The 114,651-nt window shown below is 50.4% G+C and overlaps 2 protein-coding genes across 7 annotated transcripts; one reads left to right on the plus strand and one right to left on the minus strand.

The window, feature by feature from the left end:
* Positions 1-5,522: 5,522 nt before the first annotated feature.
* TPCN1 (two pore segment channel 1) lies at positions 5,523-69,513 on the plus strand. 6 transcript variants are annotated; one of them, XM_082667416.1, is made up of 28 exons: positions 5,523-5,686; positions 8,151-8,384; positions 36,208-36,335; positions 41,857-42,033; positions 42,379-42,492; positions 43,319-43,449; positions 44,306-44,394; positions 46,132-46,166; positions 46,716-46,774; positions 47,021-47,120; positions 49,101-49,217; positions 49,441-49,565; positions 50,796-50,844; positions 51,371-51,434; positions 52,488-52,532; positions 54,917-54,973; positions 55,052-55,105; positions 56,243-56,315; positions 58,624-58,731; positions 59,722-59,793; positions 60,339-60,428; positions 61,814-61,929; positions 62,671-62,717; positions 63,277-63,345; positions 63,545-63,629; positions 64,778-64,917; positions 65,112-65,192; positions 66,829-69,513. In XM_082667416.1, the coding sequence occupies exons 2-28, from the start codon at positions 8,273-8,275 to the stop codon at positions 66,946-66,948; spliced, it is 2,457 nt and encodes an 818-aa protein (XP_082523542.1). In that variant the 5' UTR covers positions 5,523-5,686; positions 8,151-8,272; the 3' UTR covers positions 66,949-69,513. The 6 variants fall into 6 exon arrangements, with proteins under 6 accessions (XP_082523542.1, XP_082523543.1, XP_082523545.1 ...); XM_082667417.1 differs by having other exon boundaries at positions 5,542-5,686; positions 8,148-8,384; XM_082667419.1 differs by having other exon boundaries at positions 5,542-5,686; positions 8,148-8,384; positions 56,243-56,291.
* A 285-nt stretch (positions 69,514-69,798) lies between these two features.
* SLC8B1 (solute carrier family 8 member B1) lies at positions 69,799-101,111 on the minus strand. Its single transcript, XM_082668404.1, has 17 exons — positions 100,946-101,111; positions 100,398-100,552; positions 99,532-99,769; positions 89,988-90,140; positions 89,846-89,898; positions 89,639-89,696; positions 89,417-89,522; positions 89,168-89,335; positions 88,143-88,250; positions 85,427-85,486; positions 85,072-85,202; positions 83,436-83,577; positions 77,672-77,793; positions 75,976-76,129; positions 75,114-75,194; positions 73,889-73,953; positions 69,799-70,944 (listed from the first exon to the last, which is right to left on the minus strand). The coding sequence occupies exons 3-17, from the start codon at positions 99,733-99,735 to the stop codon at positions 70,747-70,749; spliced, it is 1,803 nt and encodes a 600-aa protein (XP_082524530.1). The 5' UTR covers positions 99,736-99,769; positions 100,398-100,552; positions 100,946-101,111; the 3' UTR covers positions 69,799-70,746.
* Positions 101,112-114,651: the final 13,540 nt, after the last annotated feature.

Raw genomic sequence — 114,651 nt, forward strand, 5'->3', positions numbered from 1 at the left:
CAATCCTTGATTCCTCTTTTGGCAGTGTGGTTTTCGATGTGTTTATTTCTGGTCATATCCAACTGTGGATAGTATCACTTAGGTTGTTTCAGACATAAGGAAGAATTTCTTAGCAGTGAATTTAGATTCTTCTAAAATAAACTTCCCCCACTTAAATATACATATGTATTTAAATCGTAATCTTAGCAAATGTAAAACACTGGCTTTTCCTGACTGACAGATTATGTTGTAGGAGAGTCTTTTTTAAACCATGACCCTTTAGTGAGTGGTGGAATCAATTTGCCTGTTGAGACTAGCATTAAAAATAAATGAAATAGAATAGAAAATATCATAGTGCACTGCATGTAGTAAGTATTCTTTTGTATTTAAACAGGCGTCTGCTGGATCAAGGAGGAAAATGTATTTCTTTGTCTGGCTTGTGGTTAAAAAAAAAAAGGGACTTCCCTGGTGGCGCAGTGGTTAGGAATCCACCTGCCAGTGCAGGAGACACGGGTTTGATCCCTGGTGCAGGAAGACCCCACATGCCGCGGAGCAACTAATCCCGTGTGCCACAACTACTGAGCCTGTGCTCTAGAGCCTGCAAGCCACAACTACTGAAGCCCACGCGGCTAGAGCCCATGCTCCGCAACAAGAGAAGCCACGCAATGAGAAGGCCGTGCACTGCAACAAACAGCAGCCCCCGCTCACCGCAACTAGAGAAAGCCCGTGCGCAGAAACAAATACCCAACGCAGCCAAAAAGGCGAAAACAAAAACAAAAACAACTTGTGTTCAAAAGCCCCCATATTAAAGGCATTTGATTGGTCATAGGATATAACCTGCTGTGATTATTTGAGAGCTAAGGTCAAAGAGATACTTTTCCCTGATGCTCTGTATTTCAAATGGTCTTGATTTTCAATCCCTTTTACTTTCAGTTCCACTAACTAGGGCCTGAAGGGAAAAGGTGTGTGTGTGTGTGTGTGTGTGTGTGTGTGTGTGTGTGTGTGTGTGTGTGTGTGTGTGTGTGTGTGTGTGTGTATAGCACTTGTCTTGTGTGAAAATACCAGTGTAGAACGGGGTTTTTCAATCTCCACACTACTGACATTTTGGGTCAGATAATTCTCTCCTGTGGAGGCTGTCCTGTGTGTTTGTAGAATGTTTAGCATCATTCCTGGCCTCCACCCACTTGATGCCAGTAGCACCCTTCTCCCACCATTAGCTCTGATCAGTTGGAGTTGAAATATCTCTAGACGTTGCCAAATGTCCCTGTGGAGTGTGGGTGGGGTGCTCCTGGTTGAGAACCACTGGTCTAGACCATAGCAGCTTGGCTTCCCTGTAAAACTCCTGGCCTCCCCCATGCTAAGTCCAGTGCTCTATCCAGATTCAAAGGAAGGCATGCCCAAGCCTAGCCCAGCTCTGTCTGACGAGCCGACCTCGGCACCATCTAAAGCCACCATCAGTTACAGAATCAAGATCAGATTCACAAGTTGGGTCTTAGGAGCCCTGGGTGCATGACTCTCTCCTGTCAGGGGCTCTTGGAATAAGTCTAGGCAAGTCCCTTATCTCCTTGGCACCTGGTGACACAACACCTGTCTTAGCCACATCAAAAGGGAGCTGAGTGGAGAAGGGATGGTTTCATAGACAGGAAAGCCCTTTGGAGTGTTAAAAGCTTTCTTCAACGGGGAGTGATGATGATGATTATATGTTGAGGGATAAATCACGTAGTGCATCAGCCTCATTGCCCAGAGCTCTTTTCTCCTAGGGAAATAGAGAAGTACATGTGGGGAACTTAGCAACTGAGTAGGCAGGAAAGACTCAGCCCTTTAATTCAATTTTTTTTTTTTTTTTTTTTGGCCAAGCCATGCAGCTTGCAGGATCTTAGTTCTCCGACCAGGGACTGAACCCGTGTTGCCTGCAGTGAAAGTGTGGAGGTGTGGAGTTCTAACCACTGAACTGCCAGGGAATTCCCTATTTTTTTTTTTTTTTTTTTTTTTTAACTGTAAATCAAGTGAAAATCCCAAGCTAAAGCTCTGGCATTTATATCTAACCATGCCTGGAGTGTGTTCCCAAGGGATGCCTCTCCCTGAGCCAGGGCAGAGGTCTGGCTGGGATGCCCAGGGCAGCCTATCCAGCCTGGAGGCAAGGATATTGATACTGACTCTGCAGCCTCTGTTACTGTTTCTTTCAATCAAAAGGCTTGGTAGAGGGTGAAGTCTGGGAAAGGGAACTGTGGGATAGGTTTTTGCTTTCTACTAAAAACTTTATAATATTCAGAAAAGGCATGAACAGTGACCTCAGAACTTACCCCTTCTCACTCTTGACTTTCCCACTATTTTCTTATTTAACTATTTGGAATTCGCCAGTGAAGACACCTAGCACTGGGCTTTACTTTGAGGGAAGATTTGTTTTTTTTTTGGCCACGCCACACAGCTTGTGGGATCTTAGTTCCCAGACCAGGAATCGAACCCAGGCCCATGGCAGTGAAAGTGCTGAGTGTTAACCACTGGACCGCCAGGGAACTCCTGAAGACTATTTATTTCTAATTCAATCTGTTTACTTGTTATAGGTCTATTCAAATTTTCTCTTTATTCTTGGGTCAATTTTAATTATTTGTATTTCTAGGAATTCATTCATTTTATCTAAGTTGTCTTTTTTTGGCATGAAGTTGTTCATAATATTCTTTATAATTCTTTAAGTTTCTGCAGTTCTGATTTTGGTAATTTGTGTCTTTTACTTTCTTGGTCAGTCTAGCTATATCTTCCTGATGTACTGACCTTCCTATCAATATAAAATGTCCCTCTTTGTTCTAGTAATATTTTTTGTCTTAAAATCAATATTTTCTGATAGCAATATAGCCTCTCCAGCTCTCTCATGCTTACTCCTTGCATGAATTCCAATTTTTTACTTTCAACTCCTTTGTGTCTTTGAATCTAAGGTGAGTCTCTTGTAGGCGGCATATAGTTCAGTCTCACTTTTTAAATCTAGTCTGGCAAGCTCTGCCTTTTGATTGAAGTGTTTTTTCCATTTACATTTAATAATTTACATTAAATTATTCAGATAGTTGGATTTCCATCTGCCATTTTCCTATGTTTTTTTATTCATCTCATCTCATGTTTTGTTCCTGTGTTATTTCGTTAATGCCTTTTATTGTGTTAAATAAATATTTTTAGTCTACTCTTTTGATTCTTCTTTTGATTTAAAAAAATTTTTTTGAGTTGTTTTCTTAGTGGCTGACTTAGGGATTATAATGTGCATCTTAATTTATCACAGTCTATTCTGAAATACTAAATATTTTCTAGTTGATGGGTCATTGTTATCCGACATTTTTAAAATTATTTAAACATGGCTTCCTTTAGTTCTTTGAACATATTTATAATAGCTTCTTTGAAGCCTTTGTCTGCTAAAGCCAACATCTAGGGACACATAGAGACACTTTCTGTTGACTGCTTTTTTTTCCTGAGTACGTTTACACACGTCTCACAATTTTTATTGAACACTGGAAATTTTAGAGGGAAGATTTTTTTTTTTGTAGCAACTCGGTATTTTTTTCCTTCCTAATGATTGTTGTTCTTGTTTTGCTTGGGTGTTTGGTAATTTACTTCCTGGACTAAATCTGTCAAGTCGGTCTCCTCCACAATGTGCAGCTACTGATGTCTCTGCTTAATTGTTTTTTCATATTTTTATTTTTAAACCTGGCTTCCTAGGGGTCCCCTCTGTATCCACATAGTTTAATATTCAGCCAAAAGTCAGTCCGAGGTTGTGCTCAAACTTTGAGCCAGTAAGGCTTCTGTTCTCCCATGGAAAGTGCAGCACGCACTCAGCACATCTACACAGGCTCCAACGGCCAGGGATTAAGTGGCTTGGGCCTGCTCTGGTCTCTGCTACACATGCGCATAACCTCTAGTCAACCAAGATATACACAGAGCTCATCAGGTCCCCTATGGCTGCCTCACTCCCCAGGAACTCCAAGCTTTCACTCCATTGTTTGTGCCAAATAGGATTACAACCTTGGACTGCTACAGCTGCCGCCTCCCCTATTCTCTTCCCACCAAGATTGCCACTTTAGCCAGTACTCCTTCAAACCAAGTGAGCCCCATCAGACAGTAACAGTGAAGCTGTTGGTATTCAGGGGGCTACCCACCCTGGTTGAACTATTATGCCCATAGAACTGGGGGTGGGGAAATCAGAGAAGTCTCAGGTAAGTATAGCACAAACTTGAAGTTCGGTGGTTTTATGAATAAAAATTCTCAGTTCGTTGTATGACTTTGGTTGATTTTCAGTGTGCTAACATAGCACTAGATGGTTTTGTCCAGCTTTATAGTTGCTTTTAAAAATTATTATTGTGGTAAAATATACATAACAAAGTTTACCATTGTAACCATTTTAAATTCAGTGGCATTAAATTGTTACATTCACATCTATGTGCAACCATCACCACCATCCACCTCTTCCAGAACTTTTTCATCATCTCAAATTGAAACTCTGTACCTATTAAATAACTCCCCGTTTTCCCCTCCCCCCAGCCCCTGGCAACCACTATTCTACTTTCTGCCTTAGTTAACCCTCACAACAAACCCTTTGTCTTAAGTATGTAAATGAAATCATATTTCAAGGACGGGGACGGGAGTTAAGTTCTAAAGTTAGCACAAAAGGCCAAAATTGGTATAATCAAAATTACCTGATTTAAACACTCACTTTCATTGGATGCTTACCCTGGGATGTATATATAGGCCGTTGGGTGGAATGGTAGCGGACTTATAAACTACACTCTCACTCCCAGCACCTGTGTTTGACTTGAAAGTAGTTAACTTTGATGCGACTCCACTTGACTAGTATCATCCACGTTTTACGGATGAGGAAGTGGACAAGTGGAGGGGCAGAGTAGAGGATGCCCAGTAGTCCTTGCAGGGGGTTGAGAGGGAGGTCCAAACTGAGGCAGGGGCTGGAGAGCAGGATCCTGAGTCGGGGACGGGCTCACGGTGGGGGGCTACTGATTCCTCAGAGAGCCAAAGGATTGAGGGCTAGACCCCATTCAACATCTCCTCATCATTCCCAGCCCTTCCCCACAAAGTCATTCACCTGCTCCGAGGGCTTCAGGTTTTTCTCTCCGTGGTAACCACCGAGGTGACTGCGTTGCTAGGTTACCGGCCAATCTCAGAAGGCGGGACTCAGCGTCTGATTGACTTTCTTTTTCACCATTAAATTCCTTATTCCGCTCAGTTCGTTCCACCTCCTGAGGATTTACCAATCAGAAGCACCGTCTCTATAACCCTCCACCAATTGGAAGACTCGGGCCTCCCTCTGGGTTGGGCTGACCGAGTAAGGCGGGGAGAAACGGAAGGGAAAGGGGCGGAGCTTATTCGTCCCGCCCCTTCTCAAGGAGGGAGGCAGGGAGTCCTGCATTAGCAGCAGGCAAGAACTGGGGAAGGACGTAAGACTTGACCAATCAGAGCTCATCATAACAGCTGAGGTAGCCAATAGGCAGCGGCGAAGCGAAAATGGGGCGGGGCCGGTGGGGTGGAAGGGACAGTAGGCGGTGGATGGGAGAGCTGGCGCAGCTGCTGTGGTGGCAGCGGCTGAAGTGGCGGTGGCTGCGGCGGCTGCTGCAGCTGCAACAGTTCCGGGCTCGTGGCTTTGGCGGCGGCGCCGGAGGGCTGGGCTGCGCGGTGCGGACCCCGGCGCGCGGTCCGGGTTGCTGGGGCGGCGCATGTAAGAATTCAGGGGGTGTGAGGGTTGGCCTGATGGAGAGGGCAGGGGTCAGGGGTCAGGGGGCTCGGCGTGAGGGCATTGGAACGTGGGAGGCGGGCAGGTAGGGCCAAGAGGCCTGCGGGGAAGTCATCGCCGCTTTTCTCTCCCTCCAGCCCTGGTTGCGGGGACCGCAGGTAGGGATCCCCCGGGGAAGCCCGGGGCGGGGAGAAGGGGCGCAAGGACGAGCACGTGGAGCAGGCGCCCGCACTCCTCTTCGTTACCCTCCTCCCTCGTCTGCTTGTCTCCCTGGCGCCCTCAGGCGACCCACCCCACAAGAGCCTGCCTGCCCTCTTTCCTTAGGACCTGTCTCTAGGGGTGACCCTTCCCTTCTGGCTCCTCAGCAGAGGGAGAAGCACTGTGACCCTGGGCAAGTGCTTCCCTTCTCTCCTCTGGGCCTCACTTTTCCCTCTCTGTAAAATAATGGGTTTGAATTCAGATGAGGGGACCGTCTGGGAAGAGATGAAGGGTAATGGTTAAGTGGGGAGGGTCCCTGAATTCAGACTGCCTGGGTTGAAATTTGGACTCTGTCACTTCCTTGCTGTTTATTTACAAGAAGCAGGTTAAGTTAACCCTGCTAAGACTCAGTTTCCTCATCTGTGAAGTGGGGACATTAGCTAAGTAAGATTTCCTAACAGCAGTACTATTCACATTTTGAGCCACATATTTCTATGTTGTGGTGGGTCTCACCTGTGTATGGTAGGATGTTTCCAGGCATCCCTGGCCTCTACCTACTATTACCCCCTACTTGTGACAATCAGAAATGTTTCCATACATTGCTAATGTGTGTGTGTCGCAGGGGAATCACCCCGGCTGAGGTCCACAGAACTAATGCATGCATTGCAAGCAACCAGTCATATATTGTACAGTTAAAATAAAAAACAGTAGCTATTTTGATAACAATGATACAATTAAAAAAGCTCTCCTTGATGAGTTGAGAAAGTTAATAGACTCTCCAGCCTTCAAAATAAATATGGGAGAGAATGACAAGATGTTAATAATTGTCAAAGCTGAGTGATCGACACAGGGAAGTTCATTTATATATTCTCTCTACGTTTGAGTGTGTTTGAAAATAGCTGTGATAAAAAGTTAAGCCAAAAAGAAAAAAAATAAAACATATAATGCTTAAGACAGCCAAATGGTAACATCTCATTTGGAATTTCCTTTTCTGTCTTCCCACTACTGAGATTTAAAAGTGAAATTAATCCCCAGATCTGGAGGAAACTTAAAAAAAAAAATCTCGCAGGAAGTTTACTGGGCAGACCGCTACAGGCTTAGCAGCAAAGAATGGTGCTCACTTTTACTGCCTAATTTTAAGAAGGTACTGACGCACAGGGGCCTGCCCTGGATTGTCCTGGTGATTCGTGAAGGAAGTAAATTGATGGGTTGCCATTCAGTGGGTTAGTTTGGAGGCAAACTTGATCGAGACCAGAATACAGCAGTTTGAGGAAGGAACCTGCTGTTGTTTTCAAGTTCAAAGGTCTGCTGTTAGATCTGCTGAGCGTTTGCTTTTCTTTCGGTCCTCCTCAGCGGAAATGGGAATGTTTATAAATAGGAACTGTAACAGGCTAGTTCTGACCGTTTTGAATTGGGAGTTCAGAATGAGCGTTTTTGCTGTGTGACTCCGGACATCACTTAAAAAAATATTCTAGTCTCTTTCCCTTCCTCCCCAAATACCTAAATCTAGGAGAGTAATAAGAATGATATGGGCAAATCTAGATGACCTGGCACACTAACTCTTTATAGGTCATTGGAGCTAAGTGCTGCCTAAATACCAGGGCTGGGACATGGAGGAATTGTAGTATGCTGGCGGGGAGCACAGGTCTGGAGTCAGATTGTGTAGTTCAAAGCTTGGCTTTCCAACTGTGGGTTCTTGGACAAGTAAATTACTTAACTTCTCTAAGTTAAGCCTTAAGTCCCCCCCTCTGTAATGGGGGATAATAATCCTACTTATCTATTACGAAGTTTCAATCAGCTTTACTTAAAAATTGCTAGAAGAGCCCCAGCATATAGTAAGCGCTCACTGAGTATTAACTACTATTGTTTGAATGGTTGAATATGTATATATATTTTTAAGTCTTTGAAACCTCTGAAAATTCACACACAAACAAGGGTTAAGAAGGGTAGAGGGGGAACATATTAGCCATAATCCCAATCTCCAAACATAATTACCCTTAACTTTTCAGTATTTAATCTTGCACAGAATTTTAGTGCTATTATACTGCAATACTCTTTTTTATTGAAATATAATTCACGTTACTATAAGATCCATCATCTTACATCTTAAAGGGTACCATTCTGTGGTTTTTCGTATATTTGTAAGGTTATGTACCCATCACCACTATCTAATTCCAGAACATTTTCATCAGTAGTGGTTGTATTTTGATAATTGTCCTTTTTTTTTTTTTAATCCCCCAAACCCTAGAAGATGCCACTGATGGAGGAGTTTCTAAGAAGCACCTCTGGGCCAGTGGCTTTGAACTGGAGCTCGAAGCAGAGACTACTTAAAGCTCTGGACATCACATCCTGAGGGCTATAGGAGAGGAGAACATGGCCGTGAGTTTAGATGACGACGTTCCCCTCATCCTGACCTTGGATGAGGGTGGCAGCACCCTACTAGCTCCCTCCAACGGCCTGGGCCAAGAGGATCTGCCCAGCAGAAGTAAGATGGTAGGGTGGGCTGGGGGAGGGGGTGCAGCTTTTCTGTTTCAGGGGGCGAGTTGTGGGCTTGGTGCTCTGTTGGTAGATGCATGTACCTGAATGCCTGACCCCACGTTTGACTCCCAAGTTCTGACACAGAAACTACTGGGAGACTAATCCTGTGGGGTCCTAATCCCGCACCCTCAATTTTGGGGTGCTTTCCGGGACTAGCCTGCCCTGCTTCCCTCAGCGCCTCCCCTCTCTTGCACCTGTGGTACCCTGGTTTTGTTCATGGATGCTTGGTGGGGACCTCAGGCAAACCTGCTCCTTGGCTAGCTTCCCTGCCCCATTCCTAGTTAAAAAAAGAAACAGATTTCAACATTGGTCTCTGTCTGCCTGATCTTTGGCAGGAAAGTGGAGTTGACTGCTTCTCCCCACTGGCACTCAGTCCTTGTACTGCCCGGGACAGGGTGGAAGGCGGCAAGCATTTGTCGTGAACCATTGATTTGAGGGTTTGGGGTTTTGCTTTGTCTTCCTCTAAACCAAAGCCCAGCAGCACAAAGTGAACCCGCGAGAGGTTGCGAGTTTTAAATTTTTTAGATTTTAAGTGTGTTTCTGGCAGAACGAGAGGCCTTAAAAACCTTTCTTGTCCCGAAGCCATTTGCTTCGTTTGCTCAGACCTTGGGTCCAAGAGAGGCTTAAAATAACTTGCCTTTTATGGAGGGTCCTAAGATGTCAGGGACTAGTGCTTTAGGGTCTCCTTAGCAGATGGAAATTCTACCCACAAGCCATACTGTTGAGCCAGGGGTATTGCTTGGGTCCAGGGAAAGATGAGCCTGGCTCTCCCATCTCCTTTGTCCAGAGAGAACACAGTTGGCTTGCAGGAAGCTTAACAGCCTCCCCTTGGAAGTGGTGAAGGACAGCATTGTTCCCGTGGATGGGGGTGCAATGGGAGGCCTGGCTCCCTCTAAACTGGCCTCTCTTTGCTTTAGCGTGTTCACCCATCCAGAGTGGCAGAGCTGGGCGATCGAGGAAGATTAGAAAGTAGACCAGATTTTTCCCTAAGTGCCATTCAGGACCAAGAAATCAGTGGCTGTGATTTCAGGCCCACTCCTTAAATACCCTAGAGTTGGCAAGCTAAGTGTCAGGCTCTTTTTTTTTCTTAACATCTTTATTGGAGTATAACTGCTTTACACTGGTGTGTTAGTTTCTGCTTTATAACAAAGTGAATCAGTTATACATATACATATGTTCCCATATCTCTTCCCTCTTGCGTCTCCCTCCCTCCCACCCTCCCTATCCCACCCCTCTAGGTGGTCACAAAGTACCGAGCTGATCTCCCTGTGCTATGTGACTGCTTCCCACTAGCTAACTATTTTACATTTGGTAGTGTATATATGTCCATGCCACTCTCTCGCTTTGTCACAGCTTACCCTTCCCCCTCCCCTCAGGCTCTTTCTCACCTGTTATCCTAACTAAGATCCTTTTTGCAAGGTAGACAGTATTATCCCTATTTTACGGAGGAGAAAACGGTGAGTCAGAGAGGTTAAGGAACTTGCCTGATGTCACACAGCCAAGCAAGCGGTTGAGCAGAGATTTGAACCGAGGACTGACCCCAGAGTTCCTTCCCCTCCTCTTCCTCCCTTTTTCCTCCTCCTCCCCTCCTCCCTCTCCTTTTCCTCCTTCACAAGCGTTTAATGAGTGTGAGTGCTGGTTCTTAGCATTTACATATATTATCTCATCATATAACCTTAAGGTGGAGTTATTGTTATTATCCATATTTACTGGGGAAGCAAAGCCTCAGAGAGGTTAAGTAACTTGTCCAAGGTCACACAGCTAGCAAGCAGCAGTGTCTCTCTGATCTTCCCTCTAACACCACCATGTAAGGTGCTTTGGGGAAAGGGATGTAAATGAATGTGACATTGTCTCAGCTTCAGAGTAGGATACCCCCTAGTGAGGGGAGCGGTTAAGTCCATCACCAATGAGGGAATGGACTGGAGGGAGGGTGGTTGATATGCACAGGGTATGGATCATTCTGGAAATAGCCAGGCTCAAGGTTCTAAATTGGACTCCTAATCATTGTTGTGGGTGCCACTTTTAAGTCCTCCCACAGTATCGGTGTTGATGACAGGCTGTCCAGGTCTCCTGAAGGATCAAAGTGGGAAGAGCAGCCTAGTTCTGCGTCAAGATCAGGTTTTGAAATGATGAAGGCGCTTGATGATTGGGAAATAGGCCAAGTAGACAATAAAACTAACCTTGGATAGCCCGCTAGTAAGGCCATTCATTTCTTGGCGAAGTCGGTGGCTCATTTATAGTTCGTTTAAGAAAAACAAAATAAACAACTGATGGGGTCCAGGGAAACTGTGCTTTCTGCGAAGTGCACTAGTGCCTCAGTTTCCTGTCTCATCCTCTTCCTGCGATATTTGCTAAAATCTCTAAGAACTAATGGCTATAACCCTCCAAGCCTGGCTAGGAAAAACAGTAGTGCCTCTTAGAGGAAAGGAGAGATTTCAGAGGCGGCCTGCCTGCTCCATCTCCTCCGTATGGGCCTTTCTTATTTCATGCTTGGATTTTGGCATTGACTTTCTTCTCAAGGTCCCCTATGCCCGCTTTTCGGAGCAGTCCGTCTAAAACACAAATCTGACCTGGTATGGGCGTACCTTGTTTTACTGCACTTCACAGATACTGCGTTTTTTACAAATCGAAGGTTTGTGGCAACCCTGCATCAAACAAGTCTCTCAGCACCAGTTTTCCCAACAGCATTTGCTCACTTCCTGTCTCGGTGTCACATTTTGGTAATTCTTGCAATATTTCAAACCATCTACTAGCAAAAAGATTACGATTCACTGAAGGCTCAGACGATGGTTAGCATTTTTTTTTAATATAAATTTATTTATTTTATTTATTTACTTTTGGCTGCGTTGGGTCTTCGTTGCTGCACGTGGGCTTTCTCTAGTTGCAGCGAGCGGGGGCTACTCTTCATTGCGGTGCGTGGGCTTCTCATTGCAGTGGCTTCTCTTGTTGCGGAGCACGGGCTCTAGGCGTGCGTGGGCTTCAGTAGTTGTGGCACGTGGGCTTCAGTAGTTGTGGCTCGCGGGCTCTAGAGCACAGGCTCAGTAGTTGTGGCGCACGGGCTTAGTTGCTCTGTGGCATGTGGGATCCTGCCAGACGAGGGCCTGAACCTGTGTCCCCTGCATTGGCAGGCAGATTCTTAACCACTACGCCACCAGGGAAGTCCCATGGTTAGCATTTTTTAGCAACAAAGTATTTTTTCATTAAGGTGTGTGCATTGTTTTTTAGCATAATGCTATTGAACAATTAATAGACTACAGTATAGTGTAGACATAACTTTTATATGCACTGGGAAACCAAAAACTTCATGTGACTCACTTTATGGCGATATTCATTTGATCGCAGTGGTCTGGAACTGAACCCACAGCATCTCTGAGGCCTGCCTGTAACTTCCCCAGCTTGCCGCCCCCAGGACCTTCCTGTCCCTTACAGGATGACGGCCAAACTCCTTAGCCAGCATGTGTGTTCTACTGCCTTCTTGCCTGACCAGTCCCATTTCCTGCTTCAACCCACAATTCTAGTTCTCGGAATCCCCGGTATATTCTTAAACCTCTCCGCCTTGCTGGTAACTGTCTGGCATGCTTTCCCCAGGCTCTTGTTTACTCATGAGCTTCAGTTCTGTCTTGACAATCCTGCTGATAATCCCATCTCTTTGAAGCCTTCACTGGACCTCCTATTCCCGATGGGGCTAATTACTCACCCTTTTCTGCTTTGGTATCTGGTCTAGGCTTCCATTATTATGGCTACTTACTGTGCGGAAATGACTTGTTTAACCATCTGATCACCTCCAAGGCCCCAAGTGTTCATTCATCTGTGCATCACCTAGCTTGATGCCTACCGTATGCAGGCACTCAACAAGTCATGGTCCAAATAAACCTAGTTGGGTCTCTGAGGCCTTTTAGCTCATGGGAGGGGCTGTCTGAGGGCCCAGTCAGAGGTGGGCAGCAGCCCCTCCTGCCTCTGTTCACCAGTGGTTGGAGTCTCATCACTCCCAGCACAGCTGATTGTCCTGGGGGCTGCCATCATTGCCCCCCGGTCTGTGGCTGATAGAAACCCTTGAGGTGTTAAGGCGTTGGCAGTATGCAGGCAGAAGGGAAGAGAAAAAAAGTTTTATAAAAACAAAATCCTTGAAAAATAGCATTTCTCTAAAGGAAACTAAATGCAGTGTACTTAATAATAGTCTTTAAAAAGTAAGAAGGTTTCTGTTATCATTTTTATAAATAAAACTTACAAGTTCCAATTTAAAAAAACGAAAATAGAATGTAGACAGAGGCCTTCAGCAGAATTGGCAGCTGTGTGGGCACAACTGCCACTGAGAACTAAGCCAGCTCTCTGAGGGTGTGTGCCTTGATTGACCCTGGGCCTCCACCCTGACCCAGCAGCTGTCACTGGTGCCTTCCTCTGGCTATGTACCACACGCTCCCTGTCTTAGTGTGCTCGGGCTGCCGTGACAAAATCCACAGAAGGGGGCGGGGGGGGTACTTCAGCAGTGGAAATGTATTGTCTCACAGTTCTGGAGGCTGGAAGTCCAAGATCAGGGTGTCGGCAGGGTTGGTTTGTCTGAGGCCTCTCTCCTTGCCTCTTGGACAGTTGCCTTTTCACTGTGTCCTCAGCTTGTGAGTCTGTGTCCTAATCTCTTCTTATAAGGATACCAGTCCTATTGGATTAAGGCTACCCATATGACCTCATTTTACCTTAATTACCTCTTTAAAGGCTCTGTCTCTGAATACAGTCACATTCTGAGGCCCTGGGGGTTGGGACTTCAACATAGAAATTTTAGGGGGGGACACAATTCAGCCCATAACACTCCTGCCCTTTCCTTAGGTGCGGTCCCCAGGAATCTGGCTGTGCCGCCTGTGCCCTTTGACCCTATGCTAGGGGTGATCAATGCTGGGGAATTATCCCTAAAGGAAACTGGAGGGTTTGGATTTTTTTTTCCTTATATGGGAAAGGATGGATTTTATCCCGGACTCAGACATCTCTGGGCTATAAGAGTAGCTGCTGAAATGCTAATGAATGACTCACAGGCAGGGGGTGTCAGGTTGATAAAGGAGGCAGGTATGAGCAAAGGTATTTAAAGCATGGAATTAGGAATAGCCTTGAAAATAGTCAGCGGGGTTGGCGTTTGACAGCGCAGTTTGAGATAGCCCATTGTCTGCATTGCGCATCAGTCAGCGGTCTGGACCATCTCTAGACCATAGAGCCTGAATATTGTGGGCAATACGAGGGATTTTCCAGGGGACTTCTGGTCACACTCAGCTTTTGCCTTCTCACTGCCTTCAAACCCAACAGCTGCCTAAGATGGGCCTGTACTGTCGGCCTTTTCTGGGTGGTAAAAGGATTGTGGGCCAGGCGGTGGCTGAGGCTTGAGCAGGGCACTTTGTCTCATGCACTACTTTGGTGCTGGTGGTTCATGGCTTTCTGGTGACAGGCCATGCAGGGATAAGGCCTAAGGTGATAGAGCAGAGGACCCCCTCTCCCTCCTTTGCCCCTATGCCTAATGTACCATCAGGAGTTAACCTGAGACCCAGTACAAGGTGGAGGGCCACTGCCCATTTGCAGGGGCCAACACACGGCAGGCACCCTGGCTCCTTTTCCAGAGTTTTCCTGCAGCCACAGCCAGCTGGCACCTGTCTTAGTCAAGGTGGGCCAGAGCTGTTGGCCTCAGGGCAGGTGTAGCCAACACGAGCTGGGATAGAGCAGTGGGGCTGTATTCCCAGGGGTGACCAACCCCAGGGTAGGTGCTCCGTCACAGAAATCTGTGTCTGTTGTTCTTTCTCTGACCAAGCTTCCCCAGCATACTTGCCAAACGATAAATAAAGGCCGAGGACTTGGGTAGCTTTTGTCACTTGTGATAACCCTGGGTGGTGGAATGGTTAAGCATTCGGGGTCTGGAGTCGAGCTGCAGGCTTCCAATCCTAGCTGAGTTTGGAACTTAGCATCTCTAAGCCTCAACGTCGTCATCTGTACGGTGGGATCATGATAGTATCTTCCAGTAGAGCTATCGTGGGGATTTAGTGAGATCACGTGTGTGATGCCCATGGTAAGGGCTCAGCCAGTCCTAGGCATTATTGTCATGACCAGAGACTAGGCTTCTTCTTTGGAAGATCATAGTGCATGAGCGGGGGTGCTGAACCCAGGCCGAGGTCTGAATCCTTTTCTGGCCCACTCCTGGCACAGCAGGTGGTCCCCGCCAAGCTGGGAAGCAAAAGCAGCATGGCAACTGGAGCCGGAACAGCAGTTAGATTTTCACGGCTTCCCAGGGAGCTTGGGCATTTGGCTCCGCGGGAGTTGGTCCCCTGGCTTTCCTAGGGCCCCGCCAAGGCAGAATGCCTGTGTCACCAGGCCGGCGGAGGCACCAATTCAAATGAGCAAGCATCCGGCCTGCTGGCTTCCAGCCTCGTAACCCACACTTGAAGCCTTTCGCTTCCTCCATCCTCCGAGTCTTCATGGGGGATCCTGTCTGTTGCCTCAGGCCCCCCGCCATGAAATGCCATCTCTCCCCTCCGCACGCCGAAAGCTACCGTGACAAAATGGCAGTTGTGGCAGCTGGGCGCAGGCTGGAGCGGCTGCTGAACTGCTCTTTACCCATCGCCTTATGGGGGCTAAGTTCGCATTTGCTCCAGGAGCGCTTCATGAGGCAGAACACTCAACTTCTCAGCCTCCAAGTCAGGGAGGGAACGTGGGAGGGCTCTGACGGCCCCTGGCTGCGGTGCCCGCCCCCAGGGTTGCCTTGCGAATCACAGCACGGTGGCCCTGCAAGGAAACCCAGAGGAGGCACAAAGCGATCAAGCCCTCAGGAGGGACATCGGTCCCAGGACCATCCCCATCCCACCTTCATGCTCAGGGAGTCCATAGGACTCCCTTTGCTGGGTGACTTCCCTGATTTGGACATTTCCTGACTCTCTCCCTTTTCTCCTCATCAGTCCAAGCTGAGTAAGGTCATTCACAATAAAAATAATGGCTCGGGACTTCCCTGGTGGTGCAGTGGTTAAGAATCCGCCTGCCAATGCAGGGAACACGGGTTTGATCCCTGGTCCGGGAAGATTCCCACATGCCGTGGAGCAACTAAGCCCGTGCACCACAACTACTGAGCCTGCGCTCTAGAGCCTGGGGGCCACAACTGCTGAAGCCTGGGCGCCTAGAGCCCGTGCTCTACAATAAGAGAGCCCCCGCAATGAGAAGCCCACGCACCGCAACCAAGAGTAGCCCCCGCTCGCCGCAACTAGAGAAAGTCTGCGCGCAGCAGCGAAGGCCCAATGCAGCCAAAACAAATAAATAAATAAAATAATAATAATGGCTCATGGGTATTGAGCCCCTATCATGTGCCAGGCAGCGTCTGAAAGCACTTTACATGTGCCATCTCAGTCATTGGGTCCTCCCAGCAGATCTGTGCGGTCGGTTCAGCATCTGCATCTGACGGAAGAGGAAACTGACACTCTGAGAGGTTGAAACTTACCCAGGGTCACACAGCCAGGAAGTGTCGGCTGCAGCATTGGAACCCAGGTCTTCTGATTCGGGAACTCCGATTCTGAGCTGATGTGCTGCACGCCGGGAAGCAAAGCTTTGTGAAAGAGGTAGAACTTTAGGCCAGAGTTTCTTTTCCAAAAGGAAGTTGGTTTCTATGATATCTATACCTTCATCTCTTTTTTTTTTCAGTTAAACTTTTATTTCCTGCAAGGCATGTTACTCTCAATTGGGGCTCCATACCTGGAACTCCCTTTCGTGTTATAAAAACAGCAAAACTTACGGGGATTTCATTGTACACGTGGTATCGGGTCATCACTGAGAAACTAGAAAAGATGGGCAAGTGAAAAAACAACAGACCGCAAAGGACAGCCATGACTTCATGCAGCTTTCCCCTCAGCGTACGCCCTTTTCCAACGCACAGGCATTTGGCTAAACTTCACATCATTGTGGCTGGAACAAGACAGTTTGGGCTGAAAATGGGAACTCATAGGAGTCAAGATTTGGGAAAGGAAGGGCAAAGGAGGGCCGGCCTTGGAGCAGGGCACGAGACTCAAAAGGCCAGCTGGGGTGGCCGAGGAGGGCCATCCCCCAAGGTCACTGGTTCCCAGGGGCAGGTGACCCCCTATCATCACTTGCCTCGAGGGTGTCCCTGGACAGGAGAACTGATTCAGGCCATCAGTGCTTGGGTTGCCTTTTGCACTGGTGACCCCCTCTGCTGTGTTTGCTTTTTGTTGGAGGTACTTATCTACTCATAAAAACATATGGCTCTCTCTCTGCTCAAAGCACTTGAGAGGCTGTGGTTCAGCTGAAGTGACCTTGTAGGAAGTGCCTGAGCACATGGCTGCCCTGGGCCCGGGTGGGCCGGGGACACGCTGGGGAGCGCACGTGCTGTCTGGTGGGCTGGCTGCTACTTCCCTCTGGCCATTCGTTACCATGTGGGCTCATGGGCTGCTTGTGACTACATTTTCCAGTGTTTCCAGAGAAATCAAAACCTACGCTTTTCGTCGGAAGCCTTCTGACTTTTACATGTCAGCAACCGTTTCACATTTCCCAATCAGCCCGCTGAGTAAGATCTAGTCAGCGGCTGCTACTTTGCGACATAGAACCTACCTGTTCAGCCTTTGTTTTCTGTTCGGAACGAACTCCTTCAAAATAAGGAAACAATACAGAACCAACGGATGTGCTCTCCGTGGCCTCGGAGAGGTTCTTCACCATTGGACGCCGTTCCGTGAGATTCGGAGCTGGCTGGGGGAAAACTTTTCTCTGCCACTGTGTGCTTCACCTAAAGAAAGACCGGATTTCGGGACTTCCCTGGTGGTCCAGTGGGTTAAGACTCCGCGCTTCCACCGCAGGGGGCGCGGGTTCGATCCCTGGTAGAGCCAGGCCAGGCAGGTGAGGTGGGAGGACAGAGCAGATGGGTGCATCTCCCGGGATCCCCTTCATCTTTCTTTTCTGTTTATTCCTTGCTTCCTCTGGGTTGCAGTTCACGTGATACTCTCCGTGTGGGAGTGCCCTTTGCTCCTTCTTTCTTGTCTGCATCCAACTTTACAACTGTCTTCTCTCTTTTTTTAAAGATTTATTTTATTATTTATTTATTTATTGCTGTGTTGGGTCTTAGTTGCGGCATGTGGGCTCTTCGTTGCAACACGCAGGCTCTCTCATTGAGGCGTGCAAGCTCCGTAGTTGTGGCGCGCGCGGGCGTAGTTGCCCTGTGGCATGTGGGATCCCAGTTCCCTGACCAGGGATCGAACCTGCGTCCCCTGCATTGGCAGGCGGATTCTTTACCACTGGACCACCAGGGAAGTCCCTCTTCTCTTTTCTTAGCTATTTGATCATGGGACTCTTTTATTTTTTTTTTGTGGCTTTGACTTTGAGATGTGTGATAAAGATTCAAGTGGGCATTAGAAGTTTAAAAATAATTAATAGTTTAATAGCTAGTCGTCTTCTAATTCTTTTTTTTCTTGAATCGTTGTCATCTTGTCAACTGAAAAGCTAAGAGTTTTTCAACTGGCAGGCATGGATTTCTTCAGAGCTTAGAACCGCTGTTGCGGAGGTCACAGAAACGTAGCAGATCTAGTTATGGCTCGTGAAGGATTTATGGTCTGGTTGGCAATAAGACAGACGAGTATATGACATGCTACTTTTGTGGCTTTTATTGTAACCGTGGGCGGATTTAGAGGAGGAGAGAGTAAGGATGGGCAGGGGAGGTGGAAGCGCTTTCCCAAGGAGGTGAAATATTGGGGCAGGAGATGGAGTCAGTCTGCTTGATTTGGGGAGGGAGCACATCAATAAAGGCTTTAGAGAGATAGATTAAGCTTTATTGTGCTCAGTTTTTAAAGAGCAGATGAACAGGAAGCAGGAAGTGGAAGCTGGACGTGAAAGACCATCTCAAGGAAAGGAGCAGGGGAGCAGAGGTGTAGAGGAGTTGGAGTGGACGGGTGGGTGTGGTTGGCGCTTTGACTGGTGGGCGGGGAGGAGAGATTGGATCCAGATCTTGGGGGGTCTCTCCGCCTCCAGGGCCGTGCTGAGGAGTGGAACTTCACCTTGGGGGTGATGCAGGAGTCCCAGAGTGCTTTAAGCAGGGGAGTGACATGGTCACATTTCAGGGGAGCGTCTGCAAATTCACTCGGGCTGCCCTGCAAAGAGTGGTTGGAAATGGGTGGCAAGACCAGGTGGCAGGGGGTGGCCTAGGCACATGATGGGACTTGTTTTGTTTGGCCTGAATGGTATTTAAGCAGGTATTATGCTTGTTCACAGCGTGAGGGCTCAGCACCTGCCGTCTCACACACCCCAGCTTCCCACGTTTGCTACCTGCCTGGTGCCTGCAGGCATTTGAGTTTGTAGCCCTGGCAGTAAATTCTGATAGGATGGCACAGTGGCAGGAGTTGAGAGCACAAAGGACAATGAAGGCTCAACTGAGAGAGTAGATCAGCCTATGGGCAGGTGGAGTGTTTTTTTTTTTTTTTTTGGCTACATGGGGTCTTCGTTGCTGCGCACGGGCTTTCTCTAGTTGCTGTGCGCGGACTTCTTATCGTGGTGGCTTCTCTTGTTGTGGAGCACGGGCTCTAGGCACGCAGGCTTCAGTAGCTGCGGCATACAGGCTCAGTAGTTGTGGCTCGCGGGCTCTAGAGCACAGGCTCAGTACTTGAGGCGCATGGGCTTAGTTGCTCCGCGGCACGTGGGATCTTCCTGGACCAGGGATCGAACCCATGTCCCCTGCATTGGCAGGCGGATTCTCAACCACTGCGCCACCAGGGAAGTCCCAGACTGGGCATCTTTCTCTCTTTCTTTCTGTCTCTTGAAGTTCAGTGCAGTTCTTGCCTCACTGTAGGCACTCAGGAAACATCTGGACAATATGGGACCCGTGAGTCCTTTCATGAGTTCGCCTGGCTTGGGATACATGTGTAGGAGGGCGTGTCTCAGATTAGTAACGTCAGGAGCTGTATCTGGCAAGGAGAAAGTAATTAGTGAAAGAAAAGCAGAGATTGGAATGAATATGCTCTGCTGCCAAGCTCTTAGGATCAGAAAGGACCTATTCTCCTGAGTTAAAAAGGCATGGCTTCTAACTGTATCCAGCAGGTAAGTTTCTGCTTTGTTCCAGTGCCCTGACACAGCCCTCTAAACAGTCCATCCTGCTAGAGAGTTGATCCGGAAGTTCTCAGTCTGCTCAGCCAGGAAGCGTAGATCTAACTCTCTCTATCCTCTTTCATGATAATTCCTGGATAGCTGGTATTTCCATTCAGTGGAGAAAAGGAGGGTTGAATTCTGTTCTCATAACCACCCTCCGTGGACTGAGGAATTGTCATTTTGGATTACAACTGGGGTGTTTGGATGACAAATTTAAAAAAATATATATATATATATATATTTTTTGGGGGGGTACACGGGCCTCTCACTGTTGTGGCCTCTCCCATTGTGGAGCACAGGCTCCGGAAGCGCAGGCTCAGCGGCCATGGCTCACGGGCCCAGCTGCTCTACGGCATGTGGGATCTTCCTGGACCGGGGCACGAACCCGTGTCCCCTGCATCGTCAGGCGGACTCTCAACCACTGCGCCACCAGGGAAGCCCTAAAAATATTTTTTTAAGATCTCTTTCCCTGTGTATTTTAGCTATAGCACAAGCAAGCGCATGATACGGTAGCAGCATCTTTTTTTTTTTTTTAAAGGCGTGATTTAGGGGCTTTGTTTTTCCCTGGAAGACTCAGTTATGTTTGGGGAGTCTCCCAGGTGAACATTTGGTGACTTCAGCCTGCCTTTGGAACAACACTAGCAAATATCTCCCATGAGTGCTCTGTGGGCTCCACCCCTGCACCCTGGCCCAACAGTGAATCCAGGAGCTACAAATCAGAGCATCCTTTCTGCTACCTTAAAGTAGAAGTCTTCCCCAGAACCATTCTTGCTGTTCTCTCACTGGAGGCAGCAAGCACTATTACAACTGATTGCAGCTGGAAACACTGTGTACAGTAATGTTAACATAAGCGGTCGCTCCTACGAGCCCTTGTGAAGTAACAGTATTTATGCCCATTTTTCAGATGTGCAATTCGGTGGGTGGGGAGGGAAGTGACCTGCACAGGCAGACAGTGGAGCCGTGGGCCTCGTTTGTCATCAGTGTTGGTGGGCTGCTGTGTGCCTAGCACACCCCTGGGGAAGGCAGGTTTGTGGGTCCCTCTTGCTCTCGGATCACAGACCTGCCACCTCTGTTTTCAGGCCTTGCCCAGAGGGAACATTTCTCCATCCAAGCTCTAGTGGCTTTGAAACTTTCATTAACTTCAGAGTATAGATAAGGAAGTATAGATAAGGAAACCATAAACTCAGACCCATTCACTTGGTGAGGGTTAGGCCAAGTTCTTGGATCAAATGAAAATGAAGACCTTGAATGCTAAGTCCTCTGATCCACCTTCCCAACCTGGCCCCCATCCACGTGGCAGTGGCCCCAGCACTTTCCAGGCCATGAGAAATTCCACCTCAGTTATACCCCTGGCTGACGGGCCTTCATTCTTGCACTACCCCTCCCAGAAATTAGAACCAATAAGCAAAAGTCTTAAACGTAGGGCTGTTCATACCATCTCATTTATTTATTTATTTTTTGGCTGTGCCACGCGGCGTGCGAGATCTTAGTTCCCCGACCAGGGATCGAACCCGTGCCCCCTGCATTGGGAGCATGGAGCCTTAACTGCTGGACTGCCAGGGGAGGTCCCCTATCATCTCGTTTATTTAACAGTCACATAATCTCACATTTTTTTCATTTGAACCACTTTCACTACCAAACCTTCCCCTGGCTGCTGTCTCTTGCTTCTGATCTATCCCCACTCCATATTTCTTCAGCCGAAGATCTTGTACTGTTTCCATGGAGGCTTCCCTAACCGCCCCTAACCGGTTGGGGTAGTGGCTGCACTTCTACACCTTCGCATCCTCTGAATACACTGCGCGGGAGGCCCACTTGCTCCCTAGCACCTGCATGTGACAGGTTTGATTCATGTCTCACGTACTGAATCAGGGTTTGCTTTGTGCCTGAGTAGGTGCTATTGTTTTGGGTCCTGATGTGCCTGTTTCTGGGAGCACAAGTTTTTGCAAAGTCATGGACCACGTCTTCTCTGCACACACCCAGGGCACTTAATAACAGACTCCCATGAAGTAACATATCTGGGAGTGAGTCACTAGGTTCCCAAAACACCCAGGATCCCAAGTGACTCTGTTTGTCACAGCTTACCCAGCCCCTGGAACCATCTGGCGTGACCAGGAGACTCATTCATGTGTGATCAGGTCAGAACTAGGCCGGGCGGGGCCTGGCCCCTGCTTGCCCTAGGAGCAGCCTACTTTGGGGATGTCTTTGGTCTCTGCTTTCGGAGTTCTCCGGGGTGCACACGTCTCATAATTGCCATGTCAGCCCCGGGGTGGTGTGGTCCCACCTTCCCTCACCTCTGAGCTCGCCCCTCCACCACCCCACCCCTCGTAGGCCACCTCTCCCTCTTGTTAATCTCTCTTTTTGTTAGACTGGGATTTTATTTATTTGCTTTTTCTTATTCTCTGAGCTCTTGCTGGAAATCAGCTCGGGCAGAGTGACTGTGCTCAGCGCTGGCTCATGGCTTGGAGCCACTCCAGGCTGCCGGCTGCGTCGGCTTTCCCTTGTGGGTGAGCGTCGACGAGCATGATGCCTTTCCTCTGCGACACCCCAGGGTCCCCTCTTCTTGCCGGCTCGGCTGCTCGCACTTGGCTGGCCTGCCTTTTCGTTGTGAATGGCAGTTTTTCCTGTGCACCCTGGACCCTGTCTGGCCACCTCGATGGGGCTCAGACTTTCTCAGTTGCAGAGCCTGCTCAGCCTTCAGACCAGTTGAGCTGTTTGCTTTTGCTGCGTGTTTTGTGCTGTTCCCTTTTGGAGCTCGGACACTGTCCCGGGGTGGGCAGGGGCTCCCAAGTCTGGAGACGGGGATAGCTTGGGAGAATCCTCAGGTTGTTAGACATGTGTGTGTGTCGGGAGAGTGATCGTACGTGCTGCTGATGTAGTGTGTTCTGACATTTCTTCAGAGTCTCTTGGTCTGTAGCAAAGGATGGGGTTGAATTTCTAGTGTCATCTCTCAGCAGCTGTGCAAACTTAAAGGAGGAGCTAAGCTTCGGTTTCTCCCTGAGTTTCACTTTCTTCAGCTGTAAAACGGGGAGAAGAACATCTCCATTCAGGGTTGACATAAAGATTAAATGGGAAATTCCATATAACATCTCCCGGTACCACCTCAGTAGGTGGAAACTCTAACTAATAGTAAAGTATCAGGGTTTCATTTTCAACAAAGTAGCGATGATGCCCTTTCTAGAGCCTCTGAGTAGGTAATCTAAGGACTCCGCGTTGAGGACTTGAGCTTGCCCTTCCTTTTATTAAATCCTTCCTCTTAAGGAATGTTAATTGGGTTTTGGATTTTCTTAGGGATCCCGTGGTGTCGAATGGGGGAACCATATGTTAATTTCCTTGACCGTCCAGGTGCACTGCAGAGACAATTCAACTGAAGTAGCCCCACCTCCTGCCCACTCTTTAGGATGGCTTTTTGGTTTCCATTGCATTTTTCTTTATTCACGATGCGCTCTCTTCCCCACTCGACAGAAAGGGAACCGAGGAGGAGGAAGAGGAGGCCGAGCCCAGTGCCCGGCCACCGACTGCACAGGCTCTCAGGCCCTGCCGGCTCCCCTGGGAGCAGCACCCACCAGGCCAGCCTGGGTCCTGGAGAAGTGGCGTGCCCAGGCCATCAAACTCTCTGCGGGTTGTAGACTTCCTCCTGACATGTCACTCCCCCAAGGCGCCTGTGCCTCCCGGCCGTCTTACCCCTTGTTGCCGCTCTTCTGAGTATAGCCACCAGCTCACAGGAGATCCAGATGCTGGGCTGTGGCCAGTGTTCATGGGAGCCGGGTCCAGTCAGCCCCCCAGGCGCTCCCAGGTAGGGGCTAGAGCAGACCTCTGATCAGTAGCCACGTGGAGAACGAGTCTCATGGCCAGACTTGTTCCCCTGAGCACCACTTATCCGCTGACCCGCTGCAGAGGCCCAGGGAGCGCCAGCGTGCAGTGAAAAATGCCTTTGTCTCCATTTGCTGTTGTGCTGCTTCCATCCCCATCCCTGTGCGTTTCACAATTAGCATCTCCAGTGCTTCCAAGTGAATACAGGACAGATGTTCGCACAGGTGCTGCCCTCTTTACTGGGTAAACAGAGTGGAGTTGGCATGTTTTTCTGTGTGTGTGTGTGTGTGTGCGCGCGCGCGCGCAAAGTAGGCCTTGGAGATGGTTGTAGTGTTTACAAATGTTTTCTCAAAGCATCCGATGCACTTTTGCACGTGGTAGGTGCTCAATAAATACTTTGTGATGAGTTATTAGTGGGAATAAAAGCCTTTTGTTTCATAAAAAACCCAGGGGCCCGGGAGCAGGAACTACAATTCCAAGTCAAGCCTTGAAATTCACAGACTAAAGAAGATGGAAATCATTTCCAGCCTCACCAAGAAATTATCTGCCAGCATCTGGCAAACCCCTTCTGCTCTCTTTGCCTTGGCGGAGGGTGGTGGTGGGTTGTGTAGCAGTGGCAAGACATGGTTCTTCACGTGCAGGGTGGTCAGGACAATCAGTGCAGGTGACCCCAGCGGCTCCTGGCAAGTTAACTGCTCTGTAAACACGAGCTCACCATGGCTCCTCCGGGGAAAGGACCTTGCCCTTTTGCCTGTGCAGAATGTAGATGGGATTACAGTATAACTGAGAATGCCCTCCCGGCCTGTGTTTTTCCGATTGGCACACCTGGTCCAACTGCTCTGCTGGTAAAACCCAGCAGCTCAAGTCCAGTCTCCTTAACATGGCTTACAGCCCACCCGCTGCTCCTGCCTCACAAAAGAGTCAGGCTGCTGGGCTCAAACCCCAGCCTGGCCCCTTTCTTGCTCTGTGACCTTGGGCAAATCACTTAGCCTCTCTGGGCCTTAATTTCCCCTTCTGGAAACTGAAGATATTAATAGTCTCTAGTTCATGGGGCTTTTTATACTTAAAAGAATTAACAAACGTAAAGCACTGAGTGTGAGCTGTTATTCTTGTTCTCATTCCCACACATCAGCCTTATCTCTGGCTTCAGAATTACCGAACCCTCTGCAGTTTCCCAGACATCCCTTGCTATTTGCTTCTCTGTGCTTTATGCATGACCTTCCTGTTTCTGGAATGTACCCCTCACCCCATCCCCATCCCCCTTTTGAACACCTTTTCATCCCTCCTCCTTTCAAAGCCAGCACGGATATCGCCCCTGAATCCCTCTCTGCCTCTTTTCTCCAGCCCCCGTGGACGGTCATTGTCATCACATCCTTTTCTCGGCTGTTGTAACCAACAAGTGCCTTTAACGCACCAGAATCACATCCCTTCTCCTGCCTCCTGATCGTGAACTCCGTGAGGGCAAAGTTCATGGTTTTACGTTTTCAAATCCAACACCTAACTCAATGCCTGGTATACAGTAGGTGCTGAGGAAATGTCTCCTCAAATGAAACCATATTTGTTTGCATCTAGAAGGTCAGCCTTTTAAAAACTTGCCCCTCCCCTTTTCTCCCCCAAATAACCGCATGATTTATTAAGACTAGAGACTTGCTCTCAAGGTCACATTTGCAACCTCAGGGTGTGAGTTCCCTGCGTGGCCAGTTTGAGGGTGGGCCCCTGGGACAGCAGTTGCTACTCTAAATTACCAAGAGATGCTTATTTTCCGGGCCCCTCCCAAGAGTCTGTTGTTTCTGATCTTCACCCCTCCCGACTTTCTGTACATCTCTGTTTATAGCTGCTGCTCTCAACTTGCTACCCAGTTCAAGTCCCTTCCATGGCTGGCCTTGTGTATCTGCAGGGAATCCCTCTGGATTTGGCCACGTAGGTCCCTGTCAGCTGGCCAGAAACAGAGTTGGAGGTGGCGCAGGGCGTTATCCAGGCTAGTTCCAAACCAGGGCTCCTTCTAGAACAGTGCTTGACCCAGTACCGGCCTGGGTGAGCCTTTCATCTTTCCTTTCCTCCTCTGGCTTAAGCCTTTGGAAGGACAGGTTTTGGGCTTGAGGCCAGCGATTCAACTGGGAGGGCTGCACGCCAGCTCTCGCCTTTGTGGAGGTTAGTCTATTTGCCCGGAGTTCTGCCTGGGTTTACAGCCTCTCCTAACGTGCGTTGATGACGCGGGTCTACCTCCCAGGCCATCGTGCAGTCAGTCGTCAGCAGAGAAGTCTCGAGCAGAAGGAAACGTGCGCTCTGCTTTCTTTCGGGGTAGTGGCTTTTGCCTGATTTTTATCTGGGGGCCTTTAAAGAGCCACAGCCGGCACAGAAGCAGGGCGGCGACGCCGTGCCTGGAAAACTCATCAGCGTCCCTCTGGTTTGTGTTCCTCCCCTTCAAGCCTTTTCCCATGGAGTGGGGCTCTCAGCGACAACTGGCGAACGGTTGATTGCTCGTTGTCATTCTGGTGGGCACTGGTGTCCGGAGGGCTCCAAGTGCTTTGTGGGTACTCGCATTTGTTTCTCAGATGCCCAGGTGCACAGTTGGCACCAGTCCCGGTTAATGGATGAAGAAACTGAGGCTCTGGGGATCAAGGTCGTGAACCAAGGGCTGGGAGGGGCACAGCTGGGAGCGAACTTGGGTGTTCAGGGCTACGTTTTGTCTTGAAGAGAATGTGCGGGATGTGTGTGTGTGTGAACGCATAAGGTTGTGTATGTGTAAGAGAATGAGAATGAAAAGGAGGGAGGATTGAATGGGGTGGGGTCCTCAGTATAAACCTGCCCAGGAACAGTCACTGCCTTGCAGTCTTTCCGATCAGAACTACCTCCCACGAGGAGCTCATATGCCTTCTATCCAAAGCAACCTCTTGCCCAGGCCCCAAAGGAAGGCCGCAGTGATTTACCCAGCCCTGGTGGACCCTGCGCTCGCTGGACGGGGGGGCTGGGTCACAGAAGCCCTCCTCACCTGCCCGTTCTTCCCCTCTCCTCCCTGGCTCCACTCTATAGCCGGCATATGGAAACCGTTTCTGTTTACCCAGTGCCACCAGGATGCTGCTGCACGTGGAAATCTTGGATTCCCCACAGGGTCGTTTCAGAGGCTGCATGCAAAGCAGCCAGCTGTTTTGCAGGGAGCCTCTGGGCCCTGTTACATCAGCTTGGAGGAAAACGTTACCATCTGTGCAAACAGGTCATCCTGGTTTGTCTGCCTGTCCTCTGTGTGGGGAACTTCTCTCCTACTTGGAGGGAGTTCTTTTGTTGTTGTTATTGTTGTTTTGTATTCCAGTGCCTGTCAGTTCAGCAGTTTCTTTCTGTTCCTTCTCCTCTATGTTCACCTCCCTGGGCTGACTGCCAGGATGCAGGGAGGGCAGTTAAGGGGTTGGTGATGCATAAATCTTTAGTGGCAAAAGTCGTTGGGCCTGAAAAGGCTGCAGGCTGGTTTCACAGGAGAGTTCTCTGCCCAGGGCACCCGAAGTGCAGAACAAAGTGTTTCTCTTTGGGGGTTGGGGTTGGGGGGACTTGCCCTAGAGGCTCCGAATGGGATCTTCCTGGTTGCCAAGAATGTTCCTAGTCAGCTTCCTCTGGCCCTTCTCCTGCGAGCGGAGAAGCTGGTTTGCTGTGGGAGCCAGAAGACTGCCACTCCCACCCTCCTGCGCTGCTGTGTATCGTTTTTTTCCTCCTTCTTCCCGCCCGTTTCTGGGCCAGCTGCCTCCCAGGAAAGACGGAAATGCAGAGGCGAGGGCCGGCCATCATGTTCCTGGACGAGGCGGCGGATGGCCAGCTCCCCGACAGCCCCGTCGTGAGGTCATCCCACCTCCTCCAGCTGGGCCCTTGCGGTATGCCTTGACCTTGCCTTTCCAGCTCGTCTGGAGACACCCACCCTGCCCTGGGCGAGCACGGTGCCAAAGTCAGAGGTCGAACGTGTTGATTCTTATGTGGTCTCTGACATCCACTGGTGTGAGGGCTGGTCCCTGATCACAGGAGGGGGCTGGGCCTGGGGTGCTGTGTGAGAGCCCTCCAGACCGCCTTGTTGTCCAGACTTTCCCTGTGCAGGGGTTGCCCCGAAAGTTGCATCATCAACTTTCACCTGGAGACCTGGGGGCCGCTGTTTCTCCCAGCAAGTGCAAATTTGGCCCAGGTGGGTAGGATTAGGCCAGTGGCTTATTCTTTGATTTGTCTCACAGCTGTGCACCAGCAATTACACAGTGGCAGACAGTGGGCGTCAGACCACTGTCCACATTACTCTAGTGAGGGATGAGTGACCAGTGTTTGTGGTGGGGAAGCTCTAGGAGGGGAGCCAGGAGGCGCAGGTGCTAGAGCTGGCTCTCTGACGGGTCAGCCCTGTTACGCAGGCACACCTGCCCTCCCTGGCCTCAGTTTCCCATCTCTAAGAGACAGGCATTCAATTAAGTGGTCTCTGTGATCCATTTCAGACCTGACCATCATCCTTTCTAAGACCCCAGACCTGACACTCATCGTTTCTAAGATGAGCCTCAGAAAGTACTCAGGTCCACGCAGGGAAGCCCCGTAGCCCGTAGAGCACGCTAAACTCTGCTCTGTGGTTTAGCATGGGGATTCTCAGCACGGAACCTGCTGACCTTCTAACTGTGTGAGACCCGGGCAAGTTCACAGATCTCTCTGGGCTTCCATTGCCTCATCTGTAAAATGGGCACAATAATGGTCGCCACCTCATAGGGTTATTGTGAGTATGAAATTTATAGAAATATATACATTTATATAAATACATAAATAAATATATGGTGCTGAGAATAGCCTGGCACACAGAGTATGCCCTGTAAGTGTGTTTGTTATTTCAGCAGAAGCTGAGTTGATGAGATTGTGGGGCTGAGGTTAGTTAGGGTAGGGGAGAGACCTGTGTGCTAAAGAAGATCCTGTCACCCTCTCGGTGCAGCGAGGCAGTGTTGGTGGAAGGCTTCTGGTAGCCAGCAGGATCCAAGCGGCTGGGCTCTGCACCAGGTGTGTCATGGCCGGCCCCATGGGTGGTTCATGAGTTGGGAGTCATTTTTAAAGCCATCTGCACCCCCTTGCCTGTCCCCCTCACCGTCTTTATGTATCTGTAAATTCATAGATGCTGTGAATTGCAAAGGCAGCTGGTCCAACTTGCTGCTTGCTGGGGGAACCTCCCTCTGTTGAAGCCTCCTCTTGAGGCCCCGTGTTGATGGCGTATGTGCTGCCTTGGCAGACAGGCGCCCCCAGAGTGCAGGGACTATCCAGGTACCTCCAGCAGCTGGGGCCCCCAGCACCTAGGAGCTGTACTCCGCCCCTGGGGATGCCCATCAAAACAACGAGTAGAACAATGCCATTCATTGTTGGTTTTAAAATATTTTTATTAAGAATTCTTTCTTTTTTTTAAAAAAAAAATTTATTTATTTATTTATGGCTGTGTTGGGTCTTCGTTTCTGTGCTAGGGCTTTCTCTAGTTGCGGCGAGCGGGGGCCACTCTTCATCGCGGTGCACGGGCCTCTCACTATTGCGGCCTCTCTTGTTGCGGAGCACAGGCTCCAGACGTGCAGGCTTAGTAATTGTGGCTCGCGGGCCCAGTTGCTCCGCGGCACGTGGGATCTTCCCAGACCAGGGCTCGAACCCGTGTCCCCTGCATTGGCAGGCAGATTCTCAACCACTGCGCCACCAGGGAAGCCCAAGAATTATTTCTAACTTACAGATCACGTTAGGAATAAAATGACAAACACATATGTACCCAGCGCCACCAGAGCTTAGTGCTTACTTAATTTTAATAAATCAAACATGACAGAGTTAAAGCCCCCTTTGCCCAGTGCATTTGGGGGCAGCTCTTTTTTTTTTTTAAGATTCTTTTTTCGATGTGGACCATTTTTAAAGTTTTTATTGCCTTTGTTACAATATTGCTTCTGTTTTATGTTTTTGGTTTTTTTGGCCATGAGGCATGTGGGGTCTTAGCTCCCTGACCAGGGATTGAATCCGCACCCCCTGCATAGGAAGGTGAAGTCTTAACCACTGGACCGACCGCCAGGGAAGTCCCGGGGGCAGCTCTTGTAGTTAGAAAAGCCTTCCTGGGATCTGGTGGAAATGCCCGTCCTGTGACATCTCCTCCCGAGTCCTTGTTCTGCCCTTTGTAGCCTCACAACATGTCTCCTCACACCTGCCAGCCACCAGGTGTGATCTGTGACTGGAGAGCGTACGTTTTGCCTCTGTGATGCTTGCTGTTGCATGGGGGCCCTGGCATCCTAGTGCTTGGCAGTAACCAGCTGCCCTCTGAGGAACTACATGGCCTTTAGGAGTTTGGGAAGGAACAGGAAATGGAGAGAGATGCAGTGGGAGCGAGATCCTAAAGACCCTTGCTGAGTCTGAAGTCTTGTTAAGCACCTGAGGGATAGGATCAGATTTACGCTTTACCGACTTCATCCTGCAGCGAGACTCCCCCGAGGTCAGGGAAAGGCCCAGGCAGCGAGAACCAGCCTGAAGGCTGTTGCTGACTTTTAGGTGAAAGGCAGGAGGCTCCAGTGAATGTGGGGAGTGGAGATGGATTAGAGAGAGGAGACCCTCCCAGACCTGGCGACTTATAGGCCATGGGGGGTGGGGGGAAGGTGATGTGAAAGATTTCCGGCCGTGAAGACCGTCCTCCCAAGGCAGCTGGAAGGCTGGTCTGTCTCCCTGTCCCAGGGGTCCTTGTGGATTTCAGAGACTGGATGGAATTGTTGTTTGTGCATCGGGGGAGAAGACTGTCTCTCACCCAAACCAGGGCCCTTCAAGTTACCAAGAGTTGGGCTTCCCTGGTGGCGCAGTGGTTGAGAGTCCGCCTGCCGATGCAGGGGACACGCGTTCGTGCCCCGGTCCGGGAAGATCCCACATGCCGCGGAGCGGCTGGGCCCGTGAGCCATGGCCGCTGAGCCTGCGCATCCGGAGCCTGTGCTCCACAACGGGAGAGGCCCACAACAGTGAGAGGCCCGCGTATCGCCAAAAAAAATAATAAAAGATACCAAGGGTCACCTGCTCCCAGGCAAAAGCCATTGGTGTGAGTGAGGTGGAAGTGGCAAGGATTGGCCTGCACTGGGGGATGCTGTAGCGTTCCCCCGCCCCCCATCACAGTGGTGTATGGTGTAAGTGATGGGGGCAAAGGGGAGAAGTTGAGGAGGACCACGTGCCTTCTCCCCACCAGGATGGGTCTGAGAGAGCTCCCGGGCGGGAGGCAGAAACTGGATCAATTTGCTGAGACCCCTACACGAGAAGAAGGGCTCGGAAGGCTTACACGGGGGTCTCCAAGGCAGGGGCTCCTGCAGACGCTTATGTCTAGCACGGGCTGGGAAAATGGCACTAATGTCCGCTGCCATCTGTGCCAGCCTGTCGCCGCCCACCCCGCACCAGCACCGCTATTTATTCGACCTAGGGCTGCTGTGTCCCGGGTTCTGGCTCCTGCCGTGCTGTGCAAAGGTCATGGAGGACAGGGCACAGGCGCACAAGCTCCCAGCTCCATCCAGATGCCGGCAGGCATCTTTCTCCTACTTGGGAGTCACGTTTTGGCTCATGCTTCCCTGGTCCATGTGAGCGGGTGGAGGAAGGTGGTTTGACCTTCTCCTGTCTCTGCCTAGGGCTTAGTTCTTTCAGAAATGGGCACTGGGATCAGAGTTGGGAAATGTTGGCATTGGTAGAGCAGGACCAGGATGATCAAGGGCTGGCTGCAGCCAGATGTCCTGCCTTCTACCTGTTACTCCATTTGAGTGATGGAACTGCTGCTATATATATATATTTTTTTTTTGCGCTACGCGGGCCTCTCGCTGTTGTGGCCTCTCCCGTTGCGGAGCACAGGCTCCGGACACGCAGGCTCAGTAGTTGTGGCTCACGGGCCCAGCCGCTCCGCCGCATGTGGGATCTTCCCGGACCGGGGCACGAACCCGCGTCCCCTGCATTGGCAGGCGGACTCTCAACCACTGTGCTACCAGGGAAGCCCCCGCTGCTATATTTTTAATCCTTTCGGCACTACCTTGTCCTCCTTTTCGGGTTGCGAATCCTTGAGAGGCATGCAGCCTACTAATTAGAAGCTAACCAGCCTAGTTTGGTATCCAAGCCCTTCTTCTCGCTGGCTGCATGACCCCAGGAAGGTACTTAACCTTCTGCACCTTAATCTCCTCAAGTCTGAAGTGGGAATAATAATATCACCTTCTTCATAGGATAGCTGTGAGAATTAAATAGCTTGATTGGTAGAAAGTACTCAGGTATGTATCAGTTATCTATTGCTGTATAACGAACCAGCCCCAAACACAGCACCTTAAGACGAAGACATCATTTATTCTGCTCGTGAGTCTGCAGTTTGGGCAGGGCTTGGGGGAGGGGCAGCTTCTCTGCCCCACACAGTGACTGGGGCTGGGGGTCTGTTTGTGAGATGACTTATTCAGCCTGACCAACAAGTTGGTGCCGGCTGCTTCCTGGCAGCTCAGCTGGGCTGTGGACTGGGCGCCTTGATTCTCCTCCGTGGGCCTCTCTCACAACATGGTGGCTGCGTTCCAAGAGCAAGAGACCCAAGAGAAGAAGGTGGAAGCATTTTGATGACTTAGCTTTGGAAGTCATAAGCATTACTTCCTCTATCCTCTCTTGGTCAAGAGGGTCACAAAGCCTCACCTGGTTTCAGGAGGAGGAGACATAGTCTCTACCTCTTTGTAGGGAGTTGGCAGGGTTCTAGAAGAGCATGTAGTATGAAAGATAGTGCTGTGGCTATCTTTGGGGAAAAAATCTGCCACAGAATAGATTTTGACACGTAATAAGCGATCCATAGGTACTTGCTACCACTAGTTTAAAACCATTCTCTGCTGTCCTTCACTGCAGACTTGTCTTTCTTAGAGGGTGGGAGTGTAGCATAGTGGTTAAATGCAGCTGCTCTGGAGGGGCGCTGCCTGGGGTTAAATCCTGGCTCAGCCCTTTACAGCTCTGTGACCTTGGGCAAGTTGTTAACCTCTCTGTACAGTAGGATTTATGCTAGTGTGTATCTTATGGGATGGTGAGGATTACGTGAGTTAATCAGCATGGAGCACTCAGCACAGAGCAAGTAGTGTTAACTCATTACTTTTCTTATATCCTTCACTGGTGCAGTCCCTTCCAGAAAGACTGTCCTAGTTACACATGCTAGCAACGGAGCTCAATCCAGAGTAGGTTTGTGAACTGGAAGTCCCTTCGCTTCCAGACGCACAAAGTTGGGAGGGGAGAAAAAGAACTATACTGTTGTAAGAGTCTTATACTAGACATGAAGTGGTCTCTTGATGGTAGACGTGATAAATCTAAAATGTATACTATAAACCCCAGAGCAACCTCTGAATAACAAAAGAAAGCATTGTAGCTAATAAGCCAACAAGGAGATAAAATGGAACCATAAAAAAATATACGGTCATCCAAAAGAAGGCAGAAAACAAGAACAAAGAACAGGTGTGGCAAATCTGCGATAAATTGCAAGATGATATATTTAAGCCTAATCATATTAGTAAGTACTTAATTGTAAATAATCTAAATCCTCCAATTAAAAGGCAGAGTTTTTCGGATTGGGAGAAAGGAGCAAGACCAAACTCTATGCTGCCTACAGGAAACAAAGTTTAAATACAAAGACACAAAGAGGGGACTCCCTGGTGGTGCAGTGGATAAGTCTCCACGCTCCCAATGCAGGGGGCCTGGGTTCTATCCCTGGTCAGGGAACTAGATCCCACATGCATGCCGCAACTAAGAGTTTGCATGCCACAACTAAGGAGCACACCTGGTGCAACCAAAAAAAAAAAAAGTTTCTCCTTTAAAAAAAAAAAGACACAAAGAGATTAAAAGAATGGAAAAAGCTACACTAATCACTAATTCAAAGAAATAATCAAAACTGGAGTAGACATATTAATCAGAGATAAATATTTGTATATTTATGTAAACTCTCAAAATTCAAAAAGAAGAAAATAACCTAATAAATAAGCAGGTAAACTACTGAAGCCCGTGCGCCTAGAGCCCGTGCTCCACAACGAGAAGCCACCGCAATGAGAAGCGTGTGCACCGCAACGAGGAGTAGCCTCTGCTTGCTGCAACTAGAGAAAGCCCGCACACGGCTACGAAGACTCAACACAGCCATAAATGAATACATAGATGAATAAATAAATAAATAAATAAATACAAATTTTTAAAAATTTTTTAAAAATAAAAACCTTCCAAAGAAAAGGAAAGAAAAAGGTAAAAGAAAGATTTGGAGACACTTCAGTTAAGTTGTACAAATGGCAAATAAAGATATGGAAAGATGCTCAACATTATTAGTCGTTAAGGAAACACAAAGTAAAAGCATTGGAATTAAAACAATGCAGTACCATCACAACCTTTTAGAATAGTTGACTAAGAAAACTGAGCATGTCAATTGTTGGTGAGGAGGTAGAGGACCTGCAACTCTCATTCACTGCTAGTGGGAATGTAGAATGGTACAATCAATTTGGAAAACAGTTTGGTAGTTTTGTAAAAAATTAAATGTATGATCTAGCTATTTCAGCCCTAGGTATTTACCCCAGAGAAATGAAAGCCTTTGTCCATACCATACCCTGTACGTGAATGTTCATAGCAGTCGTTTGAAATAGCGAAACCCTGGCAGCAATCTAAATGTGAATGGATAAACCGTGGTACATCCATGCGATGGAATACTCAGCAATAAAACAGAATGGACTACTGACACACCCTATAACATGGATGAATTTAAAATAATTATGCCGGGGCTTCCCTGGTGGCGCAGTGGTTGAGAGTCCGCCCGCCGATGCAGGGGACACGGGTTCGTGCCCCGGTCCGGGAAGATCCCACATTGCCGCGGAGTGGCTGGGCCCATGAGCCATGGCCGCTGAGCCTGCGCGTCCGGAGCCTGTGCTCCGCAGCGGGAGAGGCCACAACAGTGAGAGGCCCGCGTACCGCAAAAAAAAAAAAAAAATTATGCCAAGTGAAAGAAGCCAAACAAAAAAAAGAGTACATACTGTGATGCTGTTTACATAAAATTTTAAGAGATGCAGGTTCGTCTGATCGTGACAGAAAGCAGATGAGCGGTTGCCTGAGGATGGATGGGTCGGGGGGAGGGCTTGAAAGGGTGACGGTTATATTACCTTGATTGTATTTAGTAATGGTTTCACGAGTGTGTACGCATGTCAACACATACCAAATTGAATACTTTAAATATGTGCAGTTTATTGTGTGTCAAATATATCTCAGTAAAAGTATTTAAAACTCAGTAGAGAAGAGCTTTGCAGAGGGCAGACCTGACTGCCCTTGCTTAGCAGTTCAAAGTCAGAAGGACCAGTTGTGACCCAACAGCCCTTTGAACCCTGCCAGTTTCCTCTCCTTTCCTGTTTGGTTGTGAGCTTTACACATCTGCTCCCTGCCACTGTGCATGACTCATTAGCCAAACATTTGATTCTTTACCCTCCCATAGGTGGGTCATTGGGAATGTGGGTTAGGGGAACCCAATTCTCATCCTAGATTCTCTTCTTCCCAATAAATTTACAAAGCTGAGAGTCATTTCTTGGTGCCATCGCATATGTCAGTGGAGACACCTGAGTGTTATGACGAGCCCAACCCGAACAGGCTTAAGTGTAAAAGGATATTTGTGGGCTCAGACTTCAGAAACGCTACGAGGTAGATTTTGGGCACAGCTTGATCCCAGGGATGTAACTCGGGCAGGTTTTCCCCAGGTCGTGGCAGAGGCAACCGCCAGCAGCAACAGGGAAAGAGCCCCTCCTTTCTAACTGGTCCAGGAAAAGTTCCAGGTTCAGCCCTCATTGGCTGGGCTTGGGTCAGCACCGCTGCCTGAACCAACGCCTGTCCTGGGGGGCTGAGGGGATCTCATTGCACTGGATCATCTGCCTGGGGGCCAGGGGTGGAGTTGGCCAGAGCCAAAGAATATGGACAGAAGGTAGGGAGAGGATGTCCTTCAAAAGCAGATGGGGCTGTTACTGCAAGGAAAGGGCATGGATGTCAGCAGGGAAAAGCCACAGAGGACACTGCACCAGTGAAAAACTCCAATTGGTTTTATTTTTTGACAAGGTAGTATATTAACACGCTTCCAAAAGTCAGAAGTAATCAAAAAGATCACTCCCTCTGAGTGACTTCTACACTGTTCCCTACATCCGTTGTAGGCAATCAATTTCATCGAGTTCTAATTTGTTCTTCCTGTTTCTTTTGTTAAGTAGATATCTCTGTGTTTTCTTGTTTTCTCCCTTTCTTACACAAAAGATAGCATACAGTATGTGCTTTTTTTATACTTGCTTTTTTCACTTAACAAGAGAAGGAAAAACTCTTTAAAATTGAGGTATGGTTGATGTACAATATATAAGTTTCGGGTGTATAACATAGTGATACACAATTTTTAAAGGTTATGCTTCATTTATAGTTATTATAAAATATTCCTCTGCCGCACAGTATACCCCTGTAGCTTACTTATTTTATACATAGTAGTTTGTATCTCTTAATCCCTATCCCTATCTTGCCCCTCCCCCCTTCCCTCTCCCTACTAGTAACCACTAGTTTGTTCTCTATTTCTGAGTCTGCTTTTTTTGTTTATATTCAATAGTTTGTCTTATTTTTTAGATTCCACATATAAGTGATATCATAAAGTATTTGTCTTTCTCTGTCTGACTTATTTCACTAAGCATAATACCCTTCGTGTCCATCCATGTAAGAAAAACATTTTTAACTAGGCATACTAATTCTTGCTGTCATTAGTACACGGGATGGTGCATTGACTTACAGTTAATAGGATATGTGTGTGAGCATACGAGGTGACTGCCAACCTTTTCTCCTGGTGAATGGTGTCTTTATTCTCTTAAGCCTGGGTTGTAAGTGAATCTCCTCTTGCAATGCAGATGGAGGCAAATATGCCGTCCATGACTCCTGCACCCCCAATCTGAGCTCAGGGGGCGAGAGTTCCCCCTCCAGCCTCACCGGACACAACTGGGAGATGAATTATCAAGAGGCAGCAATCTACCTCCAGGTGAGTATCTTCCGGTCAGGACCTGGCCATTCTTGGCCCCTGTTGGTGGAGTAGGATAGCCGGGGTTCTGTTGGGTGCCCAGCAACTCAGTTCTGCTCCGTGTGTGAGCTTCTCATCTCCTAAGATCAGGCTGGGAGAGCCAAACCGATTGTGCCCACACGGAAGGGTGATGTGAACGGGCTTGCTCTCGGGACCCCCAGTTTGTGGCTCTGCCTGCCCCCAAGGTTCCCCAAGTCTGTCCACTTGGCCTCCCCTGCCCCGCTCCCTCTTCTCAGGCACATTGAGAGGCCGGTTCTCCGGAGGGAATTCTTTTATCTACTTAACACTGCTGACTTAGTGTGGGGAATCTAGAGATCGTTATTCCCTTCCTGTTTAACTTGCTGCTGCTCTCATGTTTGCTGTTTCATGCTTAGTTTTTGTTTTTGTTTTTTTTAAAGAAAAAGAATACTTTTTAATAAAAGTCACGCGTGCTCATTACAATAAGTTTCGGTACAAAGGCGATGTGAAAAAAAATTCACCTAACGCAGTCGCTGACAACATTATTTAAGAATAATACAAAAAAAAAGAATAATACATAGGTTTCATGGGTCTTCTAAAATAATTTTAAAGTCCTGTGGTAGCTATAGCTGTACAGTCTGCTTTTTTTCCCCCCTAGCATGTGGCATAAGCTTTTTTCTCATGTTATAACTGTTGTAAACAAATTTTAAAGTCTTTATAATTCTATCTGGTAAGTGCGTACTAATTTACTTAACTATCCTGATAAGGTTGGATATTTTCTCTTTTTATATTTCCCTATTATAAATTATAATCCGAGGACAATCTGTGCCCACGGCTATTTCTCTCTTTTTCTCTTTAATATCTAGGATTATTTTATTAGGAAAGACTCCAAGAAGTGGAATCAGTGGGTAGAAGGAAACAACCTTTTTTTTTTTTTTTTTTGGAATCAACCTTTTTTAATGCCCTTGTTATATAGTATCGAATACCCTCCAAAGGGGATATTGCCTATTAACTTCCAGTCTGTCTATGGCATTTTCACCGTAATCTTGCCATTTTTGTCATTATAAGATTTCAGCTTCAGCTGTGCATTGAATAAGGGTTTGGGTGAGGAAATGGAATTTTTCTTAAATTCATTTGAATGATCATTTTCCCCTAATCTTTTTTTGTTTGAAGCAGCTCTCCCTTGTAATTATTTGCTTTGCTATTTTTTAAAAAAGATATAATGAAATTCAGATACTTATTTGATAGTTGTTTGGGTGTCTGTGTGTTTCTCGCATTTTATGGCTGTACTCCTCAAGAAATGTATTTTGATTCAGGTTAAGGCAATAGAAATGTTTTAGGGAAATTTTAGCAAGCTTGGGCATGCCAGTTGATGTGGCAGGGCCCCCTTATGCACTGTCACCTTCTCCAAAGTTGAATAGGTGCTAGACAAGAGGGTGGGATGGGTCAGAATATGGAATTAGAATAGCTGCTTGGTAATTCCTTCTTTCCTTAAGCAGGTGAGAACATTAGTAATAAAAATGGCTATCATCAAAAAGTCTACAAATAATAAATGCTACGGAGGGTGTGGAGAAAAGGGAGCCCCGCCTACACTGTTGGTGGGAATGTAAATTGATGCAGCCACTATGGAAAACAGTATGGAGGTTTCCAGAAAGAACCTAAAATAGAGCTACGATATGGTCCAGCAGTCCCACTCCTGGGTATATATCCAGAAAAGACAAAAACTCTAATTTGAAAAGATACATGCAACCTGACATTCATAGCAGCATTATTTACAATAGCTAAGACATGGAAGCAACCCAAGTACCTGTCAGCAGACAATTGGTTTAAGATGTGGTGTATATATACACTATAGAATGTTACTTAGACATAAAAAAGAATGAAATGTTGCCATTTGCAGCAGCATGGATGGACCTAGAGAATATTATACTAAGTGAAGTAAGTCAGACAGAGAAAGACAAATATTATATGATATCACTTATATGTGGAATTTTAAAAAATAATGCAAATGGAGCTTCCCTGGCCGTCTAGTGGTTAAGACTCCCTGCTTCCACTGCAGGGGCCACGGGTTCAACCCCTGGTTGGGGAACTAAGATCCCACATGCTGCGTGGTACGGCAAAAAACACAACCCCCCCCCAAAAAAAAACGCAAACAAATTATATATAGTTTAACTGGGCACTTGCTGATCTTTCTAACAACTCTACCAAGCAGTTTAATCATCTCCCAGTTCATATACCTGAAACTCCCAGGGGCTCAATGAGTCCAAAGCCATCCAGCTAGTAAATTGCCAAGGCTGGACTTAAACCGTGTCCATCCAGCCTCCAAATGACGTTCTTTCTTCTCTATGTGGTTGCCTCACTTCTGTACCTGACCCCATGTATTCACTTGAAAATGGGCCATGTCTTTGTGGGAAAAGAGGTTACAGAACAGAAGGTATCATGTGAAGATTTTTATATATAAATTATACAGTTTTATATATTGTGTTTCTGTATCTATGCACATATACCCATTCACATTTGGAAAGTTATTTATCTAAATATTAAAGGTGATTATTATTGTTTTTTAAAGGTGGTTATTTTTGGCTGATGGAATTTTTACTACCTTATAATTCTGTGTATGATTTGAATTATTTTACAAAAAATGCATCATTTTGTAAAATTAAAACTAAAAGCAAAAGTTGGATCCCCATGGACAGTAGTTCGTGGCTGTTTCTGGAGGATGGCTTTAGCTGGTGTCTGGTAATCGTTTTCATGCTTGCAGGGGAGCTGCAGCATGGCCCCTGAAGCAGGTTGCTGGTGTGCTTGGGTAATTGGCCGCTCGCTGCTTTGAGGCTATCTGGTGCCTGCAGTTTCCTCTCTTCCCAAATTTTACCTGTTAACTCACTCACCCTCAGGAGCTGTGTGCTCGGCGCTCCTGTTGCCTCCAAGACAGTCCTAGTTTTCTGTGTGGACTTCTGCCCCAGGGAGCAGAAAGCAAAGACCTGGAAGTCACATGCAACTGGCCTGCCTTCTTATTTTTCCTAATCATGAATCTCCTAGTTCGTGATCAGCAGCTAGAAAACAAGGCCAGTGTTCTCCTTAGGGTCTGGGTCAGAATCCAGTGACTCGGGTCGTATTTCACTCCGTCCTCGCTAGGGGAGGCCTCATCCTCCATCTCGTCTGTGGCAGTTTCAAGTCCTAGCGGTCAGATCCGAGTCCCCCGTGTTAGTGGTTTCCTCTAGCCAGACCTTCATCCCTGGCTACTTGTTGGAAGAAATTACCCAAGAATTGCATTTTTTAAGAAATCCAAACCAGAAGCTTCCCAGGCCATGCGTGTCCCCTGTGGCCGTGGCCATGCTGGTGAAAACCACAGCCTGGCACAGATCACAGGACTGGCAGCAAGGCTTGTCCAGCCTGCCCTCCGTGTGACCGCCAGGATGTTCGTTCCCTGCCCTGTTGAGTCTGTGGTTTGTCTTTATTTTTTGATAACGAGGATAGGGGTGTAGCCGGCTTCAGGGAAGTGACTCAGTTGAAGTTCCCCCTGCAAACCACAGCCAAGGTCAGAGCTCCCTGCCTCCCAGCTACTGGGCAGTCCTTGGGCTGGGCAGGGGCCTGGAGAATGATCCCTTGCAGGAGTGCTTCATCCTATTTAAACACCTATTAAACACCTATTAAATGCCTACTAAACACATTTAAACACCTATTAAATGCCTACTGTGTGCACCAGGCACCGTGCCAGCTGAGGACCTGACAATACCTCTTGCCTTCCCAATTCTCTGAAACAGGCTTGGCGAGCTGAAGCCACCTCGGGCTAGTACAGGAGCCCACCAGCCAGAGCTGTTTCCACGGCACTGTGTGCCACCTCTGGGCACAGAGACACTTCTTCCCATTGGCCTGGCTTGGCAACCTCTGCAGGAATCACCGAGCATGTGTTAGTTTCACCTTCCCCAGAATAAGGGTTTATGAGGACGGTTGAGTGTGGCCTCATCTCAGAAGAGTCGGAATAGTGGAAGGTCAGACTGCATTCCGGGACAGCCGGAATGCTTTCAGAAGGGCTCTGGGCATCCCTTCTGGCTCGGCCCCTTTCCTCCTCTAGGGATTGGAGCCAAGGGGAAGAGCCTCTGTTCTGAGTGTTTGTGCTGGGAGTGAATGAGACAGATTCTCCCGACTCAGCACCATTGACATTTGGGACCGGATAATTCTTTGTTGTGAGGGGCTGTCCTGCGCATTTGAGGAGGTTTAGCAGCATCCCTGGAGTTTACCCTCTAGATGCCAGCAGCACCCCCAGGTGGGACAACCAAACGTGTCTCCAGGCCAGGGCGGAGTCAGGGGAGGGCAGGTGGTCCACATTGCCCCCAGCTGAGAAGCACTGAGGCAAGGTGATGGTTGTAAAGTACGAGCCAATCAGTACTCTCTCTGCGTCGGCTGCTGGGTGGGGTTCGGGGGTGATGAAGCTGAGGGACCTCCCTTACTTAGCCCTTATCCCCGTGCCCACCAACCCTGGGGAGGCAGTGAAGATCCCCTACCTGCCCCAGAAGGCCGGTCCTAACCGGGAGGGTTATCTGCTTGTATTCCCAAGTGGACCGTTCCCGGTCTGCTCCGTCGATTGCTTTCTACATCGGCAGGAGGCCAAGAATAGAGCAGGGCCGCTGGAATCAGGCTGTCTGGCTCTATGAGCTCAGGTGCTACTGAAGCTCTTTGTGCCTGGATTTCCTTGTCAGGCGTGAGAGGAGTGTGGAGGGCTCAGCGGGGCCGGGGCGGGGCGGGGGGAGGGTGGTGTGGGGGAGGGTGGTGCTGAGCATGGTGCCGGGCCTGGAGGGCACTCGCTGGGGGTCAGCTGCTGTCTCATTACTGTTGGGGTGAAGGCATCAAGCGGTTAGGAAATTAGGTGGAAATGGAGTAAATTAAGAAGTGGGATGGGGAAAGCTGAGTAAAGAAGGAGCGTGATAAAGGTACCCTCACACTTTCCGCTCAGTGTTACTATAACTTAAAATAATAATAACAGGTAACCTCTGGCGGGGAGCTTCCTGTGTGCCAGATGCCGTCCTAAGTGTCTTGCAGGAACCCGGGGAGTGAGTACGAGTGTTGATGGTTGTAAAGGTGAAGGAACATTCTCGGTGTTACCCAGGGAGGAGGGGGGGAGCCAGGACTCAGCTGTTCTTAGTTTACCCCAGACCCCCCCCCCACCCCCCCCCCCCGACCTCAAGCACTTAACATCCCGCAGACACAGCTGAGAGTGAACGTTTGACCTCAGAGAGGACCAGATGTGCCCGCTTCTCTTCGATCTCTTGGATTTTTTTTTCTTTGATTCCTCTGAGTAGTTTTGGGAAGAAGGAAGTCTTTGGAGCCCCATCAGCGGGCCAGGGTGAGACTTGACTGGTGTGCGGTTCTACGAAGATCACACTTTTGCTTCTCCATCATCTCCCGACTCTGGCCTGAATCTCCTCCCACCGGCCAAGGGCCCTCCCCCCTCCCCGCCCACCACGCATCCTGGCCGCCCTATCGTCTCCAGGCGCGTTCGCCCACGTGACGCTTGCTCTTTCAGGAAGGTGAGAATAACGACAAGTTCTTCACCCACCCCAAGAATGCCAAAGCGCTGGCGGCCTACCTCTTTGCTCACAACCACCTCTTCTACCTGATGGAGCTGTCCGCAGCCCTGCTCCTGCTGCTGCTGTCCCTGTGCGAGGCTCCGGCCGTGCCCGCGCTCCGGCTGGGCATTTACGTGAGTGTCCGGATGGCTGGGAGCCACGGCTCTCTGGGGGCAGAGTAACTCAAGACTGAGAGGGAACATTCTGGAAGGGCAGACGTCTTGCCCGGGGTCCCCGCCCGACTGAATGCACCTCCCCCGTCTCCCTGGGATTCTGCTCCTTTGTAAATTCCAGGGAGGGGCGCCTTCGGATTGCCTCAGAACCCGTAGCCCGCTTTCGCCCCCAGGTGGGCAGCATACCTGATTAGCAGTCCCACCCGCTGTCTCCAACCTCAGATGAAAAGGCGGGCAGGTGTGCTTGCTGCTGGGGGAGGGCGGGCGCTGGGGAAGCCACGTCTCCTTCACACCCTTTGGCTGCAGGTCCATGCGACCCTGGAGCTGTTTGCCCTGATGGTGGTCGTGTTTGAACTCTGCATGAAGTTGCGGTGGCTGGGCCTTCACACCTTCATCCGGCACAGACGGACCATGGTCAAGGTGCTGTGCCCACCTCCCTACAGCATTTCCTCCCCTGTCAACTTCAAGTCTGTATCTTCAGTTCAATTCCAAGTCCCCCGTGGGTCTGGTCCTGCGCTCAGAAGTGTAACCTTGGGTCCCTGTACTCGCCATGCTTCCCGCCTTGCTCCAGGTGTCACAGTGATGCTAACAGTAGCGAATGTGGTTCGGCGTTTAGCGCGTGCCAAGCACTGGCACGATGACGTTTGCGGGAGGTGTAGTGCTCTTCCTATCGTACGTGCAGCCAGTTGGAAAAGAATGGGATCTAAATCCCGGTGAGTTGGGATTCAAAGCCAGCTCTGTGTGGCCTCCACGCCTACACCGATCAGGACCATATTATATGCTTTCTCTCTCTGCGGCAGAGAGAGGTGTGAGTCGGGATGTGTCAGAGTGGCGTTTGGCAGTGTAAAAAGCCCACACGCTTGTACAAGAGAATGTGCCCAAGGAATTGGAGGTCAGGGTGTGCTGCAGACTTCAGGGGCCCTCACGGTGCAAGCGGGGAGAGCTGGAAGCAGAGGGTGGCTGGATGTGGCCTGCGGAATAGCAGCTTTGCTCAGCGGGTATCATCTGATGAGCTGCTGGGAGCATCGCCCTGGGGCTCATTCTCCTGGGACTGCACATCTATGCCAGCAGCCAGAGGGCTTCTCCCTGGGGCCCGCTTGATGTTGGGGGAGGTGAGAAAGGGCGAGGGAAAGGTCTCTCTGGACTCCGGGCGGGGCTGGGCAGTATCCAACCAGCCCTCTGTTCAGGGTGTACAGGAGGGGCTGGGTCAGAGGAGCTGACGGCGCACTGTGCCCTCCACCCACAGACCTCTGTGCTGGTGGTGCAGTTCGTTGAGGCCATCGTGGTGTTGGTACGGCAGACGTCCCACGTGCGGGTGACCCGGGCGCTGCGCTGCATCTTCCTGGTGGACTGTCGGTACTGCGGTGGCGTCCGGCGGTAAGGCCCGGGGGAGGAGCTGCTCAGACAGTCGCTATCAGGGCCTGGCCTGGCCCTCCGGGCCAGTGAGTGATGTAGCAGTAGGGCCACTCCTGCACTTGGGTAGGACATAGTCATGCCCACTTCCCTCTGCTACTCAACCCACACAGAGAGGCAGGTGGTCTTCCTGCTGAAGTTCAGGTCTCCTGACTCCGGGTCCAGGGCTCTCTCCTGCCTTACCTGTGCTTCTTTGGGGCTGGTCCTCTCTCTGAGCACAGTACCTGCCCAAACACAGCCTAAAGCAGGAGCTCAGCAAAGTCCACGTGACTCAGCAGGCTGTCCTGACACTTCCCCTGAGACTGGGGGTACTGAACTCAAACCAGGCCGTTAGCCTGAGGTCAAACTGAGTTTTGAGAATCCGTCTGGAAAGCCTCTTGGCTGGGGTACTGTGGGTGAGAGCGGGCTGGCCATTCACGCTTGGTGCCCGTCCTTAAAACCGGAGACAAATGTCCTAGGACTGGGTGGCCCTGAAATGTCTTCCCACATCCCAGGCAAGCTGGCCTTGTCACCCGAGGCCATGCACCTGGCCTTCTCCTGCCGTCTCCGTCTCTTGCAGGCACTTGCCTGCCTGGGCTCTGTAAGTGCTACACCTGCCCCGGTTCTTTCCCCATCACCCACTGAGTGGAAGGCCTAGGAGATCACTAAGCATGATGTCACAAGCCAGGGCAAGAGGGGATTTAGTGTTCTGGGGGTCGGGAGCACCAGACCCCCATCTTGACAGGCACGTACCCCACTGAGGAGTCCCAGCCAGCACCCCCGGGGCCCTGGTCCGTCCCCGGCTGCGCCTCACTCCTCCTGGCCCCGTTTGTCTCCCCAGCAACCTGCGCCAGATCTTCCAGTCCCTGCCACCCTTCATGGACATCCTCTCGCTGCTCCTCTTCTTCATGATCATTTTCGCCATCCTTGGTGAGTTTCTCCTGCGCCCCAGGATGCAGGCGCTCGCTAAAAGCAAACTCACAGTTGAGAAAAAAAGGTACTTTGACCGTTTCAGAAATTCAGGAAGGTTTTCACAATGATGTAAACACCCAACTGAGGAAATGCAATATCGGGAAAAAAAAAGGAAGCCACCTTTGTACCCTTTCCTGATCTCGATTCCCTTCGGCTCCCAGAGGTACCCCCGGCCTTTATTCATGCTGCTGCACGTAGATGTATGTCATTCATTTTCACCGCAGTGTCGTGATCTGATATGTGAATATATCCAAATTTATTTATCACGTCTTCTGTTGGTGGGCACTTTTCACTATCACAGGTCACACTGCAGTGAACATTCTCGTGCGTTTCCTGGCGCACACGGGGGAGGGTTTCTCTACAGCGTGTGCCTGGGACCTTAGGGTCTGCACACTTCAGCTTCACTAGATGTAAAAGCAAGGTCATGGCCTTTCTAACTCCGAGGAGGCCTTGCCTCTTCAGATAAGATCAAGTATTGATGCGACAGCCACATTCAGACACAGGGTTTAGACCGTGGAGGTCTTAGAACGCGGCGAGGTAGCCCAAGGTCCCTTCTCCAGTACTCAGATGGTGAAGACAGTGGAACTAGAGAGCCCTGGCTCTAAGGCCCCCACCAGCACTGAAAGCCCCGGGTTCTCGTGACTGCTCTGTCCTGAGCCACTGACTCCCACTTACCTCACCTCCACCCCACTCTCGATAGAATTTCCTTTGTGTTCCAAGGGGGCTGACTTCCCCTGAGGGCAGAGTTACTCCCTTTCCCACTCCGGATTTCAAGGACTCAGGGGAATAGCTCATTCTGAGAGGGAAAAAATTAATGGTGTTAATTTGGCGACAGGGGAACAACAGGGTCCCTTTGGAGTTGTGCTTGACTGTCATGTTCTCAAAACCAAAGATCGCAAACCGGCAGTCTGGGTTCCAAATCCAGCCTGTGGATGAGTTTTCTTTGGTCTGAAAGTGTTGAGCCAGCATTTTAAAACTAGTTTTTTTTAACATGAAAATACAGATTTTCGGCCTTAAAATTATTAACTTTTTTTAATTCCGTTTTTTAAAAAAATCGACATATAATTGACATATAACGCTGTATTAGTTTTAGGTAGACAACATAATGCTTTGCTATTATATACTGCAAAGTGATCATCGTAATAAGGTTAGTTAACATCCATCACTATACAGAGTTACGATTTCTTTTCCTTCTGATGAGAACTTTTAAGATCTACTCTCCTAGCAACTTTCAAATATACAATATGGTATCATTAACTATCGTCACCGTGCTGTACGTACTGCTTTTTTTTTTTACTATACAGATTTATTATTTTTAAAAATTTTATTTATTTGGTTGCCCCAAGTCTTAGTAGCAGCAGGCGGGCTCCTTAGTTGTGGCATGCGTGTGGGATCTAGTTCCCTGAGCAGGGATCACACCCGGGCCCCCTGCATTGGGAGCATGGAGTCTTACCCACTGCGCCACCAGGGAAGTCCCTATACAGCCTTTTTAAATCATATGTTTGATGGTACTTGGGTCACCCTCCTGAGTGGCAGCAGTTATCTGGTGTTCTGCCACAGTCCCCACCACTCCCTATGCTTTTCCTCTGCCTACGGCACTGATTCACATTTATTTGTCCAGTCCTTCTGACATCTGGATTTGGACTCTTCTGCTCTAACCCTTTTTTCAATCTGTTTCCCACCACCTTCTTCTAGGTTTCTACTTGTTCTCCCCTAATCCTTCAGACCCCGTAAGTAATCAGCATGTTTGTTTCTTCCTTTATGGGAGGCCCTTTCCCTCAGATAAGGTGGCTGGACTGCCCCCCTAGCTGTATTAGGAGGGGATGCCCTGCTTGGTTTCTCATCATCGCTTCTGGCACCTGAAAGTGCCCCGTCACCCAGATTTGAGCTGTCTCCTTCCTTGAATGCCAAGGGGGGCCCCCTGCCCTGGCCTTGAGAGGGGTGTTTCCGGGATCAGATGTGGAACACGGGCACAGTTTGGCAGAGGAGCAGTGGAGGAGAGCTCAGCTAATTGTGCATATGTGGTTCCCTGGGAGACAAGTCCCAAAGCCAGTTGTCTGCTGCCGCAGGAAGCATTGAGCTCAGGAAGGAGGAGGCCTTGGACTCCATGTTTGCTTGTTCCTCTGCCATCCTCCAGGGATCCCTTGGGAGGAAGAAGGAGTGGGCGGGGCAGGGAGGGGGAGGGCTCTGGAGGCGGCCCACCGCCGGCAGCCTGTTCCCGGTGGGGTGTGCCCTCGGCCTGGCGGCCACGTCCCCTCCTTTCCTCCTCTCCCCCGCAGTACTTCAGCACCCTGGAGAACAGCATCGTCAGTCTGTTCGTCCTTCTGACCACCGCCAAGTAAGTTCGGGCCCTGCTTTGGCTTCTGCCCTCTTCTAGGGCCCGGGGTCTTTTCCTCTTTTCAGCCAAGAATATTCCACATCTTGGCCCAGACAGGTTCTTGGGACCCCATGAGGGACGGGAGTGGCCTGGTGAGCCAAGAGTAGGGGAGGGGGGAGGGGGCCGGCCAGGCAGGAGAAGAGGTGTCCTTATAGAAGACGAAGACCAGCAGACACGCGCCCTGCGGGTAACACTCTGCAAACACAGCTTCCCAGATGTGATGATGCCCTCCTACTCCCGGAACCCCTGGTCCTGCGTCTTCTTCATCGTGTACCTCTCCATCGAGCTGTACTTCATCATGAACCTGGTGAGTGACCTTGCCTCGCGCTCCACTGAGGCAGCCCTTGCCCACACTCTGCTGGGCACTGTGGGGATGAGGTAGGGACAGCTTTCGGCCTCCGAGGGCAGACCATTGGGGAAGGAGGTCCCAGACCGTGGTCAAGTGTGGTGTGGCTAGGAATTCCCTGTCGGGACTTAAGTGCAGCTGGTTGCCAGCAGTAACTAGCCTGCCGCCACTGCTGCTGACAGTGCTAGAGTTTAAACCAAAGCTACCCTGGGATCTTTTCCTTCTCACGGCAAACATATAATAACTATAAAAGCTGGTACTTATTAAGCCTTAGCCAGGCACTGTGCAAAGTGTTTGATGGATGAGGGTTAAATAATTTAACACTTAAACCCTGGAATTCTTATTATGCTCAATTTATAGTTGAGGAAACTGCGGATCAGACTGATAGGCTAACTCGCCTGCGCCTGCACAGCTCGGGGTGGCCGGGTGAGCTGGTCTCATTCCAGAGCCCTGCTCCTAGCCACTCCATCCTGCTGCAGCCACGTGCCACGTGTGTATTTCCACCTCATTTATCACGAACCATGGGGAAATGGAACACAGAACATATTCCTTTAGGGAGAACACAAAGCCCCCATGCACACTGGGAACTTTGGAGGTGTTTGCAGAGGCTCGGCCGGCCACCAGGAGTGTCCTGCCACCAGCAGGTTGCCTCCCGGACCGGGCCGTCAGGCTGGCGCTGAGCCCACATCAACGCCAGAATTACCAGGAAGAGGCCTTATCAAGTCTTGCTTTTATTTTTATACTTCTGAAGAGCATTCTCACACCAGTCACCACAGTCAGGCCCAGTATAGAAGTGGAAAACACTTTCTCTGGGCTAGATCAGTGAAATCTCCTAAAAGTGTGACATCTTAAGAAGGAAAATATTTTCTTTTTTTAATTCCTCAAAACCCAAAATAAGTATGTTAGATGTCTCTTTGAACATCTTACAGCTCTTTTATACTGTTGTTAGTTTAGAATCTAAAAAATAGTTTATGTGTAATTGATTTGCTTTAAAAGATATTTAGAGCTGTGAAAATATAGGGCATGGGTCAGCAATCAGGGCCAATACCCAGCCCACCATCTGTTTTTGTCAATAAAGCTTTATTGGCCCATTCGTTTGCACATCGTCCACGGCTGCATTCATGCTGCAGCTGCAGGGTTGAGTGGTTTCTACAGAGACCATCTGGCCTGCAGAGCCTAAAAGATTTGCCCTCTGGCCCTTTACAGATGCTAACTCTGCCTTGATCTAAAAGGAAGTATGGGGGACCAGTTAGAAGGGATGGAAAGGACAAGAGAGTTCCCCTCAAAATATTTTTGAAAGAAAAAGAAAGTGTTTCCAAAAAGTGTTCTTCCAAATTCTGCACCTGGCCTCCCATCGCGTTCTGATAACGCAGACTGTGTTGTTCACCTGCTAAATTTGGAATTAGAAAGTTCCAGAGCCTTGTGCCCTTTTGTGCAGGCCACCTCACACCCCTGCTTTCTGGAGCCACGCAGACTCACCAGGAGGAGGAGCAAGGGGACAGGAGAGGAAGCATCGGCACAGCGATGTTCCTTCCTGCTCTGAGGTTGGGAGGGCACAGGATGGACACACAGCCTCCCCGGCCATCACAAGGAGCTAAATTGGGCAAAAAACCCAGTGTGTTCCCCTCGCTGCTTCTCTCCCCTTATAAAACTGCCCAGCCAGGGATGAGCTACAGGCGGAGAGAAGAAAAACCTGGGGAAAATGTAATAGCAGTGTCTTCATGAATCTTTAGGGGGGAAATTTACAAGTGGCAATGAATGACCTTCCTCTGCTGAGTCTTGGAGATGAACTTCCTACGCCACCTGAGGCAGGCGAGAGGCTCTTTTCAACCCCTTTCTCTGGGGTGGCTGGAAGAGCACCCTCTGGAGGCTGGAGAACGACTCCCTGGTTCTTGAGGCCCCGCCGGGCACAGGAGCCAGGTCTCTGCTCTTCCCTCACAGCTTCTGGCCGTGGTATTTGACACCTTCAATGACATCGAGAAACACAAGTTCAAGTCTTTGCTGCTACACAAGCGAACCGCCATCCAGCACGCCTACCGCCTGCTCATCAGCCAACGGGTAGCGGGGCAGGGGCTGAGCCAGGGAGGGAGGTTGGTCCCTGCTCCCCAGCCCTTGCCCCACGGTATCCCCGAAGCATGGGCAGGCCGGCAGCTTCCGAAACCAGGAGTCCTGCCCTTGGGAGAACAAGAGAACAGGGCGTCCTGGGATCCCGTGTGATGCTGGGCATCTGGCATGGCTGCCCCCGCTGTGTTCCACGTGGCCGTCTTCCCTCTTCCCCCAGGGGCCTGCCGGCATCTCCTACAGGCAGTTTGAAGGCCTCATGCGCTTCTACAAGCCCCGGATGACTGCCGGGGAGCGCTATCTCACGTTCAAGGCCCTGAATCAGAGCAACTCGCCTCTGCTCAGGTGAGAGCGGATGCCAGTTGGGCGCAGTGTGGCCGGACGAGGCGTTCACAAGAGGCAGCTGGGGCCTGCAAAAGCCCGGGGGCTGGGGAGCGGGCAGGCAGAGAGGCTCTAGAGACTTTAGTTTTCTTCAGAGATTCTTACGCACGTAGACCCTGTTCCTCAGGCTTCTTCTTACAGGTAACAAAAGTCCAACCCAAATCCAGTTTAAACTTGAGACGAGAAAAGGAATGGGACTTCCCTGGTGGCGCAGTGGTTGAGAGTCCACCTGCCGATGCAGGGGACACGGGTTTGTGCCCCGGTCCGGGAAGATCCCGCGTGCCGCGGAGCAGCTGGGCCCATGAGCCATGGCCGCTGAGCCTGCGCGTCCGGAGCCTGTGCTCCGCAACGGGAGAGGCCACAACAGAGGCCCGCGTACCGCAAAAAAAAAAAAGGAATGTATTGGCTCGTGGAATGGACTGGCCCAGCTGCTCACCCTTGAGCCATGAGCAAGGTGGTTGCATGTGAGCTAATCCACAGAGCAACGTGAAACACACACACACACCTTCTCTTCTCTCTGTCTGTCTCTCTGTCTCTCTGTCTCTCTCTGCCTCTTTCTCAGTATGTACTCTTTTTTTTTTTTTTTTTTGCTGTACGCGGGCCTCTCACTGCTGTGGCCTCTCCTGTTGTGGAGCACAGGCTCCGGATGCGCAGGCTCAGCGGCCATGGCTCACGGGCGCAGACACTCCGCGGCATGTGGGATCTTCCCGGACCGGGGCATGAACCCATGTCCCCTGCATCGGCAGGCGGACTCTCAACCACTGCGCCACCAGGGAAGCCCCAAAACCCTTCTTTTTGATCTGAGATGAGGCAGGCCTGCTGTAGAGACGAGAGTGAGCGAGCTCTGGGCTGAACTCTCTGCCCCGGTTGTTCTGTTAAGTCCTCTGCTAAAGGAGGCTCAGTCCCTGTCTGTCTAAGAATGGTGGTGACCTGGGGGCTGCCTCTCTGGGGGACGGAAGCCGGCAGTGGTCTGTGTAGACTGAGTGGATTAAGTATCCGTAGTCCCTGGAGGAAGGAGGAGATGAAATGCCTGCAGGTACGGGTCCCCTGGGCCCTGGTGCGCTGGGACTCGCAGATGTCGCCTCCTCCCCTCCCCCGCTGCACCCCTCGAAGGTGACCATAGGCAGGCGAGTGAGAGGACCGCGGCTCGGTGGGAACGTGCTCTGATTTATTTTGCCCTCGTGCTTATGACAGCCTGAAGGACTTTCAAGACATCTACGAAGTTGCCGCCTTGAAGTGGAAGGTGGGTGCTCTCCAGGGAGTGACCCGGCAGACGGTTCCCTGGGAGGGGGATGAGGCCAGGAGGCACCCGGCTGTCCCGCTCTCTCCCTGCTGGGACATCTCAGCTCTCAGCTGGGCATTGTGCACTGGAGGGATAACAGGTGGCCCCTGGCCCTGCATCTGCCTGTCCATCTGCAATGCGGTGTCCTGGTTAAAAGCACTGAATCTCAGACCCCATTAGTCAGCATGTGACATCAGGCAAGTTATGGAACCCTTCCAAGGCTTGTCTCACCTGGGAAGTGGGGTCATGAGAGTCCCTACCTACTGCATTATTTTCAGGATTCTATAAAAACAATGGCAGTGCATGGCACATTGAAGAGTTCAGCAAACGTTGGCTGGCTTTGTTGTTCTTTAGATCCCTGAGTGTTTTCATGGTTTCCCAAGTTAGCCAGGAGAGCAGGAAAGGGAAGCTGCATCCATGCCCCCAGGGCTGGGCTCTGGTCACTGGTCCTAACGCCCTCTCTCCTATGGCCCTGTTCCTTGGCCAGGCAAAGAGAAATAGAGAGCACTGGTTTGATGAGCTTCCCAGGACAGCATTCCTCATCTTCAAAGGTAAGGTTGACCTGAATATGGCAGCTGGGGACGAATGGAGGTTTCCAGTGACCACAGATAAGCATTTAAAGAACATGTCCAGAGGGGGTGTGTGTGTGTGTGAGCATGTGTGCATGTGTGCATGCGAAATGTCTATGTGTGTAAAAGAGACAAGAGTGTGATTACCCCAGCAGGGAAATAGTGTTGGATTAGGAAGGAAATCAGTAACATAAAAACCAAACGCAAAATAATTTGTGGAATATTTATTTATTGAAGAAAATTGATACGAAGTCAAATAATTAGAAAAAAATGAAAGTCTCCCAGGCAGAGATAACCACGGTTAATTTTCTGATACGTTTCCTTCTGGTTTTCTGTGCATTTTAAAAACAGTAGTGGGGATTACATTATGTATTCTGTTCTGAAACCTGCCTTTTTACCTTATGATGGATTTTGACCTTCCTCCAGTGTCAGGATATATAGCTGGTGTATCTGATCCCTCACATAATGCTTGCATTGTATAAAATTGAAGATTTTAAAATCGGAGGGCCCCATATTACTTACCTAATAGTTTTCCCTGAATTTAATGCCAGTTTTGAAGTTCCACATGGGGTATGGTTAGCTCACAGGGGTCTGGGCCATATGAACAAGAGTTAAAATGGTATGTCCTATTTTGTTATTTCTCCCACAGCTAGGACTTTGAGCACAGCTGTTATTATTATTCCATATTCTTCAGCGAGTTTTCCACTCCATTGGGATGATAGTTGCTCAAGGGGATAAATAAACAGTGCCGGTTCTAGGCCAGGAGCAGACTTACAGTTTCAGCAGCGGCCAGCAAAGCATTGTTCTGCTCTGTCCCGGCTCCAGGTTGCTCAGCCTCTTCCCAGAGGGAATGTTGCCAGTGCAGTCTTGCCCAGGGGTCCGGGCACAAGCGTGGGTGTCCTTCTGAGAGCAGGCCCTTCCTTTTTCACCCCTGGGCATAAACACTCCGGTTGCTTACACGCATGATGTCTGTGGTAGGGGAACGTGTACTTGTACATGAAAATTTCACTGTTAACATGTCTTCTCTTCAAATAGGAATTAATATCCTTGTGAAGTCCAAGGCCTTCCAGTATTTCATGTGTAAGTGTGAAATATCACAGCTCTAGGTCCCTTTCCTCCTGAGTCTTACTGCTCCGGAAGGTGGGGATACAAGGATAAATCCTGCAGTTATGATGTTGGCCGTTTATTACAGAAAATTCCAAGCATGTATAAAAGTGGAAGGATTGTAAAGAGCGTCCATGTACCTATCACCCAGCGTCAACAGTTATCATCTCATTGCCTGTCTTTCTTGTCTGTCTGATCCCCTCAGTCCAGCTCATCACCCCTTCTCTAGACCTGGTGTTTTTGGAAGCAGATTCCAGCACCACAGATTGTGGTTTGTTGATATGTCACTTCAGTCTGTTTTAATCTGTAGGTTTCTCCCCAAATCCGTTTTCTTCCTCTTGCAATATTTAGTTGAAGGAACAGGAGTGTTTGTCCTTCCTTCTTGATTTTGCATGTTCCTCTGTTGCTTATTTACTGTAATTTGGTAGTTATAGCTAGAGCTGTGTTGTTCAGTGTGGCAGCCACCAGCCATATATGGCTATTTAAATTTAGACCAACTAAAACTTAAAAATCCAGTTCCCGTCACAATAGCCGCAGTTCAAGCACTCAGTAACCATGTGTGGCTAATGATGACCAATTGGACAGCACAGATGCAGACATTTCTACTAATCTAGAGGCTTGATTGAATTCACTCTTTCTAAGGAGTTCTGGTTCCATTTAATGGGAAATGGTGTTTAGAGACCACAATCTGAGATGCTAGAGGTGCTCATTGCTTGGAGTTGGTTATTGTTTCCAGGCCTTTCCATGGACAGAGGTAGGATTTTGGATTTTTAAAAGATAAACTGTCTTGTGAGTTTATCCTGATATTCTTAATTCAAATTGTGGACTATAGGGGTTTTACCTAACTTCATCGTTCTTTTTTTTCTTTTTCTTTTTTTAAAATTTAGTTGTTTTATTTTTGGCTGTGTTGGGTCTTTGCTGTTGTGCACGGGCTTCCTCTAGTTGTGGCGAGCAGGGGCTACTCTTCGTTGCGGTGCGCGGGCTTCTCATTGTCATGGCTTCTCGTTGCGGAGCATGGGCTCCAGGCACACGGGCTTCAGTGGTTGTGGCACGCGGGCTCTAGAGCGCAGGCTCAGTAGTTGTGGCGCACGGGCTTAGTTGCTCCATGGCATGTGGGATCTTCCCGGGCCAGGGATTGAACCTGTGTCCCCTGCATTGGCAGGTGGATTCTTAACCACCGCACCACCAGGGAAGCCCTCATCATTCTTTCACGTCTAAATTCCCAGGCTTAAAATCCTAGTTCCCAACAACACTGACACAGTCCCTCACTTGCTTTATCCCACAGTCCACACATAATAGCTCCAAAAAACAATACCAACACAACCCTAATATATAATTGCTAGAAACACCACTCCAGGGATTCAGATGACTGTGTTTTAAATTCATCTGGAGTAGTTTTTCTCCATGTGGGTATGTCACCATCTACATTTCTTTATTTCATTTGAAAAAATATTTTTAGAGGTCACTTTTTACATTGAATTTTGCCTTATAATTATGTAAAATATGTATATGATTCCAAGTCAGATCTACAAAAGAAAGTATACTCAAGGAAGAATTGTTTCCATCCTGTCACCTCCCCCAGTGGGTAACTTTTATTGTAGTTTATCCTTCCATTTTTTTAAAAACTGTAAGTAGATGCATATATGCATATTTCCCTGCCTTAAATAAACTAGCATAATTTACACACTTTTTTCAACCTTGCTTTTTTTTCAGTTAGCAATACATCCTAGAGACCGCACCATATTAATATACAGAGATGTTCTTCATTCCTTTTTATAGCTGAGAGTACGCCATTTCATGAACGTGTCATAGTTTATTCATCCAGTCTCCTATTGATCGTTTAGGTTGTTTCTAGTTTCCTTGCTATCACTAATAGTTCCTCAGTGAATAGCTTTCGGACGTCATTTGTGTTTTTGCTAATGTCTCATTGGGATGGATCCCTAAAAGTAGGATTGCTAGGTGAAAGGCCAAACGCATATGCAATTTTGCTAACTAGTTTCTGCAGTCATTTAAAAACCAGATATCTCTAGGGGAAAACAAATGTTTTCAATACTCAAACCCTTTGTATATGGTCCATCTTTTACGCCAACTTGGAATAATCTGTAGGTTTTACTGAAACAGCTTAACTGGTAGCCCTGTAGTGACATAGAGGGTGACTTTAGAAATCTGTAGCTATTTTCTAAGAGAAACTACTGGCTGATTTAGCTCCTGGTAAAAGCATTAAGCAGGAAGTTATCTGTTACAAGCCCTGCTCTCTGCTTATCTCTGAGCTGCCTGGAAACTAACCAGGGGCTGCAGCTGTGACCTGTAGATCTCCACACCCACCTGTGCTTTCTCTATTATGAGCCTGTCTGTTGCAGACTTGGTGGTGGCAGTCAACGGGGTCTGGATCCTTGTGGAGACCTTCATGCTGAAAGGTGAGCCCGGCTAGGGGACTGGCCTGTCCTGTGGGCACACCTGGCCCACCTCTTGAACTGCTGCCTCTCTTCTTACAGGTGGGAACTTCTTCTCCAAGCATGTGCCCTGGAGTTACCTCGTCTTTCTGACCAGTAAGTTTCTGACATGGCTTTGCTCAAGTGCTTGTCCTAACCACTGGCTGGAACTTCTTTTGGGGTTAAGATCTCATGGCTCTTCTCTAAAGCGGGGGAGCATGATGAGGGTGGAGCAGAAGTCGAGTCTGATTCTACCCATCCCTGTTTCAAACTCTTTGGTGATTGCCCACTGGCCTCCAGACCAAGTTCCCGTGCGGGCCCCTTCAGCCTCCCTCTCAGGCTTCATCTCTTGCCAGTACCACCACCCGCGCCCCAACTGCAGCCCCCCCAAACACATCCCGCTTCCCAGGGCCCCTGCCCTTTCCTACCTCTGGGCCTCTGCACAGGTGTCTTCCTCTCCCTGGCGCACTCATCCCCTCACCACACCTCACCGCTCTGCCTGACACCCCTCTCCCTTTATGTCTAAACATTAGACATAACTAATAACACTGTGTCCTAAGTTGTTTTCACTGTTCTTAAAAAGCATGACTTTTACTGCCTTGATCAGTGCCCTTTGGCTTTTTCTGTGGAGTTCAGAGTAGCATAGTGATTCAGTGCACAAACTCTGGGGTCAGAAAGACCTGGAATCTCTTCCCAACTGTGTCACTTGTGTGATCTGATGCCCCCTCCAGAGCTCCCTCTTCAGCCCCTTCTTTCATTATGTTCCAATGACACCAACCTACCTTCTGCCCCTCAAGCAGGCCAAGATCATATCCGGCTTGGCCCCTGATTTCTTTCAAATGTCACACTTTTCCCCCAGTCTCCTTCCCCCAGTCTAACATTATCAGTTTGCTGTCTTTCCCCTGAGTCTAGACTCTAAGCTCTGCGTTGTTCGGGGCTGGGCACCCAGCACCCAGTGCAAGGCCTGGCACGGGAGAACGGCTTAGGAAATACCTACTGGAGGGACAGACAATGCCTGCGGCCACTCCCAGGGAGTGGGAGCGAGTGCTTCTTGTTAGCGGGCGGCCCCGGTTGGCCAGCATCTGGGCCAGGCCCTGCCCTGGAGCCCACACTCTCTCAGGGGTGCGGGTGTGACGTGGGTGTCTGGAGGGCATGTGACCAGACCTCGGGAGAGTCCCGAGGAGGAAACGAGCCAGGCCAGGGGTGGCAGAGGCTGTGGCAGGGCCGCTGCTAACTGCGTCTTCCTGCTTATAGTTTACGGGGTGGAGCTGTTCCTGAAAGTAGCCGGCCTCGGCCCCGTTGAGTACTTGTCCTCCGGATGGAATCTGTAAGTAGAGAGCATGTTTCTCACGCACATCAGAGACTCTAATGAAAGCCACAGGTCCTCTCCGTCCACACCCACTGCACAGTTTCAGAGGAAAGGTCCGAGGCTAGGTCAGGCCCCTGTCTCCTGGCAGAGTTCTGCCAGTGGCTCCAGGCCTCCCCAGGATCAGGCCCTCGTCTTACTCTCTCAGAGCACCCCCGCCAGCCCCTCTCCTGGACACGGCCTCTTGGGGTCCTTAGGCCAGCTGGCTCTCTGTGAGTCACTTAACCCCACACCCCTCCCTGACAACTAAGCTCTCTTCTCCTCCACGAAAACCATGACACCCGCAGAGAAGGAAGTGCTACGGGTCCTGATGCCTGGTCAGCGTCAAGCTGGTGGCCCTTCTCCCTGTCCAGAGACCCCGAGAGGCGGCTCACTGCCCACGAACGTTAACTCACCCGTGAAATCGGGCTGCACTCACAGGGTCTTGGGTCGTGAGAGTAAAAACAAGTTAATAAGTAGAGAAGAGTCGGGCAGAGCAGTAGCGTGTGGGCATGCAGTTTGCAGGGCCTTAATGTGTATCTGGAAGGAGAGGGTCTCTCTGTCCTGCTTTCCCTGTGGGACTCCCCTGTGGTCCTGCCCCACCCCTCAGTGCCTTCACCAGGGTCGCTGGTGTAACCCGTGTCTGCCATGAGACCAGTGCGGGACCTTCAGGAGGGGTTTCTAGGCATTTTCTTTTTTTAATTAATTTTTGGCTGTGTTGGGTCTTCATTGCTGTGCACGGGCTTTCTCTAGTTGTGGCGAGCAGGGGCTACTCTTCATTGCTGTGCGAGGGCTTCTCATTGCAGTGGCTTCTCTTCTTGTGGAGCACAGGCTCTAGGCACACGGGCTTCAGTAGTTGTGGCACGCGGGCTCAGAAGTTGTGGTTCACGGGCTCTAGAGCGCAGGCTCAATAGTTGTGGCTCGCGGGCTCTAGAGCGCAGGCTCAGTAGTTGTGGCGCATGGGCTTAGTTGCTCCGCGGCATGTGGGATCTTCCCAGAACAGGGATCGAATCTATGTCCCCTGCATTGGCAGGCGGATTCTTATTTATTTATCTATCTGTCTATCTATTTATTTATTATTTGGCTGTGTTGGGTCTTCGTTGCTGTGCTCGGGCTTTCTCTAGTTGCGGTGAGCTGGGGCTACTCTTCATTGCGGTGCATGGGCTTCTCATTGCGGTGGCTTCTCTTGTTGCAGAGCACCGGCTCTAGGCACGCAGGCTCAGTAGTTGTGGTTCACGGGCTCTAGAGTGTAGGCTCAGTAGTTGTGGCTTGCAGGCTCTGGAGTGTAGGCTCAGTAGTTGTGGCTTGTGAGCTCTAGAGTGCAGGCTCAGTAGTTGTGGTGCACGGGCTCCGTAGTTGTGGCTTGTGGGCTCAGTAGTTGTGGCTCACGGGCTCTAGAGCATGGGCTCCGTAGTCTTAGTTGCTCCGTGGCATGTGGGATATTCTCAGACCAGGACTCGAACCTGTGTCCCCTGCATTGGCAGGCGGATTCTTTTTTTTTTTTTAGATGTTGGGGGTAGGAGTTTATTAATTTATTTATTTTTACTGTGTTGGGTCTTCGTTTCTGTGCGAGGGCTTTCTCTAGTTGTGGCAAGCGGGGGCCACTCTTCATCGTGGTGTGTGGGCCTCTCACTCTCGCGGCCTCTCTTGTTGCAGAGCACAGGCTCCAGACACACAGGCTCAGCAGTTGTGGCTCACGGGCCTAGTTGCTCTGCGGCATGTGGGATCTTCCCAGACCAGGGCTCGAACCCGTGTCCCCTGCATTAGCAGGCAGATACTTAACCACTGCGCCACCAGGGAAGCCCAGCAGGCGGATTCTTTTTTTTTGTTTTTTTTTTGCGGTACGCAGGCCTCTCACTGTTGTGGCCTCTCCCGTTGTGGAGCACAGGCTCCGGATGTGCAGGCTCAGCGGCCGTGGCTCACGGGCCCAGCCGCTCTGCGGCATGTGGGATCTTCCTGGACCGGGGCATGAACCCGTGTCCCCTGCATCTGCAGGCAGACCCAGCAGGCGGACTCTCAACCACTGCGCCACCAGAGACGTCCATAGGCACGTCTGACCCCTGAGGTGTGTGCTGTGACTGGGGCCCAGCCACACCAGCCTCAGAAACCCGATAGCGGTAGGAAGCTGGCTGGCTGTGGGCCACTGCGGGGCCTGTGGCTGCCTTTGCGGTGGTTGGCGTGCGGGCTCCTTGGAAGGGAGTGCTGGGCACAGGGCCGAGGAGCCACTGGTTGTCGTGAGGGAGGCTAGGGGTGGGCCGAACAGACCATGGCTTCTCCTCCTCCCTCCCAGGTTCGACTTCTTCGTCACAGCGTTCGCCTTCCTGGGACTGCTGGCTCTGGCCTTCAACATGGAGCCTTTTTATTTCATAGTGGTCCTGCGTCCCCTCCAGCTGCTGAGGTGACAGGGCAGGGCTGGGGTTGGGAGTGGTGGGCAGGGGAGGGTGGGGAGAGCCTTGAGACTAGTCTGGGGAGTGACCAGGAGCCAGAAGGCTCACAGGCCTGGTGTCAGGGGTGGCGCGGCCCCTGCAGGAGCACCTAGTGTGGGTGGGGGGAGGGGGGATGATGGGGGCCTCGTCTCCACCTGGGCAGGTGTGCCCACCTCCTCACATCCTGGGACCAGTTGCCTCTGACTGTGGAAGAGAAACGTGGCTCAAGGCTCCAGTGAACTTGGCCTGTGCTGGTGTCGGCTGCAGCCACAGAAACACACGTGCTCAGAGTCATCAACCAGAGAGCCACGGCCTCTGAGGGTCCAGAGGGACTTTCGAGCCCCTACCACAGCCAGCCGTGATTGTCTGGCACAGTCCCTTGTCAAGAAAAACCCTCACTTGCTCTCAGCTTTCCCCCAGGGACCACTGTAGGAAACCAGCACAAATTTGTGGAGATCCGTGGACGGTGTCCCTTACTAGTTAGAGATCTCTGTGTGTCCTCAGAAGGCTGGTTTTCCTCTAGAATATCCAGCTGCGATCCTATTCACGTCCTGCCCAGGAGGAGAGGTGGAGGTGAGGGACAGGGCGCCCCTTTCTTACCTGGAGGAGCTGCCGCACTGCAGGCTCCTCTGCAGGCGCGGCCTTCTCCCCTCCCAGGGTTGCCGGGCAAGGCCCCGCCCCGCACCTGGCCTCCGGGCTTCATCCGGGAGCTGTGTGGCCGCCGCGCCTGCTCACGAGAGTCTTGCCCTGCCTCCTTTCAGGGCAGGGCCCGTCCAGCCGCGATGTCCTGGCGCCCCCGCTGCCCCTGCCCAGGGTGCGAGCCGCCCGAGCTGAGTGCCCGGCTGGCGGCTCTCAGGTGGTGGGGGGGCCCGGGCCTGCCGCGCCCCGCCTGGTGCTGTGGACGGAGGGGCTGCGGCCACGCCCAGCACCCGTAAGTGACCCGGCCCGCTTCCCTCGCTCAGGTTGTTTAAACTGAAGAAGCGTTACCGCAACGTGCTGGACACCATGTTTGAACTGCTGCCCCGGATGGCCAGGTACTGCCCTGCCTCTTGGCCCCCAGGGCCAGGCGTCGTGAGGCTTGTGCCCCCTCGGGGTGGGCAGCTGGGTGGTCTCGGGGGGAGGGGGAGGGGGAGTCCCAAAAAGGACGAAAATCGAGGGCCTGACAGGGTCAGATCTCTTCAAGGAGACCGAGACCTTGACCACCACAGGTCTCCCTGGTTCCACGTTTCTCCACTGACCTGTCTGAAATATTTAGTAGGGAGGGCAGGGAGCTGTCAACTCACTTACCGCCTGTGTCTATGTTCACAGGTAAGGGTCACCTGTGAGTCTACCTTCACAGGTAAGGGGTGAACCGCTGGTAGAGGGGCGTCTGGTAATAGAGTCCTGATTCGAGCCGTTTTCTACCCCAGACCTGGATCCGAGGCCCCTCCCCTGCAGGCACTGTCCAGCTGGTGCACCTGGCTAGGGGCATGCGTCTCCATCAGTCAGCTCAGGGGTCTGAGGATGCCGGGGCCGCCGGGCGAGCTGCTCTCTCCCGCCGGCCCTCCATCACCCTGTCTCTTCTGACCCTCCTCCCTAGCCTGGGCCTCACCCTGCTCACCTTCTACTACTCCTTTGCCATCGTGGGCATGGAATTCTTCTGTGGGATCCTCTACCCTAACTGCTGCAAGTGAGTACGCAGCGGGGCCCCCAGCCCCAGGCAGCCTGCGTTTCTGGAGGAGCCCAGCCAGGACTGGAACGCTGACCTCTGATCCCTCAGGGGCCCACCTCCCCAGGCCACAGCACCCTTTGAAGCCCTGAGAATCACTTGGCTTTGCTTCCAGGGCTTATTAGTTCAGTGCAGCAGCTAAGGGAGGGGGCCTGGAAGCAGAGGGTCCTCTCTGAAGTGAGGATGTCTGAGCAAGTTTCCCTGTCCCCCAGGCAGGGTCTAGGAGCCACTCTCTAGCCAGGTCTACATCGGCTTACCCTTCGGGCTGGGCGCCGGCGGTTCCTCCAGAACCGGGAGCAGCCTGGGGCCCGAGGCCGCAGTCCCACAGCTTCCTCCTGCTTCTCCCCGGGGGTGACTGGGGACCTGGGCAGACACATCAGCTAGGGGTGGCCTGTTAGGATGAGGGCAGACACATGCGGGAAGGTCTCTGGGGCAGGGATAGAGAGCGGGGGACACAACCTCCCTTGATCACTCCCTTTCCTCCTAAGCCCCCATGATGAAATCCGTGTGCTCTGCCATTCATTCTCCATCCAGTGTTCTCTTAAAATTGGTCCTTATGGTTTCAAGCGCTGATAAAGAAAGTTCTCAGAGACACTGGTAGCCGTTTTGAGCGTCAGGCTGAGAACCAGAGCCTGTAGCAGTGGGTCACAAACCTTAGGGCACATGAGAATCCTCAGGGCTGCTGCTTAAAAGGGCAAACTCCAGACCCCACCCTGCGTGTCCGACACAGGCCAGAGGCTCAGGACTCTGCCTTGGGAACAAGCTCCCTGGGGGCCCGAGGACCAGGCTTGTCAAAACATCCCCGTGAATTACAGCAGATCAGCCGTAGGAGGTTGGCAGGAAAGTAGCAAACAAGCTCTCAGAACAGGGGCAACCGATTAGAACAGAACAGAACACTCCAGCCAGGTGCTGGGGAAAGCCCGAGGAGGGGAGGACCCTTCTCGAGGGCTGCCATTGGCACCCGGCCTCCAGGGCAGATCCCAGACTGGTGGGGGCAGGGGGCTGGGGGTGGTGTTCGAGGAGGCACTGCCTTTGTCTCCCCTCCCAGAGCGCTGGGCTCTGGCAGCTGAGAGCAAGAAGGCCTGGCTGGCGGCAGAGAAATGCCAAGTGAAGGTGGAATGGGGGGCAAGTCTGGGCGTTCCCACCAGCACCCTGGGGACTCCCCTTGAGACAGGAAGACAGGCAAGGGAGCTGGGGGCTCGGCAGGAAACCAGGCTGGGCCAAGAGAGATGGTCCTCAGTCAGACCTTGGTTTGCTTAAACTTTCTGTACTTTGTTGAGGTGACCAGTCATCTTGTGACCTTCCCACTCAACCCTCTGTCCCCCCGCCCCGTCTCCCCCGGCCAGTACGAGCACAGTGGCAGACGCCTACCGCTGGCTCAATCACACCGTGGACAACAGGACCGTGGTGGAGGAAGGCTATTACTATCTCAACAATTTTGACAACATCCTGAACAGCTTCGGTGAGTGCGGAAAGCCCAGGCGGGCCGTGCCCTGGCTACTGCCTTTGTCACCGCAGGTCCCAGGTGGGGCGGAGCAGAGCTGCCCGAGGCCTCCCCATCCCGGGCCGTTTGCCATACTTTCTCGAGTCCTCTCTGGCCCCAGTGGAGCCTGTGGTTTGCCCAGCCTTGGGGTACAGTCCAGGCCAGACCCCAGGGCTTGTTTCCTGTTACTTTCTCAGCATCGGGGGAGCAGCAGAGCTTCATGCTTGGCTGGGAGATGGGTGCAGCCCGATGCTAGGGAACCAGCCCCCTTGTCACGGCTCCACAGTTGCAGGGTGGGACCTGGCCACACCAGCCAGCCACAGCGTCCCGCATTACCCAGGCCAGGCCCACACAGCTCTGCTCCCGGCTTCCATGGAGAGGCCGGGAGGCCAGACACAGCTTCTCAAGAGGAAGGGATCCCCTCACGACATCCCAGATCTACACCAAGGAAGGTCCGGGGACTCTTTCCCCGGTATCTCCACCCCTGGTCCATCACGAGCTGCTGAGGCCAAAGATGCCCCCTTTTGGGGACCGGCCAAGATGGCAGCACTCCCTGTGGGGTGGACGCTCAGGAAGCCGTGGCTGCTCTCGGGAGCTCACAGGCCACCCCGGCAGACAAGTGCGTGGTACCCAGGATAGGTGGAGAGAGGCCGCTTGACACTCACTTTGCAAAAGCAGGTCTGATCAAGATGCTTTCTGTTTCTCCCTTCCCTTTGGCAGTGACCTTGTTTGAGCTCACAGTTGTCAACAACTGGTACATCATCATGGTAAGGACCTCCGTCAGCTTCTGGGGGCATCTTCCCACCATTCTCTGAGGCCAGCTCCCGTCTCCCCTCACGCAGCCTGGGGCGCATTGCTCTCCCCGTCCCCCGCGGGGGCAGGGTTCTGCAGGGACACCACGGTATGGCCTGAATCCCAAGAGCCTCCCCCTCCGCACTTGCTGGACGTGGCCTTTGTGCCTGCTTCCCACACACCCCCCCAGCAGCCAGGAGAGGCCAGTTAGCCTCTGGGTCTCTGTCCTGCTCCCACCACTGTGAGGGAGACTTTTCAATCAAGAAACAGTGTGGCAAGTGTGGCTGGTTGGTTGTTTTTTTTCCATTCCTTAAACTCTTCCAAAGGTTGGCCGTATCAGTCCTGGGGGGAGTGTCCAGGCCTTAGGAGCTCAGAGGGATTTTTAGACCCAAGGGAGCAAGGTCCCCCTCCTTCGTCTTCCACAACCGATCAGGAAGGGTCTGTAGAGAGCAGGGGCCACGGAGAAGCCTGCGTAGACAGCGACCCGGCCCCACCCCAGGAGCTCGCTCACTCCCTGCTTCCCTCTGTCTCCAGGAAGGCATCACCTCGCAGACCTCCCACTGGAGCCGCCTCTACTTCATGACCTTCTACATCGTGACCATGGTAGGTCCAGGGACACAGAATGCCCTCCACCCTCCTCCATCCTCCAAGCCTCCAGCTGCCCCTGCTTATCGGGCAGCAGCTCAGGGAGGAGGGGGCCGGGGACACGTCTGACCGGGCTCTGTCGGCTCTGGGGCCCCGCAGCAGCTCACGCCCCCCTCATTCCTCTCTCTTTCTGCTCGTCCTCTCCATGCCTGGCCAGGTGGTGATGACTATCATTGTCGCCTTCATTCTCGAAGCCTTCGTCTTCCGCATGAACTACAGCCGCAAGAACCGGGACTCAGAAGGTCTGTGCAAGTGGCTGGAACAGGGGCGTTTGCCGCTTATCTGTCTGTCTGTCTGTCCAGTCTTTTGGCAATTCAGCTTACTGATCTGGCTTAGCTTTCTTTTTTTTTCCCCTCAATTTTATTTATTTTTGGCCGCGTTGGGTCTTTGTTGTTGCGCGCGGGCTCTCTGTAGTTGTGGCGAGCGGGGGCTACTCTTCATTGTGGTGCGCGGGCTTCTCATTGCCATGGCTCCTCTTGTTGCGGAGCACGGGCTCCAGGCACATGGGCTTCAGGAGTTGTGGCTCGCGGGCTCTAGAGCGCAGGCTCAGTAGTTGTGGCGCACGAGCTTAGTTGCTCCGCGGCATGTGGGATCTTCCCGGACCGGGGCTCGAACCCATGTCCCCTGCATTGGCAGGCAGATTCTTAACCACTGTGCCACCACCCAAGTCCTGGCTTAGCATTCTTGATCTCTTATTTGCATTGATTTTTCAAATACTAAATGACAGAAAAATGCACGTGATCTCATTTAAAAAATCAGAACAGTACAGCCCGGAGATCAAGAAAAATCACAGGCTGATTGTGACCCCAGCAGCCCTCTGTCCCGCCTTCCTCATCTCCCCGACTGTTCATCCTTAGCTGTTCCCCCTTTTAGTTGTCGTCTCCGCATTTCTAAACCCCGTGTTTGTCCTCTGGCTCTTGATTTAAACGGTGTAAATACCGTTGACCACAGAGCCTAATACTACTGCCTTCTGCAGCTTGCGACCCCTTGTCTCCCTTTTCCAGGAGTGCATCGCTTTCTGCCTAATGATCCTTCATTCTTGCCAGATTCTCCGTCAGAACTGCCACATCCCTGTTCCTACTTGTTTCCAAATCTCTGTCCTCTCAGACTACCTGATCATTTTCTTTTTGCTCGGAGACTCCCTCCTGAAACCCTCTGTCCCCTGTAAGCTGGTGGCCTGACCAGTGCTCCTGACAGCCCCAGCAAAGGGAGGGGATGGGGAGGGACGTGAGTTCCAGATGGTGGGGGGAGGTGGTCGTGCTGATCCAGAGTTTTGCTGGGAGAGGGAACCTTAAGGCCCCCATAGGGCGCAGGGAGGATGGCTAAACCAAGCCAGACGGGGGGCTCTGAGTCCCAGGCTCCTTCCCCCTGCCACCCTCCTGTCCTGCAGTTGACGGCGGTATCACCCTTGAGAAGGAAATCTCCAAAGATGAGCTGATTGCTGTCCTGAAGCTCTACCAGGAGGCCTGGGGAGCCGCCTCTGACATCGCCCAGTTGCTCAAGATCCTCTCCCAGATGGAGAGATACGAGGTGGGGAGCGACAGGGCCTCGTCCCACGGAGGGAGCGGGCTGTGGCTTAGTGCAAACACTCCCCCGCTGTCCATCCCCTCAAGTTTTGGTGACACTTTTGGGGGGCACCGTTGCAGAAGCCAGAGGAGGGGGTGAGGCCGGGCGCCAGGACCTTGGCTCCAGCTGGTCCCTGCAGCCTTTCTGTTCTTCTCTAGCAAAATACCTTGGTGTTTCTGGGACGGAGATCGAGGACCAAAAGCGATCTGAGCCTAAAGATGTACCAAGAGGAGATTCAGGTAGGAGCACCCCGGCCGCGCTGCCCAGATCCTCCTGTCTGGGAGTGGTCCTCCCGCTGCCGAGCAGAGGCCGCTCTCGGTCCCCATCTTGATGTGTGGGGAGCTTAGTGGGGAGCTGTGGGATTATCTGTTGGGACCACTACCAGTGGACCACTGCTCGGGTCGGCGGCGGGGTTGGGGGGGCTTCAGGGCTCAGCCTTGAACCCTTGAAGCATTCCCCAACATAGGCAGCCACCCTGTCCACTCTTCCACATATGTCACTGACCTCATCTCATTCTCCTCCTCTGAGCCAGAACAGCAAAGGAAACGCGTACAGCGGGAGACGTTCCAGGCAGAGCAGGGAGCTTGGGGGGCCCTGGCGAGCTGGCCTGGACCGGCCTCTTCAAAGAGGATGGTCCTTCCCACATCCAGCCAGACGTTGCCCGATAGGAACAAGGGCCTGCTGCGCCTGGCTCTCTTGGGGTTTTTGATTGTTTTTGTTTTCTAATTTAAGAGAAGGGAAAAGTCAGATATTTTTTTTGCGAACTCTCCCCGTCTTCCCACGTTGGCTGCTAAGTGAAGGAGCTTGCGAAGCAGCCCGTGGGCTGGCGCTCTGCAGCCCAGACGGAGCCATGGACTGTGGGCCACCCATCCGCCCAGGCTCCCAGCTCCCTCGCCAGCCACTGTGACTATGTTGTTTTCAGGCTGGAAACCCTTGTTTCCCTGGGACAGTGATGACCAGGGTCCGAGCCCAAAAGGCCGGGAGGCCGCAGTCCCCTGAAGCGACTCGCACCTTAGCTGTAGAAACACAAGGGGTCTGGGCGAAGACCTGGCGAATCACTGCACTCAGAGTCACAGCGATGAGGAATCAACATGAGCTCTGGTGTCATAAAACCCGGGTTTGATCCCAGGCTCCGTGACCTTGGGCAGGTCACGCAGCCCATCCCCATCTATGAGAGGGGGACAGTCCCTGCCTCATGAAGCAGAGGAGGGGACGGCACTAGACACGCCGCCGGGCCGTCCACTCCTGGCCTCAGTCTCCCCCTCTGTGGAATGAGGGGGCACAGAACTAGGCCATCTCTCTAATTTTTTAAGCGCTAAAGTTCTGTGGTTCAGACTCTTTAAAAACATAGGGTTTATATTTAAAATTTCTCAATTACCTGAATACGTCTGTCCCTGACAATGTCGGATGATATAATGATAATAGTGTTAGGCGGGTGAGCTCTCACAGCCGTTCTGGAGGGCAGCAAAGCAACCGGGGAGTCGCGAGAGGCACTCAGGCTTCATACAACTTTATACAACTTCTGAGCTTCGGGTTTCCTGGGTGTACAATGAGGACACCCAGCTCAAGGGGGTAACACGGGGTTGGCGAGGGGGCGGGGGGCACACATCCCTCGGTGAACCACACAGATCGTGTTCGCGAGTAAAGGGTGTTATTACTACCTGGGCCTCACTGAAAGCAGGCACACTTGACAAGGAGGTTTGCAAATCTCTAGTTAAGAAGGGAAAGGTTGCGTCACCAGTTTTCTATTTAGGGTCCTATTCAGAACTCCCAGCAGGCCTGGGAGGGTCACAGCGCTGCCCAGCCTGGGTGACCCCGTTAGGCTGGGGCGCAGGGCTGGGGCCCGCTCAGCACCCTGTCTGCTCTCTGCCTTAGGAGTGGTATGAGGAACACACCCGGAAGCAGGAGCAGCAGCAACGACAGCTCAGCGGCCGTGTGGTCCCCACCACCCCGCAGCCTCCAGGCAGCCGCCAGCGCTCCCAGACCATCACCTAAGCCCAGCCTGCAAAAGCCATCTCTTCTATGCAATAACACAATAGTATTATTTTACTACGATGTATCAGAATAATGTGTGTATATGTTTTATATATATATACATACATTCATAAATATGCAAATATTTATATATAGGAAAAAGGAAAGACAGGCAGACAAGCTGAGGTTTGGTTTGTACCCACCTTGCCCTGTTAACCCCAGAAGTCAATTTCATTTTGGGGGATCAGGCCACTAGGAGCTCTTCTTAACATGGAAAGCTCCAGAAGGCCCCTTCACAAGAGCACTTGAATGGATTCTGCCGATCTCTGCAGGGCTTGCCTTCAGCGTGGGCCAGCGTCCCTAGGCCAGATCTATACCGTCTTCCTGTTGCTGCTTTCAGAATCCCGCCCAGGCTGACAGCTAGCTTCCCCACTAACCTGCCTGTGGCCCACATCCTGGGGTGTCTGTGTTCTGCTTTAGGGACAAAACCACTTAGGAAGGAAAGAACCCACATCCTTGGGTTGGTATGTCTCTAGATATAATAATGAAATTGGGCGTTCCCTCGGGGGACCAGTACCCAGCACCTACTGGAACGAGTGATCCAGGGCTGTGGTTATTCCGTATGGTCAGATCTCAGCCAGTGCCAGGAGGCGAGCGAGGCCGTATCCCAGCTCCATGAGCCTTCTCACCTACCCTTCTTTTGGTTTCAACCCTTGTTGCTGAAAATCCTAAGATGGCCTTTGGAATCACAGCCCAGTAGGAGGAGGAAGACGGGCAAGAGGCCAGGCCGGTGGCTACCACCCAGACCAGGTCCTGAAATGGGCTTTCTCCTTAAACCCCTTTTCCTTGGGATCGTCCTGTTTAAGCAAAAAGACATTTTGGTTAATTCAGGATTCTGCTAAAGACAACAGCAGATCCTTTCACGTGTGTGCATTTGCTGGAGACGGGAACAAAGAGCACAGAGGCTCACCTCAGGCTGTCCACGGCCGCCCTGTGGCTGAACCCGTGGTCTCCTTGGCCAGCTCCCCCCTCACCTTGAGCCAGTCGCCCTCCGTGGACCTGACTGAGGTAGGGCTGGGGACGCGGCTCACCCCGAGGTTTCCACTCCCCGGAGTAGGTTCAGGTGGCCTGTCAGTTTCCTGAGTTCCCCAGGGACCTTGGGAGAGTTCTCTGAGATCAGGATGCAGTAGGGGCTTGAACCCATAGCAGGCTGTCGGCGTTGGCAGCTCCGGTGAGCGGTGGTGGCAGCGGCAGAAACAAGCAGGGTCAGAGCAGAGGGAGCCTCGGCTCAGCTCTCCTGGGCGGTGAGCCTATCTCAGTGCAGGCAGCAGAGGTGGCAGAAGCAGGGACGAAAGGGGCGGGGGGGGGAGGGGGCAGGGGAAGCGGCCTGCACTGGGCATCCTGCCCCAACCCCCGCTTTCCAGCTGCCTCCACTGCCTCCGTGACTTAGGGAGGCGGGTGGGCAAACTCCCCCTCGCCACATCCTCTTCCCAGCCGGGCAGGGCCTGATCCCGGGGTGTGGTACCCCATCCCCACAGCCAAGTCTTCTCGACTGTGGCCTTGGATGGGCTGGTCCCATGGCCAGCACCACACAGCTCTGCCCCTCACTAGGGGAGAAGTGGTGGACGTTTCTGTTTTTAAAGCACAGCCCTTTAGGGAAACAATGAATCACTGAGAACCACTGAGATTCCCCAAGGGAATCGGGAGACAGACGTCCTCTTTTCTCTCTGGAGGGCCACGGGCCATCGCAGGCAGCTCGGCACCGAGCCCCAGGCCAGAACCCCTTCCCCGCTCCGGAGAAGTAACTTGTTTGCATATTTGGGTGCCTTTCAGCTTTTGTTTATTGAAACGGGCATTCTGGAAGCAGGAGTCAAGGGGCGGCTTCCAGAGGAGGGCGTGAGTCCCCCGACCTCAGCATCTGCCCCCAGGAGGCTGAAACCTGGGAGGGGCACCAGGGAAACTGAGCGCAGCCCCCCAGCCCCCAGGGTGAAGGCTGGTACCTGGAAGAGTGGGATCTAGTCCAGGCCTCTCAACCCCATCCTGTGAAAGGCCCTGGTGTTAGCCAGGGACGGGATGAAAGCCAAGTGGCAACAGTGCTGAGGCACCAGACTCCAGCCACTGGTGGGCACCCTCATTACTGAGGCTAAGGACAGCTGCCCCTTCGGGGTCACTGGGGGCCTCCTCAAGTTGACCCTCCGACTTGTACACAGGCCATCGAGCAGGGAGCGGGTGTCACCCAGGGCTGTGAGCTCTGGGAACCCAGGACATCCAGCTCGGATGCCCTCTCACCTCCCACGTCAGCTGACCACCACCAAGGTGAGATGCGCTGACTGGGTCTGGGTCACACCACCTGTCAGTGTCTGTGATGGCCCTGGGCCCCTGCCCCGCTTTCGGGGGGACACCATCTGGCCCCTCCTCCTTGCTTCCCTCCCCCAACCCAGCCTTACTCCACACCACGTGACAATCATTTTGTACAGACAGAGGGGGCGACGCTGTAAGGTTTTTGTACAATGGGGATTTGTTACCTGGAAAACCCACCGCGTCTCCGGATTTCTGGCGTATTAATAAAAGAGCCTCTGCTTTGTACACGCGGCTGCTGCCTCGTGACTTCCACCAGGCACCATTCGGTGGCTTCTGGGATCGTGGGGAACAGGGAGAGGACCCATCCATGCCCATTCCTGACCCCACCTCAGCCCCACCCCTAGACGTGCCGCCAAGTCCAGATCCGTCAGGGCCAAGCGCCTTCGGCCCTGGAACCGGCCACTTGTCAGCCTGACCCAGGTTAGGAAGAACCAGTAACAGCCGGCTGTATGTTGTTTTCTGTTTACTTGAAACATTTAATAATTTTTTCATTGGAAAAAAAGACAACTGAGTCCCTTTACTGCCGGCATAAGGCATTGAGCAAACAGAAGCGCTGCTTATTGAAAAGGCGGGTCACTGGCTGACAGCAGGAAGGCGCCCGGGAGCGCTCATCACCCTCCCAGGAGCTCGCAGGCAAAGCAGCCCCAGCCCAGGGCTCCCCCTGAGGTAGGCACAGGGCACAGTCAAACTGGCTCCTGTTTTGCGTCTGGGGAAGCCTCTGAAGCCAGCAGACCGTTCTAGAGGCAGCCTAGAGCTGTGCTGTCCGACACGGCAGCCACTCGTGGGCCAGTGCCACTGGCTGCTATCTTGAAGTGATATATATTATCATTAATTTCACCTTTTTCTTTTGGCTTTATTAACGTGGCGACTAGAAGATTCAAAATTAGGTACATGTCTCGCATTCTATTTCTGTTGGACAGCGCAGCTCTAGAACTCAGCCCGCATCGGCCCGAGGCCCACAGCACACAAGCCGTTCTATCTGCCAGGTCCGAGTCACCCTGACTCCCTAAACACGGGTTTGGCAGCCCTGAGAGAAGCAGCAGGAAGGCGACAGGGCGTGACTGTGGGGAGGGGCCTGGGCCTCCACAACTGTCTCCAGCCCTGAACTCTTTGGGGTCTTCCAGCCTGGAAGGCACCCAGGCATCCCCTTCGCCCCAGACCCCAACTTTCAAGAGGCTCTGGAGATAACGCAAGGAAGTCTACCTGCTGCCTGGAACTCTGTCCACAGGGAAGCCCAGCCTCCGCAGCCCCAGAAACAAGGTTTAGCTGACCTAACTGCACACAGCGGCGACTGGGAAGCTTTAGCAGAGAGCACAGCCCCACGAGCGCACACCCCGTTCACGGTCTCGGCCTTGGCCACGCTCGCCTGAGCGGGTTCGAACGAAGAAACTTCATCCTCCATCTCACCGCCTGCAGCGACACCTCCCGACCACCAGGCGGACCCCGACACAGCTTCACTCACACAGTTTTCAAGTGAATCACTCCAAACTCAGTGAGCAGGGCCACCAGGAGGAAGGTCAAGTACAAGAGAAGCAGGCAGCAGCCGTAAACTCTGTTCAGCTGGAAGCACTGCAGTGGGACCGAGACCAGGGAACAGACGAGGCTGAGGCCTAGGGTGCCAGCCAAGACCCACACCAGCAGTCCATCAGGCTCCAGCTGCGGGGAACACGGGGAGAGAGGCTGGGTCACTGCAGCCGACAGTCCAACTGAGGTGTGAGGGCCCCTCGTTAGGGGCCAGGGAGGGACTTCTGGCCTGCCCAGTGGGATGGCATCCCGCACCTTGAAGTTCAATGTTTTTAAGCCACCTGGTATGTGGTAATTTGTTATGGCAGCCCCAGGAAACTAATTCATATAGGTTATGTATATATATATATGTATATGTAGATACGTATGTATATATAAAAATATGCATATATATGTATACATATATATATTACATGCAGTAGTTGAAAAATTCTCCAGCAACACAGAAGAATAAAAGGCAATGAAATTGTCCTCTTCCTACTTCTCTCCCTTTCAGATTTAGTTAGCATCTATCTAACATATATGGAAGACTTAACCCTAGGTGCTATGCTAGGTATATTACACCCACCTTAGCTACCAGTCCACAGTGAGGAAACCAGTACAGCCGACCCTTGAACAGCACTGGTTTGAACTGCATGGGTCCGCTTATATGCGGACTTTTTTCAACAACTATAGTACTTGTATTTTCACTTCACGATCTTTAAATTAAGCGTGGGGGGGGGAGTTCGTGTTGAATTAGAGATCACAGTACGTGGAATCGAAAGAGCTAGGGTTTGAGCCGTGACTCTATGCAAACTCTTTCGGCATCCTGTCCCCCGTCAGTCATTTATCAGTTCCTTTGCTTTTGAGGCAGAGATAGCAGTACTCAGATTTGCGACTGTGTCAGGGACTCAGCACCTCTAATTCCCATGTCGTTCAAGGGTCAGCTGTAGTACGTGACAGAGCCCAAGTCCGAAGTCCAAGCTCATACCCTACCCTGTCTCCCCATACAGTGATACGTGTACCCACAGATGTGTGGGTACACGTGTGCACATACAGGCCTGTCCATCCATTCTGAAACCACAAATGGGACCATACAATAGGTACGTGTGTTTAAGAGCAACCTGTTTTTCAGCCAACCATATGCCACGGACATCCTTCTATGATGACCTCTCACGATGCCCTATGTCTTATGCAATTAAAAGCAGGATCACAAAGGCAGTGGAATGCAGACAGACAGACACACCCCCACACACGCATTCCACAAGGAGCCAGAGAAAAGAAGTAGGGCCCTCAGGGGGCCAACCCCTAAAGCCTCATTATCAGGAGCCTGAAAATCGAGAATGAAAGGAACCTATTAAACCCCTGAAGAGTATAAACAAAATTTGCAGACAGAGGGTGTTTACCCCTTAGAAAAGCAAACTTTTCAAGCGTAAGTAGCTATTTGCTTATGGGCGTGGCCACCGTGAAAGGCCGCCCTGCTGCCAGTTAATTACAAGTCAGCCGCAAGAATCTGTTCAACAACTAGCTGCCTCTTGGAGAAAGAGGTGGGCGACTTTGTTCCCATTAACGACGCCATCATTCAGCTGCACATTCCAAGTGCTTCCACGCGATTAGCCTTAAAACCATCCGCTGGGCCACATCCCCTCCCCGTCTCCATCCTTCTCTGGTTTGGCCTCTGAATCCAAGTCCTTGGGAATGCAAAGCTGGGGCCCGAATCTAGGTTGACCCTGCCTTGCACGGGGTGCTGCTGGCCCTGCGCACCATTTCCAAAGAGAAAAGTTCACTTAGGAATCTCGATTTCTTCTCTAGAAATGCTGGATTATCTGGCCACAGGAGGCCCACCTGAGCCACCCACAAGATTTGGTTACCTGCCCTGAAGTAGTGTTTGAGTTTTCAACCTTGTTGGAAACCTGTTTCCAAGTGTCCTAACCTTCATCGGTCCCCAGGGAGCATGTTTAAAATGCAGGTTTCCAGCCCCCAGCCCCTGGAATGCCTGGGTCAGGAGGTCTCACGCGCTCCCAGGAAATTCCTGGGTGCCCTTGAACCCACAGAAACTCTGCTGCTCACTGCATTTCAGAACTTCTCCAAATCTATGGAGATCCCCCCTTTCTGGGCTGTTGCCAACATTCTCTCTCACCCCAGGCAGTGAGAGAGGTGTTCAGCCTGGCCCGTAGCTCATGTCTGCTTATCCAGGAAGCTGGTGGTGGTGGTGGTGGTGCTGGTGGTGGGGGCATCAACCCCATTTCACAGGTGAGGAAACTGAGGCTCAAAGATCCTCAGAGTCCTGATTCATTCAAAGTCTCATAGCAAGAGACTTCAGTGATGAGACCAAGACCCCAATCCTGGGCCTTCCCGCCCCTTTCCCTCAAAGCTACATCTTAATTACTCTGTGACCTTGCAAGGAATACCTTTTTTAACCCCATATGCAAAATGTTTTTAAGATATTCTATACATCAGACATGTCGCAAATGTAGACAAGTCCTCTCCCCAGTAAGTGTCATCTACTGAGATGTGAATGGTCTCCGGTCCAGAGAAGGGAGGGGGAAGAGGAGGACCGGGAGGAGGGGGAGGAGGAGGGAGAGGGAGGAGGGAGGGAGGAGGGGGGAGGAGGGGGGGAAGTAGGAGGGGGATGAGGAGGGAGGGGGAGGGGGAGGAGGGGGAGGGGGAGGAGGGGGAGGGGAGGAGGGGAGGGGGAGGAGGGGAAGGGGAGGAGGGGAGGGGGAGGAGGGGAAGGGGAGGAGGGGAAGGGGAGGAGGGGAAGGGGGAGGAGGGGAAGGGGAGGAGGAGGGAGAGGGAGGGAGGAGGGGAAGGGGAGGAGGGGAAGGGGGAGGAGGGGAAGGGGAGGAGGGGAAGGGGGAGGAGGGGAAGGGGAGGAGGAGGGAGAGGGAGGGAGGAGGGCGTGGGGGAGGAGGGGAGGAGGAGGGGGAAAAGGGAGGGGGATGAAGAAGGAGGGGGAGGAGGGAGAGGGAGGAGGGGGAAGGAGGGGGATGAGGAGGGAGGGGGAGGAGAGGGGAGGAGGAGGGAGGGGGAGGAGAGGGGAGGAGGAGAAGAGAGCTTTATGAGGAGGCCCCTGCAGAAGCATCTGGCCACTCACCTCCACCGCCACGTGGCCCCTGGAGATCTGGAGCAGGCAGCCCAGCCCCACGCCCACCAGGATATCTGCAGCCCAGCTCAGGAAGTTTGCCAGAACATAACGCCGCATAACCCCGACCACACAGCCCACTGGCTTTCTTTCTGATCTCTGGCTGTGCTCCCCCTCTCCCCAAAAGCCACCCTACCTGAGGAGACCTTATTCAGTTTTAGCGCCTCTAAGAGAGTCTCCAGTGCACATTTTGCCTCAGTCTGTAAGGATCGCAGGAGGTGACAGAAACGCTTGGTACCTGGTAAGATGGAGAAATGGGATGCGAGGTGAAGTGACCACCCACGGTCCACTGGGGAGACTGGTGACGGAGCATGTCTCGGGGCCACCCCTAGGGGTTGTTCAGGGGACACTGCTCCAGCCAGGGCTCCGTCCTTCCCACCCCAACCTGGCTTTAGGGCTGTGGTCAGGAGAAGCCACAGCCCTAAAGCCAGGAGCGGGTCACAGTGAGCACCGGGAGTGACAGACAGCAGGAAACGTGCTGCACACAGGTCACACAGCTGGCGTGCGGCAGCGCTGAAACCGGCACCCAAGACTGGCACCCAAGACTGTCGAGATTCAAAGCCCTGTCTTTTTCACAGCCCTAGGCAGCCTGACCCTGCCTTTTCTATATAGACCAAGGGGTGGCAAATTAAAGCCTGCAGGACAATCCGGCCCAAGGCCTGCTTTTATTAATGAAGTTATATTGGGACCCAGTCACGCCCATTTGTTTATGTATTGCCCATGGCTGTTTTCACATTACAACAGCAGAGTTGAGGAGCTGCAAAAGAGATCCTATGGTCCACAAAATCTAACATATGTACTCTCTGGCCCTTTAAGAAAAAGTTTGCCAACCCTGACATCTACAGACCATGACATCTGTAAGCAAGAGGGAGCGGTCTTCCACAAGCTTAGTGCGTGGGCACCTACTAATAATACCTCTGCCCTAACAAGACGAATGTCTGCCATCACTGCTGTTTGCCAGGTGCAAAGCACTTCTGTCACCTCATTCAATCCTTATAACAACCTATGAGATCAGTCCTCTCAATATCCCCATCTTTACAGATGAAGAAGCTGAGGCTCAAGCAGATGCATCACCTGCCCCAGGTGCTCCAGTGAAAGCCAATCTGGGGTGGGGGGGGGGCGTGGAGCACACCCTCGGCTCCCAGCACTGAGGGCAGGGCGGTCCCAGAAAGGATACTGAAGATGATGCCACCAAAACAGGCCGAGAACGCCATCCGCGGGTAGCCCTGGCGGGCCAGCGTGAGATCTGAGAAGACATCTGCGTGGAAACACGAGAAGGCCTTGAGGTGTGCAGGGCTTCCCCTAGCCCTCCTTGTTCATTCACTCCTTCATTCTACCCACAGTCATTCAGTCAACAAACACTGATGAAGGTCTGCCTGGCTCTGGCACTAGCTGGCTGGGTGCTATGGGAGGCCACATCATCCCGTAAGACACAATTCCCTTCTTAATTCCTTCTACCTGCCTCTTTTCCACCAGGGGCAACTCTGAGGGTGTGACGTGCCACCACCAATCTTTCACCCATGTCCCGTCTGCTGCTAGCACACACAGTACCTCGGGGCAAATGAGGAAAAGGGGCCCAAAAAGGTGAGTGGAAGGAGAGCTAGACTTTGGGCCCCCTGATCCCTTGTCAGGATGCTCTTGGGCAGTGTACAACCTGAGCAGCCCTACTTGGCAGCTCTAGCTAGAGAAGGATATCTGTATGTATGAGTGAATGCCCACCCATGTCGCACACCCACGGACACATTCCTCCTGGTTGGCTGCAATGAGCTCCATGTCCTGCCTGAAGTCTGGGGAGCCACTGAGTGTCCATGCATCAGAGAGTGGGGAAGAGGCTGGGGGCTTCTACAGAGCCTCCCGGCTCAGGTACATTCCGGGCCATCCCACCCAGATGCCCAATGATGGTCACTCCAAAATGACGGGCACTGACCACCTGCTGAGGGCAGATGCACTGGACGCCCCTACCCACATGCAATTCTGTCTGGAGGAGCAAAAAGCAGGTAGCTGTGCTCATTCTAGAAGCCCACCCGGCCCCAAGTCACCTCCAATGCTGTTCCCCCAGGCCAGCAGCGTGAGCCCGAGGACAGTGTTGCTCAGCCGGAAGACCACACCCAGGGACCGTAAGACGTTCACCACCTCCGTGGCAGCTGCGTTGATCCACAGGGCGCTGGTCAGGAAGCCCAGGAAAGCAAAGAGCTGGGGGAGGGAACAGGGACACAGCCTTAGTTCCTCAGCTATAAAATGGGACAATAACAGTACCTACTCCGTGAGGTTGTCATGAGCATAAAATGAGTTAGTAGATGCAAAGCAGTTAGAGCCTGGCATATATTACGTGCTCAATAAAATGCTAGATCAATATTACCATTTTGTCAAAAAGGAGTTCACCATAGCTTTCATCAGATTTCTAGTCTATGGACCAAATGCCATCTCATCACCAGAAAAAGAAACTCCATACCCGTGATCAGTCACTTCCCAGCCCACCCAACCTTCCTCCCAGCCCCTGGCAATCACTCCCCTATTTTCTGTCTCTGGATTCGCTTATTCTAGACATGTCATAGAAATGGCCTCACACAATATGTGGTCCTTTGTGACTGGCCTCTTTCACTCAGCATCATGTTTTCAAGGTGCATCCACCTTGGGACATGTGTCAGTACTTCAAAGACTAGTAAGAAACACTGCCTAAGACCATTTCTCTAAATAATCAATTGGCTGAAAATTCAACTTCCTTTGGGCTGGTACATCCATTCAGAGTTTCTGAAAATAGAAACTAGAATTTTTAAAAGCAATAATTAGGGAAAAAAAAGAAAAAAATTAAGTAAACTTCTGAGGAAAAGGTCTCTGGACAAACTACCTAAAATTTTTTTAACATCCTGCAGAGGTGAGAGAATGGGAAAAAAACACCCCCAAAGACCAAACAACTCCATCACTGGAATGTGATTATTAGGAACCCAGGTGCTTCCCAGTTAGGATGGTGGAAAAGAGTCTGGTAGGTCTTTAAAAAGGTAAACATACAGTTCACATTTGACCCAGCAGTTCTACTTACTCCCAGGAATACACCCAAGAGAAATGAAAGAATTATTTCTACAGAAAAAAATTTAAAGCAATGGTCATGGCAGCATTATTCATAATATCTAAAAAGTGGGAAAAAAACCCAGGGTCCATTAATGGATGAATCGATAAACAAAATATGCTATATCTGTATAATCGAATAGTATTCAACCATGAAAAGGAATGAAGTACTGATACATGTTACAACATGGATAAACCTTGAAAACATTTTGCTAAGGGAAAGAGGGCAGTCATAAAAGACCACATATTGTATGATTCCATGTATGGGAAATATATAGAACAGGAAAATCTAGAGAGGCAGACAGCAGACTCGTGGTGGCCAGGGGATGGTGGGGAGGATGGGGAGTGACTGCTCCTGGGAACAGGGTTTCTTTTTGGGGTGATGAAAATGCTCTCAAATTGTGGTGATGGTTGCACAACTCTCTGAATATAATGAACACCATTAAATTGTATACCTCAAACGGGTGACTTGTATGGTGTATGAATTATAGCACAATAAAATAAAGCTGTTACCAAACGAAGTGGACCCTGAACAGTAACAAAACTCCTTAAAAGTGGCTTTAAAGACCTGTCATGGTGGGAAGTGATTAGCGGCCAAATTGTCCCAGAACATCTGCCCAGGAGACCTCAGTGTCCCCTCTCCCGGCTTGGAGAGTCTAGGTTTCTTACCCAGTGAAGCCTGGGGGGCTCACTGTTGGATGTGGCAAAAAAGGTCACTGCAGCCAAGGCTGTGCCTGCGATCACCACCACGGCCCAGACGGGAAAGAGGCCACCTATCTCATAGACGCCATCTGCAGAGGGACGAGAAAGGGAGCTGGCACTCTCCGTGGCTTCAACTTGGCGCCTCCTCCTGGAAGCCCCCTAAGAATGACTGAGATGCTGTGGAGGGGAGACCCATGGATAAAACCCACAGATAAAATTCGATTGTTTGGATATAGGGTAGATACCTCCTATGTGCCCAGCCCTGTCCTAGACACTTCAGGGAGACAGAGAAATTAAAGACACAGCCCCTGCCCGCAAGCTACTTACATTGGAAAGAAAAGACAGACACATGAAAAACACTCTCCAGCCTTTTGTTGTGGAGCTAGGATGGGAATGGCTAAGACTACTCACCACCACTATCCTTTCCCGTGCCCATGGCAGACATCACTAATCAACCATGATGCTTTGGTCCAACTGAGCTTCAAGACAGCACCCTCCAGCCAGGCATTACCAATGGATGGGCATCACTCCATGAGATGAACTGTACAGTCAAATACAACCTTAGCCACTGATCCTGGCTCTCCTGAGAAGTCTACTCCACAAACCAATCCATTATAAAGTTACGAAGGTTCCAGAGGCTTCATATAAAAACACCGAAGGGAGGAAACCCTGCAGGCAGGCAGAACACTCTAGAATTCTCCACATACCATCCTTTCACCACTAGTCTCAAAGGCAATGGATGGTTCAACTGCCCAGGCACACGTAACAGGACTTTCCTTTTATTCTTTCTTTAGTCTAGCTCATGGGCTCACAAACATCAGTGGGCATAAGGATTACACGGGGGGGCTGAATATATAAAATTGTGTGCACAATACACTGTGGGAGACTTTCAGGGGGTAATTTTGACGGATGTGACTTTTACTTATAGAGCTGGCTTTGGAACCTGACGCCTGGGTGAGAGGGCCTTTCTCTGTATTCCCCATTCCTGCGTTAGAGGAATTTCAGCAGGTGGCTGGGGCATGGGGTAGTCAGGAAGGACTTCTTGGCATGCTGAGGATGTGAGCTGAGTCATAAGCAGAGAGGGGCACAAGGGTTCTACAGGAAGAGGGAAGAGATGGGTGGGAAGGAATTGAGCAAGTTCGTGTCATCAATAGCAGAAAAAGGCCTGGAGAAGGTGGTTGGCTCAGGGTCTCAGAGGCCTTGAATGATAGTTGGAGGACATGGGCTTTTTCCAAGAGGCACGCGGGAGCCATGGAGGTCTTAGAGTGGAGGAGTGACCACAACATGTGAAAAGTGGCACTTTAGAAAGATGGCTCTGGGGGTGGCCTAGAGAGGGAGGATGGAGGTTGGCAGTGAGATTGGGAGGCTTGGCTGGTGGACACGGCCCTCCCCCCCGCCCCAGGCAGGGCTCTCTATCTCTACCCTCGATTCTCCGCCTTAACTTTAATCAATGAAAATAACCCGCTCCTGATTAATTCTATCAAATGCTTATTAACCGGAAGCATTTTTGCCGGATTTATTATCTCCAGCAACGTTCAGTTCCCCAATAACCATACGGTTCTACCTAACGTTAGCTGCCCTCCATACGGTTCTGCCTAACGTTAGCTGCCCTCCATACGGTTCTGCCTAACGTTAGCTGCCCTCCATACGGTTCTGCCCTGACAGTGACTGTCCTAGGCCTTAACTTTAGCACGTGAAATTAATCTTACTAAAAACTACAAAACTTAAAATTTAATTACCCCTCAAGCACCTTCAAATTCTGCAAACTTGTAGGGTATTTTCCCACTATCATACACCGCGTACCACCCTAGTTAAATCTATCAACAAGCCAAAAATCAGCATCTTCTCTCCTAGACCTAATCTGACTAGAGAGAGTTTTACCAAAAACCACTTCCCTTATTCAATTAAAATTTCTCTACACTAGATTCAGACCAAAAAGGTCTAATCACACTATATGTCCTATCATTCCTCATTACCCTTACTCTAAGCATAATTTTATTTAATTACCACGAGCAAACTCCATAATAACCACAATAGCGATAAGCAGTACTCAACCAGTAACAATCACCCGTCAAGTACCAAAACTATATAACGCTGCAATTCCTATGGCTTCCTCGCTGAAAAAAGCCAGAATCACCTGTATCATAAATAACCCAATCTCCTAGTCCATTGAACTTACATAAACTTCCACCTCTTCGTCTTTTAAAACATATAGCACTGTTGAAAATTCTACAATCAGTCCTGAGAGAAGTATTCCTAAAACAGTCTTATTAGAAACCCAAACTTCGGGACTTCCCTGGTGGCGCAGTGGTTAAGAATCCGCCTGCAGGGGACACGGGTTCGTGGCCCGGTCCGGGAAGATCCCACATGCGGCAGAGCAACTAAGTCCGTGCGCCACAATTACTGAGCCTGCGCTCTAGAGCCCGTGAGCCACAACTACTGAAGCCTGCGCGCCTAGAGCCCATGCTCTGCAACAAGAGAAGCCACCACGATGAGAAGCCTGCGCACCGCAAGGAAGACCCAACGCAGCCATAAATAAATAAATTTATAAAAAATAAATAAATAAAAATAGTTAAAAAGAAACCAAATTTCAGGGTCAGTAGCCACAGCCATTGTATAACCAAATACTACCAGTATTCCCCCTAGATAAATCAAAAATAGCATTAAGCCTAAAAACGAACCACCAACATTCAACAGAATTCCAAAACCAACACCACCACCCACAATCAACCCAAGTCCTCCATAAATAGGTGAAAGTTTTGAAGAACACCCCACGAAACTAATCACAAAAATAGTACTCAAAATAAATGTATGTTATCATTCTTACATGGAATCTAGCCATGTCCAATGACATGAAAAATCATCCTTGTTATTCAACTATAAGAACACTAATGACCAACATCTGAAAATCACACCCATTAATAAAAATTATCAACACACTCATTGATCTTCCAGCCCCATCAAACATTTCATTGTGATAAAATTTTGGTTCTCCAGTAGGTATTTAATTTTACAAATCCTGACAGGCTTGTTCCTAGCAATACACTATACATCAGACACAATAACCGCTTTCGCATCAGTGACACACATCTGCAGAGACGTAAATGATGGATGAATCACTCGGTGTATACATGCAAATGGAGCTTCCATATTCTTTATTTGCCTATTTATTCACGGAGGACATGGCCTATATTATGGGTCCTATACTTTCCTAGAAACATGAAATAGTGGAATTATTCTGCTATTCACAGTTACAGCCACTGCGTTCACAGGCTATGTATGACCACGAGGACAAGTATCATTCTGAGGCGGAGAAGTCATTACCAACCTTCTTTCGGCAATCCCATACGCTCGACAGAACGTGTCGAATGAATGAGGCGGCTTTTCTGTAGATAAGGCCACTCTCTCACGAGGCTCTGCCTTCCGTTTCATCCTCCCGTTTATCATCACAGCACTAGCAGCTGTCCACCTGCTATGCCTTCACGAAACAGTACCTGATAATTCCACAGGAATTTCATCCAACATAGATAAAATTCCATGTCACCCCTACTATACCATTAGAGACATCTTAGGTGCCTTACTACTAGTTCTAGCACTACTAATATTCGTTTTATTTTCACCCAACTTACTAGGAGATCCCAGCAAACCCCCTCAAAACACCACCACACATTAAACCAGAATGGTATTTCCTATTTGCATAGGCAATCTTACGATCAATCCCCAACAAATTAGGAGGAGTCCCAGCCCTCGTCATTTCAATCTTAATCCTAGCATTTATCCCAATACTCCACATATCCAAGCAATGAAGCATAACATTCCGACCTCTTTTTTTTTTTTTTTGGTACGCGGGCCTCTCACTGTTGTGGCCTCTCCCGTTGCGGAGCACAGGCTCCGGACGCGCAGGCTCATGGCTCATGGGCCCAGCCTCTCCGCGGCATGTGGGATCTTTCCGGACCGGGGCACAAACCCGTGTCCCCCGCATATCGGCAGGCGGACTCTCAACCACTGCGCCACCAGGGAAGCCCAACATTCTGACCTCTTAGTCAGTGTCTGTACTGAGTACTAGTGGCAGACCTATCAACACTAACATGAATTGGAGGACAACCTGTAGAACACCCCTTCAACATCATTGGAAAGCTAGCATCTATTTTATACTTCTTTCTAATTCTAGTATTAATACCAGTAATCGGCATCATTGAAAATAATCTCCTAAAATGAAGAGGCTTTGTAGTATATTTCATTACTCTGGTCTTGTAAACCAGAAAAGAAGGACAACACATCTCCCTAAGACTCAGGGAAGAAGCTTCAGCTCCACCATCAGCACCCAAAGCTGAAATTCTACTTGAACTGTTCCCTGACATTTTTTAATGGGACATTTACAGGATTATTGAGTACTGTGTATTAAAATGACCCATTTTTACCATAAACTGCTATGTACATCATGCATAACTGTGCTGCTCCCACAGTCTGGGGGTTCCATCCAGTGCTCGGCCCAGAAGCGGGGTCACAAATGCATTAGCCTGGACCAGCTACCACTAGATGGTGTTGGGGCAGGTGGACAAGACACTAAATATCATAGAATCACATCTCAGGAAACGGATTCCTTCTTCAATTCTCTCACTGTAACAAATTTAAATACCTTAAATGCATTGGAAATGATGCCAGTTTCCTACTGATGCAAGTGATACAGATTCCTTTCCAATAAATTAAAAAAAAAAGAGCTGATTTAAGTATCAGATATAACAGTTTAGAGTGAGAGAAAAATCAAGATCGTTCCTGAATGACTAACGCTTGGGAGCCCCTCTTTTAAGAAGCCACAAGGATGGTGAAGCCAGCCCGCAGGCTGGAGAGGCCGGCCACAATGAACCAGACAGCTGGTACCCATAGGGGGCGCCCTTCCCAGCTCTGGGGCCACACTGTGTCCTGATGGGCGCTCCTTCCCTCAGTGCCTGTGTCCTCCCAAAAAATGGAGGAGAAACACAGAGAATTTGGCAGGCTTTTCATCCAGACACTCTTTAGCAAAAAAGCCACAGCCAGCCATGCATTTGCTACCAGAGCCCTACCTCCACTCCAGGAGATGCCCCTGGGTTGAGGGGCAGGAGCCCAGATGACAGAGAGAGGAATGGGCAGCATGAGATACTAAGGTCAGACAACGGGAAGAACCTATGTAGCGGCAGTTAGAAGACACCCGACAAGACTGGGTGTTGCTTTAGCCAGAGCAGTTCAGAAAAGGAAAGCCTGGGGCAGGCGGGGGAAGACTCAGTGCCAGTGGGGACCGGCCAGGTCACACAAACGAGTGAAGTAACCCACCCAGGTCACCCAGTAGGCTATGGAGGGATCTGTGAGGAATCACTCAGTGGGCACCTGCGTTGTGTGTGTGTGGGGGGGTGCCCCTCTGCTCAGCTCCAGCCGATTTTGCTTTTAGGAATGTGGCCCAGACCTTCTTGAGAAGCCCAGGCCTGGATTTTGACGTGAAGTCTGCAAATTGTGTAAGGCAAGGGAACGAGCCAGAGGGCTGCACTTGGTCCCAGGGCCACCAGTGTCCAGCCTCCATGTGGAGCCAGTGGGCCTGGACCAAGAGACTGCGGGAGACTGGCGTCCTTCATGGCACAAGCACACATTAAGTGCCAGGACGGCCCCTCTGGCCCAGGGTCCCCTGGTGTGGCTGAGAAGAAAACTCGGGAGTATGGGGCAGAGGGAGGTGGGCTTGCCTGGGGGAGGGGATACTCACAGGCCCCCGACTGCAGGGTCAGGACCAAGAACAGGGGGCTGATGACCAGGTGCAGACAGTTGAGGGGCCGCTTCCAGTTCCCATCCTCCTTGTCGGGGTCCATGACGGGAACAGTGAGGAGCAGCAGGAACTCCACGGGCAGCTGTCAAGTGTGGGAAGGCAGCGAGGCCTGTGCTCGGCTGGCCCCACCCTGAGCTCAGTTACTCGAGAACACGGCTGTTGCTAATAGAGCACCCACTGTGTGCAGGCCCCAAAGTGCCGGGATTAGCCTCCTCCTGCTGCTGTGACACGCTGCCACACACCGAGGGCTAGCACGGCACCCCAACTGCTAATCCTGACAACGCTGTGAATAGGAAGTCTAATTTTCCTACCTTTCAGGTAAAGAAACTGAGGCTCAGAGAGGTTAAGAAACTTTGCCAAAGCCACACAGAAGGGTATATGAAACCAGGATAGAGGGGCAGCTCTGACTAACCCCACACCTTGTGTTTTCAGCCGGTAACTAAACCACTGATAACACTTACGGAGTGCTTACTATATGCTAAGCACCAGAGTCAGCCCTCTACATATATTAGTTCATTAAATTGTCACAATCACTGTAGTAGGCTGGATATGGTTCCCAACTCTTCAGTCCCTTCCTGTAACAGAATTAAACACTCCCACACTTTGTCAAATGACTGGAGTCTGCAGAATATATTTCCCTGTCCCACTGATGTTGAACTTGGCCATGTCACTTGCTTTGGCCAATGGGCTGTTGGTGAATGTGATGTGAACAGAGGCATAAAGTGTGCTTGGAGAGTTTGCCTTGGTCTTTTCTGCCAAGAAAAGAGCACACTCCCACTGGCCCCAGAATGAGATGGGGGGCAGACCTGAACCACCAACCAGAGTCACCCTAGATGACTTATAGGCTCTTGAACAAGAATAAATATTGTCATCATAAGTTAATGAGATGTTGGGGGGTTGTTTGTTACACAGCACTGTTGCAGCAATAACTTACTAATATAACCACTCCAGAAGAAAGGTACTGTCATTATACCCATTTTTCAGTGGAGATAACTGCAGCTCAGAGAGATGAAGTGACTTGCCCAAGGTCATGATGTAGCCAGAGCCACTGTGGGGTATAAATATAGTTTATTATCTACCCCTGGGTCTGAGAAGGCCTAAGAGGTATCCACGTTGGAGGGCTGTGAGGTGAGACCCCTGACTTTTTCGGTCTGGGTGGTGGAAAGCAGCTGCAGTTGTGCCTCATGTAAACCAGCCTGGATACCCCTGCCCACATCGAGACCTCAGGAGACATTTAGCTCAGGGAAGCAGTGGGGATCAGAGGAGAGCAATTTCGGCCTCATTTGGACTCACTATGACCCACTCCCTCTCCGTCCCAGTTCCCTGCCCTCACCTGGTCAGGAGGGGTCCCATCTCCTCTCTCTCTGTCCCTGAGAAGATGCTCTCATTCCTCCATGGGGGGAAGAGCCCCAGCTATGCTCCATGACTCAGTTTCCCCATCAAGTCCCAGCTCATCTATTTCCCCATCAAGTCCTCAGCAGAGGCCGACCCTCCCCTCATTGCTCTGGAGAAGGTCGAGGGGCAACTGTCCTGTGCTGTCATGAAGCCAGGAGCCTGGCTCAGAGTCCCCCCTTACCTTGAACGCCTTGAGGGCCCTCCAGTACACTGGCTTGGTCCTCCACTTCCTGTAATTCAGGGGGTTGAGGGCCTGCAACAGGATCTGAGCCGTGGTCTTCCGGTAGAATAACAGCGGCCGGTACTCCTCACCTGGGGGTGAAAGGTGGGAGGGGCAGCGTCCATGGCTGGCTCAGCCTCCGGGAAACCCTCTTCCCTCCCCCTCCCCCCAGTCCCCCCAACCCTTGGGAAGAAGGAAAAGCCCAGGGCCTGGTGGGGTGCAGGTAAACCCGGCCCAGAGCTTAGCCGAGGTGGGACCTGGATGGCCCCATCTCCCCGCCTCTCCATCCCAGCCAGGCACAGGGCACTGGACTCACCGTAGTCATAGCTGTTGGTATTAGAAGACACCCGATCCTCCTCGGAACCTGACAGCACCTCTGTAGGAGAGAGGGGAGTTTCCCATGAGCCAACTGGGGCACCCAGACCCTCCACCACTGTTCTAGGGTAGAGCACCTCTGGGACAGGACAGTTTTCAGGGTGCAAGTGTCCAGGCCCTCTGTCCTTTCGATTTCTCAGCAATCACCCTGCCCGCTCAGAAATTCTTACAGATTGAGGAAGTCGAACTCACAAAACATTTTCACATGTAATGAGGCAGCCATAATGCTAAATTGAATAAGGGTGTTTGAAGACATAATTGAAACACCTACTGACTTCAATTTTGTACCTTTCAGAATTTGGAACCCACCATATTTTTCTTTTCCAGTTGCAACTTTTCTCGGGAGTCCTTGGGAATGATTAGAGGACTGAGTCCTGTAAAGAAGGGCTTCCTAAAAGGAAAATGGCCTTTCTCAAGTGAGGAGTGCTAGTCCTGATTCTTCCTCTGTGTGACTTTGGGCCCTTCTCCAGGTCTCATTTTCCCCTTCTGTTCCAGCCTGGAGGCGTATGATGGGTTTAAAAGACAGCACAGGGTAATATGTACTGAACTCTGAAGGCTCAGTTGATAAAGAGGGCAGAAGAGGAAAAATCATGGTAGACTTCCTGTAGGAGGAGTCACCAGCACCTGTGTCAGGGCCCCAGGGATTGGAGAGGTAATGAGATAGAGTCTGGCCCTCTGGAAGCTCACAGTCCAACAGACGGAAATACAAGCAAATTAATAACAGAATGGAGACATAAAGGCTGTGCTGGGGAGAGTCTGAAAGCTGTACAAGCCCAGAAGGGACACCTGGGGTTCTCTGCAGAGCTCCCTCCAGGCTGAGTCCTTAAGTCTTTCAGAAGAAGTGCACACCAGGGAGAGGGGACAGCACACGCAAAGGCCCAGAGATAGCCAGACGGAGCATAGCGTCTTCAGGGACATGGGGGTAGCCCTGCACAGCTGGGGCATGGAGTTTGGGGTATGAAATGAGTCTGGAGAAGAAAGCTGAGGCCCAGCACAAATGGCAGCAGATCCAGTGCAAGGTTCTCAGGCTCACACGCTGAAAGGGACCAAGCACATCATGGGGCCAAGTGAAACAGGCTAGGAGGCGGAATTCTGGTTTTCCAATCAGGTCTGCACCCCCACGTGTTGGGGCTGATGACAGAGAGTGGTGGGGACTGGGGCAAACTGGGGACCCACACCTTGTCCTAAGAGGGAAGCCCCATTCAGTTCTAGGCATTGTGCCAGGCAGGGATGGAGGACCAGATGGTCTCATGTTTCAAGAGAAGTCACAATTTATATCAAGTCATTTCATTTTAAGGACTTCCCTGGTGGTCCAGTAGGTAAGACTCCACACTCCCAATGCAGGGGCCCCGGGTTCGATCCCTGGTCTGGGAACTAGATCCCACATGCCGCAACTAAGAGTTGGCATGCCGCAACTAAGAAGCCTGCATGCTGCATCTAAGAGCCAGCACAGCCAAAATAAATAAAATAAATAAATATTTTAAAAATTAAAACAAAATCTTTTCATTTTAAATCTTGGCCTAATATTTTTTAAAAGAACACACTGGTCACACCACAAAAAAACAACACTTCTGTACAGAAGAGGTGGTCTGTAGGTTCCCAGTTGTGGCCTCTGGCATTGTGGGTAGGGGGATGGCTTTTGGGGTCTGAGGAACAAGGGTCAAGTCCTGGCTCTGCCCCTCTCCAGTACCTATGGCCTGGGAAGAATTTGACTTCCCTGTTTCCTCACCCAAAAAGACGCTAATACTATAGGCCCTATCTTACAGTCTTACTGAAAAGAATGAATTTGATAATTTAATAATTATTGACAATTATTGATAATTTACTCAATAAATTGTATATGTGTATGTATTTTGTATTTGTGTGTTGTATGTGCGCTACGTATATATTTGTATATGTGTGTCTCTGTATATGTGTGTGCATGTTTATATATGAACTTGTGTACGTGTGGACTATGTGTATATGTATTTGTGCACGTGTATTTATATGTGTGTTGTGTATGCCATATATGTATTTGTACATATGTGTATTTGTGTGTATATTTGTGGATGTAGGTGTGTGTGTTTGTGGATATGTGTGCGCATGTATTGCGTGTGGTACATGTATTTGAGTATGTGTGTGTTGTGCATGTATTTGTGTACATGTATGTAGCATGTATGTATATATATTGTATACGTGCGTGTATTTGGGAGTGTGTGCTATGCACGTATTTGTATATATGTGTGGGCTGTGTATGTATATGTATTTGTGAATGTGTATTTATATATGTATATGTTGTGTATGTGCGTTGTATATGTATTTGTGGATGTGTATTTGTGTGTGTTTGCAGATATGTGCGTGCAAGTATTTGCGTATATGGAAGCATCTGGATTTCACCCCGACGGTAGGGGGCGCATTCCTGGACGCAAGTGGTGACAGCTTGAAGATGTGCCCTGGCAACAGGCAGCAGCATGAAGAACTAGTGAACTTGGACAAGCAGGTGATGATGAGGCTTCACCAGCACAAGGAAAAGTGCAGAGGTGGGACCCTGGTCAAGTGAGTAGAAAAAGTAGGAGATGGGCACTGGCAAAGGCCTCAAGAGACACAAGGCAGCAGTGAAGGGCAAGGAGGGCGCCAGGCCCACTGGTGCTCCCTTGGGGGCTCCATTCAGACCTTACCTGGAGTACCTGGCACGGAGTAGACCAAGGATCTCCTCTGCTGCCATTGGTAGATCCAAGTGCAGAGAACCACAGTGACCACGTAGAACACGTAGAAGCCCAGGTAACCTGCAGACAAGGGCACGCTGTCACCAAGTGGCATCCTGGCCACAGGGCCCAGAGAACAAGAGCTGCCAGTTCTGTCACTGGGGCCTGGTGGCGGTGGCTATCTGTATAAGCCCAGCCCAGCACCAGTAGGCAAATGGCCATTTCCTGGAGCCCCGCCCCCTCCCCACCACCAATCTGGCAGTCAACGGTGGGTGTAACGCCTGGTATAGACAGTGGCCTCTAGGACACAATTCAAGTGTGAAGGGTCGGTGTCCTGCTCTGTGGCCTGGGAGGCTGAGCCCTGCAGACTGCATCACCTGAACCCTGGCTGCCCTGGGTCCACCCACGGAGCCCTGACAGCAAAACAGAAGGCAGTAGGGGAGGGTCTGGGGCGCTTCTTCCCTGCTCCCTCCCTGCTGTGGTACCCTGTCTCCAGCAGGGACTGTGACCCTCCATAACTGTCACTCATGTTGGGTGGTCCCAGGTCTGGGCCTGTAGCCCTCAGCAGGCTCCAGGCACCCCATTCTCTGCCCCTTCAGGGGCTCCCACTGTTGCTGGTCCCTGGTATCTCTGCATCTCAGCATCCCTTGTTGGCTTCCTTAACCCTCTGTAAATTGTCCCGCCATTCATGTCATTTGAACCATCTGGATGGAATGGACATGCTGCCGGGACCCTGACGGCCACAGTCAGCATCCTGGCTGTACTGCTTGTTAAAACCTGAAATTGTGAAAATTCAGAACATCACCCCGACTCTGCCCTGCCCTCTTTGGTTATCCGAACCACGAGTCCCCTTTTTTCGCTCAAGCCACCTTGAGTAGGGTTTCCAACATCTGGAACCAAAGGTGACTCTGTGCCCTGCTGACCACTCCCTCCTGTGCCCCCATGCTTCCCACGCATCAGCCCTGGGATGACCCCACACTGGTCCTGTGGCCACTCACCCAGGGCCCATGCCAGCGTGACCCTGCCGCAGTAGAGTGCAGTGAAGATCAGAAACACGGCCACCATGTAGAAAATGATGTCCCTGAGGAAGGGCCTCGAGGCTGCTGTGAAGGGGTGCAGGATGGCGATGCCACCGGCCACCACGGTGGTAACCAGCACGCCTGCGCCTGGAGGAGAGGATGCCAAGCTTGGTCTACCCTGCGCCCCCTCCTGTTGCCCCACCCCACCCTAGCCGGGGCCTCTCGTACCAAACAGTGCCCCAAAGGCCAGGCCGGCTGTGCGCGGACCTGAGAAGGCCACCAGGGCGCTGAAGATATCCGGTGCCCCGTTCCCAAACGCCAGGAAGGTGACGCCATGGGGGGAGCGTGTCAAGGTGCCTCAGTGCAGGGGCCTTTCCTGGCCATGAGCTGCCACCCTGTCTCCCAGCCACCCGCCCTAACTGCCCTCCATCCCTCGGGGACAAAGGATACTGCCACATTGTGGGAAAGCTTGAGTGTGGTCGAAATGGCTGACAAGTTAGGGCAGAAGCTATGGAGAAAAGGCAAACAGTGAGTGTTTCCACAATGAGTGGCTCCTGCCCCCGTCCTTCCCCCAAGCCCAGGGTCACCCCAATGTCAACCTCCTGGGATTCCATTTTCCAATCTATAAGGTGGATATGAGCCCAAGGCCAAACTCACAACTTTGCCGCGGTGACTCCCAGAATCAGAAACAGGTAGAGCAGCCAAAAAGCCTGGGTTGGGGGGCCGGAAAGGGAAAAGGGCATTAAGTCCCGCCGGGGCCACCAGTCCCTCTCACCAGCTCCCCGGAGCGGGGCCTCACGTAGAGAGTGACGGCCAGAGGGAGGAGGTCGGGTGGGAAGTGGCAGAAGATGCCTTCAAGGTAGTCCAGGTAGCCCCCTTCACAGCGGCAGTCAGGGTTGGAGCGGACGAAATCACAGCGGCTAGAGGCATTCAGGCCACACACTTCTCGACACTGTGGGAAGGGAGGGGGGACATCAAGGTCCAACACCCTGTGGTTGACTGGCCCAGCCCCACCTAAGCAGTGAAGATAACCTCCTTCATCCTGGTCTCTAAGCCTCTCAATGCCTCCAGGTGCCAGCTGCACACTTTAATTTTAAAAAATAAACTTGTGTTTGAAACTAACCCAAGTAAGTCCTGAATAGGTGTATTTAAAATGAAACAAAAAGAAACAATACATAAAGATTTCTAAATTCTCCCTTCTCATCCCTGCCCTCCATGATCCCGCCTCTCTCCAGATGTCCTACTATGATCAGTTTGAAGCAGACCCTTACAGACATTTCTCAGTTTAACGATATTTGTATATACATCCTAGTATACAGTTTATCTCATAGAAATGAGTCCATCCTGAAGCTCGTTTCTGCAACTTAACTTTTACCACTTCACGTATGTGCCATGTATTGATATATTGATGCACATAATGATGAAGAGGATGATAAAAGTCAAAACATTCTGAGGGATTTCTATATGCCAGGTACAGTGCTAAGAGCTTAAAATGTACCTCAATTAATCTGCACAATGATCTTATGAGGAAGGTACTATTAACCTGCCCATTATACAGATAAGGAGACTAAGACAGTATCCCAGGGCCCACTCAGTGGTAGAGACAGAGTTGGAACCCAGGCAGTTTGAGCTCTAGAATCCCTGTCCTTAACCATTACCACCCTCGCCACCCCCTGCCACTGCAGGGTCTTAGGATTTCACATCATGGATGATACATAGTAGAGGTAACGTTTCCCTACTGATGGGCAGTTGAGTGTGTCTACTTTTCATTATTACCAAAATCAACTTCCTTGCACATGACTCTGAGTACATGTGAGAATATTCTGTCAGGGAGAATTCTAGAAGTGAAAGTGCTGAGTCAGAGAGTATCCCAGTCTGAGTTCCTCCAGAAGCGACCCAGAGACAAGGATGTCTAAGCAAGCAGAATATTTGGGAGGTGTATAGAACACAAGCACCGAGAGGGAGAAGAGACTCAGGGACGGAAATGCAACCAGTGAAGGCTGGTTGAGATCGTTCCCACCATGGGCTGGTAATCCCAAGGGCAAGGGAGCTGGGGTATTTATACACCAACTCCTATCAGTCATCAGGTGAGCACTGCCGGGGAGGGAGGTGCTAGGTCCCCAGCACTTCTGGCCTACCATGCTTATGGGTGGTTCTGAAAAAAGATGCTGGGAACTCAAAGTCCACAGAAGCCCACCAAAATGGCAGAGTCCAAAGGATATGGGCGGGGCCCTGATAGTGTCTGTTGCAGAGGGAGAAACATCTTAAACATTTGATGGATTTTGCCAAAAGACCCTCCCTAAAGCTCTACTTAGACACACTGCCACCAGCAATGGGAAAGGAGTTTACACCTGCACCCCTACCAGGTTAGGGTGGCTACCATAAGTCTGGTTCCAGCCAATGTAGTAGGAATCTCCCTGTTGTTAAGCTGCAAGTCCCGGAGGACGGTGAAGTGCTCTTTTCGTGCGTTAATGGCCACTTGCATTCCTTCTTTAAACTGCTAGTTTTTTCAATTGTTTGCTGCTTCTTATTGATTTATAGAAGCTCTTTATATAATGGATATTAGGCCCTTGTGAGGTTATGCATGTGCTTAGGCATTGCCTAGAAGCTCCCCCTTCTCAAACTTTATGTTCAAAAGCTTTGTCAGTACCACCTCACACACATTAGGATGGCTACCACACAAACCAAATGAGCAAAACCAGAAAATAACTAGCGTTAGGGAGGATGGGGAGAAATTGGAACCCTTGTGCAACTGCTGTGGGTGTAAAAATGGTGCAGCTGCTGTGGAAAACAGCACGGCAGTTCCCCTCCCAAATTAAAAATACAATAACCAGTACCAGGGATGTAATGCACAAGGTGATAACTATAGTTAACACGGCTGTATGGTATACATGAAAGTTGTTAAAGTATTTCCTAACAGTTCTCATCACAAGGAAAAAAAAAACCTCTTTCTTTTCTATCTCTATGAGTTGATGGATATTCACTAAACTTATCGTGGGCATCATTTCACAATATATGTTAAGTCAAATCATTATGCTGTACACCTTAAACTTATATACAGTGCTGTAGGTCAATTGTATCTCAATAAAACTGGAAAAAATCCCAGAATTACCATATGATCCAGCAAATCTACTTCTGGGTGTATGTCAAAAAGAATTGAAAGTCAGGTCTCAAAGAGACATCTGCACACCCATACTCATGGCAGCATGAGTCACAGTAGTCAAAAGGTTTAGAAGCAACCCAAGTGTCCATCAATGGATGAATGGATAAGCAAAACGTGGCATATCCACACGATGGAATGTTGTTCAGCCTTAAAAGAGAAGGCGATCCTGACGCAGGCCACAACATGGATGAACCTTGAAGACATCATGCTAAGTGAAATAAGCCAGTTGCAAAAAGACAGATACTGTATATGTAATTCTACTTATGTGAGGTAACTGGAATAGTCAAACTCATAGAGACAGAAAGCAGAACGGTGGCTGCCAGGGGCTGGGGGGAGGGGGAAATGGGGAGTTGTTTAATGAGGAGAGTTTCAGTTTTGCAAGATGAGAGAGTTCTGGAGGTGGATGGTGGTGACGGTTGCACAGTGTCAATGTTTTTAATGCCCCTGAACTGTACACTTAAAAATGGTTAAGATGGTGAATCTTAGGTTATGTATGCTATATTCCAATTTTTTTTTTTTTTTAAAAAGCTCTGTCAAATCACAGTTCCACACCCTCCACAAGCCTTCTCTGAACTCCCACCAATGCCAAACTGGAGATGAGATTTCTTGTCCTTGAGCCCTCAGGTCATCTCCTCATCCCTTGCTTACTGGCTCTCTGCAGACGCCACACTGACCCACCGTACCTATTTCATGCACTGTTCCTTCTGCCTGGTACACCTCCCTCAAAAGACCACCATTCATTCATCTTCCAATTCTTAGACGTTTCTTCCAGGAAGCCTTCCCTGATCACCCCCAGCATAGGGCAGATCCTCCAGTTATAAGCTCCCATCACCCTCGGTCTTCTCTTACAAAGCACTTCTCGTGTTTTGAAATCCCCAGTTATTTGTAGGATCACAGACTTGTTTTAATGTCTGTCCCTCCCACCAAAGTCTTGCACACAGTATGGCCTCATAATTGTTTTGCCACACATTGTGCTGGACCCCAGCTCAGTCTTCAAAACAGACCTAGGCGGCTTCCCTGGTGGCGCAGCGGTTGGGAGTCTGCCTGCTAATGCAGGGGACACGGGTTTGAGCCCTGGCCTGGGAGGATCCCACATGCCGCGGAGCAACTAGGCCCATGAGCCACAACTACTGAGCCTGCGCGTCTGGAGCCTGTGGTCCGCAACAAGAGAGGCCGCGATAGTGAGAGGCCCACGCACCGCGATGAAGAGTGGCCCCCGCTTGCCACAACTAGAGAAAGCCCTCGCGCAGAAACGAAGACCCAACACAGCAAAAATAAATTAATTAATTAAGAAACTCCTACCCCCAACGTCTTCTAAAAAAAAAAAAACCAGACCTGGTACAATTGTTTCCACTTCACAGATGAGAAAACTGAGGCACAGAGAGGCAAAGTGACTTGCCCCAGGGCACACAGCCTACCACTGCTAGCTGGTTTCAAACTCAGGTCTCCCTGAAAGTTACTAGCTGAAGCTCTTGGGGAAACAGCTCAACTGGGCAAGGGCAGCCTCCTCTTCCTGCCTTCTTCCCCACCTCCTGGTCTTCACGGTTAGCCAGGGAGGACGCAGGGAGATGGTCCCAGCCCAGCTCGTCTCCATCTCCCTGACAGCAGAGTGAGTCAGCAAGGCGGGTCCCCCAAATCTGGTCTCCAGAATCGCATTTCTCTGCAGCCTACCTGCCTCCGTGCCCCAAGGTGGCCATCCCCTCCCTTGAAGCCCATCAGGACCTGAACCCAGCTCTGCCCAGGGGTGGTAGAGTTAAAGGAGCATTGCTCTGAGTCTGGGGTGGGTGACTTTTCAGACCATCTCATTCCCTTCTCATCCTCTTCCCTGAATCACTAAGGACACCCAGGGAATCCAGAGAGGGTCAAATATTTTCCCTTCTGTGAACAAGTTTCAAGGGCCAGGCTGGACAGGAAAGGGTTGCAAACTCAATGCCTTGGGGGCCAGGCAGATCATATAAATGTCTAAAACCACCACGGCTGCTGGCAATGGTGGTGAGCTGGAGGGTGCATGCCCTGCTGAAAGGCATCCAAGTTATAACATGAAAGAAAACCCCTCCCCACAATGCCCAAAAAAACTGAAACCAAAACCAAAATCATAGCAGCCAGACGAGCCCGTGGGCCGTCAGTTTTCAATCCTATACCAGTAAGACTGGTATGGGAGACAGGGTCAGCTGAGAGGAAGAGCAGTCCTGGGTCTGAGACCCAGCTTTGCCACCAGCTGGCTGGGTGACCTTCAGCAGCCCCTTAAGGGGTCTGGGCCTTGTCTTCCTCACCTGCAGAGCCGTGCTCACCAAACCCACTCTGGACGCTGGCAGCTTGGTGCCACATATGTTTTGTTAAGTGCTTCTCCACACTCCCTTTATTACTGAATAGCAGAACGCACACTATCAGAGTCCACGCTGGCTCCATTAAGAAGCCAAACAATTAAACAGCTCCGATATTAAGGGGACAATTTTAAATCGTTTCCATTTTGTTAGTTGGGGCCCAACAAGAAAGGCTTGGGGGCTTCCCTCGTGGCGCAGGGGTTAAGAATCCGCCCGTCAATGCAGGGGACACAGGTTCGAGCCTTGGTTTGGGAAGATCCCACGTGCTGCAGAGCAACTAAGCCCGTGCGCCACAACTACTGAGCCTGTGCTCTAGAGCCCTCGAGCCACAACTACTGAGCCTGTGCTCTAGAGCCCACGAGCCACAACTACTGAGCCCGTGTGCCACAACTACTGAAGCCCACGTGCCTAGGGCCCGTGCCCCGCAACGAGAAGCCACCGCAATGAGAAGCCCGTGCACCGCAACGAAGAGTAGCCCCCGCTCGCCGCAACTAGAGAAAGCCCAGGTGCAGCAACGAAGACCCAACGCAGCCAAAAATAAATACAAATATTTTTAAAAACTAAGACATTAACATTGGTACAATACCGTTAATTAAACTACAGTAGGATTAAAAAAAAAAGGGCTCAGGTTTTCCCTACCTAGATGCCCTCTCCAAATGTTGTTACTTGCAGCCAGCGGCCCCTCCTTGTGCAGGTGCATGGGCAGTACGGGGATGGCTTGGGGGATGAGGGGGCTGGGAGGGACATGTGGAGTCACAAGCTCCTGGTTCATCCTCCCTGGCTGAACAGTGGTCCCTAAAGATGTCCAGGTCCTAATCCTCAGAGCCTGTGGATATGCGACCTTACATGGCAAAAGGGACTCTGGCAGGGGTGATTAAATTGAGGGTCTTGAGATGGGGGGATTATCCAGAATTATCTGGAGGCCTTTGAATGTAATCACAAGGATTTTTTTTAAGAGGGAGGTGGGAGTGTCGGAGTCACGGAAAGAGATGTGATGGAAGCATAGGTCAGAGAGTCAGAGAGAGAGACTGAGAGAGATGCTACGCTGGTGGCTTTGAAGATGAAGGAAGGGGCCACAAAATAAGGAAGGAATGCAGGAAGCTGCTAGAAGCTGGAAAAGGCAAGGCAATGGACCTTCCCCTGGAGCCTCCAGAAGGAACACGGTCCTGCCCACACCTTGATTTTAGTCCAGTGAAACCCATTTTGGGCTTTTGACCTCCAGATAACAAACGTGTGCTGTTTTAAGCCACTACGTTTGTAATAATTTGTTACAGCAGCAACAGGAAACTCAAACACTCATCTAGAGTCAGTTAACTGCAGACACTAAAGAACTCTCAAAGGCTTCTCACGTTCTTAACCTCATTTGATCAGCCCCCCAAAGAGGCACTGTAGATGTGACCTGGGGCTACAATTCCACTCTCCTACGTCCTGTAGCTACACCTCCTCCTGTTTTCCCAACCCTGCAGCTGGACCCCAATAGGGCAAGTTTTCAAAGGGGTGGAAAAATCACAGGACTCTCACCAGGACACCAACCCAGGAGCAGAAAATGAACACTGCCATTTCCCAAAGGCCCCATGGCCTTGTGACAACTGCTCAGCAAGGCTGGGTGGTCCAGTGCGTATGAGGAGAGGGCTCTGGAACCATGCAGGCTGGGTTCAAATTCTGCTTCCCTACTCATAGCTGTGTGACTTTGGACAACTCACGTAACTTCTCTGTGCCCCAGTTCCCTCCTTTATAAAATGAGGCAGGGGTCGGCAAACTCTTTCTATAAAAGGCTAAATATTTTCCCCTCTGCAGGCCAGACAGTCTCTGTTGAAACCATGCCACTCTGCTTTGTCGTGTGAGAGTATCACCTGCCATAATAAACAGGCGTGACTGTATTCCAATAAAACTGGACTTACGGACACTGAGGTTCAAATTTCACAAAGTTTTCATGTGTCACTTAATAGTGTTCTTTTAAAAAAATTTTTCAACCATTTGAAAATATAAAACCCATTCTCAGCTCCTGGACTACAACACCCAGGAGTGGACCTAATTTGACCTGTGGGCTGAAGTTTGCCGACTCCTGAAATGAAGGATTAAATGAGTTAATCCATGTGCTTAGAACAGTACCTGGTACACAGTCAGTGCTCAGTAAAATGAGCTTTGATTACTCTTTTTTCCAGAGGGGAAAATTGAGACTAAACAGCTCCCTGCACCTGTTAGCTTGGGCCCCTCCACCCCCCACAAGGGTCAGCCCCAAATGTCCAGCCTCGGTCAGATCTGTCCTAAGTGGAGATTTTTTTTCCAGACCCTCCTCTTTCCCGAAAAGAGTGTCCTGGAACCACTGGGCCCTGGTGGTCTGATGCCAAACCTGTCCCTGGCCCCTGAGGCTACACTTGGGCCAGCCCGGGCTTAGGGCATGGGGCACTGGGTGGCCCAGCAGAACCTTGTCTTCTACTTCCCCTCCAAAAATCTTAATTTGGACCCCTTCCCAAAGCTGCTACCAGCATCTCACCGGATCGCTTTGCCAGCCTACTCTCTGCCTCCGCCCTTACAGTTGATTCTCCCACAGCAGCCAATGGGATCCTTGTAAAAACTGAAATCAGATCACGTCCCTCCTGTGTTCTAAATCCTACCATGGCTCCCGTCTTACCCCTAGGAACGGGCCAACTTCGCACAGCGGTCCAAACAGCCCCAGGCGATCCGGCCTCCATTACCTCTCCTGTCTCCTCTCTCATCCCTCACCCCCAGCTCACTGTTGCAGAGGCCTCTCAAAGTTCGTTTGTGACACGTCATTCTGCTCTTGCCTCAGGGCCTTTGCACTTGCTGTTCCCCTAGATCTTTGCAAAGCTTCAGGTCTCTGTCCTCAGAGAAGCCTTCCCTGACAGCCCGAGGCAGAGCGGCTACCCCTCTCCATCTCACTCCATCACATCCCACCCTGTTTTGTTCTCCTCATCCCCCAGTGAAATACTGTGGATTTACCTGTTGATTTGTTTCTCATCTGTGTCCCCCACTAGAGTATAAGCTCCATGAGGGCAGGAACTGAGCTATCTGCTCCCTGATTTATCCCTCACGTGTGGCACTGTTCCTGGCACGTAATAGGTGCTCAATAAATATTTGTTGAACGAGTGACTATGCAAAAGGACCTAGGTGAGGAGTGGGTGGCCTTTCCCAGCCTGCAAGCTGGCCAGACAGCAGCCAGCCAGAGGCTGGCGGGACTTCCAGGAGGGCAGCCACCTGTGTCAGTCCTGGGAGGCAAGTGAACCAGAGGAGAAGGGTCTGGATTCAGCATGAGGCAGCCACGAGTTCACATCCTGGCTCTGCTACTTCCCTCGTGGCCAACTTCCCCTCCCTGAACCTCAACGTCCTCACCTATAGCACAGAGATAACCATACCCATCTCAGGGGTTTGGGTACAGGACTTGATGAGCTAGGCGCATTGCTGGCCTAAGTGCTCAATAACTCAGAGAGATTATCTGACACAAGCCACAGTTAACCCCCGTTTTCCTGCCCCCAAGAGGCAGCAATTTTATAACCACAGTAACCACAAATCACTTGCCCATCTGTAGAACAGGCATAATTCCCTGTCTGTCTGCCTCGAATCATGGGCATGAAGGTACTCTGCAGCCCCAGAAAGTTGGTGTGGGCGCTAAGCACTCTCAGCTGTCAGTTCAAGCGGGGAGGAGTTTGTTACTCCGCTTGTTCTCTCACTGAAGAGAATACAAAGAGAGAACTCCAGCCCCGTGCAGCAGGGGGTCATCTTGAGCAGCCTCCTGCCTTCAGATTTTCACTCTGGATCCACTGTGACCTCTCCTCCCCTTACAGGTATCAGAACAGAATGATGCAAGTTCCGTTTGGCCTGTCTCAACGGCCCAAACCTCCCTGCCTTGGGAGGAAGCCTCCTTGCTCTCACCAAGCGTCCCCACTGCTTCTCCATTCATACAAGTCAGTGGCACTACCATCCTCCTCCACCCCCCCACTGCTAAGGCCAGAAATCTGGAGCCATCCTTGACGCCTCTCTTTCTTCCCCCACCATGCCCCTCCGTCTAAGCCATCAGCATACCCTGCTTGTTGGGCCTCCAATACTTCCTCCAAATCCCACCACTTCTTTCCTTTCTCCCACTACCACCATCACCTGGCGAGCTGCAGGAGCCTTCCCACTGTTCTCCCCGCTGCCACCCTCAACCCTCTCAATCCATTCTCCCCAGAGAAGCCAGAGACATCCCTTGAAGAAATAAATCAGATCTTGACATCCCCCTGCTTAAAACCTTCCACTGGCTCCCCACTGTCATAAAACAAATCCCACCTCTTAGCCTCAGCCTATAAGGTAATCTGACCGCCACCACATCTCCATCCCCATTCTTAACACTCTCCCCCTCACTCACCCTGTTCCAGCCACTCTGGCCTCCTCACAGCTCCAGAAACTAAGTTTGTCCCCGCTTCAGGGCCTTTGCACGTGCCTTTCTCTCCACCTGGAATGTTCTTCCTTCTGATGTCTGTATAAGTGGCTTCCTTTCTCCATTCAGGGCTTGGCTCAAAGGTCCCTTCCTCACAGAGGCCATCTGTGACCCCCCAAGCTGAAATAGTTGGAAATACTCCTTCTTCCTCACAGCCCCCACCCTCCAATATCACTTTATCCCATTATCTGCTGAGCACGTAGCATCTTACCACCTGAAATTTACATGCTTACTTCTTTATCCACTCTCCTAAGAGACTGCTGGCTCCGTGAGGGCAGGGATTTTTGTCTACAGTCTACGTGCCCTGGCATATCCCAAGGTTCAGCTCACATCTACTGCTACACAGTAGATGCTCAATACATACTTGATTGGCTGAATACACGCCCACCTGATGCCAGTTTCCCACCTAGACACTCACGTCTACCACGGGGCTCTGGTTCACACCCGAGGCTGGAAACTGGGAGCTAATGCGGGTCCCTGCAGATGGGCCCCCGGCCCCCGACACTGTCTCCACCATCAGCAGCACACAGACCCAGCTGAGCACCCAGTACAGATTCAGCAGTCCTCTGGCCACCAGCCCCCAAGGGGCCTGGCCCTCACTCTCCGCTTCCCCTTCTGTCATGTTTCAGTTCCAAACAGCTGGCACCTCTAGTGGCCTGTAGGGTAGGGGTGAGAAAGACGAACAGTGTCACTGAAGACTGCAGGACCCAACAGGAGGGGCCTGAAAACTTTTTCAGCTGAAGAACTGTCCCTCCTCCTCCCCACACCAACGGAAAGCCCAGGTAGGAGCCCACATTCCGGATGGGCCTGAATCATTTAGCATGCAGATTAGATAGCCCTTCTTCCTGAACCCCCAGTAGTGTTCCCATGGAAACCCAGGCTAATAACTGCCCTGATGGGGAAATCAAGGCCCAGGAGGAAGTGAATTGCTCAAAGTCACACAGCCTGTCAGCAGCAGAGCTGAGCTGGACTTTAGCATCTGTGTTTTTCCCTCAACACCAGGGAAAAACCAGCTTTGTTTTTCTTCCAAAGAAATTAAACTGGAAAGAAAAAAAAAAGTCCCCGGCACACTAATTTTCTTCTTTGGCTCTTCCACATGTTGTAGTTGAGCATGTTTTGTTTTGCCTTCAGGAAAAGCAAAGCCCAGAAAACAACAAAGCCCAGATTTACCAACGTTTTTCGGTAAATCTTTGCTCAATGTCCTGGCAGGGGCAGGAGGGGGAGGACGCGGCTCTGGGGGAAGAAAAGGGGGCACAAGGGCCTGTCTCAGCACTCTTTCCTCACCTGTTGACAGGCCCTTCCCTCCTGCTGTTCTCTGTAACTGCACTTGGCACTGACTTGGAACCGGACTCTCCAGGTCTGCAATATAATCTCAGCCACGAACGAGCTGTGCGGCCTTGGGGAGGTCACTTCATGTCTCTGAGCCTCTGATTCCTCATCTGTAAAATGAAGACAAATGCTGGAGCATCAGAGCAAACGATAAGGGCTTAATCAGGGCTCGCGCCTCAGGTGTTCCCAACTTGAGGATCAGCACGTGTCTCCTATTTATTGGCCGCCGATTTCTCACACTCATTCACAAGGGAGCATTTATGGAGCGCTTCACCTGTGCCTGTCCGAGGTCAGGAGTTCAGACGCTCAGATCTGCACACCCGACAGGAAGGGGCAGGGGCAGGAAACTGGGGTAGTAATCACTTTTGCGGCTGCACTTTCTAGGTGCCAGACCACGGGAACGTCAATGTACTCCATTTCCCAATCCGGGCGGATGTTGAGAAGCTGAACTCCGGGCGCCAGTCCTCCCGCGGCGCCCAGGCGGGCGGGGAGGTTCCTCTTACCTTGCGAGGAGCCTCGGACCAGCAAACTCCGCACCTCGACCCCGCCGGGCTTCGCAGCCTTTCCAGTCCCTGCCCACCGGCCCGAGCCGCCCGAACTTCTGCTCCTGAAGCTGAGAGCCCGGGGTTCCCGCCTGCGGCAGCGTCCGAATCAAGCCCAGCCGCTCAGCCCTAGTTCGGCCTCCGCTAGCCCGGCGCCGGCCTCGCCCCTTATACAACCCGCCCAGAGGACACGCCCCCAAGGGCTCGTCCCGCCTCTTCCCTTAAAGGCACAGGCTCCCTCGAGGTCTGTCGGTTCTGTTTTCGCCGCTAAAGCAGAAGCTGAGATGAAACCTGGTGGGTATAAACAGTAGGAGGCCGGAGAGGTACATTGTAGGGTGAAACTAGAGGGTTCTGTTCCCGAGGGACGGGTGGGTGAGACGGCGTCAAAATGCTTCTGGTAATCAGTGGTGATAAGAAGTATTTGAGGGGCTTCCCTGGTGGCTCAGTGGTTGAGAGTCCGCCTGCCGATGCAGGGGACGCGGGTTTGTGCCCCGGTCCGGGAGGATCCCACATGCCGCGGAGCGGCTGGGCCCGTGAGCCATGGCCACTGAGCCTGCGCGTCTGGAGCCTGTGCTCCGCAACGGGAGAGGCCACAACAGTGAGAGGCCCGCGTACCGCAAAAAAAAAAAAAAAAAAAAAAGTATTTGAGAAGATCCCAGGCAGGGAACGCTCCGCCTTACACACAAAAACTCTGGCTGTGCTGCCTCCCTTTGAGAGATCTCCTAACTGGGTTCAGCATTTCCCTCTAGCAGGGTGGCTTTTAAAAGAAGAATATGGGGCTTCCCTGGTGGCGCAGTGGTTGAGAGTCCGCCTGCCCATGCAGGGGACACGGGTTCGTGCCCCGGTCCAGGAGGATCCCACAGGCCGCGGAGCGGCTGGGCCCGTGAGCCATGGCCACTGGGCCTGCGCGTCCGGAGCCTGTGCTCCGCAACGGGAGAGGCCACAGCAGTGAGAGGCCCGCGTACCGCAAAAAAACAAAACAAAACAAAAAAAAACAACAAAATAGAAGAATATGTCAGGGAAATCCCCGGCAGTCCGGTGGTTAGGACTCCGAGCTTCCACTACAGGGCCCACGGGTTCGATCCCTGGTTGGGGAATTATGGTCCCGCCAGCCGCGCAGTGGGGCTGAAAAAGAAAAAAAGAAGAAGATGGCAAATAAGTCAAAACAGGGGAGTTAGTCGATCTACTCGCCCTGACGGATATAGCCCCCCCCCTCCCCAGTTTCCTAGCCTCCGGGGGAAGTTCTGGTCGCCTCCGTCTTTCCTTCTGTTGGGGTGGGGAGGGCACCGAGGCTGGCACTGGGGATGTTGAGGCTGAGGTCACGCTCCTCCTCCTCCAGCAGCCCCACCCCCACTTCCACAGTTTGCGCGCATCTAATCCCACCACCTCCCTCTCTCAAAGTCCGTCCTGCTTCCTCATCACCTTCAGCACCGAGGCCCAGCTCTGAGCCCTCTGAAGGGCGATCGAGGCCCTTTAGCGTCCAGTCCTAGCGCACCTTTCCGACTTCATCTTTTATCCCCACTCTAGCCCTGGAAGCGGGGGACTTACACACGGCCACACCGCTGCTCCTTCTGAGCCCCCTTGCCCGGGATGCCAGCCCTTGCTTTTTTTTTCTTTTGCTGTACGCGGGCCTCTCACTGCTGTGGCCTCTCCCGTTGCGGAGCACAGGCTCTGGACGCGCAAGCTCAGCGGCCATGGCTCACGGGCCCAGCCGCTCCGCGGCACGTGGGATCTTCCTGGACCGGGGCACGAACCCGCGTCCCCTGCATCGGCAGGAGGACTCTCAACCACTGCGCCACCAGGGAAGTCCCAGCCCTTCCTTTTTCTACCTGACAAACTCTTATTACTCATGTGCCAGGCCCAGCTCAAATGCTACCATCTCTGGGTGGTCTTCCACCCTCCTCCCTGCCAGCCCCCGCCTTCCTTACCTTCCAAGCACTCTAGTTGCCCACCCTAGAGAGGACAACTGTGGTCTCTGTGGTGACCACCAACCCTGTGGTCTAGAGCACGATATCTTTGGAATCTTGGCATATAGATTACAGTGATTATTACAGAGTATAGCCATGTAGATTACAGTGAGTGTCCGCGTGCTTGTCCCATTTAATAGCCCTGTGGGGTGAGGGCTACTGAGATCTCCATTTCACAGAGAAGGGAAATCGAGGTTCAAGGAGATGAAACGACCTGTCCCCAGGACACCCACCGGGAAGTGGCAAAGATTTGCACCTAGGTCTGTGTGACCCCAAGTGAGTCCCCTTCACCACCATGGGCTGAGTGTCCTACATCACTCAGAGGTAAGGCTGGATCTGTCTGACATTCAGCCTCCCTATTCAGAAGGCCCACGGCCTGGGTGATGTCAACTGAAAAAAATGCACAACAGTTGAGTCTTGGTTTTATTGGGACCTCACTGAGGACTATAGTCAGAGAGACAGCATCTCAGAAAGCTCAGAGGAACTGCTCCAAAGAGGTCAGGGAGAAGCCAGTATATATATAAATTTTTTGGCTGGGAAATACATGTAGTCAAGCATACATCTCCGTAAAAGATTACTGCTAATCACTAAAATCAGACATCTCAAGTTAATGATTTTAGTGCTTTTCTATGGATGGGAAGATGCAAGAATCTGGGGTCATTGAAATCCTTCCCTAGATATGCATGTTGACCATCTAGAGGCCACATATCCAAAACACAGATACTTCCTCCTGTTTTTCTCCATCCTGAATTCCCCTCAGGGTATACTGGAGGAGGGCAACTATAGCAGTTGATGACTAGATCCTTGTAGAACTGGAATGAGGCAACATTTTTTCTTTACAACTTAAAAATAATAAAATGGACAAACAAATGCCCTCCATTCAGGTTAAAAAACAGAGTTATCAGTACCTTAGGGGTCCCTTAAATCACCATCAACCTGCTGACTGTGTAAATCACTCCATCACTATAAGTGTAAAACTTAGTTTTATACACGTATTTATTCACACATATAATGTATATAATGTATCCTCTATAAGATAATATTTATATATAATACACATAATAAATACATTATAATGTATAAAATGTTATAATCTATGATATATATTATATATGATTATATATACTATAGATTATATAGTATATATAATCTATATAGATTTTATATACCTATTTATATAGCTTTACCACTATATAAGTATTCCTAAGCAATGACATGTGTTTTGCCTGTCTTTGAAGTTTATATAAATCAGGGCTTCCCTGGTGGCACAGTGGTTAAGAATCTGCCTGCCAATACAGGGGACATGGGTTCAATCCCTGGGCTGGGAAGATCCCACATGCCGCGGAGCAACTAAGCCCGTGCGCCACAACTACCGAGCCTGCGCTCTAGAGCCCGCGAGCCACAGCAAGAGAAGCCACCACAATGAGAAGCCTGCGCACGGCAACGAAGAGTAGCCCACAACTAGGGAAAGCCCCCACGCAGCAACGAAGACCCAACGCAGCCAAAAATTAAAAAAAAAAAGTTTATGTAAATCAAATAGTGCTTTCTCTATTCTTAGGTGACTTGCTTCTTTCTAGCACCATCCTGTTCGTGAGCTTCAACCCTGTCGTCTGTGTGGTGACAGTTTGTGCGTTTTCCGTGCCGTGTAATGAACAGTTCATGGCAGGACTACGTCAACGTTTATCTATCCATTTTTCTGTTGATGGATATATGTGTGTTGTTACCAGGTTTTTGCTACTGACGGCATCTTTTTAACACATCTTCTGGTGCACTTGTAAAATAATTTTTCTAGGGCATTGTGTCGGTCACTGTTCAACCAGAGAAACAACCTCAGTAGGAGACCCACGTTAATAGGTCCGTCATGGCTTCCCTGGTGGCACAGTGGTTGAGAGTCCGCCTGCCGATGCAGGGGACACGGGTTCGTGCCCCGGTCCAGGAAGATCCCACATGCCGCAGAGCGGCTGGGTCCATGAACCATGGCCGCTGAGCCTGCACGTCCGGAGCCTGTGCTCCCCAATGGGAGAGGCCACAACAGTGAGAAGCCTGCATACCGCAAAAAAAAAAAAAAAAAAAAAAGGTCTATCGCAAAGAATCGATTTATGGACTGTGGAGGCTGGCTAGGCAAGTCTGAAATTCACAGGATGGGCTGGTTGGAAACTCGGGGGTACCAGCCATCCACAGGCAGAACTGCTTCTTCCAGGAAGATTCAGCTCTGCATATAAGGCCTTTCAACCAATTGGATCAGGCCCACCCAGATGATCTAGAATAGTCTCCCTTACATAAAGTCAACTGATTATGGACTTTAATCACATCTACAGAATCCCTTCACAGCAACACCTAGCTTAGTGCTTTTTTTAAAAAAAATAAATTTATTTATTTTTGGCTGCGTTGGGTCTTCGTTGCTGCATGTGGGCTTTCTCTAGTTGTGGCGAGCCGGGGCTACTCTTCGTTGCGGTTACACGGGCTTCTCCTTGTGGTGCCTTCTCTTGTTGTGGCTCGCGGGCTCTAGAGCATGGGTTCAGTAGTTGTGGCGCACGGGCTTAGTTACTCCCCATGTGGGATCTTCCTGGACCAGGGCTCGAACCCGTGTCCCCTGCATTGGCAGGTGGATTCTTAACCACGGCGCCACCAGGGAAGTCCCTAGCTTAGTGCTTATTGAATAACTGGGGACTGTAGCCCAGCCAAGTTGACACATAACACTGACCTTCACAGTTATAAACCCGGGAGTGGGATTGAAACAAAAGGAGTCACAAGTGTGCATCTTTATACATAATATCATTTCATTTGTCACAAGTGTGTCTTTCCTTTCTTATTGGAAGGACAGAAAGAAAAGTTTGTTAAACTCTGAAAATCAATAAAATAATGAAATTAACTCTGCCCTCTACCCCCTTCTAAGGACCCACCACACGCTAACCCTGTCCCTGCCCCGACTCAGATAATTAAAGTTAAGAGCAGGTGTGTGCAAATACACACATACAAGAATTCTAACTTGGATTTCATGTCACTTTTGTAAAAAGTAGGCTCGCATCATTGACGTTGTTCTGTAACTTGCATTTTTTAAAATTAATAATGCTTCATGGGATCCTCTCATGCTGGTACATTTAAGTCTAAAATCATTCATTATAATAGTTGCTTGATATTCTGTGGGATGCGGGAAGGTGCCATAACTTTGCAAACACTCCCACGTAGGTGGGTACTTGCTGTGTTTCTGGGTTTTGCCCCTTGCAAACAATGCTCCATACACATCCTTGAAGACATTTACCTTTGGTGCAGATGCTTTTATTTCTGTAGGACAGAATCCTGAAAGTGGAAGGCAGATCAACAGGCATGCATATTTTAAATGTCAACAGCTGTAGCAGATCCCTTCCTTAAGAAGCTGTAGCAAGCCACACTCCCACCAGCAATGTCCTATCAGGGAGTATCCATTTCCCTGCTTTCTCATCAGCACTGTTTTTTTTTTTTCAACATCTTTATTGGAGTGTAAGTGCTTTACAATATTGTATTAGTTTCTGCTGTATAACAAAGTGAATCAGCTGTACATATATCCCCATATCCCCTCCCGCTTGCGTCTCCCTCCCACCCTCCCTATCCCGCCCCTCTAGGTGGTCACAAAGCACCCAGCTGATCTCCCTGTGCTGTTGTCCTCAAGCCCATTCTCTACGTCTGCGTCTTTATTCCTGTCCTGCCCCTAGGTTCGTCAGAACCATTTTTCTTTTTTAGATTCCATATATATGTGTTAGCATTCGGTATTTGTTTTTCTCTTTCTGACTTACTTCACTCTGTATGACAGACTCTAGGTCCATCCACCTCACTACAAATAACTCAGTTTCATTTCTTTTTATGGCTGAGTAATATTCCATTGTATGTATGTGCCACATCTTCTTTATCCATTCATCTGTCGATGGACACTTAGGTTGCTTCCATGTCCTGGCTATTGTAAATAGTGCTGCAATGAACATTGTGGTACATGACTCTTTTTGAATTACGGTTTTCTCTGGATATATGTCCTGTAGTGGGATTGACCAGCACTGATATTTTAACAATTGGGTTACTTCTTACCAACACAATGGGTAAAAAATACTTTCTCATCATTGCTTTGATCTGTATTTTTCCCTGTTGGCAAAGCTGACAAGTTTCCATCAGCTTAGTAACTATTTGCATTTTCTTCTCCGCGAACTGTCAGCTCATTCTTTGAGTATTTTTCTATGGGGCCGTTGCCATTGTGCCATTAGCCAAATTAAGTCAGTTTTGGGAGGACTCTGCACATCAAAGCATGTCCCATTTGGGGGCCCCCATAGGCAGCAGATAAGAATTAGTTCTTTGGATCAGCGAGATCCATGTCCCGTGCTCACTTGAGTTTGTTCCTGGGGGAAGTTATCTCTCTTCTTGGACTCCAGTTTTCTGTCTTTAAAATGTGGTTAAGGGTTTCCTGGCACTCTTAGGGTTGTTGATTTAAGGAGAAAGATTTAAGGGGAAAATGCATGTCATGTGCCCGGCAAGTGGATGTCAGATGTTGTTATCAGGGGTCAAGTCTACAGGAACATGGAATTGCTCGGTGGTCACGTGCAGCACACCTGGGGTGCTTTGTCAGCAATAGCCACAGGGGGTCATATGACCCTTAGGAAGGATCAAAGGCCGTGCACTGGGACAATGCTGTCACAGCAGAAGGGCCTGCTTCTTGCTGACTGGGCCATCCCTGAGTAGGGCCTAGGTACTCTCTGCCCGGGAGCCCCATTCTCTTGAATGATGGGGACCTCAAAAACTGGCTGGAACAGGGTAGCCTGTAGACAGGGGCCCTCGTTGGGTGGGGGGAGAGGAGAGCACAGGCCAGGATCCTGAGTATGTAAGGTCTGCCCCTTTGCCGGGGGACCCAGGCAAGCTCCCATGTCTTCCTGGCTTCTGTAGTGCCTGGCACTGCACACAATCCTCTTAACAAGCCCAAATGATGCAAATGATCATTATCCCATTTTTACTGGGGCTCAGAGAGGTGAGGTCACTTCCCCAAGATCACGCAGCCAGCAAATGATAGAGCTTGGATTTGAACCCAAGACTGTCTGAACCCCCAACTCCATGTTCCAAGCCATTACCCCTCACAGTCTGGCTAATGAGGAACGTGACTGCCCTTGCTTCCAGTGGGTCAGTCCACAGTGAGCACATGGACCAAATGCCAATGGGATTCTCCATGGAGAGAATTCTCCATGGAGCGGCTTTAGACAAGCACAGCGTGCTTAGAAGGCATTAATGCTAAAAAGTAACGTTAACTGAGTGTTGTTTCAGGTGCTGTGCAAGGGTCTTATTTAATCTCCTGGCAGCCCTATGAGGTGGTAGGTCCTGTTCTTGGCCCCTTTATAGAGATGAATAAACTGAGGCGCAGAATGGCACATCAGTTTGGCCAAAGATCCCCAGGGAATGAGGGTTGGAGTGGGGACAAAGGGCCAAATCTGTCGGCACTACCTTTCGGAGGGCGGCGAGTAATGTTATCATAATTGGGAAAATAGTTTGGAATTGGTGGAGTGTGCCCTCTGATGGTGGCCACAATGGGCAGCGTCCACAGTGCTGCGGAACTTAGTTCAAATCCCCGTTTTGACATTTCCTGGTTGTGTGACCTGGGCAAATCACTTCACCTGCTTGTACCTCAGTTTCCCCACCTGTAAAATGCAGGTAGTAACAGTGGGGACTTCTTGGGTAGCTGTGAGGATTCCGTAATAGAAAGTGTTCACAGGTTATGATTGACAATGACGGTTACTAATGCCAAGGGAGTGTCTCTTTCCAGAGATGGGAAGGGAACTAGCGTGACCACTCTTGTCCAGCTCACCAAGGGTATGGGGAGTGGTGGAAGGGCACCCTCAAAGCTTTAGAAAGTTACTTTGGGGCAAATCAAGGACATCCCATTATCTCAAGCAACTCTCTTCACTGGCCTCCTTCACTGGCCTCCTTTATGTTTTTCCAAGACCACGACCGCCAGGACGTGTCAGAGCAGCCCAGTCTGCCTCTCCCATCATGGCTGTGACCACTTACCACATCTTGGCCCACCTCCCCCAAACCCTGTCTTTCTCATGTCCTTCACTCCCCAGCTCAGAAACCATCCATGGCTCTCCGAGGCTCCCAGAGCTCACCGTCCACCGTCCACCTTCAACCTACTCTTCCGAACTACCTCCCACTCTCATCCTCCGTTCACAGCAAGTCCACAAGCACATGCTCTGCAGGTGCCGGGCTCTGAGCCAGGCTCGGGGCAGGGAGAAAGCTGAAGATGGGGCTTGTCATCGGATCCAGCCAAGCCGGTTTACTCCCTGCCCCAGAATCAGCCTTGTAGAGGCTATACCCACTGCTGGGAATGCCCTCCCTTCTCTTTGATTCTAACCCTAACTCTATCCAAAGTTAGAAACGACAGAAACCAGCTGTGGGAAACCAGAGTGTGATGGATCTAACCTACCATTGCTTAAAGATGTAGATGCAGACATTGACATATGAATAGACATAGGGATATAGACATATAGAGAGAAACATATGGGTAGACAAATGGATATACTTACAGGCATATAAACAGGCATACACCTATTATGATCCCACCAGCAATGTACATGAGTTCCAATTTCTTCACATCCTCTCCAACTGTTATATTCTTTTTTCTTTTTAAAATTGTAGCCATCCTAATTGACGAGAAGTGGTATTTCACTGTGGTTTTGACTTGCATTTCTCTAATGACTAATGATGCTGAGCATCTTTTCATGTACTTATTGGCCATTTGTATATCTTCTTTAGAGAAATGTCTATTCAAATCCCTTGCCCACATTTCAACTGGGTTTTTGTATTTTTGTGGTTGAGTTGTAGGAGTTCTTTATATATTCTGGATTTTAAACCCTTATTAGATGTATTATTTGCAAATATTTTCTCCCATCGTGTGGGTTGTCTTTTTACTCTCTTGATGCTGTCCTTTGAGGCACGGAAGTTTTTAATCTAATGAAGTCCAATTCATCTTTTTCTTTTGTTACCTGTGCTTCTGGGGTCATATTTAAGAAACCATTGAAGTCCCCAACAGGGACTTCCCTGGTGGCGCAGTGGTTAAGAATCCACCTGCCAATGCAGGGGACACGGGTTCAAGCCCTGGTCCGGGAAGATCCCACATGCCTCGGAGCAACTAAGCCCGTGTGCCACAACTACTGAGCCTGCGTGCCACAACTACTGAGCCTGCTCACCACAACTACTGAAGCCTGTGTGCCTAGAGCCTGTGCTCCACAAGAGAAGCCACTGTGATGAGAAGCATGCGCACCGCAACAAAGAGTAGCCCCACTCGCCACAACTAGAGAAAGCCCCCACACAGCAACGGAGACCCAATGCAGCCAAATATAAATTAATTAATTAATTTTTACAAAAAGAAACCATTGCCAAATCCAAGGTCATGCAAATTTTCCTCTAGGCTTTCTTCTAACAGTTTTATAGTTTTAGCTCTTAAAATTTAGGTCCTTGATCCACTTTAATTTTTGTGTATGGTATAAAGAAGGGGTCCAACTTCATTCTTTCATGTGGATATCTAGTTTTCTCAGCACCATTTGTTGAAGAGAACATTTTTCTTCATCGAACGATCTTGGCACCCTTGTCGAAAGTCAACTGACCGTAAATGTAAGCCTTTATTTCTGGGCTCTCAATTCTGTTCTATTGGTCTATATGTCTGTTCTTCTGCAAATACTACTATATTTTGATTACAGTCACTTTGTACCAGTTTTGAAATCTAGGTCCCTTGAAACCCCTTATGAATTCCAGGATGAGTTTTCCCATTTCTGTAAAAAAAAAAAAAAAAAAAAAATACCGTTGGGATTTTGATAGGGATTGCACTGAATCTTTAATCTGTATATCCCTTTGGGTAGTATTGTTATCTTAACAATGTTAAATCTCCCAATTCATGAACAAAACTCCATTTATTTTTTTAGGATCTCCTGATTACCATTTTAATAGGGGATTCTTAAAAGTGGGAATGCCTACAGAACTCAAAGACTTGAATCCCTAATGGTCAAATTTGAGGTCGATGGGAAAGACTCATTTCTCTAATAGACACAGCATAGAATGATTTCAGAAATACCACAGATTACTTCAGTAGAATCTATCCAGTGTCCCTAGGCTTGGGGGAAGCCGAATTAAAAGACAAAAGTTGTTTCAGAGCCTTTGGTCTGCTTTTCCTTCTCTATTAGTGAGCAGTTAATGAACAGTATGTGGAAATAATAGCTTGCTGAAAGATGCTTTATCGCATAGATCATGACTCAGAATGAACCTCCTGCGATTGCACCACAGTGGCTTTAAGCGCTAACCATTTTCTAGGACTTTCCTGCTTTCTGCACAGGCTAGTTTAATTCTCTCGAAGACCACAAAATGGCAGCAAGAGCACGTCTACAAAGAGTTCAGGAGTGGAGGAAAAGATGGGTTGCACATGGTGGACCTGGGACTGACTATGAGTGGGAAGCTGCCCGAGGCCCATGGGTGGACACGCTCAATGTAAGAATAGCTATGGAATTGTTAGAATACCAACATTTTTCTATATTATACACCTGTAACTTATATAAAATTGTACATCAACTATACTTCAATTAAAAAAAAAGAAACAAAGGTTTACGTACAGACAGGTGTGTTGTGGCCATTTTTCAAAAGGCAAAATCTTTTTCGAAAATGTTCAACAAAAGAGAATGACTAAATTACATTCCCATGATGACTTATCCATATGATGGGATACAGTGACATCCATATGACGGAATATTATGGTGTTTTCAAAGAACATGAGAAAGGACATGTCATTCTCGTGATGACATGAGAAAGTATCCATGATTCCGTACTAAGTGGCGAAAGCGAGACGCTCTATAATAGAAGCATGATGATTCCATCTTTGTAAATATACATGTATTTGTATGGGTGCATAGAAAAACAGATGGAAGGTTAACCGAGATCCTTCCTGGGTGGTAGGGATCAGGGGTGACCATTAGAAGTGGGTTTCATTTTTTTCAAAATTCTCTAATACACCTGAATTAAATGTATAGTCTGAAAAAATACACACACACACACACACACACGAAAACCAGCATGTTCCTTTAATACTGCAGGTGGAGGAAATGAGGGGAAAATTAGGGATAGTAAAGATCTCTCTCCCCCATGTGAAGACACACCAAAAAGGCAGCCACCTGCAAGGCAGGAGGAGAGCCCTCGCCAGCACTCCCCCAGTTATATAGCCTTTTATAATAAGCTGGTAATCTAGTAAGTAAACTGCTCTTCTGGTTCTGGGAGCCATTCTAGAAGATTACTGAGCCTGAGGAGGGGGTCGTGGGAACCCCCGATTTATAACTAGTTGGTTAGAAGTACCGGAGGCCTGGACCCTGAAGTGGAGGTGGCGGCCGTACTGTGGGACTGAGCCCCTCACCCGTGGCGTCTGACATGGACTCCGGGTAGAGAGGGTCAGGATTGAATTGAGTTGTGGAACACACAGCTGGTGTCGGAGAATTGCTCAGTGTGAGAAAATCCCCCCACTCCCAATCTGGTGTCAGAAGTATTGGGAATTCTCGGGGGGTCCAGCGGTCGGGACTGGGCACTTTTGCTGCCAAGAGCCTGGGTTCGATCCCTGGTCGGGGAACTGGGGTCCTACAAACCGTGCAGCACAGCCAAAAAAAAAGAAAGAAGCACTGGGACTGGTGTCAGAAATACTGAAGGCCGAGGAAAAAAAGAGTTTTCCCTCTTACGTGTGAGTCGCCTTCCCTGGACACAGGCTGGGCAGGCATGGAGTGACTGGTCCCGGAGCAGGGGAGGCCGGCTCCCCTCTGGGCCCAGGCCCCCAGCTGCTTACTGCCACCTGCCTGTGAGGCAGCAGCCGCTGAAACAAACGATCAGACATTTAGTGGCTCAAGACCACACAAGTTCATCAGCTCACAGTTCCGTGGTCAGAGGCCCAGCACGCCTGGCTGGTGTCTCTGCTCTGGGCGGCACAAGGCTGAAATCAAGGCGCTGGCCGGGCTGCGTTCCTTACCTGGAGGCTCTAGGGAGGGTCCGCCTACAGGTCACTCCGCTGGTTGGCTGAGTCCAGGTCCAGGTGACTGCAGGACGGAGGTTCCTGTTTCCTTGCGGCTGTCAGCTCCTAGAAGTCTAGAACATTCCCTGACTCGGCCCTTCGAGCCGGCAACAACGGCTCCAATCCCTCACCTGCCTCTTCTTGAGCTGAGTCTCTCTGACTTCAGGTGGGACTGCTTCTCTGCTTTTAAGGGCTTGCGGAATTAGATGGGACCCACCTGAACCCACCTGAATAACTCAGGATCATCTCCCCATCTCCAGATCCTTAATCACATTTTCAAAGTCCCTTTGCCACGTAAGGTAACATATTCACAGGTTCCAGGGATTAGGATGCAGACATCTTTGGGGGGTAATTATTCCACCTGCCACACCCCCCTCTTGCTTTCCCAGGTCTCTTGTGGTTTGTGGCAGTTTCCCCTCTCGCTGTCAGAGCTCATAGGGGTCACCCACTGGCTATCTTGTTCTCCCATTATTCTGGCATCACCATGGCCAAGTCCTGGGGAAGGATCCCTTTTCCTGACCAGCACCCCCAGCACAACAGCTGAGCTTTCTCCCTTCTCCGGATGATGACTTCCTGCTCTGGAGGAAGTGTGTGAGAGCAAAAGATCATGGAATTATGGGAATAAAGGGGCAGGTGAAGGGCTTCACTTTGGGAAAAGATCCCTCTTCTAAGACTTGGAGGAAAAGGAAGGAGTTAGTAATTGGGAAAATACAGAATGGTTGACAAATACCGTGCACATAAACCTGGACGAGAGCAAATGTTTTTAATAACGGAGGTCACACACGGAACGAGACTTCAGCAAGGCGAGGTGAGGCTTTACGAAGGACGTGGAGGTCTTGATTTCAAGAGGAGTTGAAGAAGCGAGGGAAGGAGCAGTGGGGGCCGTCAAGGGAAGAATGGGCTACTCTTTCACACAGTGACCGATTCTTTAAAAGCAACTGCCTGTCAGGGGTGGGGGAGGCCATGGACGTGCATTAAATTGTTCAGATGAGATTACAGAGAAGGAAGAGGACCAGAGTTTAGCTCCTCAGAACCGCCTCCTCAAGGGGCCTGAATGTGGCCAGTCATGGTATAAAGCACATGGTGGGATTTCTGCTCTCCTCTTCTGCCGAACAGAGCGGGCAGAGGGGGCGTCGTGCTTCAGACAGTGTTTGCGAGGACAAATAAACTTTGTGGGCCAACCCATTGACGATGATAATAACTTTTCCTAGAAAACAGCCTCGTGCCTTAGTCGTAAGCCAAATTTCTAATCATACCAGTCACCTGAAAAACATAGATTGTGGCCATCGGTCAAGCTATTTTGAATAGATTAGATAACTTAATAGTATTATTAGAAAATCAAAGCCCTATCTAGCAGGCCTACAGCAGTGCTTATAAGTCATCTTTCTAAATAAAGCACAATATTTATTATGTACAATGATTTTTGCTATCAGTCATGGCTAATACGTTATACCAATAATGATAATATGAACTAGAGTAATACCGTTCATTCAGGCTTGGGTTTGTAAATTTTGTAGTTTATTAACCATAAAAAAAAAAAAAAAAGCAGTTGCCTGGTGGTCTCTAGAAGTTTCTTCCAGCATTATTATTCCAGGAATCTACACCTTCTGAATAAGTGCATCTCACTGACAATAGAATGTATCCCTGCTCCCCAACTT

Source organism: Grampus griseus (genome assembly GCF_964374135.1).
Source record: "Grampus griseus genome assembly, chromosome: 12".
NCBI classification, from domain to species: domain Eukaryota; kingdom Metazoa; phylum Chordata; class Mammalia; order Artiodactyla; family Delphinidae; genus Grampus; species Grampus griseus.

What these genes read in the sequence shown, in the direction of transcription:
- TPCN1 (XM_082667416.1), top strand. Translation starts at nt 8,273, where the DNA reads ATGGCCGTGAGTTTAGATGACGACGTTCCCCTCATCCTGACCTTGGAT. An exon ending in TTACCTCGTCTTTCTGACCA is followed by an intron (nt 55,106 to 56,242) that starts GTAAGTTTCTGA and finishes TCCTGCTTATAG; the next exon opens with TTTACGGGGTGGAGCTGTTC. An exon ending in CTGCTGCCCCGGATGGCCAG is followed by an intron (nt 59,794 to 60,338) that starts GTACTGCCCTGC and finishes CCTCCTCCCTAG; the next exon opens with CCTGGGCCTCACCCTGCTCA.
- SLC8B1 (XM_082668404.1), bottom strand. Translation starts at nt 99,735, where the DNA reads ATGACAGAAGGGGAAGCGGAGAGTGAGGGCCAGGCCCCTTGGGGGCTG. An exon ending in GGAGTCACCGCGGCAAAGTT is followed by an intron (nt 89,697 to 89,845) that starts GTGAGTTTGGCC and finishes TTTTCTCCATAG; the next exon opens with CTTCTGCCCTAACTTGTCAG. An exon ending in CTGGGGGAACAGCATTGGAG is followed by an intron (nt 75,195 to 75,975) that starts GTGACTTGGGGC and finishes GTTTCCACGCAG; the next exon opens with ATGTCTTCTCAGATCTCACG.